Source organism: Plectropomus leopardus, chromosome 17 (genome assembly GCF_008729295.1).
Source record: "Plectropomus leopardus isolate mb chromosome 17, YSFRI_Pleo_2.0, whole genome shotgun sequence".
In the NCBI taxonomy this organism is placed as follows: Eukaryota; Metazoa; Chordata; class Actinopteri; order Perciformes; family Serranidae; genus Plectropomus; species Plectropomus leopardus.
The window spans coordinates 20,722,721-20,834,117 of record NC_056479.1 but is presented as its reverse complement, the minus strand read 5'-3'; the positions used below and the strand labels follow the sequence as shown (position 1 = coordinate 20,834,117).

The window sequence follows — 111,397 nt, the reverse complement described above, 5'->3', positions numbered from 1 at the left end:
GCAGACAGTCCACATCCCTTAGGGCTGTATTTTCTGCTTTATAATCTATTAGCATTGATCATAGCAATGTTTCAGACTGTCATGTAAAGGGAAAAGGAGTGAACTTTGACCTCCAGCTGACCTCAACATCTTGGGTCTCAATTTACAGCCAAATCTGGCCCCCGATAGAGAGCTGGGTGGCCCCCAGGTTTTTCTAATTCACAGTAGAAATAAAGTGATTTGCAGTAGGAATTGTTTTTGTACTTTTAGTAGGCTTTACAGAGTGCATGAAACAGCATCAACATAGAGCTTCAAAAAAGTGCAAATAGAGGATCCACAATTCAGCATTCATTCATTTACATATTTGCATCATTAAAAACAGAAATGGAAAACAGGTCAAAAAGACTGCAGAAAAAAAAAGCATGTGCTGGGGGGTTAGAAACCCAAATGGGCTGATGGAAACACCTCACCGATAGTAATATACTAAATTACAAGTAATAGAATAAATTACAATACTTTGATGCAAGCAGTATACAACGGGATCAACAAAAATGACAAAAAGATCAAGACAAATTATGAGTGTAGGTGTGTGTGTGTGTGTGTGTGCAAACAAAACTTGGGTGTGGTTTGTGAATAAAGAGAAGTAGCAAGTGCAGTTATGAAAATAAGTATCACATAATGTTACATGTTCTAATGTCAAATGTCTTTATCTTGTGTGTTTATTTTCTAAGATACATTTTAAGGTTTGCTATTTTGTAAAGAGAGAGAGAGGAGTACATGTTGTGTCAGAATGCTGTGGTTACATGTTATGAGCCCTTTGGCAGAGAGTATGCTTTAAACAAACTCAAATTTGTTGTTTGCATAGGCAAAATGGCTCCATGGCAGCCATCATTAAGCATTGTATTTGACTTTGATGACCGCAGTGCATAACTGGGCTTGCAAAGCACAGCAAGAAAATGCCAAAACATGCAAGTTGTGTCTACTCCACCCATTAATTGCAGCAAATATATCGGCTTCTGTTAAAACAAGTTCAAAAACGCAGCAATTAAAACATTGTCTTTTGTGTTCTGACATGTCAGCATTTCCACAAAAGCGACAGAAAAGGATATCGACATTACACAAACCACAAAACCCTGCAACCCCTGAAATATTATCTCTGAGAATAGGCTTATCTTGTCCTATCTTAAAAAAAAACATGAAAAAAGAACACAAATATAAATTTTATTACCTATTATATACTTTATTTTTAAAAAAAGTTGAGTTTTTTGTGTACTTTATTGTTACTTGCTGTCACATATAGCTCAAGCAGAGATTTTATGGAAATCATATTCTAGCAAAAAAAAAAGAGATAACATCCTGCCCCTATGTGTTAGCATTTTTAGGAGATTCTAAATTCAATCTTAAGATTAATGAATTCAAGACTTAAAACTTTTTAATGATCTGCAGGAACCCTGTAAATATTATATTCATAATATTTCTAAGCATGTATTGGTTTGGTTAAGCCACTATGCCTGAAGTTTGAGGGTCATATAAAAATTCAGACCTACACTATCTTGCAGTGAACAACAAATAAAGGAATAATGAAAAACATCTCACTGCAGTTTTAAAAATGAGCCGCATGACAAATGTATCTTTTGCCCTGCTGTAAAGAACAGACGACACTGAGTTTCCATTCTTCCAGAGAGCTGAACCCTCATTTGACTTTCAGATAGAGGAGTGTCAGAGGTTGTGTTTCATTACATATTCTCTTAACTTTTCGGCATAGGTACTTCAGACTGTAAAAGTTATCAAACCTCACGGTTGTTTTTGTTGCCATGCAATCACAGTTCCAATCAAGAAGATAACAATTTTAAGAACTGAACTGGCACTCATCCTTGTGTTAATTACAATAAGTCAGCACTCCTGCATCCCATTATAGCCAGTGGTACTGCGAAGGACGACTTCAGAGGGGATTTACTGCTGATGGAAAAGATGAGACATCTTTTGCGATTAACATCTGGAGTCGCAGACGGACAAGTCGATAAGGAGGTTTCGTTTGGGGAGGATGAGAGAAAGGTAAAGCTTTAAGCTGTGTGCAGCTATCGAGGGAAGATTTGCATCGACTCTGAAGCCCTGACTGCATTCGAGCAGGAAGAGGAAGAGATGCAGTGCAGAGCTGGATGAGAGCCAATAAACTATGAACAATAATTCTTTCAGAAAAAAACTGACTGAAAACATGACCAAGGCAAATAACTCTGTAATGAGCAACATCTGGCTTTTATTTCAAGATCTGACGTTCCAGCGTTCTGCAGTGTATTTGGACGGCTTGTATGCGTGGCACATGATTTGTCAAACATACTGAACTGTGACCTTGATTAAATATTTATAGTCATGTTAAATAAAAACCACAGATAAAGCTTCTCGCAAACATAATTCATGCGAAAATTGTGACTTATAAATTGCCCACACCACAAATTGTTTGCTTGAGGTCAACACTGCATTATTTACAGCGCTGTCACACAAAAGCTCAAATTAGCAGTCACAACATGCATGAGTGATAAGCATGAAAAGGCTGAAAATAATTACTGTTATCGTAGCTTTTTATTGTCTTCAAACAAGATTAAACATGTGCTGACTTCAAAGATGCTGCTTCAAACCATCAAGTAATTCCAGTAATTATTTCCATATGATGTTAATGAAGCGTAAGTTTTTCTTCTAAGCCTTGCTCTACACTGTCTGTATAGTTGGAAAAAGACTACTACAAGGTCTCTCTCTGCTACAGTGTGCTGAAATATTCCACTCTGAAAAACCCTTTTAATGGCAGACATTGTGACATAACAGGAAAAGTTTAATTAATAACTTTAATAATGGCCATGTGACATTTAGGAGGGTTAGTTTCAGGGCACGAGCTAAGGGCATTGCTGACTCAATCTCAGTCTGATGACGATATACCCTCCCGGAGCAGAGGCCAATGTTTTGGGGTGATCCGGTGTAGCCAGTAGATATCCGAGCCAACACTCCCTCTTCCATTTGGCATTTCAACTAATCTCTATAAACATAAAATCTCCATACATAAGCAGATATGTGTTTATAGAGATCATTGCTGACTGAGACACTTCAGTGGAAAGGATCCATTTTTTGACAAGTGCAAAATGATGCACCAAATTCTGTGAAAAGGGCCAATTAGGAGACTTTTGTCAAGTGTACCAAACTGTACCAAATGTAAATTAAAAAAAAAATTTTTTTTTTTGACATTTAAAGTTTTTATTGAGGATTTCCAGTAAAACTTCCAAAGTCTGTCATATTTTATAATGTCATTAAAAAAAATCAAAAATCAAAATAAATAATTAAGTTAAATCGGTTAGACTTTTTAAAAAAATTTCAATCTCTTAAATGAATATATTTAATTTATGGTGCTGTTAGATTGCTGCTAGACTGCCACATTAATACAGATCGGTCTGTAAATAAAATACACAAAATTCTCACTTATTTTTTTCTCATTTTTTAGTTTGCCAGATGGAATTAAATAAATGGATGAATAAATCGATAACACGTGGACCGAGGTGCATGCCTCTGTGTTTGGCAAGTGAGAGCGCAAACTGTTTTTTGACTGCACTGAAAATGTTGTTTTTGAAAGACTAAATGCCAATATATTTGGATTGAGGGAGAATATTTTGTTGTATAAAAACATGCTATTTTTTGAAAATAATACATCTTTTTTTCCGATAAATTTTGACTCTTGGAAAATTAGATTAATTGTAAATGTTTAGATCACACAAGTCAGAAATGATCCTACACAGCCACCAATAATATCTCATTCCACAAATAGTATAATACTAAAAATAATGAGAAAAAAACCCCCAAAAAACACAAAGAACTTAAAACTAGAGATGACGGTTCCTGATGAGCTCAATTAAAAGTAAATTCAGAAACACCTTTTACTGTTTTCTATCTAAAATATGACATTGCTTGTTTAATGTAGCAATGACTGATAAACTAAACTTTAAAGCTTAACAGCTTAATAATAAAGTAAAATGAGACTGGAACATATTTGAACCCTGTAATGTGCTAACTTTATCATTGTTAAAATTTTTCGTAGGGGCTGATATAAGCTACAAAAAGCACAAAGGTGGGGCTGAATAGCAAAGCTGTCGTCCTTTGTGTTATCATTACAGATTAATCTTAGATTACATAGTGGCAGTGAACACAAAACTGCCTCTACAAACAGAAAATGAGGCTGTATGTGGTGAGAACGGAAATGCTATTCTTGCAATACAATGCAGTAATTGTGTTATTTGTTATCACTTGTTTAGAAAATCATCTTATCATCCTGAATATTCACAGTCTCTCAGCGATGGTTGTTGTGTGCTGATGCTGTGCTGTGTCCACATGTCTCTCGCAGTAGGCCCTCATGAGTTTGATGAGCGGCGTTTTGATCTTAAACTGCACTACAGATCAATCCTGACCTGCCGCCTTCAGGTTTATGTGTTTGTTGCTTTCAGTCTCGACTGCCTCCTGAGGGTCAGGGAGGACAATACAGTTAACGCAGCCATGCAGAGAACCACAGCTGATTAATCAGATTTTATCATTCAGCCTCATTTCCTGATTACAGCTGAACACATGCGAAGAACCACACGTTTCTCTCTGTTATTGCAAACAGAATACATTGATTTTTTTCAACAGCTGCAATTTAGGACCATCACTGGACTAACAACTGCCACTGTTGACATTTTAAATATTAATAATTGATTAGGAAGAACCATCCACAGTGACCTGGTTGAAATTCAGAGCTACAGGTAACGGTGCTTATTTCAGAGAGGATGAACTCCACCTCCAACATGTAATTATGGCAAGTTGGGCAGTATGATTATACATACTGTGAGACAATAGTGGTTTAAGATCCGGTTTGCTTTCGACTTTCCACCCAACCGGTTATCCTTTTAGCACTTTTTTTTTTTTTTTACTTATAAGCTGCTATTCATTCATTCATTAATCAACTGGTTGGTCAATGGAAAATCAGTTGTCAACTATTACTATTATTATTTTTAATAATTTTCAGATAATTTTATTTTACTTTTTACTAATTTCTTGATAATTTTGAGCATTTTCCCCTTTCCTTTATTTTTACTTTCTTTCTTTCTTTAGCATCATCATCATCATCATCATCATCATCATCATCATTATTATTATTATTATTATTGGTTAATTTTATTTTACTTTTTTACTCATTTCTTGCTAATTTGGGGTTAATTCCTTCTTTCCTCTCTCATTGCCTTCTTTCAATGTTCAAGACAATTGAGAAAATTTGCTGAGGTTTTCAGAGGTTTCAACGATTTATGCATATATTTAGTTATTTTTAATGCAAAGCCAGTGTATTTGCATATCACACCAAACAGACTTGCGAAAATATCTGTATGTTTGTAGGTGGATAAAATAAAGAACATGTGTTGGTAATACCTCTCTCTTTTGTATGTAAACAAAATTACCCAGAGCTGAAGAGTTATTAATCACATGTGCTAATATATGTATTAAGTGCGTGCTCTTAAGTTATTTAACTATATATCGGGACAAATCCACACCATGCGCCAAACACAGCAGCTGGTAAAAAAAACAGGCAGGAGGATGGCCAGCTGTCGGTGACGCCATCACTCATGCGCCGAAGGGCTTTCCAATGAATGATTGAGGCGCGTAAGCAGCTCGGCACCTGTAGTTCATGGCGTGTAGTCTTTACAGCTAAATAGTTTATCATTTATATTTTATCGTATTGATAATATTGTTCCCAGATGGAGGAACTGGACGTTGAGCCGGCAACCACCGTAAGTAACCGCTGCAGCCGAGTTTTCTCACTTAACTTCTCCAACAACAGCGATGCTAACAAGCTAACAACCGCAAAAACATCACAGTCAGTCTCAAACAGCCAAATTAAATTATGATATAAATACAGAAAAGTTACCTAACGTGTGTCAGACACATCAAAAAGTTAATAACCGGAACACAGACGTTTTAGAAATACATTAAAAGTGTCAAAGTAGTAAGAATATAGCAAAAGTTCCTGCTAACAATTAAAGTAAAAGAGGTTTCATTCATATTGAAACGTTTCTAATTTTACTTTTATATTTAATTCTGATTTCTCAAAAGTTAAACAGTGATGTAGATGTTTACTGAGGTCTAATTTTACACATGTGCTGTGAAAAGATGTTACTAAATTTATACTTTACTTTTTTTTTCAGATTGTAGTATTTACTATCGATATATTATATTTGGCTGCTATAATTACTGTGACAAAGATACTAATGCATTTTTCCTCATTAGCCCTTTGAAACCTGAACAAAATTATTTTATTTCTTCCAAAAAACGAGGGGAGAAGGCATTAATGGCCCAGTAATGAGCAAGAAATTACCAAAAAATTACAAGAAATTATCTGAAAATAAGATGTGAAAAAAAGGAAAACAAAGAAACAGAAAATTACAAAAAAAATGTATTGAAAAAAATAAATGTATATTTATGATAATTAAAACTAAGTTTTCTGGACATTTTTCCTAATTAAAAAAAAATAAAAATGTAATAATTGTCTCACCCTCAGTCGCCGCCACTTATATTATGCGAGCATGTCAGACATATAATTAGAGCCATCATCATATAGAGATTAAATATTGGAAACACAACTTTAAAATTACTTTTGTAACTTACTGGCAACCAGCGATGGGATATAAAAACTGGTGATCTGAGCTGTCCTTTTGATTTGGGTTAGAAGAGCTCTTGAACCTGAAAAACACAATTTAAGTTGATATTCAATTTGTATCTTACCATCACCTGTTTTAATTGATCGTTTTAGTGTCTTCTCTTTTTTAAATTCAGAATATTCCTGCAGCCAGTGATGGGAAGCATTTGGGGTTTGCATGGGGTCCAGGTGATATTCTTGTGTATGAGACCCTTTACAAAGCATCAGGTATGTGTATAATGATACAAGCCCCTCTTTAGGTTTTAACAATCTCTTTTTTTACCTAATGCATGTTAGTTATCACCCTCTGTGCTGCACATTCAGGTGCTAAAGGATCAGGCTGCTCCTTCATCCACGAGGTCAGGAAAGATGAGGACATATATTCCCCCATTTTACGCAAACTCTTCAATGAGTCACATCACATCTTTGTCGGCCTGCAGACGATTAAAGAGGACCTCCCCAGCAAGAACAAAAAACCCCAGTAAGACCACGTGATGGCTCTTTTCCTTTGACTATTGCTTTTCAGAGATGTGCATCTTAGCTTCAAACAGCTAACATGATTTGTCTGCTCCTTAGATTTGTCAGCATCAGTAAAAACTACAGATCTGTGATACGAGCCTGTATGGAGGAGCTTCAACAAGTTGCAGGTCAGAATTTTGAAATATTATTTTGATATACTGAAACTGAAATGTGTTTCGAACATGTAAAAAAAAAAAAAGGAAAGTAAACAACATTTAAACATGCACACACATACACACATGTCCGAAAATGAGGGTTATTTTCTTAAACTATAAATAAACTATAAACTATACAGACCATATATATGGTCTGCATGTATGTAATGTGGATATTTACATTGTTGTTATATAAACTATACAGATCACATGTGTAAACATATCTACATTGTTTTTTTACAGAAGAGGGAAGGTAGAAAAAGGAAATACAATAAAAAATACAAAACAGTACAAAATAGATTAAACAAGATTTACAAAATACTGTAAACATCTGGTGGGGGACTTCTTCGCCCATGTACCTCATGAAAATCACATCCTTGTACATCTTTTTAAATTATTTTGTTTTTTAATGTGATTATAAAGGGATAATCAAAATTTGCATTTCTGTCTTTTCTGCAGTTTCTACTAAAGATACAGAAGTGGCCAATCAATATGGAAATCAGGTATAATCTGACTGTGTGTTTATCTGAGCACCACATGCAGAGACATATACACTACTACTATATTTAAAAACTAAATCATCTTTATAAGTAAAGTTACAATTAATGTTAAGGTATTTATGCAGAGGAATGATTGTTCATGTTTGACTGAAATTTACTTTTGGATTATTCGTTCTCACTGACACTTGTCCTAACTTCGTCCTTTGTTTTGGCTTCATAGGTGTCCATTCTGTTGGCCATAGAACTGATCTGGAATCTGTGTGAAGTGCTCTTCATTGATGCTGCTCCTGGTTAGACTTTGACTTTGTTCTTTTAGCTAAACTCTTCATCTTTGGAGTTTATAGCTTGACTTTGAGACTATGACAGCATCCAAACAAACAAGTCAGCTGTGTGTTTGTGTGTTTCTCCTCAGCGGGTTCCCTGTTGCTCCACCTCCTAGACTGGGTACGGTTACACAAGGCCGACGTGGATGAGAAGGCCAGAGAAGTGCTGCAAAGTGAGAGCCCCGCTGAGCACCACGACTACTGGGATGTGGTAGGCGCAACACACACGCACAAGTTTATGTTTCTGAAACACCTCTCGCCCTGATTCTGAGTGTGACATTTCAGCGATGACATGATTTCGTGTCGGGGCTGTGCAGGTGGTGAACTATGTGCTGCAGGGCAGGTTGGAAGAAGCCAGACAGATGCTGGTGAAGCAGGCCACACTACAGCCTGCTGCCAGGAACATGTACAAGCTGATGGACACTCTGCTCAGCAAGATGCCCTTCTACAACGTAAGATCGACTTTCAGCGGGTTATCTGGTTTTGTAGCTTCATTCATTGGCGAGATGGGATTTGCATTATGACCTCATGAAAGTACTTTCAGTTCATACTTGGTTAATCAGTTCTGGCCAATTATAAGCCAGTTTCAAAAACACAGAGGTTAGGACTGATGAAATAACACATAAGCATGAATGTCTTCTTAATATGCAGAAGTTTCACCTTTAATGTGTAAAGCAGTTGAATAGAAAGACACCTAAATTTACTCTACCGCTGTTTTTATTTGATGCATCCTGTGTGCGTAAAGATGTCATTAGAAATTATGGATGTCTTAAGCCGATCTGTGGTGCTGCCAACAGCATATTATAGAGTAAAGAAATCTGTACTGGCTACAGCTACATCCATCCAATTCATTATTTATGTTAACCTGCTATAATTCAGCCTGATGACATAAACCTGTTTTTTGAAATTCTTGATTCCTTTAATTGAAGTTTTTACGAAGATATTCACGTGGATAGTTTGAGTAGTCTTATGATCGTATAATACGCTGCTGCTGCTGCTGACAAAACTGCATGTCATGGATAATCTTTTAAATCTGTATTTTGCTCACGCTGTGGATAGAAAGAGTTCAAATCATCCTGATGTTGCAGTTCCTAACCGGCACTCCTCTCTCACTTCACAAATATCATTCAAATATAGTACTTAATGTTACATCAACTTTGACTTTTGCACAAGTCAAACTCAATATTTGCTCATAAAACAGCCAGTGGAAGCTTTTACCTTTTGATCTTTGTGTGATGATCCGTCAGCCTGGTGGCACTCAGACGCTGACAGAGTTTGATGTGAAGTGGAGACACTGGCACGAGGAGGTGGACCGATGCCTGCAGGACAACTCGTTCGCCAGCAACCGACACCTGGAGATCATCTGCAAGGTTAGTGCCCTCAGCAGACCCAGCTGCTATCCATCTACCTTTTACATGTACGGATTATGTGCAATGATAACTGTAGTATATTATACATGCAATGAGGAATGAGAAATTTAAAAAATAATTTAATTTTATGTAATTTTAGATCCTTTTGGGGGATGAGGATACTTTGCTGGAGCACAAGGAACTACTGAGCACCTGGTACCACTTCCTGGTCACTAGACTGCTCTTCTGCCACCCGACAGTCAAACCCACTGAGTTACACTACTATGCACAGGTAAACTACAGCTGCACTGCTCACCATTCATGGTCACTGCGACTGCATTCCTCTTATTTATCTGTGTTGACTCTGTCCGTGTGCTGCAGTCATGCATGACGATGTTTCTGGACTCGAGGAGCGTCCCAGAGCCTCTGGACAGCATCCTATTGGCTGCCTTTGAGTTTGACATCCATCAGGTCATCAAGGACTGCAGGTAACATGCAGGATTACATCCATCTGTAAATGTACACAAGACAGACAACAAATACTTGTTGAGGATGTAAACTTTTTTCCTAATTTCCTAATTTCTCCACCATGTGTCTCTTCAGTATTGCTCTCAACAACTGGTGGTTTGTGGCCCATCTGACAGATCTGTTGGATCACTGCAAACTCCTCCAGTCTCACAATCTACAGTAAGGACTCTGTTTGGCTGCGTTTGTAACTTGCATACACTTTAAACTGGAGATAAGAAGACAGCACACTTTAATCGTCTAACATTTACCATGTCATTCTGTGTGTGTGTTCAGCTTTGGATCCAACCTGAGAGAGTTTCTTCTGTTAGAATATGCTTCTGGTCTCTTCACTCATCACAGGTATGCTCATTTAAAGCCACTAATTATCCTTATGGTATGAAAATTGTGTTAATTGATGCATATAATTACTGTTTTAGATTTTTGTGCAAAGTATGAAAACTTGTTTAGTCTTGACACGTGGCTTTTCTGTGTGCAAATCATGATTATTTTTTATCAATTCATGTTTTTATGATTTCTTATTTACTCTGTTAATTAAGCGCTGCCCTAGAATGTGTCAGTCGAAACCAAAAACAGCATCATGATATCTTAATTTTTGCCTCTCCAAATGCCTTGAGTTATAGGATGTTTTTCGTGTATGTTTGCGTAAAGTCTGTGGCAGCTCGCCGTGGATTACTTTGACAACTGCCCAGAGTTTGGCCGTGTCTACTTGGAGCTGCAGATCGAGCGCGTTCCTTTGGACACGGAGCGCAAAGCCCTCAAAGTGCTCAGAATCTGTGAGCAGAGGCAAATGTCAGAGCAAGGTAGCACTTTTATTCTCTCCTATCTACCTGTCTTACACAAACACACATTAATATATAGTCATGCGTTTTTCCACTGCAGTAGGAACTTAAATCTTGATTTTTTTTTTTGCCCTCATCCAGTGCGGAGTATCTGTAAGGTCATGGCTATGCGGGCTTTGAGGAACAACAGACTGGGCTCTGCTCTCTCCTGGAGCATCAGGGCCAAAGATGCAGCTTTTGCAACCCTCATTTCAGAGAGGTTAGTTCCCTTAGCAACACACTTACTATTACAGTTTTTAACACTGTCTGTGGCTGTGCTGGAGCCGATAGAATAATCAGCAAAAAGTCCTTGTTTCTGCTGTTTTACTTTTGTCAGATCTGGCCATTATTGGGCTGATACCGTTTATTCTGTGGAGGCCTTTTACACAACTTAACTAGCATGAATACGTGTGGTTTGTGGCTTAAGGTCTCATATAAATGCGTCTTTACAACTGGTTTTATGAGTGTGTGAATTTCAGGTTCTTGCAGGATTACTGCGCAAGAGGGAGCTTCTCTGATTTGGATCTTATAGACAACTTGGGTCCAGCAATGCTGCTCAGCGACAGGCTCACTTTCCTGGGTATGAACGAGAACACCACACACACACTCTGCAACATTTTGTGGCGCTGCTGAACTTGTGACTCACAAGTTAAATTCACACATGGAGTGAGGGGACTTTCAGTCGGGGCAGTGTGCCTCCTGGACAGCTTCCCTCCTCGTCTCTTTTAGGCGGTCACATGAGACTCAGACACAGAGACGTGTGTGCACTCAGGGATATAAATAAAGCTACGTGCTGCTTAATGCAACAGCATGTGACAGTGTGATTTACTGGAAGAAAATCAGTGAAAATAGATGAACTATTCATGATAAAAATCTCTTTAGATGCAAGTAAAGTGCATTTAAAGAAATTGCTTTTCTAATGATTATTATTTTTGTAAACTCTATTAAACTCCGATTGTAAACAGATCTTTACATTTGTGAAGAAATGATGCAGAGTTCAGAGTTTTATATTGTGTGATAACATCTATGTCAACATTAGCTTGGTGATAATTTTTTTTCGCCTCCAGGGAAATACCGTGAGTTCCACAAGCTGTACGGAGAGAAGCGCTTCAGCGAGGCGGCCAAGCTGCTCCTCTCCCTCATGACGGCAAAGATCGCCCCCCGCAGCTTCTGGATGACTCTGCTGACCGACGCTCTGCCGCTGCTGGAGCAGAAAGAGGTCCGTCACCGTACGCAGTGTCCAGTATACTGAGGATTCAGACACAATTCTGATCATTAAAATCACAAGATTCAATAAAGATACAAAGATACGTAACAGTTACATGAAAATATGAAACCGTAATGTTCTGCCGCATTACAATAAACCCGTCATTGTGTTTTGCTATAAGACAAAATAAAGATAAAAATGATAATCTACACTGAAAATATGCTGTTTTCAAATTAAAATTAAATGTTATTTAATTATTAACATTCTTCTTTTCTATAAAACATCAGAAAATAGTGAAAATGTGCATTTAAAAGTGCAAGAGATTCAGGTGAAGCCTTCAAATATCTTTTTTTGTTGTTTGACTAACCCCAAAATATTCAGTTTGTCAAAGAAGATTAAAAAAACAACAAATATTCATTTTTAAGTAGCTGTAAAAAGAAAATACTTGGCATTTTTCCTCAAAAAACAATATAAAAATGTATTGATTATATCAAAATAGCTGCAGCTCTGAACTGAATTTTAGCCCATTATTTCTCAAAGACATTTCTGGAAGTTTTTAGGATACACATAAAGGGATAATATTTGGTATTAGACCGATCAAAGTTTTAGTGACAAATTTTGGTTGCATAATTGATGCAGCTTGAATTACTGCATGTTCATCGATTTATTTGAGCATATGCCTGTCTGAGACATGATCATGCATTTTCAATTACTGGTCTCAAGACTAAATCAGAGAGTGAATCTTGCTTTTCTTTTGTGTCTTATGACAAAATTACTTTTATAAAGTATACTTGTGTCACACATGGCGACACAGAGCGAATGAGCTTAAGAAGAACAGACTGCTTGTTTTTCTGTGGACTTTTTAAGGTAAAAGTTGGCTTTGTTTTGGGAATTTTTAGGTGATCTTCTCAGCCGACCAAACCCATGAGCTGATGTTCTGTTTAGAGGAGCTCACCTCCTCACTGAACACCGCAGCTCCCGGCACAGACGGGCCCATGCAGGTACGCATCGTCTCCTCACATGATCGCGCTCAGGTGCTGGTGTTGTTGCTCGTCATTGTTTATCAGAGAAACTTTTAGCTTTTAGTTGCTGCTGCAGTATTTTTTGCCCAGTAAAAGTGTTGGTCTCTGCAGCTGCTGTTGACAAATGAGAGCTTAATATTAGGTTGGTGTTGATGTTAATTTGGTGCTGCGGTCTGAATGAACATTTGTGAAACCATGTTCATCTTTTGCACTTTAAGGTTAACTCCTCGAGAACAGCTGATGCATTGCTTGGCTTGTAACACACAGGACTAAAACCTGAGTTTTTCTGAGTGAGTGTATTTGTCATTTCAGGATGAAGAAATAGAGCTTACCAAAGTGGAGCTGCTGAGACTCGCTCTGGCCAGGAATCTGGCGATGGCTATAGTCAAAGAGGGAACTGTGGAGGCATAAATGGTGACATTAAAACAAAGCTCTTCTTTTGCATTTTTTGTATTGTATATAGAATTTAAGTGATCAAAATGTGCTCTTTGATAATAAAAAGATTTTCATGATGTAAACTGTTGTATAAATGTGACTTTTTAGTAAGTTATTTAACCTCAGGACATCAGACATCCATTGAAAGATTTATTTTTTCATGTAGCGAACAAATGGCACATTATACAGTATGTACAGACCTAACACTCTGCCGACATCTGCACGTCACATGTTCACGTAACTCGTCATACAACAAACAGTAGGTACATTACACACTATGTACATCAAACACACACTTCTTCGGTATCCGCATGGCGAGCTGAGGACTATCAGAGAAGGAACCTAAAGGCGAATCGGTTGGACTGATTTATGAAAATTTACTCACAGCTCGGTTCCACTCTGTCCCACACAAGTTATCTGTCTGCTGACATATTTCCCTTTCGAGCCGCTAAATTTTAAATTCAGATTTTCACATTTTTTAGGTTCAGTGATGCACTGAAATACTAAAACGGAACAGAAAATAATAAATACGACAAAAATACTCCCCAATACTTACACTAGTAGACACGTCTTTAAATACGGAACAAAATATGAATACCTATTGCCAAAATCATAAAACCTTTAATTTAATTTTAAAAGAAAAATCAATCACAGGAAATAAAATCCAGAGTTTGAATCAGTAGGCTCAAGTTATAACGACATATTTAACATTAAAAATTAACCATCTTAAGTTGTTTGCATTCACAGCACAAAAATAAATAGTGTTGGTTCACTAAAACAGGGAAATATTAACTCGTAGAACTGATAAAAACAAGTTACTTAACTGTGTCAAAAATCTTAATGTCTGAAATAATCAGTTTGGTAAAGTACTTTCTACTTAATGGATTAATTTTTAAATTGAATCCCAATTAATCCATTTCTCTCTTTTTAGGTGACCGGGGATCTTTAGGGGGAAAATACCGCTGTGTCAAGTTTTTCTGGTCAAATCGATTATGTCTCACAAGTTGTTGCTATGGGTTGATACTGTTAATTACAAAAATTTGGAGCTATGTGTAACCATTTTTGACCATTGAAAAATTAATAAAAATGGCCAAAAATCCAACCAACAAACTGCATCAAGACACTGAGACCTTAAGGAACACCATAGAAAAATCAGTGCTGTGGTCTGGTATCAAAAACGTTTTGATATTTAGAGATTTCTGTACGAATTGGACGGCAAGTACTTCTGGATAATGCAGAGAAATCCTCTTGTTTACATAATACTAATTTAAACCAATCATCCTCTAAATGTCCGAGGCCTCCAGTCCTTGGTTGTAACATTTCATGAGTCTGATTACCACAGATTATATTATTATTTATATTATTTATATTATATAATAGGTCATTTTACACAGTGAGAACAAGGTTTTAAAAAATAGTCTGGGACTAACATCACACTTGAATCAGGTTCATTTAATCCACGAGTCTCAGCTTTCTAGTCATACCCAATTAATGCAATTCCAAGACTGTTTAGGGATTCCAGTACTGAAATGTTTAAATAAAAATGAAATTTTCCCTGCAAGCAAAAAACTAAGATTTTTTTTAACCAAAAACTGCATGGGGCGAGCATAAAGTGAACCTGTTTTAGTTCAGATATCAGGTGTAGTTTCAATGGGGTGTAGCAATGGTAGTTTCTTCCCTTGCCAAAACTGTGCCCAATTTTGGAGTGTTTTTTAGCACCCTTGCTGACGAGCTAGCATAAAATGTCTGGCACCAAAGAAACCTTAAATTGTCTATTTTAGGAGTTGACGGATTATCAGCCTGGTCAATTATAGAGGCCGATATTTGGTATTTTGCCGATTATTTGTGTCTGCGTTTAATTTGAATGTTTTATGATAAAATTAATTTATTAAAAAATGCACATCCTGGGCTTCTTTGCAGCTGTGTCTCTCACTCTGGTCTGTTTTCACTCACCACTCTGTCTCACTTTATGTCCACATCTCGATCTGCACTTAAAAAAGATCCCAAAGTGCATTATGGGAGTTTTTCAATCAACCAACACCAGGAAAGCCAGTCTGTAATACATGCAAAGAAAGTGTCAGCATGGGAGGACCTTTTACTTTGTAAAACCTCAGGGAGCTATTTTCATTTATTCATTTTTTATTGAAATTTTTTACTGAACTTAATTTAAAAAAAAAGTTTCTGGGAACTTGCTGTATATGATGTTGAAAGTTTCAATTTTGATTAAACATTTGGTAAAGGTATTTACAAAGTTTCTTGCTGGTGTTTGTTCTTTTCCGAATGCTAAATTATGACAGAGAGATTTTCATTTTTTTGTAAATGCATATCAGTTCCAAATATCGGTTACTGGTCTCATTAAATACTAGTAATTGGTAACAGCCCCGGACAACCGATATCGGTCGACCCGTTAGTCTAGTTTAATAAGATCCAACTATATTTGCAACAACCTCTTAAACAGTAATGTCAGTCAAGATCGCTGCTGGTCCTGCCGGTCTCTTACGGTTTACTTCATCCAAAGACTTTTCAAATTTTCGAATATATTCAAGTATGTTTTCTGTGGTTTGAGAAAGTGCTCAGCCAGAGGAATAAATGAATAAAAGCACAACTGTTGTATCTTCAGCTCTGTTCTCTTACAGCTTAGTTTCTTTTCAAAAAATCATTTTATCTGCTGCAATCTAGCGCTTCAGTCAGGGGCTGAGCTCTAATGCTTTGATTATTCATAGTACATTCAAGTCTGTTATATTCATCTCGGGGTAAATGCATTAAAATATTCATCTTAATACCATCGACCTGTAAACACCCCGACCGTCTTACTTGCCAGTGTATATCTTTAGTTTGTTAGCTATCTGCAGGAAAGTGTACAAGCATTGTATAAATACAACTGTAGTATCTGCTGTTTGTTTCTCGCTGCCAGAGGCCAAAAAATGAACAACTACAGGAATGTGAAGCTGAAAGGTAGAGTGCGGCTGAATCTCCCCACCTCCTCTCTCTCTCTCTCTCTCTCTGGGATGGATGTGAACACACACACACTCACACATCCCTTCATGGAGTACAAAGCAGTCTGTCCCTGCTGAGTGATCCACACTTCTATAGATGACCCCACGTCTCTGGTGGGGGGAACTGGTCCACCTCTCCAACCTCGTTGCACAGACGATCTCCTAATTTGAAAGACAGCTTGTAGCGCAGGCGCACCTTCTCCTGTGAACACAAAAAAAGGTATTTTATCAGCATCATTGAAGCTGTTTGGCTACAAAATTCTTTGTGGCTCTTCAGTGTTATGTCACCTTTGATGGGTTGGCCAGCAACATGATCTGGGTGATGGAGGCTGGAGGTAGGATGGGGTTAAATGGTGCCAGTTCTGTTCCTGACGGAGGCTGCAGCTTCACCTTCATTGACTGGTGGAGAACGAAAGATGTCAGCACTTCTCTGCCTTTAAGGGTGACCTTTTCAACCTGGACCCTATTTTCTCGTGTTTCTGTGTCTAAGTGACTAATGGAGACAATAATGTTTGAAACTGGTCTAGTATTAGATTGGCTGAGAAAGTCACAGTATAGCATGTGGAAAGAAAGTTTGAAATGTCATATTACATTTTTTCCCCTTTTTCACAAACTGACTTTTTTTTATTGTGTTTTTCGACATGACTTTTTTAAAAAAAAATTCAACATACTTCACGACAGCTTTTTTCAACATATTATACTATGTATGTTTTTACAACACACTATGGCTTTTTAAATGCTTTTTTTCAACATGCTATACAATTACTTTTTTCTGCATTCAAAATGACTTTTTTTGACATACAGTAGTATGACAGCAAGTCTTTTCTAACATGCTATGTGATGACTTTAAATTGTTTTTTTACATGCTCTACTGTGAGTTTTAACAAACCTTTTTTTGACTATATATACTATTAATTTTGTAGTGGGTTTTTTTCAACAAACATTTTTACAACTATACTACAATGACTTTTTTGACAAACTATAATATGACCTTTTTTAACAGTTTTTCTGACATACTATGTCCTGTCAATGTTGTTTTGGACATGCTTCACTGTGACTTTTTTCAACATACTATGTGTTTTTTAAACAACTTTTATGATAGAAAAAACATGGAAAAACAGGATCCAGGCTGACAAATATTAAAGTTAACATTTAAAATAAAAAATTCACATTTTTTAAGTCAAGTGTTACCTCGCAGAGGGTGGCTGAAGGATAATAACACTATTAATAAACAAAAAATCTGTAAACATCCATCTGATCTGACTACGTTAGACTGCTGATTCCTCATATCAGCTGTGGTGAAACACCAAACACTGCAGATACAAGAACACATGAATCGACAGATGCGTAAATGTTTCTACCTTGGGCACAGCAGCTTGCAGTACCACATTGTGAACAAGCAGGGGCGCTGTATTGAGCATGGACACCACCATTACCAGTACGTCGGGCCTGCCGGGGGGACAGTCAGATGCAAAGTTGAGGAGCATGCGAACACCGTCCTTATCGTAGGCCGTCACAGGCAGCACTTTACCTGAAGACACACAGGACACAGCTAATCAGGAACAAGCAGATATGACGTATTAAAAGAGTTTACATCCAGCTGTGTATGTTTTTATCGTTAGAGCATTAAGTTCATTATCCACCCCTCTCCTGTCCTTACTGGGTCTGATGGCCTCCAGAGGGACGTGCACATTGCTCAGGGAGACGTCTGCCGCTCTGGCCGGGCTGCCCTGGAGGGGAGGGTGGCACGGGGACAGAGAGCGGAAAAGAGGGCTGCCAGGAGCTGAGCCCAGACTCTGGACCTTGACATGGGACAGAGCAGGAGAGCCGGGCATCGTACCCTGCAGAAGTGAGGGTGAGGAGGGAGAGCCTTGCCCTGGTATGAGGGGAGGTGCTGCTGCGGGCATCCCAAAGTTTCCTCTGGCTGTCATCTGGCTGGATAAACTGAAAATCACATTTGATAAAGTGCTTTGTGACCTTTAAGTATTGTTTATTAGTGAGATAGAAGCACCAACATTATTACAGTAAATTTTGTACACAGAATTAATCCTCAAGTCTGTCAATATGCCGACAAACGAGACCATAATTAAAGACAATTCTGTGAAAATATACAGTGTTTGCTATTATTTAAATTGTTATAACATACTGATTTTCAAAAAAACAAAGGAAAGACAAACACAGTACCTCTTGTGATCTGAAAAGCCCATCATGGCCAGGTCTTGCAGGTTCTGCAGACTGTGTGTGACAGCGGCTGGTTCAGCTGGAGGCATCGCTGGAACCGGACAGGCCACGCTGCCAAACATGTCCACGCCTGAAGCCTGCAGAGGAGATGTGGAGATAATTTAACCTCTGCGATTACACACTGACCAACAAGCTATGGTTTGGTTCAAGTTGCTCACAAACCATTTTAGGTGTACCTGCAATGAAGTCCACTGACTGGACAGATCGCTCAACTTGGGTTTTGGTTGGCTGTTCAGGGAGGTAGGAGGGTCGTTCAGTCCTGAAAGAAGGTAAAGGCATTTGTATCATCGAAATAGAGACATTTTTCATATATATTTATTTTATAGATTTAAATAAAGTTACTTATTTGAAGTTTTTGTGTTTTTTTTTAAATCTGGAAGTTCATTAATGCTCTAAATATCACCTACAGAACCTTTAACATAATTAATATTATGTCATGTTTGTTTAATCCATACAAATACCAGAGTGTAAAAATGTTGATTCACATGGTAATATGATGGACCTTTTTTTTAAGTACGCCTTTTTTGACATACTAGTCTATTACTTTTTAAACATTTTTTTAAAATAAGACGCTATAATTTCTTTTCCCCCTAATAAACTATACTATGACCTTTTTTTGACAAATTGTTCTATGACTATTTTCCACAGGTTTTGGACATATATTATTACTCGACATACTACCCTGTGATTTTTCTACCCGATATAATATGCTAGGACTTTTTAAACAGATTTTTTTTTTTTTACAAGCAATACTATGACTTTTTTAAACATTTTTTTCGACATACTACACTGTGACATTTTAAACCCGTTTTTTGACAGACGATATTTGCTATAGATGACCGAGCGGCTCGCGCCTGCCGCTTGCGTAACACCGCGGCTCGCGCACTACGGAAATACTTCACTTGTGGTGGGTCGCTGATCATCGTTATTTATTTTACTGTTAACAAACGTATTAAAACGTACCAATAGTGTCTCTGTGGTCGTCTGAGCATTGATACAAACAAACTTTTTTTTCCAACCTGTTTCTCTTTGCAGGAGACAAACAAAAGACGCGCGCGCCTGCACAGCTGGTATTGATTACATTAGCGCGAGACAGCGTCTCTGTCTCTCTACCTGCATCACCTACACACCTTTAGCGCTTCTATAGTCTAAAATTAAATAAAAAGAATAGGATAACGATAACAACAACAGCAGCAATAATAATAAAAATAATAATAATAATAATAAAATTAAAAAATAGTCGCTCAACAATCAGCTAAACAATGACTTTTTTCTCCTTTTTTTGACATATTACCACGACTTTTTTAGAGACTTTTTACATGCTTTATGACTTTTTTGACAGTGTTTTCAACATACTATACTATGACTTTTTTAAAGAAGTTTTTGTACAACTATGAATTTTTTAAAATACTATACTATATACTTTTTAACAGTTTTTTGACATACTATACTATGAATTTTTAAACATTTTTTAGACAAATATGATTTTTTTTCAACAAACAATACTATAACTTTTTTAACTGTTTTTTCGACATAATGTACACTGTTTTTTTTCCAACTTACTACATTATTAGTATTTTTTTAACATATCATGCTATCACTTTTTTCCCCACCTGCAGTGTCTCTGCCGCACAGTTTGAGAACTTGTGCTTACTCAGTAAGTCACAGTGGAGATATTGTACCTAGAGACAGCAGCTCATCGTCAAGGAGAGAGAGTGACGTGGAGGCCTTGTCAAGTGGGGGATGACTCGGGCTGCTGCTCTGACTGCCATGGGAACCGGCCAGGCGTCTGGGAGGAGGAGGCAGGACAGGGATGGGGGATGCCGTTGGATTCGTGGGGACAAGATTTGGGGACTGAAAGGGCGGTACGGCAGGCTGAGGAGGGCTCGGAGTGTCGAGGCCGGCGAGGTCGATCAGTGTGTCTGTAGTCTCTGGTGAGCGGAGATTGATTCCAGCAGCTGAATTAATGACACAGCGGCAGGATCTCTGGAGCATAAAGCAATCATGGATTTATGTTAAACATGCAGATTTATGAAAATGTATCTCACCACTTTCGCTGTGAGCGGCTGCAGATCGAGGCTCTTCACTGTCACCGTTGATGGGTTGCCCCTCAACAATCTTCTTGTAGGAGTTGATAACCTTGGACAGGTCGTCGCTGGCCTGCAGGATGTCACCTGACAAGTGAGAGGCTACACATTATACACAGTGATCAAAATGTCAAGACAGGGCTTCTTAAGATAAAGAAAATACCAAATGAGCAAACCTAAACTGCTGTCATTGTCCTCTGTCTCCGTGGCCATTTTGACAGCAGCACGTCTCAGTTTGTCACAGCGCTCGTAGAGTTCCTGAGAGGAAAAACAAAGGAGGCTCTGTACAGTTTAAATGCCACTGTGACACCAGCTGGTGTTTCGGCAGTTAATTTATCGACTAAAACATCACAGTGGAAACATATAAAATAACTTTACGTGATCAAATAAGTTTCTGTATTTTGCACTTCATCTCAGGTTGCAATTTGAGTATTGATTGTTTTCCAGTCTGGCTGCGTGTGATTACGTTATTGCAGATGACACTGAAGGATGAAGAGATTTCGCAGGATGACAGAGCTGAGAAAGAGCTGTTTGGGGGATTTCAGACGAGCCAAGTGCCAATATTTGACAGAAGAACAAAATGAAAACGTCTTGTACAAGAGTGTTTGCATTATGAAGAAAATGACATGAATAAAATATTGTTACATCAGGTGCATTTGGTTTTTTTTTTTCATTTGTTTGCTGTGAGAAGGAAATACGATCCAAATGTCTGGACTTCAGCAAAGTGCAGACTTTGCAGGTGCGTTCCTGGGAACTCTGCCAGCACCGAGGACTGTCCAAATCCACAACTCATCCAGACCACAAGGGTCCTCAGGCAGAGTTAAGACTTAATTGATTTAATCACCCACAATTCATGGCAGTACGGAGGTGACATTTTAGTTTTTGCTGACTCAAAAGAGAAACCCATAATGTAATACGTATTTTAAAAAAAATATCTGTATTAAAACATTACTTGAATCATTTAGGCCAGAATAATATTCAACCACATCGTGATACGTAAATATATAGTAATAAAGCCGAGACAGTGAGGCAGATCCACAGATGGATCGATGGATGGATAGATTGGCATAAAAAAATTAAAAAGATGGACAGAATAACCAGTTTATTTAGTCAAAGTCCGTGTTTTTTTCTCCAAACATTTCTGTATCTGAACGTGTATTAGGGGTCGACAGATATTGTTTTTTCAGGCCCGATATCGATTATTAGTAGTAAATGAGACCGATAACTGATAATTAAATGCGTTTGGAAAATGATTAATGAAAACTGAGACTTTCAACTTCTTATACAAGTTTCCAGCAACTTTTTATTAAGTAAATTGAAAATTTAAATTAAAAAAACAAGTAAATAAAAATAGCACCCTGGGGTTTTACAAAGTTAAAGTTCCTCCCATGCCAACACTTTCTTTGCACTATTTAATTCATCAATTTTATCGGCGATCATTAAAATAAAACATTGATACAAATAACCAGCAAAATGCCAAATATCGTATGTTGTATAGAAATATATGAATATCATTGTGTTCACTCCCAAAAACACACGGAGCACGGATACACACCTTAATGATGTCCTTGTCTGAGTCAGAGGAGCTGTCTTTATTGTAGTGGCTCAACATCTCCGTCAGCAGCTTCACGTTGATGTTCACCTCCTCCAGTGTGTTTATTCGCTTCGTTACCTTCTGCACTCGAGCCTCGTCCTGACAAGAACAACAAGACGCAACGTTACCCTGGTCTCTTTCAGTTGTATTTTAAAAATTGCCCCCGCCTAATTATCCTTATTAGTATTTATTACAATACAACAACAGTGCTCCCTCATTCTCCCACATTCTTACCTGCATCTTGTTTAATCTGTATATCTTTGATTTTTTTCTGGTATATCTTTGATTTTTGTATTTAAAACCTGTACATTTTTTTCTTCTTCTTTGAAACATGCCCATTTTTGCACTTTTGTATATTTTATATTTTGTATATATTGATATTTTATATATTTTTTCTGTACACACGGCTGCTGTGACAAGTTAATTTCCCACAAGTGGGATAAATAAACGTGTCTAAGTCTAAGTCTATATTTCAAAATGCTGATGTCACATGAAGAATATTATAGTAGTATCACCTTGGCAGAACCCAATTTTTGTCCAACAGCTTAATAAACCATACAGCTCTTACCTCTTTCACCATGTTTTTAATTAATCTGTTGGCCTCCTGGAGGTCCTCTGGATTTTTACTGCGGAGAAGTTCAGCAAGCAGCTACACACACAAACACACACACACACACACACACACACACACACACACGCACACACAACCGTAAACACTCAGAACTACTAACAAAATGAGTTATTTCATCCAGAGAACATGATTTATTCAGAAAGGAGCTGTGTTTTCCTCTGAGTTACTTTACATTTAAACAGAAGTTTGAATAACAACATTACAGAAGAGACCTCTCACCTTGCCCATGTCCTCGTTGTCAAACACCGGATGTTTAGGTCGTGTCGGGGGAGACGGAATCAGAGTCCTGTCCAGCGGTAACTCCGGGTCGTGTGTCACGAGGCCTGTTTGAGGAGAGCGAGGATTGTAATAAGACGTCTTTTCAAATGCAGGACGTTAGTCGTGTTACTGACTAATCTCAACACACCCTGTCTCCTCAGCGTCTGGTAGGCTTCACTGATCTTGGTTTCATTTGGAAAAGCCACCGTCCAGCTGTACAGCATCTCTACAATCTTTGTCTTCACCTTCTCGGGTGCGCTCTCACCCATGTACTGAAAACAAAAGGTTCGATTTGATTCATTTATTCCAAACATGTAAAAGAAAAAAGAGAAATGATTATACAAACAAGCAAAGAAAAAGAAAGTTTGGTTGACACATTCGAAAAAACAAGTAATAAGGAATACAGACTTTTAATCCCACCTCTTCTCTGTAAGTCATTTAAGTTTAATTAATATCTTCCTTATGAATTTAAACTTATACTCTAATTAATGAAACATATATACATACACCCACATATGCAAAATCAAATATCACGATTTTACATTATTATTTACAGAAAAAAGATAAACTAGAAGCGAATAAATAAAGGTGATTAAGAAGAGGCTGGATGAGTAGACTTTTCATATGTATGTTTTTGAAGGCTGCTCACCTTTGGAGACACAACTTTAATCAGCTCATTCAAAAATCTGTATTTTCCGACTTCATTATGAAACCTTCTCCCACAGTTCTTCATACACGCCTCCAACACCTGCACACAAAATCATCAAGATGGAGACAAAAGTGTCGATAAAAACGGTGCTGGCTGACATTTAGGCGAATCTCTTCTTACTGTCAGAGCCTGAAGAGCCTCCCATTCCTGTGGTGAGTGGATTTTGTGGACGAGCAGAGTCACAGCTATCTGAGGACTGCAAAACGATAAACCAGATGAGAAACCTTCACTGAGGCGATTTTTAAAAAACAAACGCATTTGAAAATATTTCACATACGTACCCTTCCAGTTCCTTGTTTATCTGATCACAGAAGCCGATGATGTACTCCCAGTCCTCCTGTCTGTTTGTGGGATGGGTGGCTTTATCTGTTTAAAAAAAGATATTCACACTCACTTAAAGGTCCCATGTTGTAAAAATGTCAGATTTAGATGTCTTTTTAATATAAAGCAGGTTTAGGTACGATATAAGTACAATGAAAGTATCATAATGCTAAAGAAATACACACAGCCCGTATTTAGAAACTGTGCCTTTAAATGTGCTGTCAGGATTATTGTGAAGTTGTGATGTCACAAAAATACTATACAAACTGTATCAAACTTAAAACATATTAACAGATGATTTACGTCTCTTTTCCCAATGAGAAAAAGTCACAATGAAACACAACACAATTATTATCCATAGAAAATTCTTTATACATAAAAACAAATATTTTTTTGTATTCCACAAGGAGCCGCGTTATTACATTTTGTCTCTGAAATTAACGAAGACAAAGTCCATGAAGCTTTATAACTTGGCAGAGGGACCTTATGTTGAACCTCTAGAACCCCATGTCATATTATTTTCCTCATCTAAATTGATTTATTTTGTGTTGTTTATTGTATTTAATTTCTTTCGAACCCAGATCTTTCCCTGCTTATTGTATGCATACTTTGTTTCTTGCTTGTCTGACGTCTTGACATGAAAATATTGTCACTGCACAAAGCCATAAATGTTTTTTTAAATTAATTTGTTTCAATAAAATTGGAAAAAAAACAAAAAAACATAACAATGCATCAATTGTCACCCCCCTCATTGCTGGAGCTCTTTGTATTGTCAGTGCTGCTCATTCATCATGCAGAGCTGTCTGTTTTCTGTCCAACAGCTGCAAGCATCAAACTGTCCAGAGGGACAACTGTCTGCAGAGCCTCTCTGAACAATCACAGAGCTGTCACTGGTAACTGTGACCCACACAGAGTTTAATAAAAGCTCTCCACCCATCCTGCTAATGATGCAGACAGCCGACTGTAGACCAGGAGCCCCTGTTAGCTCCCTGTTAGCTCCCTGTTAGCTCCCTGTAGCGACTGGAAGCGGCTAACAGCTCCTGTCCTGACGGATTCAGCGCCCTGTCTCCCGGAGCAGCGTATCTAGCTAATTACACATATTATTTAATTCATAAAACGAGATTAATCACTCACTGAGCCAAGATTCAAGCGACTCCCCTTCCTGGTACGCCATAGCACTATAAACATCGCGTGATGTCACCAGCGTGTGCGCGAGAGTCCAAAATTATTGATCGGAATGATTGAAAAAAAAACACATAAATATATTTTTTTAATTGTATAAATAATGATAGGTTTTTATTTTAAACGCCGCCGAATAAAACGCTTATTTTTTTTTTTTTTCACGAAGGCATTGTAGGACGTACTAACCCGGGGTCCTGACTGACACTCACATTTTCAAGATGGCTGCTTCCATCTCAGGATTATTAAAACCTTGGACACCAAGGTAATGATCTTTTTTTATAAAATAAACAATAAACAGGTGTTGTTAGCGGTTTATTTAATGTTATTGTGCGATCGGCGCATTTTTCTTGCACATAGAATCAACACAGTCGTGTAAATCACGTGGTTACGTTCCGAACCAGCGCTGATGTTAAATATCTGTGACCATGAATGATCAATAAACTGATATCTTCGATATTAATCCGCTACTTCATCATTCAGGTAAAAATTTAATCTACAGATATGCCAAAAATAGAGACATATTCTCATCACACCTCAACAGAGCAGCAGGATGTCTTTAATAGCGGGATCAGTAGCGTTTGGGACTGCTCTTTATTTATCAGGGGTGTGAATTTTTTTATTTTCCTTTTCTTTCTTTTGCTTTTTATTAGCAGTTTTGAAAACATTCAGTTGTTATTACAAAAAATTGCAAAAATAATTGAAAATATTAGAAAAAAAGAAAAAATAGGTTCAAAGCAGATTAAAATTAAATAAAATAGGCACAAGTATGAAGACACAGGTTGCAAGATTTGCTTAAATCAGTCGTTTTGTTTAGTTGTTTATTGCATATATTTCAATTTGATATTCTTTTAACACGTATCTAGATTTGATTTTTTGAAAGTGGTATATCTAGGTGATTTTCTTTATTATGTTATTTTATGAATGTAAAATTTGGCTAAAATAATGAGCACATTATTTATATATTTTTGAAAATTTTTTTTTTTGTTTTATTTGTCTGCCCAAAAAGTCAGATGCTTTTCCTTTAGCCTGAATGCCCGGTGGAAAATGCATGATATTCCCTCCGCTATAAATTCATTTTTAGATTTTAAAAAGCCAATTTGATTTTGTTTTGATTGACTCCTAATGTTAGCAAAACATTTAGAAACTTAATTTAATTGACAATACACTTAAATGTCTAAAAGACAAAATCAATAAATAGGGCTGCAACTAACTTTTTTTTAAAAAAATGAATCTCCCTAATATTTTTTCTAATATGTTATAACTTTAAATAAAAAAAATCTAAAGTCCAGTCTTGAATTTGCCTGTTCTGTCCAAAAGCAATAATCCAAACTGAAAGAAATTGGATTTACTGTGATTTAAAAACACACGCACAATTAACAGCCAGCAAATCTTCAGCACCTTATGGTGATCGCTGAATTGCTGATTAATTTTCTGTAAATCAACTAATCGATTAATTTGTCCGCTCTCCGACTGCTGCTGATTTTGACACATAAACTCTGAGTAATTTTGGAAACTGTGTGTGTGTGTGCTGTGTTTGCAGAGTGTTCCTGGTGAGGTGGAACAGGTACAACCCGTACTATCTGGAGCCCGAGATCAGCAAGGAGGCGTACAGCACGCCGGAGACGGAGCTGAGCGCTGAGGAGAAGGAGCAGCGGGAGCTCAAATCGATCAGACCCATCAAGGCAGCAACCAGCGGAGTGAGCAGCTCTGTTTTCAGCGACCCCGTCCTCAGGTAAACAGACGTCACTGCGGGACGGTGTTTAATGAAAAGCTGTGCATCTGAGAGCTCACGCCAGGGGATCATTTTTGTCTTTCAGTAAATTCATCAACATGATGATGAAAGATGGAGACAAGGTTTTGGCCAGAGAGATCATGACACAGGTGAGAAAGCAAACACGCAGTCTCAAACTGGAGCGGAAAGATTTGCAGTTGATCTAAAAGAAAAAATTCTCTTCCAGACGCTGGAGAGCATAAAGAGGAAACAGGTGGAGAAATACCACAAATCTCCAGAGGGACAGAAGGAAGAGGTCGAGTGTAACCCTTACGCAATTTTTCACAAGGCTCTGGACAACTGTAAGCCCGTCGTCGGGCTCGCCAGCATACAGAAAGGTGGAAAGTACTACCAGGTGAGCGATGACACGTCAGCGCTTTTTTTAAAAAAAAAGATTTATATCTTCAGAATCCCATCTTACATCAGGGATGCTCGACTTGCTTTGCTTGGGGGCCACTTTTGCAAAATGACGGGAGGTCAGCAGACCCCTGAATGTTTCTAGGATTTTAAGACATTTCTTGGATTTTAGCTCATTTCCAGGACTTTAGGATGTTTCTAATATTTTATTAAAGTTAAAGTTCAATTCGATGTAAGTTAACGATGCACAAATAGCCAGAGTCATTACATTGCAGCCTATTCGCCGTTACAGGCTGCAGCGCTCTCGCTTAATACTTGAACTGTTTCAAAAACTGTTGTCCCCAAAGTTAAATTTTAGGATGCTTCTCAGAAATTAGGATGTTTTTTGGAATTTAGGACATTTCTAGGATTTTAGGACATTTGTCAAGATTTTAGGATGTTTCTCTGAATTCAAGACGTTTTTTGGCTTTTGGTGAGTTTCTCAAGATTTTAAGCTGTTTGTAGGATTTTAGGACATTTCTTGAATTTTAGGACATTTTTAGGATTTGAGGACGTGTCTAGGATTTTAGGACATTAGGGGCTTAGCTTAGATCTCTGTTGGGGGATTTGGGGAATCCTTCACTGGCACTTTTTTTGATAAACAGGCTCTACTTTCATGCTGTTTTATGCACTCTGGTGCTTTATCTATGCTAAAGGTACCAAAACATTTCCTGCTGTGAATCACTTTATGTTATTGTGAATAAAAAATGGTGGGGGAGGGGTCACCTAGCACCCTATCGGAGGCCAGATTTGACAGTATCACTGTCTTACACCAACAAAAAAATAAACAAACTATATTCTTTTTGACCTCATTCCCACTCAGGTGCCCATCCCTCTCACGGAAAACCGACGCCGCTTCCTTGCCATGAAATGGATGATCACGGAGTGCCGGGAAAACAAACATCGACGCACGCACATGTACGAAAAACTCTCCCAGGAACTGCTGGCAGCGTCTGTGATGGAGGGCAACGTCATCAAGAAAAAGTTCGAGCTGCACAAGATGGCCGAATCCAACAGAGCGTACGCTCACTACCGCTGGTGGTAAAAAAAAAAAAAAAACCCACTCAGGACTGAAATTCAAGGACTGCACAAACATGCTGGTCACAAAGAGTCACGAAAGATTCACATTTTGTCGTTCAAAGTGCTTCTGTAAATAGTAAACAGCGTGAAAATCCAATGTTAAAAGGACTACACCGTAAAAAGCGCCGCAGGACAACAGTGAGAAGTCTTTTTTTTTTTGTATTGAGAAATGTTATTGTGTAAAATATGCAGTCGTGCTCAACAATAAACACATGAAAGTGAAAGAAGGAAAAACTTCCAAGATTTATTAAATAAATTTGCATTAAATGTACAACCCAACCATAAAAAAATGGAATTAAGTGATGTAAAAACGTTGCGACAGTGTAATAAAATATATACACGGATATTGCGGTCAGAACTGCGTCCCGTCTTTAAGGGACTGTGAGCGTCGACAGCGTTCGAACCTGCTGACTCATGATTTTACTCCTCACGATCAGCTTAAAACACCATTACAACTATTCTGCCCCACTTTGTTTCATCAGCTTGGTCTGAAGGTGGTAATAAGTACCAAAGCTCATATGGAAATCTTCAAAAACAACTAGAAAAAAAGATTTTTGGAAATGTACTACAAAATTTCCTGAATCAGTGAAACGCTTTTCTAATGTTGAAGATTCTCTCTGTGACGCTGATTTGTCTGCCAATTTTATATTAAAGAGTAAGTTTGGTATTTTTTCAACCTGGATCCTTTTTTTTCCCATGTTTTTTTTTTTGGTTGAAATTAACTCTTAATTCACCCAGTTAGATGTGAAAATCTGCTTTTAAAACAGAGTGGTAGGATTGGTTTCTGGTTAAACAAAAATAATCTTTAAAAAAAAGCTCTATCATAGTCGGGATCTTTTCTATAATTTTTACATTCATAGACAATAATAATCGGAGCCTGTCAGAGGCAAAAACAAGCGACGTAAGTCGAAGTAAGTCAACGATGCACAAATGACCAGAGTCATTACATTGCAGCCTTTTCGCCGTTACAGGCTGCAGCGCTCTCGCTTAATACGTGGACAATTTCAAAAACTGTTGTCCCCATTACTCACTTCCACACGAAACATGGGAAAATAGGGTCCAGGTTGAAAAAACAAACAAACTTTAAGCTTTACGTATTTACATACAATTACAAGTACAGCTTTTTAAAATAGTGGCGTTCAAAGAAATGTAACAATTTAATCGCATTAATCTTCAATGCTCGTGTCTTTCTGAATCAAGGCACAGCTCCGGTTTAAGACCAGCAAGCCGTCACTGAGAATCAACAAAAGTAACAGACTTCTACTTAAAACTGAGCTCTGTGTCATACTGAAGTGTAGCTTGTGCTGGTGAATTCAGAGGAAAAATACTTCTCCATTTACTTTTAACCTACCTGTGTAGACGTGAAAGGAGGATAAAAACTGACACCTCCAGCAGTGGTGGAAGATAACTGCATATTTACTCAACTATTTAAGTATAATTTTGAGGGGAATAGTGCTCTTTTTTACTTTCATGACATCTATTTGATGACTTTAGTTACTTTGCAGATTAAGATAATTCATTCAAATTTCACCAACAAATAAACTGTGATGTTTAAGTCGCAGTTTTTATACACAGTCTGTGGTATTGCTACTTTTACTTAAGTAAATGATCCAAGTACACCTTCCACCACTGTCCTCCAGCACCTCAACTACAAATTAAGAGCGTAGGCTTTGCTGAGAAGTTTTGGATGATGCTGTTCTTGTTGTATTGGCACAAGTTGTTGAACAAATAAAAAAAAGTGTAAAGTAAATATCTGACTGATTTCTCAGTTCCAAATCTTTTGGTCTTTTTTTTTTTTTTTGAAAAGTGGAGCTGTAACAAAACAATAAAAGAAGGTCCCTGAATTAAGACACAACGCTTCATCTGACAACACGGCCTAAACGTAACGACACGTAACGAAACAGTAACACAGGAAAAATTAGTCAGAAATTTCCTCTGAATTGCAATACAAACCTTTTGTAAAATGTCAACTCTACACTAAAAAAATGTCAACTAAATCATTCAAATGTTGATTTTTGATTGAATTTGGTCACACAACAATAAAAAAAAGTAAAGTAAAGACTAAATCAGCTTTCATCTGACTGGAATGTCTCTTCCAAGTCCTTTGGATTTAGTTTTTTAAAAAAAATAAAAAATAAGTTGGACTTTGAAATGTTTTCTAAACAGGAATGCCTGCAAGATCAGTTAAAAAAAAAAAAAATCTTCAGCTTCTTTCGCTGTGATCGCACTCTAAAACAAAGTGTACCTGAATGTGGCTAAACCTCGGTAACTTCAACACCTTTTGAACTATTGCACTGTCCACATCCACGGCACCATGGGTCAGGAATATTATCAAACGCAGGAACAATCCAGCAAAACCCCAAAAGTCTTTTTACAGTTTATAAACCACCGTCCACTGTCGCTGTCCTTCATGAAATTGCTGGTTTAATATCCCCTGATGACCGGGGTTTCCCGCAGTGTATTATATTTTAGACTCGTCTACTAATATCAGAAGAAATTAAAGACTTTGATGCTGCCCGCCGCCTCGACTCACCGTGTTCCCGGAGAAACCCTGGTGGTGAAGGAGAGGTATCCAAGGTGCTTAAGGGTTGGCTAACGCACCTGCACATCAGCTGCCCCTTGTCCTTGCAACAATCCTAGTCAGCAATTTCACTGTAGTAGTACTTGTGAGCGGTGCTGCTGAGCAACCACCCCCCCGCCCTGAACTCCAGGATCTCCAGCAGCAGCAGGCGGGCCATGGAGGTGAGGCCCTCCTGGAGCAGGAAGCCGTCCCGCAGCAGGAAGAACAGCTCGTCCATCCGCGGGCCGTTCACCTTCTCCAGCTGCTCTCCGATACGATGCAGCTGCAGCACCAGGCAGTCCACCTGCAGAGGGAGGCGGAGGACGAGTCGGTGACTTGAGCAACACGAACTCTGCTAAGTGCTGTTTCTTTGAGTTGAGAAATTGAATTTTTATCAAATAAATATCTAAAAGAAAAGGAGAAACTAGTCGTTGTGTCTCACCTCCTCCTCATTCATGAGAGCGTCTGGTTGGGCCAGCCTGAACAGACAGTCGTACACAGGATGCACCAGAGCCACCATGGGCATGTTGTTCACCTAACATAAACATAAACAAAGAATGTGCTTAAATAAGCTGCTATCAAAGTTCGGGTAACTTTGCCGAGTCCCTGGTTAAACCCTCTCTTTCACAAAAAGTGAAAAATGAGCACAGACCGTGACCATAAAAGAGTGCACTGGTGCAAAAGGACAATAGTCTTTATCAGGGATGAAACCTGAGTCACCATGAGAGTGAACTGGTGCCGCACCTTCGCCTCGTTTTCCCACCATACTGAACACTTATATTTCCAAACTATATAAGCAAGACGCTCAAGACAAGAGAAGCAGATGAGGAAAGTTTTACATCTGCTGTAATAAACACAAGATGACAGCGAAAAGAAAGTACATCTAAGCCGTTCTGCAGAGGCTTGGAGCCAAATTTAAAAACGCCGCTTTGTTATCATGATTAAAACAATAAGATAATAGGGCTGGGCGATATGGCTTTAGAATAATATCACTATGTTTTAAGGCGAATACATGATATTTATCTTGATATTTTCAAATCTCCTCTAAACTTATGTAAATTACTAAAATACAAACTAATTAAATGAATTACAGTTACAAATAAAACAGCTGCTGCCATGCAATAAAGTTACATAAACTACTGTCATTATAAAGTTGAATAAAATACTGTTATAGTGTTAAATAAAATACTTTTATAGTAAAGTTTAGTATTGCTTTTCAGCTCCACCGTGTTTGTTTTGGTGCTTTTTGGTGTGTAGACGCGGCCACAACGACGCGAAGCCTTATCAGATGATGTAAATGATATAACATTATATGAAACGATTTTACTGTCAGCTGATGTATTTCGTCTTATTGCCCTGTATGATAACATTTTAAACATCTTACTTTGAGGTAGTCAAAGACGTTACAGATGAACGACACATAGCACACCCACTCCTGCAGCGAGCGCGCCCTCGTCTCCTCGCGGTTCTTGAACTCCTGCTGGAGGCGGTTCAACAAGTTCCTCCTGAACGCATTTCCATTGCTCTGCTTGGCCTCGGCCTGCACAAGGTGACCGCCAGAGGACAGAGAGAGGTGGACAAAAAGTCAGGAAACATTGCGATGTAGGTAAGCTGGCTTAAGAGCCTCCTGTTGCTCGAGTGTAAACTTCCAGTTAGGCATAATAAAGTAAGAGGATTAAGAATTCTGTTACAGAGACTCAATCAGATGTTTAAGTCCTGCTCTCGTTTCTTAAATCCCTTTGGTCTAAGAGCGCTCAGTGTCTTGATCAGACAAACTAATAATGTGGACGGTGAAATGGACAAGCAGCCCATCAAAGTGCAAACAGTGTGGACCTGCACGATGGTGTAGCAGATGCGTCCGGCCTCTTTGCTGAACACCTGGTCCTTTAGAGACTGATCCACGATGATGTTGGACACCTTCTCCAGATTTACTGAACTTGGATCTGAAAGAAACAAAAATTCACCAAAAGATTGGGCCTCATACAGCAAAATTTTCTTCAATTTTCTTAATTTTTTGGTAAGAGAAAATAAAAGAGAAGTCAACTCCAGATGCACCAAACGCTCTTAACCACCCAAATCTGCTCGTACCCAGGTGTGATCAATGATGACACCTCATAAGTTACTTATCAGCACAGGTAACGCCCCCTAAACACTATAGCAGGGGAGGTTTTGTGCCGTGTGCAAAGATTCTAACACATGAACAAGACTGGAGACATGACACCAAAAAAAGGCTGTAAGAAGAAGAACTTCTGCAGCGTGAAACTGACACAAGCGTGCTGTCAATAAACTTCAAGTAAATGTGATTTCAGGGAAATGTATTGAGATATTAAAAGTCAAAGTACACATGCAAAAAGGTTTAAATAAGCAAGTCCTCGTACATACAGTGCATATGAGGAGCTGGAAAAATTACTTTTTGACTTTCACAACTTTAAATAATAGTTGCCAATGAATTTTCTAATTAATGGACTAATTGTTTCACCTGCGGTTGTACACTTTCAAATGGTTTTTGTGCAAAGCTTTTAATTTTCATAGTGGTTATCTAATAATGACGGTGGAGTGAAAAGTACAATATTTCCTTCTTAACATTAAAATACTAAAGTAATGTAAAAGTTCCCAAGATTTGTACTTAAGTACAATACTACTACATTCTAGTACTGATCAGCAGAGGGATGCACAGTAACTGAAATTACAGGAATTGGGACCAATGGACCAAATACAGAAGTATTTCTTTAGCCCTGAAAATTAAGAATCCATTCATTATAATTACTCTGAAACATTATCTAATTTGATTAAATTATATTAATGCATTTTTTTCTGTTTCTCAAATATAAAACTTATTTTTCCTTGAGTTGGACAACAATTTGTGGACTGTGAAAGCGAGATCTTTTCCTCTTATCTTTGTATGTGTTGTCAACCACTCTGTTACTGAAAAGAGGAGCAGAATTAAGAAAACATTTGTGAATAAAAAAAATCGATGTATGCTAACAAAATATGCACAAATCATGGACACAAACAAAAATAAGAGAAAATCTGATCGTATATCGTTTCTTGCATGAGGCCCATTGATCTGAAATTCCTAAAAGTCAGTAGTAAGAGGACATGCTGACCTTTCAAGGCTGTTTTCAGCAACATCTGTGTGTCCAGGTCAAATGACTGGATCCTGTAGTCTTCAGAAGTGTTCTCCATTATAGATGATAGCACCCAAATCACACCTGAGAGCTGTCACGCTGTGAAGATCAGACACTTATTACTGCATTTTACAGGGGTCAAAGTAGTACATTTAAAAAGAAATGCAAGCTTTTCACACACATTGAGGTTCTGCTTCAAGCCTGAGCACAAAATACATGACAGACAGACACTGTAGAACAATTTGCGTGACAACAATAAGCACAAAATCCTGTGCTGTCATCAAACTGGCTGCTGCTCATTCACTGAGGGATAGCAGGGATTAGATGGGCAAACTCGGGTCACCCACAGGGTCACGCAACATCTCAAATAAACACATTTATCACAGGCACAAAGTATTATATGTTAACACAACAGTAGTAGCCGCGCGCCCGCCACAGGTAGTCTACGCTAACGTAAACTAACGTTACTTTACGTTACATCTAACGTTAGCTAAACATCAATTTAGGAGTCGTTTTTTAACTGTGTTAACGACAGCAAACGTGGCGTTAACACAGTTTTGCTGTCCTATTTTATAAACACTGGCATTAACAACCATTAAATTAGCTGTCTTCGGTGCTTTAGCAGAAACCAAAACGTTAGCGTTACTGTTAAGACGAGTTAGCATCAAGTTTTAACCGTTAACCTGCATTTACGTTAATACCGCCAGCCACAAAAAAAAAGATACTGATTAATGTTAACTAACGGCATTTCTTATCGAGTTTACAGAAAGAAAAAACAATTAAAACATTTACTTACATTCCGAAATGTGAAAATTTACATCTAAGCTGCTCATACCACTTCAGGGGATGTAAGCAGACGTATGACGTCACCTTGCAAAGATGGAGTGTCACAGCAAGATAAGTCCCTGCCTCTCGTTACCCCGCCGAAGCGTCGTTTTAATCTTTGCTGATGCTTTCTGTTCTTTGTATTTGTTCATGTATTCCCTGACTTGTTCTGCATATTTTTTAAATTTAAATTTAAATTTTATTTTGCTTGTTTTACACCATTATATACAATGTCAATGTGTATACAAATCTAAAAAAAAATAAAGTAATATAAATAAAATTACATAAAGCCTAAAAATTAAGTAGTTTGGATAAGTTTAGATCAAAAAATTAAAAACAATATAAATTATATTAAATACCTCTAATCAAATCAAAACAAGAAAATGAATGTAATTGTGACCTAGTTTTTAAAATACTTAAAAACCCATTTTATAGACATGCTTTTGGGATATCGGTTTTTTAATTTATCTAATTAATTCTGTCTTGATCAGAATCAGAATCAGAATCACGTTTATTGGCCAAGTTCAACAAATGAGGAACAAGGATTTTTTTCCGGGTTGGCAATGCTCACAGTACAAGGGAGGGAAATAAGTTAGGGATAAGAAAAATAGAAAAAAAGACAGACACATAGACATGTAATTGTATTCACAAAAGGAAGAGATAGAGAATATATACAAAATGTACAGTATGTAATTCAAAAATATACAGTATGAACAGTTTAGTGCAAAAACCACTGTGCATGAGTTGATCCTGCATGCTATTATTATTATTATTATTATTATTATTGTTATTATTATTATTGTATATTATTATTATCATTTTGTGTTTATTCTTTACATTCTTTTGCTGGTTTTACGCCATTTTAGACAATGGTCATATTTATAAAAATCACATAAAATTGAAAAAATATAAATAAAATCAAGTTTTGTAAAACAAAACAATAATCATGGCTTTGTAAACATTAACCTAGGTATGCTGTTAATATTAATAGAGATGTTACGCTTATTTTCTTGGTGACGTTGACTCCGGCAATATATCATCTTGACGCGATATTTCGTCTTTGAAAGGTGGAGTCCGCTCTATGTGACCCGGAAGTATTGCGAGCAATTTGTGACGTGCAATTTGTTCGTATCCTGCTAATGTAGGACACGGCGTTTCTGGGATCAGTGCTGTAGCTGTGTTTGTATTTATGAAGGACTTTTACTAGAAGGTAAGTGTCTGTTTAGCGGTGTCAGCGCTGCAGCGATGTCCTCTGTGTTGTTTGCTTAGCTTGCCTGAAGGTCCTGCCGCATGTCCTCTGCAGAGCACACTCTGTTACTTTATCTGCTCCTCGTTAATGCTTGCTGTTAATATGATTTATTTTATTATATCCTTGATTTTTTTCCTTAACATTGATACTGTGTTCCACAAACATCTGTACAGACTCTTAAGAAAACGTGAATGAATTAAGTTGTTAATATTGTGTGCTTTCATTTTCATTTGATACACAATTTAGGGACTGTTCGTTAGTTGTGTGAGGGAGGGGGTGGTGGAAAAAGGGGGAGTAAGTAAAGTAATTTCTTTAAGCATTGGTATGCTTTTTATTTTGTCTTAGAGGAGGGGCACTGTTAAATGGTTGTATTTTGTAGTTTCGTTTTTATTTATGAGAGAGGAGGGGAACTGCAAAATGGGGGAGGCACTTCATATAATTTTTTTTTTTTTTTTATTTATTTTTTAAATTTGGCTTAGGGCAGGGACATACAACTTTAAATGGTCATATTTTGTGTTTATTTTAAACACCAGCAGAACCCTGAAACCAGCAATTGGCTTTAAAATACATGTTTTCTGTAAAAATCTCCAAAATTTCACCATTCATCATAGCCAGAAACTGTAAAATATGGTTATTTATGGCGAAGGTAAGGTCATGCGTTTTCCCCAAGGCTCTCAGCAAGTCTCGAGGAAAAAATATTTGTAGCGCCAGGGAGGGTCATTATATCTACTCTGCTAAATAAAGTACAGTCCCTTGGAAAACACAGATAACTCATAATTTCTGTCGTCAGTGTTTATAGGAATCTGACGCTGTGGAGACATGGTGGGCTATGACCCCAGGGCTCAGGTGGCAGCCCTCTCCCCAGAGGAGGCGGCCCTGGCGGGGTCAGCGGCTGGGATGGTCACCCGGGCCCTCATCAGCCCCTTTGACGTCCTTAAAATCAGATTTCAGGTAACGATGTGTCATTGTACAACGGTGCTCAATCAGGCGCTGACGGAAGAAAGCTGATTTTGAAAATATTTGAATCAAAGCTAAATACGGGAATATGAAATGTTACAGTTTAAATTTAAAGCACGCGTGTCGTCACTTTGCAGTTTGGCTCTCTCACGTTAAACCCTTTGAACCGTGTACAAATTGGTGCAATTTCATTCTCAACCAAATCAAAAGAAATTAGTAGATTTAGAAAATTATTTTTAAAATAGCTAGGGAAGGCAGCTTTATTTCTGTAGCACATTTCATACGACAGGGCTGTTCAAAGTGCTTCACAGAGCAATAAAATCTCGAATAAAGGATACAGATTTACAATAAAAGAGTAAAGAGATAAAATATAAACATCTAGGGAATAAATCTCGGGAAAAAAGCCAGGGAAAAATGATTATAACTACATATTAAAAGTTTTATTACGAAGTTAGATTTTTTTATTTTTTTAGGTAATTTCCCAGATTTTATTTTTTTTTAAACAAATTTTCTGCTAATTATCTTGCACTTTTTTAATAATTTACTACTAATTGTGGGGTAATTTAATCTTTCATTGTTCAATTCCATATTTCTTAAAGAAATCAAGACGTTTAGCTCAGGTTTTAAAGGGTTAATGCTATTGCACTGACATTGCTTCCCGTATGTTTATCAGTATTTTTTGTCCTTTCAGCTGCAGATTGAGCGTGTGTCGTCACAGACGCCTGAAGGGAAATATCAGGGATTATTTCAGGCATCTCGCTGCATTTATTCAGAGGAGGGACTCTCTGCTTTCTGGAAGGGCCACGTCCCTGCACAGCTCCTCTCCATCTGCTTCGGAGCTGTCCAGGTACAGCCCATAAACTTCTCCGAATTACTCGGATTGCACAAATACTTGTATTTATAAGATTTACTTACTTTAAATGTGTGTGTGCGCTTTGCAGTTTGCCAGTTTTGAGCTTCTGACGGAGATGGTCCACAAGACGACGGCGTATGACAGCCAGACGGCAGGAGTTCACTTCATGTGTGGCGGTTTGGCTGCCTGCTCTGCTACAGTGGTCTGCCAGCCTCTGGACACACTGCGGACACGCTTTGCAGCTCAGGGAGAAACCAGGGTAAACAGTTTTATTATTGTAGTCAAGGATTTCTTACGTCAGCTCATAGTCAGTTTTTTTTAGTTTAACATGAATTTGACGAGTTGATTTCAATAATCAGACAGAAATCCTACAGACTGAATTCAGCTTGATGTTTTTTTTAATCTGTTTGTTTTGTCTGTTGTAATTTGTGGTTCGTGTTTTTTAGTGTGAGGTGTGTGTCCTGTTTGTACCTGCTCGGTGACTGCAGACATAAACTAGCTAACAGCTAAATCTGGCATGAATCATCTATTCTCCTTTTGAGATTAATGTTTTTTATGCATAGTCCTAAATAAATAAAGAGGTGAAAACAAAAAAAGAAAAGAAACTATAATAACTTCTTCAACCCCCAAATGACCATTTGCATATCAGTAACTCCCCGCATGCAATGTTGAATTTGTGAAGAAAACTTTATTTGTCTCACTTGTCTCCACAATGAACGAAGAATCTGAAAACAGAAAGTTTTTGATGAACTGGAAGTCATAGCGGGGCCACTCTTAGCAACAACAAAACTACATCAAAACATCCGTTCACAAACTCTCAAGCGACTGATGCAGTAATCCACGTCTCGTTTATCCAGTCGTGTGCTTCGTACTTTCCAAACAGAAACTTATCTGTGCTTTCTGTAAAGCCGGACTCTGTTAACAAACAGTAATTTTACCTCGCTGAACATGAGAGCTGCTCGTTTACTGCTGCTTCTGTCTGTTAGTTTTTGAGTTATTTTGTGACTTTGGTGTTTTAAAGGGTTAGTTTGCATTGACTAAAGTCACACAGTAATAAAAACGAAATGATCGAGGCAGCAGTTTCACTCTCCATTCAGGAATTTCCGAGCATACGACTGAATAAGAATGAGATTATGCTGCACGAGGTGTGTGAGAGTTTGTAAACGAATGTGTTGATTAAGTTTTGGTGTTGTTAAACATGTTACCTCTATAACTTTAGTATAAGAATTTGCAAGAAAAACGAAGTTTCCTTCACAAATCCAACATTGCACGTGGAGAATAACTGATTTACAAATGCCCATTTTGGGGGGTAAAGTATTCCTACATAAGTCTGAAGTTTTAGTGAAAAAAAGGCTGAAATATTTGTATTTATTTTAATTAGGACGCTTATTGACTCATCATAGGCAAGTGTAGAAGGAGAGCTGCTTATCTCGGTTAATTACATCATAAGAAACTGTAGTTATTTGCTGCTGGGAGACTTCCGAAAAGAAAATAACTTACTTTGGTCGGTATTTACCTTTGCGAATCTGCTGAAACCTCGTGTCACGCTCTTATCCGTCCTCTCAGGTGTACAGGAACCTGCGTCATGCTGTGTCCACAATGTGCCGCTCAGAAGGAGCGCTGACGTTTTACCGCGGCCTGTCTCCAACACTGATGGCGGTGTTTCCGTACGCTGGGCTGCAGTTCTTCTTCTACAACGTCTTTAAGAAACTGTTGGCTCCGCCTCCCAAAGCTGGAAACTCAGGAGGTGAGTGAAGATCACGGCATTTAGACAACACGTCACGAACATATGTGAAACATTCACAGCTTATTAATGTTCGTGCCTGATATCCAGGGTACCTGGGAAGCCTGGTCTGCGGCAGCGGAGCTGGAATGATCAGCAAAACAATCACGTACCCCTTCGACCTCTTCAAGAAGAGACTGCAGGTTGGGGGCTTTGAGGCCGCCAGAGTTCACTTCGGACAGGTAAGCTCTTCTACAACGTGTTTTTTTTTTGTCCTTTAACATTTGTGGTGATTTTTAAAATATTTTGGCTTTTTTTTTCTTCAAAATATGATTTAATTTTTTCCCTCAAAACATTTTGGCAATTTTTTTTTTCTTTGATTTTTTAGATTGTTTGTGGCAATTCTTTCCCTACATCTTTTCTTTAAATTTTTTAAAATATTTTGTTTATTATGTGAATTTTAAAAGAAAAAAATGCAGCTTTGGGAAGGGTAAAAAAAATAAACCTGCCAACCTCCCGCTTTGATAAATAAACAATCCATTAGGCCTATTCGTATTTTTGAAAAAAAAAAAACCCCAAAAAAATTACATAATACAAAGAACAGGGCAATACAATAGGTACTCTTTACAAATACTGGTTGTCCCCTCAGAATGGGCCTGTGATACACCAGTAGGGAACCACTGGTTGAATGTGTGACTATCGTCTCCTGTTTCTCACACGCAGGTGCGGAGTTATAGAGGACTGGTGGACTGCGTGGTTCAAATCTCCAAAGAGGAGGGCGTCCGCGGCTTCTTCAAAGGCCTCTCTCCCAGCCTTGTGAAGTCCGCACTGTCAACAGGCTTCACCTTTTTTTGGTATGAAGTTTTCCTCAACGCCATGCGTAACCTCAAAGAGAGACAGAGAACAAACGACCTCGTCAAAGAGCAACAGGAGAGATAATGAAGGAAAAACGATGACATCAATAATGGACTCACGCCTTCGTCATTTCTAGCACGCAAACATTTATAATTTGGATTGATGTTCTTGATGGTTTTTATTGTGTTTACATATAAGGATGGGAAAACATAACCTCATTTAATTTCTCTCGTTTGTGTCGTACAGTTTCATTTGTTTTTAAATGTATTTGAAATTTCACTCTGACTTTCTGGGTGTTGAAGGGTTAAAACATTTTACAGTCAAGCTGAACTTTGCACATTTTGAGCTCTGACTTTTATTAATGTGTCATGACTTTGCCATCGTTGACGCATTTGATTGACATTTAGTTATTAAATTCGATGGGAAGCATTGAGCAAATTTTGCTTTGATGGTGCTGTCGTGTGTATTTTGAAAAAAAAAAAACAAAACATCAAACTTGTGTAATATTTATTTTATTACGTGCTGTCTGTGGTGGGAAAAACAGCAGAATAAGCCAAATGTTTGTCGTGCTGAGCTCTTTAAAGTGGCTGAGCCCACATGTCTGTACAGTCAGGTCATTATTTTTAAAATAAAAATTTTTATAAATTTGTGAGTGGTGCGTCCATTGACTAAAGGATTCATGAATGTTTGTGAATCACCAACAACAGCTGATTGATTAATTAATTAATTAATTCTGCCATGTGTGAATACCACTTTAAAGTTGACTGATGTGGAAACGAGGTGTAAGGAACTGACAATTTTATCTGATATCAGGCGACTTTTCAAATGTTTCGGCACACAGTACATTGACTTTGTTGCTATGGTGTTGAGGAAAGGTCACTTCCAGGACCAAACTGTTCAGAAAAGCAGCAAATTAACATAGTTTCTTCCATGACATCAACATACCAAAGAGATACAACTAACAAGACAAATCCTAGACAAAATATAAAACATTTTTATTATTATTATTATTTTTTTTTATTTATGTTACTGTTTTTTCACCTTGTTTTTTTAAGCATACTTGGCACCCTGTTTTTTATTATCGAACATTTTAATATCTTAATTTTTTTATATTTCTAATTCTTTTTTTTTTTAACTATTGTATTGTTTCATACTTCTTCATACCTTATAGCTGCTGTAATTTTGTGAATTTCCCCACTGTGAGACTAATAAAGGATTATCTTATCTTCATTAAATTACAGTTACTAATCAAAATGTTGGTGATGAGAAGTCATCAAAAAGTAATCAGATATAATAAGTTCCATTACTTCGATTAAGTAATTAATAGTTTCGTATCTTAATGCATTTTTAACAGGGTAACTATGAATCTGTAACCTGTTACATTTCAAAAGTAACCTTCCCAACATTGCAGATAAAACACATCCTCTTTCCCCTGAACAAAGATGGCGATCTCGTAACATGCAGTCGCCAGAAGTGAAAAGCTAACATTAGGCTATATACAAACTACCCAGCTGTCTCGTGACATAACCTCGCCGCCACAACGAGGCTGTGAAGCCGTGATTGGCGTGATGACATTCTGTAGTCTCATTAAGCCACATGTTAGCAACCACCTTATTAAAACACCTAAAGGTTCAGAATTGGGGGGTACTTTCTGATGTATTTAATGTCAGAACAAAATGTGAAATCCATGTTAACCCAAGACCTTATTTCAGGCTTCTGACTAAAAACCCATTCCAAAAAAACGCCCTAAAATGCAAAGTCATTTCCGGGTTTTAGGACTCATCCCAGGAGCACTCTCTATGGAGGATCCACAGGATCCATCATCTGACTGAACTGACACTCAGACCTGTTTTAAAATGGTGTTTTCACATTGCAGTAGCACTGCAGCGACTAAAAGTGCATTAGGACTTAAAACCCAAAGTTCAGGAAATGGGACTTGGCTTTGCTTGTCTGTGCTGACCTGACTGGAGCGCGAAATATATTTTTAAAGTCTTATTCTTTTTAGCAACTACAGCTTTGGGTTTCAGTGCGTGTAGTTAAAAAAGATCAGAGCAACAATGTACAACAAAGTTGTTTTTAAAAAATGTCACATTCTCTATATTTAAGCAAATTAAAAGGAATAATCCATTCAGAAAATTATCATTTGTATATTGATTGCTCACCTTCGTTGAATTAAAATGTTTTTCTCGCCTCCAAAGTGAATGAAGGTTCCAAAAGAGGTCGACATTCTTCATGAACTGAAGTAAAACGTGATAAACAAAAGCCGAAACTGAACAAAAACTTAAATGCAACATTTTTTTTGCTTCTATTTTTCCCAAAATTTAGCTTTAAGATCTAAGACTTTTTTTTATGATCTTAGTGGATACATTTCTCACAGATTTTGGTTGCAAACCGAGTTAAAATCCATGTTAGTGGGGACTTCTCCTTTTCCAAGACAGTCCGTCGCCCTGACAGGTGCCGCACGTCAAGACGCTGATTAAACACAGGTGTGTCTTGGGATTTTTTTTTTTTTTTTGTGTGTGTGTTTTTCTCCCTTTTTTTCTTTCCTTCTCTCCACTATGTCTGTAGGAAGCAAAAGTAGGAGGTGGATAATGTTCCTCTGTCTTTTAGCTGCCACAATACTTTTTCTCTTTTCATACTGAATTTTTGTTTTGTTTTTTTTTTAAATAATTTTTAAAAAATAATTTAAATTAGAAAATTATTGTAAAATGTCAGGAGGAAAAATCCAGAAAACTAGTTTCCTTTTTTGGTGCTAATTTTCCTTTACTTTTTTTTTTTTAAAAAGATCAATCTTTTTATTTCAGGTTTCAAAAAATTAATTATAAATTCAAATAAACAGCACTGACAAAGACTCCTCACACAATTACGGATATAACAGGATTTAATTTAATTCAATTTACTGAATACAAAACCCATCAACAGTGTGACTAAAAATAAATACAGCTGAAATGAATAATGCAGCAAAACAACATGCAAACCACATAACCAGCCCGTGAAAACAACATCAAGTCTGAGGCCGAGAAGAAACATTTAATATTTAAAAGCAGCCTCTGCAGTTCAAATCATGCGAGTCATTTACAGACGTTGACAGATTTCACTATAATAAACATTTAAAGAGGAGAGAGAGTTCTGTCCTTTAAAATACACAAGAGCAGTTTCATAGCAGCAGCGTCACTGGATATGATTATATCTTCACCTGTTAAATAATATTCATACAGTATATACATGAATACACAATCACCTTACACCTGACTGTGGAAACCAGAATACTCAACTGATACAGTGGCCAAAAAGAACCTGTCAAAAAGTCCCAACCACATAAATAGATACGTCAAACCACAAGCTCCAAAGCTAGAGACTCCGATGCTTAAAGGTAAAGCAGAAAAAAAATGTACATTATGTGCAACATATCTGTCAACACGGAAAAGCAAGGCGTGGGGAAAAAAAACAGGAATGTACGCTACACTTAATCTGACTAATATTGTCGTACGCTGGCTGTTTTCTGAGGAGAATGAGGAGCCTCCAGCTGCTTTTTTTGACTCTCAATGGGACGCACTACACCGTTACACCTCGCGGGACTTTTTGCTACAGAGATCAGGCTGCCTGTGTCTGTGAAGGCAGTCTGAGAGCGGCTGCTGTAACACCGGCGAGTCTGCTGAGGGGGACAGTGAGAAGTCTCCTTCACTTCAGCTGGCTGAGGGGGCATTGTGGGATGTGCTGGGCAGGCATCCTCTGCTGATCCACGGGTCGAGGGCGTTCACCAGTGGCGCGGCCTCGCTCTCATTCGGGCTGCGGACTGGAGTTCCAGGAGAAAAAGCTGGGCAGTTTGAAGAGTGAATCTCTGCGTCCCGGGTCCGGCAGGGTTAAGGTCTCCGGAGCTGACTTCTTCCTGGGGCGCTCCTTCGGCACTGACAGGAACTCTGGGGCCTCTGTGGAGAGGGGAGTGGAGGGGGCGCTGTTTGGGCCGCTGCGGGTGCTGGGCGGCAGAGGGGTCTCTGAGATGGATATGGCAGGCGGGAAGGTGCCGATCTTCAGATTGGTGGCTTCTTGTGTGGCACGCTCGTACTCGCGGACTTCCTCCATGGTCATGTCTGTTAAGTTAGAGGCATTAGAGAGAGTGATAACACTGGTCTGTGAGTGTGGTAGTAAAACATTGTTCAATTTAAGTTTAATTTCTCCTCTTTTTATATCAGAATCAATAAATTCTTTGTCTTATCACTCTGATTGGCTGTTATACACTCTGATTTCATCGCTAAATAACGCTTCGGTGAAGTTTTAATGGGAAAGTTGCAGCCGTCACCACAAGGAAAGAAGTATGTGTGTGCATTATGATACAAAAAGTCGAATTATTGTGTTAGTCGGACTAAAACTTGCCTTTTTAAAAACATGCAACCTAGCATGTAACACACCTAGATGATGCAGTTGTGGGTCGATTTACTCTTTCATGTGTACACCTCAATCGGCATGAACTGGTCTAAGCGTCATGCGCATGCTCCAAAGTCCCCGCACATAGACTCGGAAGACAAACAGCATAAATTCATAGAAGAAAGTTGGGAAAAAAGAAGAAGGGAAGAAAACAAAACACGACAACGGTACCGATATGTAAAGTGTAGACCGTACGAAATGTGCAGCACTGAAAAGTTGTCTATGCTTTCACTGCAACCCCTTCGCTGCTCGCTAACGTGTTTGGAACGTGACGAAATAGGTCGACGTAAAAAGGTCCAATAGCAACAAGCTGAAAGGTGGCATATCGTCACCTACTGTGGAAGAGTCGGGCATACTCCCGTCAATAAATCGATTCTCCCCCGATGCTTTTATTCTGTGACAAGGACAGTAATACAGTTAAATGGCCTAATCAAGCTAAAAAAACTCAGCTCACTCTCACTGTTCATGTAAACGTACCGAGTGATTGTTGCCGTGTTTAACAGACAATATTGTCCATAAAAAAAACAAAAACGGCCCCGCATGAGAGGTGCTGCCTGGCTGGCTCTGCTGACATTGGCTCAGCAGATGATGGTCATTCGCCTGCATTTGCTCATATTTGATCTACAATGGCAAGTTAACTTTATTCCACTTGTGTGTACACTGATTTTAAGCTACTTTACGCTCCACATGTATCTCTGTCTGTAGTGGCAAATAACAAAAATGATCAGGCCTTTAGCCACATTCACCATTTAGGGAGCCGGTGTCCTTAAATGTTTTTAAATCTAAAATAAAAGACTTGTGAGCAGATTTTATAGGATGTTTTTACCCTGCCTGGTTGTACAACTGACTCTCGGAAAGCTCTCGTTTGACTCATATAAAGTTCTCTTTTAATGCAAATTTTACTGCTTGTGAATTGTATTTTGTTTCCCTTTATGACTCTGTTTGCAACTTTGTCTTCTCACTACTGACCGTCTTGGCCGGGTTTCCCTTGGAAAAGAGATTCTTAATTTCAATGGGACCAACCTGGTTAAATAAATAGATAAAATAATTATCAGACTGCAACCCATGTGCCATGAACTTACCGATCCACTCGTCTACCCAGGCAAAGGCCTGCCTGTGTCCTAAAAGCAGGACATCTCGAATCACCTAAGCAGAATTTAAAGAAAAAGAGAGGAAGAAAAAGCAAAAGAGGAGCAAGATCACAGAGGAAGAACGGCAAAGAGGGACAGAAAGCGGGGAGAAAGTTCAAGGAGAGAGAGCAGAACGGGTTAACTCTGATGGTTGCTGCGAGTTTCAAAACAAGTGCTAAATATTTCCGTTCAACCCTGGAGGAATGTGATTCATATGAGTCAGTGCCAGTGTTACCATGTGAGTAATGGCCCTGCTTTGTGTGTGTGTGTGTGTGTGTGTGTGTGTGTGTGTGTGTTTGTGCCTCGGGCAAGGAGAGCACAGGGACAGTTCACCCCAGGGACAGATGCTGTTGAGGTGAAATGGGTTTGGGGAAATAGCAGAGAGGAAGTTAAACTGTGCAGCCGAGGTAAAGGGAATCTGCAGGATGTGAACAGGGCGGATATCGCAGCAGGCAAACACTAAACATCTGATCTGGTTCATGGCCAACTGGTCCAGTATCACATGTTCTCAGAGCAGAAAATAAAAACGCCTCTAGCAGTGACACTAAAAAGTTTTTATCCTGACCTTGTGTACAAACTGCTCCACACGTGTTTGCAGGCCCCAGACTTCAAACTTGACTGTGACCAGTTTGTAGGAGCACATGATGGGGTCCTGGTTGTCGATCCATCCTTCCTGCAGGAGGCCTCGGTTAGTCTTCTTAGATTTAAAATACCGCAGGTCCTAAAATGAGACACTAGGTCTGAGACATAAAAAATTCTTCCACAGGGAAAACAAATCTGATGTCATCTTTTCCTTTAAAAAACTGCAAAAAGAATGACCAAAAATCCCATTAAACGACATGACTTCAATGTTTTTCAACCTACACCTACGTTTGAAAATTTCTCTCTGTCACACACACATATGGTAAGCTGGCTATGGCTTTTCCATTGATTAGCTGTGCTGGATATTCATTACTGATATCTGCAATGTCATTTCAAGTTTTAACACAGTCTGGAGACAATGTATTTACAATACGCTGCACATTTCTACCACAACTCTCCAATTTATAAAGCTTTTGTTCGCCACAAATCCCTTAATGGTAGGTTTTTTCTATTTCAAGACATTTTTAACTATCTCAACCACAACAGCAACCTCTATGGCGTCTGCCAAAACTCCTAAAAATACTTTGCTGGACCAATATCCAATAGATGTCCAATAATATCTAATATCTATCTCTGTCAGACTTTGAAACAACGCTGCCTGAGGAACTGTGCGCTATATAGTCGAACAGTGTTTTTATTGTAATATGTATTATGAGTGCAATATGTGTTATGTGCAATGTATGCGCAATATTGTGTAATATTTTGTGCAATGGTACATCTGATGTTGTTTTTGTTTAGACTGTTGTGTTTTTAATGTAATGGTGTGATTAACTGTGGAGGCATTATCTGTGCAGCACTGAGTCCAAGACAAATATATTGTATCGTATTGTATTGTATCGTATCGTATCGTATCGTATCGTATCGTATCGTATCGTATCGTATCGTATCGTATCGTATCGTATCGTATCGTAGAAGGCCTCGCATGGGCAACATTATGCACAATAATTTGGACTGGTGATAATGACATTTGAGATATCTGAGACTATTATTTGGAGAAGTCAAAACTGAATTACAGATATCTGCAAATATCATTTAGGATGTGTTGTTTTTAGTGACATCACTGCTGATATCTGTCTCTATCACACACACACACACGCACACACACAGAGAATACAGGATTACCCGCACTCATTACAAGCCTCATGCAGAGAGCAAGCCCGGCTGTGAGGTGGGAGTTCCTAATCACAAACTTTACAAGCATTAATCACCGCTCCCTATAGACTCATTACGCTTTAGTGCTCATTTGTCTTGTCTAGGGTCGTGTCTCACTGTGACAGAGTGTGTGCGGGGGTGATGCACAACTCTCTCCATCCCTGCTGGTAAAACACTTGCGGTGGAGGAGGAAGAGGCCTGGTGAGTTTTGTCTGTGCATAAAATGTGTCATAAAGTTTCTTGGCGGAAGAAAAAATATTAGAAATAATAAAGAGAGCTTGTCCATTTAGAAATGTTTTTTTATGAAACAATGTCAGCTAATATCGTACCTTAATAGCATCCAGATTCGCAGAACCATTTTCTCTGGAATAAACATGCTGGTGCTAAAAGTGACATTTCGCAGTGATGGAGCCTTTTATAAATGTAATATCACACAGTATAAATAATCACAAAGCACAGCTGTGGATGGAGAGAAAATGATATCAGGATGCACTGCTGCTGGCTGCACTTTCATATTCAGACAAAAAACATGAGAGTGGTATTGATCTTTTCATCTAACACTTGGCAAGACAACAAATAAGCATTATTTCCCAAAATCTATAACTCCATAGATAATAAATATACATCTTTACTTTTTTCATAAGTAATGCACTTAGAGCTGTTTTGTGTATGACAGGTGCCATATAAATAGTTTCTTCTTCTTTATTTAATTTTCCACATAAATTAGCCCACAAAGAGTATGAATGAATAAATAAATAACTGAGGAAAAACTCTGTGGTGATGTTAGTGTCCAGAACATAAAGCATTAAAACATATATATGATTAGTGCTTAGATGCTTTCAAGGTGTCTGACCACACTGGTAACTGTGTGTCATTAATGTATGAAACTGGTCTCTGTGGTGCATTATCAGGTGTGACTCTGATGCATCCAAACACCCATCTGTCCTCAAAATCAAATGATATTTACATCGTCCACGTGACATCCACTTTTAGCTCTGGCCAGCATCTTTGGCTATTTTTAGCTCTGAGAGGATAAAAGCAGAAGACCGTAAAGCTCGGTGGGAGGTGTGTGCATGTGTGTGAGGTGTCAATAATAAAACACCGCAGCAGTGACATTATGACCTCTCTTGATTATTAATAGCTCGGCTTTTTACGTCCATCACACGGGCACATACACGCACACGCATACAAATGTCAAATCACCACAGTGAATGTCCATCACCTCCCCCTCGCATAAACATGCATTTCCATCACTCTGAGGAGGCAGATGGCCAGCTGGTGGTCAAAAAAGAACCGACGCTGCTAGAGAAAGATAACACTATTCTCTTTATCTGCTCACATGCCATCCCTTCTCCTCATTTGTTGGCGTCTCTTTTCCCCTGTTCTCCCGTTTGTCTTTTTTTTTCTCTCTCCTTTCCTTTGCCATTGGCTCTGTGCTCCTCTACGCTCACACAAACAAACATGTGCATCCTGAGGTTAGTGACTCCACTCACCTCCGACTCCTTATAGTGGCGCTCGGGGATCTCATCGTAGACGATGTCCACGAAACACGTCTCTGTTTCCTCCTCTCTGGCCTCGCTACCAAAGATCTGAGAGAAAAAAGAACAGTTAAATGTGTGAGGAGAACAGCTAAATCAATAATGCACTTCAGGGGTTGACGAATGTTGTGGGGTGGTTCACTGTGATTTCCCCTGTTACTTGGTAGTGATCGGGCAGTTTCACACACTTACTTTGCAAAAAGGGGAAAAAAACATGAAATATTGCACCGCAGGCTGAAAGAGGTGATGGTTATAATACAATCTTTTCTTGTTAGTTTAAACTACAGAGCACAGATGATTTCATGTCCTTCATTCTGGCTTTTCGCTCAGACAATATGCTGAAAAAAACTGTAAGGACGAATGTGACTAAGTGTGTGTGGTCAGTGATTTCTTCCTGTGTGTGACTCACAAAGAAACAGTAACGCAATGTCGCCACCCCTTTCAGAACAACTTACCCGCTCCTGCGTCACAGATCGAACTTCTTACAAACTTTTATTCAGGTGTAGTGGAAGTGAGAAAGGGTAGCGAGAGGGATGTTATGAAAAGAGACAAGAGGGAGGAACAGAGGAGAAAAGAGAGACAGTACAAATGGTGAAGGCTGTGGGGGGGGAGTGCACACTTGAGAGTGAACACTTCTATTAAACTCTTCTGCCCTCACTTCTAAAACACCCCCACTTGTTACGATCAGTATAAATGTGAATTTTATGACCGTCTGTGAAGCCATCACAGTGGGTTTGCAACTCCTGCGAGCCACCACTGAGTGGAGCTGTGGCCTTTTGTTTCCAGTGACAGTGTGGATCGAGGCAGTATTGCGTAACCTTCAGACTTGCTACCAAAGTGTGAAGTGGTACTGAAGGAGAGCTGGAGATCGAGTTAAGTGCTTTTAACAGTGAAAAAGACTCAGCAAAACTTGTACATTGTTTATTTTAATTTTAACTTAATTATGCAGCAGTTATATTGGTGGTATGTAAAAGGTGTATATAACTGTTTGCCATTGTCCATCATATCATGGATCTCTATCAACAGAATCTGTCATTTTCAGTAATAATCCACAATTAATTGAGTAATAATCCAAAAATCCTGCACCCAAGCATCAATAAGGTTTTTCTGATTCTGATTGTCTCAAAGAAACTCATGATTAAAGTCGATTAGTAGCTTGTCATGTTGTTGTAGGTGGAGGTCGACATTTACTTTCTCTTATATGGTAGTTTGCTTTAGTTTTTTTTTGGCTAATATTATTGTTATGTGTGATTTTTTAAAATATGCTGTACCTATATTGTTTCAAATCTTTCAAGCCAATAATAACAGTCATTAAATTGGACTGAACTGAACAAATGGTTCTGTGATTTCTGTGACTTTTAGCTGTTGTTGCTGGTGCAGTTAAAGAGGCAGGGCTCTTGGAGGATTGTTTATGATTATATCTTTATGTTTTTTGTCGTTGATGTTCTCAAGTGTGTAGAATTCTTTTCAAACTTGAGGACACACACATGAAACTGTGGGGTCGCGTTCCAAAATTAGTCTTGAGGTCAATTCAAGTGACTTGTGAACATGTAAAGATTTTAAAAAAAAAAACAAACCCACACACTTCATTTTGGACTACAGTGATTTTTTTGGCACAGAGCTTTTATTTTGAAGTGCCATTTCTGTTCATTCTTGCACTATGTTTTATGTCTTTGTGTTCTAAGCCAACGTGTTGTTTGTGTTTTGTGCAATAAAATTGAATATGTGGTAATTTATCTAATGTGTGGACCATGAACAAATGCCTAAGGAGAAATCTGGACCCGTGGCTTGAACAGTTGGGAAACACTGGTATAAAAGGTATGGAAACAGACTGGGGGGACAGAGTTGTCTCGCCACCAGCGGAGGTTGTAACAGAGCTGAATGGATGTAATAACTATGAGCCAGCAGGTGTGATGTTTTTATGATATGTGTGACCCACCACTGGGAGGATTAAAAAATCTTTAAGCTAAGTCAAAGCTGATGAACAGCAGCTGAAAATGTCCACAAATTTGAAAGACATAAAGTTCAGGAGTTCCTGTCCCTCAGAGCGGAGGACACGATAAGCTGCCAGATAAAAGGGAGAGTTAATGATTTTTTTTTGCCATGTTATTGTTTAGAAATTGCGGCACGACACTTATGCTATATGTCAAACTAGATAGAGGATCTCTGGGTACATGTCACGCCTCTTTTGCTTCCAGAACGGCGGCATGTTATTTAAAGTCACACACTGGGACGGTGATTTGCCACCATTGTTTGGTTCTGCTTAAAAAAGCAAAAGCGGCATACTGAAAGGTCTTTGTTGCGGCACTGTTTTGGGATCTCTTTGTAAAAACAGCTTAAGAGAATTCACAACTTCTGACTTCGAGGCTTTGAGACAAGAAGATCAGTGAAAATGTGAGACGGAATAAAAAGAGGCATTAAAAAAGACAGACAGGTGTGCAACAGGGGACTGACAAAGGTGCCAGAGAGGAGACTGTGCAAAACACCCTCAGATCCTCTCTCACTTTGTCAGATCTACCCACACAATGCACTCCGAACCACACGACACTCTCAGCTCTTACTCACATTATCATTGCTCCCTTTGTTGTCCTCGTATTTGGTCTCTATGTGGATGGAAAACTTGGGCAGGAAGGAGCACTGGAGAGGAGAGACACGAAAGTGAGAAACTGATATGAACAGTGATCAAATTGTCAAAGATAATGACAAAGTTTTATATCACATCACATGAAGAAGATTTCTGTCAACTGATCCACAGGATGAGATGTGAAACTAATTGTGTGTCTCTATGTCTGTGTTTTATTGCCAAAACCAGATGAGCAATTATTCTCTCACAGCACAGCACATGCTCCCTTTCATCACGAGCACACTTTACTGCCGTCGGCCATACTGACTGCTGCTCATCAGCTCTTAAACACAGCAGTTTGATTAAAGCTTAACACCAATTATTATACAAGCAAAAAATGGAGGAATACTGGTTACATAAGCAGTTAATGTGTGTGTGTTTATGTGTGACACACTGGGACAAAGACAACAGGGGGGATGTTGAAAAAATTATCCATAGGGCTTCATGCTGGGAGCTCAGGGTGAATGCAAAAGTGTGTGAATGTGTGTGAGACAAAGACACACAGAGAGTAACTATTGTGCACAGTACAGTAAGTCAGCGCCGCCTGTTCTTACTGGCCTTGTGACTCTCAGCAGGAGAAAACAAGAAAAAAAGTGTGTGTGCGTGTGTGTTTGTGTGAAAAAGATTGCAGGCGAAGGATAAACACATAAACCTTCACTCTGGGGAGGATAATGTCATTCACAAAAGACTGACTGAGCTTTTATTTGGCATCATCGCTGAGTCTTTGTTATTAATTTCCTCATCATATCCCTTATCATCCAGGAATCTTGATGAGTGTGAACCTCACAATATCGTATGAAGCGTTTTCATGGACTGATGCTACCACACACACTTCATGCAGGTCATAAATCAAAGTTTTAGACAATTTATTTTTCTTAGCTTATGATTGTGCTAGTTGAAATGTCAAATTAGGGGGACATGAATATCTGTACCTAATTTGGATGGACCTCTCTGTCAGCTCTACTAAATTTGTGCATATTTATGTATATTTTGCAAGTCTAAGTGGTGCTTTCAATCCTTTGAAACCTGAACATATTGTCTTAACTTCTTTCAAAAACACATAATGAAGGCAATGAGCAACTTAACAGAAAATGACCCCAAAATTAGCAAAAGACTCATAAACTCACAAATTAATTTATTTAAGAATTAAGAAGAAAATTAAAGGAAAATTAACACACATAAATAAGAAAAAGAAAAAAACAAGAAATGACCTGAAAATGTGCTAAAATAAAATGCTACTACCACTAGTAATAATAATGCATTTATTTTTACTTTACCATATTTTTGAATATGTAATCATAACAATAAGTACATTTTCCTAATATTTTTCCCTAGTTTTTCATTTTTTTATGATAAGGTCATTGTCTTTTCACCATATTTAATTCTTACAAAGAAGTAAAACCAATTTCCTTACATTGCAAAGTTTTAAATTCTCGCGAAGGTGTCTGAACGCAGCACAGGAAAGCTTTAAACGCCAACCTTTGGTCGTGATTTTTTAAATGTAAGCATCAGTTAAGTTGTTAAGTTTAAATCTATACATTTCTTGCAATTTGTGGAACAGTGCTTAACAAGTTAAAGGAGCTGATGGGATACAATTACGCTGGAGTCATAGCAGATATAATTCCAAGTGACACATAAATAATTGATTGATTTCCTGCCCATCCATCAAATAGTAATGCAGATATTTTCACTAAAAGCTAAAAATGTTAACATGCAGGTGGCGGGTAAACAAGGGAGAATATGACATTGTGACACAACTAACTATTTCAGTAACAAAGTCGTTGTCATTGCCGCTACCAGTCACTATCCTCATCTTCTGCATCATCACCACCCACCTGAGGCTAATCATATCAAAAACATTTGTAAGCACAATAGATCCCATGAGGCTGTGTGACCACACGAGCACCATCAACTAAAAAAATACTTGTTTAACATACAAGTGGACCTCTGTTTTGTTAGAGGCTCTAATCTAAATCATGAAGTTCTGAAAACAAATCACAAACAAGTAGATTTGTACACCTCAAGTGTATTTTTCCAGGAAAATGATGCTGGTTTTCAACCAGCTCTGTATCATAAATAAATAAACTGTGGTAAACTTCCCTCCGTCTTCCTCCAGCACTCAGATCTCACAGCTCATCTTCCAGCTCAAATCAGCCAGATGACGCAACGTTGGCTCTGGGACTGTTGCCCAAACTACAGATTGTATGTCCATGTTTTGTTTTCCCGCCATCATGGACACAAAGAGTATAGAAGCAGATAGAGAGAGAGAGACAGCCGCTTCTCTGTCGCTCTCTCTCAAACTCAGACCAAACTGTAACAGTAAGCAGTGTTGATCAAATATAAACCAAGATGCTGTTAGTGTGTTGTCTATTTCTTGTCTAAAATGTCTTCAGGAACATATTTTGGTGCCCTGTTTGGCCGTGATATGAGAATTTGTGAACAGGAAGTGGGCGCCATACTGTTTCCTGTATTGAGGCTGAAAATACTGAGAATAAACATCAAAACTTATATGAAAACAACAAAAATATGAAACATTCTGTCACTGTATTCCCTATTTTTGGCCACTGTATAGTTTTTTGGACGAGCAACTCACATTAAATCACCCACCAGCAGTGTCCAATGGTCTGGTACAGTGCACTCCATTCTGGTCTTGTTAGGTTTTCTACCTCTTGAGCAAAAGTGTCCTTTTTTCAGTTTTCTCTGGTCATGTAGCCTCAAAGTATTTGTGTCTTTCTACTGCAAAGACAGCCTTGTGCTTTGAAAAGACCAAAAGATCTCTCCAGCAGTAAAATACTTTTTAAAGTAAAAAAAAGTTACTCATTCTGTTTCACATTAGCATGACCTTTCCCAAACACCCAGATGTTCGATGTATCTGTTCCCAGTCTCAGGGGAAAATATCAGTCTGCCTCTGATTTTATTCATGCTTCACTGACATTTCCTTGCTGCCTCACACATAAGGTGGGCTGGCTAAAGTTCCTCTAATGTCCCCGAGCAAATCATTAGAGCTTCTTCTTAGTGACAGCTGAGAGCCTCTCAATGTTTTGAAAGGAAATCTAGCTTGATTAGCTGATATTGACAGGCAGATCAGTGCAGCAGGGATGCAGGTTTTTGGTGAAGATTGCTCTTGGCTTAGAGAAGTTCTTGCGAATTGTTTTTACATTTACAACCTTCATCTATGGTCCAGAACTCTAGAGTAGTAAATTAAACACTAACTTCAGATACAAGTGGACAACATTAGTGTCCTTTTCAGAATGTCTTTGCTTATCTCTCAGACTTGGTGAGGCAACCCAATCACCAGAAAAAAATCATGGCACTCTACATTTCTGCAAACCAAAGATGCATTCGCACCTGATATGTCGAAACTTTACATTTCATCAATGCCGTTGTGAACAGGTGGTTGGGGTTAGGTACAAAAATCACCTTAATTATGGTTAGGAAAAAAAGCATGTTTTGTCTTAAAATACCCGTTTTTTGGGACAGTCCAGGCAGGAAATGCAGCGATGTCTGTACAAAACAACCGCTTTTCTTGGCACTGTTCCCACCATTGCGTCGCAACAAGAGACCTATCTTTGTTACCTAAAAACTGTTCTGGAAAACAGGAAAACTGGAAAAACGGCAATGACTTGCTAGAATACTAGAGGTTTTCTCTTTTTAGAAATGTTGATATGACAGATATGAAATATGCAAATGCAATGTATTTGTAGTTTGCAGAAATGTACAACGCCAACATTTTTTCTGCTGTGTGGGCTGGGTGAGGAACTCAGATATCCAGAAAAGGCTTAGAGTAGGACAGGTGCTCCTTTTCATCAACTGAAAGAGTCAGTTCATCAGGATTCTGATCAGGATTAATCATAGATGCCTCCCTGCAGAGTTATTCCTGGGATATTCAACTGGGACGTGACCCCGGAGCGGACCCACGACACACTGGAGGGAATAAATATAACAATTGGCCTGAAACACCTCAATATTCACAACGCAGCACAAGGACATCTACCTTGCTTCCCAGCTGCCACCATGACTGACTTAGACATGCATTGGAAAATAAATATAAAGCTAAGTCACCCTTTTTAATTGACTCGACAGAGCATTCTGCAACACAAAATAATCATACAGTCAAAAGGAGAAAAATGCAATGCTACGAGAAATAGAAAACATTGTGTTTGGTTTTAATCAAGGTTCCAGATCGTACTGCGGTCTCTGACTGATGTGAAATTACACATTTCAAAGATTGGATGATTGTTAAATGTCACTGCATGGAAAATGCTAAAATGTGAGAAAAGATGTTGTTTCTGTTTGGATTAAACTTCATTTGCTGTGAGAAGAATTTGATGAATGAAAGTCAGAAAAATGTCACAGACACGTGCACAAGTCTATGCATGTACACACAAACAAGTACATACACACCAGCCTTTCTTCATCTGCTGGTCATCAAATACCGGCACTTTGTCACATCACTTGGCTTGTGATATTGACGCAAAAGGTACCCTTTCAACTAACTCCAGTGTGATTACATCTATGGCAATAATTGACGCTGAGACCAACTGATATAGTATAAAGAGGGAGAAAGTCCACATATGGGAGGGGGGTGGATAGGTCAAACAAAGCAAGACTTTCACCTGGGAGACAGCTGTTTGTGTCTTCTGTGAAACCAACAGACTATATTAAGATGTACAACAGGACAGCTCCCCAAAAGTGAAGCCAAAACATCTTGATTGCCTCCTGGTGGCTGGCTGTTGTGCAGAAAATAAACCCAGCCACCTCCATATTAGTGTTTGGGACACGGGCCAAACAAAAAATCTAACGTGCATGTCAAATACAGTTTTCCCAAATATAGTTTCTGTCATTTTAGGTGGTTCTTATCACGTTGATATTTTTTCAAGTTTTCATTTTTCTGATAAGTTTGGTTTTAATTAGTTAGTTGATGCTATAAAACTGGGCTTTGACAGCTGTGTGCACCGAACTGTGCATTCCCTATCAATGACGTTGCTTGCGCTCAGTCAGACAAACGGTCTCACCAGTGCAAGATGGCAGCAGCCGTATTTGCGATATTTGGGCTTCCTTTTTGTACAGTGAGGTTAAACATATAGTGTAACCAAGAGTCAAACTATTTTTCATGTGATGTTACATATGCACTTTCGTTACAACCAAGTAGCTTTGTTGCCCAAACCTAACTGCGACTGTTTAAAAACAATAACTACATTGTACAGCTGTGCGTCACATAACAATGCCAAAAGTTGCCCGGTGCATAACCACTCACTATGAAATGCAGAGGGGTGCGACAAAGCATCAGTATTTGTTGACCCAGGAATGAGAGCAGGTTGCACACACACTAAAACTACTATCCAGGCATAGTATTTTATTCTCATAGAGTTTTATGAAGCCTAAAGTATCAAATTGCATCCAAACAAAAGGCAACATGAACACATACGCCATCATTTCAAATGCCAACCAGCTACTAACTGTCAAAAGGCTAAACTGTCAAAATCATTTTCAAGAAAGAAAAATCTGCTGACGTGATATTGCGGTTAGATTATTGCAAGAGATTGTATCACAACACAATAGTGTGTTGCTGCATACAGATGTGTGGCAGATGGTGCAGCAAGAAATTTGTATGTCACGGTTCAAGGAGCCATGAATCCCTGCTGGAGACTGGACTTTATCAGAAATGGCACCTCACACACATTTGCCATCTTCTGCCAGCAGCATTCAGAAAGTGTGGCTACTCTCACCTTTATCTTCCACCGCAAAGATTTTCACGTCTGCTTTTGGATCAAAGTGTTGTTTGTATGTGTGATTCTGTGTGTGCATGTGCGTGGGTGCAGACATATTGAAAGTACTCACTGTGTACTCTGACCGTATTTCCAGCAAGGGCCATCAGTGTAATGGACAGAAATGGGAGGTGCGCGATGGGGACAGACAAGCAGAGGGGAACAAAGGAATGAAACGGTGCGAGAGAGATAAGAAGAGAAAAAAACAATTTAGTTCAAAATGGAAAAAGGACCATTAAGCCTCAGCAATAGCACTTTAGTCTCATCGAAAGCACGGAGTGAGGAGCCCATTTTGTCTTATTTGTATTTGTCACATGTATTTGTCACATGGACATACTGTATGTGCAGAAGGGCTGCATGTATCTGTATCTGTGTGGCTGCTACCATGTTGTTTTAATGCTGCAGTTCTTCAAGTTATTAAAAGTACAACATAACCACGAGGCAAAATGATTTCCTCAGGCTGATGGTAGTTTATTTCCTGTCAGGTTTGTTTTGTGGCATTTAAAGCTGTTGTTCAAATATGGCTGGCAGACTGTAACGATGACACTTTAAATGAAAACTTGAGAGAAATCCTTCGACACAACATATTTTAAACATCCTTCTGGCACATCAAGAAATACTGACTCCGTCTTTTTGTCAAGTTTGTTGTGAAATCTTCAAATCTGAAAGACGGCATCCTGGCAGTGGCAGATGATTAAAGAAATTAAAAATTAAAAAATCACTTTAAGTGTCAAGTGTATTCAGTGAGCCACAATAACTGAAATATGCCTTTGAAAAGCTGCTAATAACAGGCACAGTCATGTCTTATGTAACACATCGCAAACTTTTCATCCCCATCACCAGAAAAAATGTTGGCATTATATGTTTCTGAAAAACATGGATACGTTACATTTGCATGTTATTTTGCAGCGGATACGTTGAAACTTTATGTTTCAACAACACTGGGGTTTGTGTGTGTGCAGCCTGTCTGGATGACATGCCATCAACTATTCTCTCCACATCCTGATGACAAAGTCAGCTTATATATTATGTCACATTAGAGACATGAATATGATACAAATGAAACTTGCAAATGTAACTTATTTGTTGTTGCAAAAATGTAAAATGCCAACATTTTATCCAGGAAACTGGACTTGGCTTTTGCCACTGAGAAAAGCACAAGTATTAAACAAAACTGCAAATAAGAAATTAGTATTATCATGTGCAGGGTTTATGTCAGACTCAAGTTGCTGCTGTACTCTGAGGTTAAAGTGTCCTTTAACCTTGTACCAGCAAATGATTGAGAATAACATGTTTTATTGTCAGACACCACATAAAATCAAACAGCACATTGAGGATGTTTTACACTTCATGTTTAGCCTTACACTTTACTGTTTATCTTTCACTTAAACCTGACTGTCCTCCCCATCACCTTAACCGTCTCATTTGACCTTTGTCTCTCTGTCCCTCCCTCCCATGTACTCATTGTATATTGAGGCCATATCCCTTTGCCCTCCCAATGATCCCAAATAATGACTGCCAGCAGGGGAACGGCCATGTTTGGACAGGGCTGCAGAAAATGGGAGTTGTGTTTGTGTGTGTACATTTCTCTGGGAAAAATCAGCAGCGAGAAGTGCTATTAGGGTGAGAGATCTTCATTAAAAGAGACAGCAGCTGTCTATATATAGTCTATATATATAGTCTATATATATAGTGACCTTTGTCTCTCTGTCCCTCCCTCCCATGTACTCATTGTATATTGAAACACTGTATACTGTATTTTTCTTTAAAACAAAAGCTTGTTTGTGTTTTATACAGTAGGCATTTTCAGACCGCAAGAACTTTTTAATAGTTCTTAAAACACTGTTTTGAGGGATGTTTTAACTCCTATTTTAGCGCAGGTACTCTCCAGGTACAAGAGCAACTATGAGTGACTTAAGCGTACATTTATTGGTCAGGCATGAACGTTAAAGGGCCAAATGTAGCTAATGTGGCACCGACAACTGTCATTTAAAAAAGCCGTTGGTTGGATTACAGTACGTCGCTGCGACGTTCCTGTTGGCAGTACAATGAACATTGTAAAATATCAGATGATATTGGCTTTAAAATGAAAATATCTGAACTAGCCAACATACTGACTTCTGCTGATATCACAAAGTGATATACGTGTATCTTTTTTTATTGACAAAGTCAACATGTCCCTATGTTAAAGTATTTTTTCTTATTATGCACACTGTATTTTTTGTCTCTGTCTGCTGGTGGGCCATCATTATAAGAGTATGCATAATATGATGTTAATTCCATGACAATGAGAGACTTGATGATCACTAAAATAAGTTGAGGATAAAAGGAAATACATCAATGTCGGTATCAGCAAAATGAGTTCTTATATATTGGCATAGAGTATCAACAAAAAATCCAATATTGTGCAATCCTGGTTTTGAGTGTACACTGTAGATAAAGCACAAGTTTGTGTAATGAAAGCGTTACCTGTGATCGTGTACGGGTAATAGTTCCAGCCTTCTCTGTGACATAGAAAATTTTAGGAACCACTGCTCTAGCCCAGCTGGGCAGCTTGCTGAAACACAGAGAAAGAAGAGGGAATGGGTTTGTAAACTGAAGGAAAAGAAGAAATGTTAGCGGACTGATGAGCCAAATAGCTTGTGTTTCTGTAAAGTCAAAGTATCCCCCTCTTAAAGTTACTCCACTCTTTTCCTTAGCCCCATTGCCCCAAAAAAGCAATGACAAGCATCCAGCTGTGTGGAGCCGTAACGGAGGCCATACAAGGCAGCCATGATGGCCTCTGGGGAAGTTGATTACACTGATTACATGCTCCACCCTGCAGTGGCGTTTCACTGAAACTTGCAGAAAGGGACACGGAGGGCGGAAAGTATAGGGAACTAGCTAAGACTCAGCACAAATTGATTCTAAATGCAGACAGTTGCAGCCAAGCAGCCCAGCGTTTTATTGGAGCATCCAATCAAAATGCAAATGAATACTGAGGAAGGGCAACAACAGGGGCAAACCTTGCTCAGCTGGAGGGAGATTGTCAAGTCAAAGATTTTTAGAAATGCCCATATTCACAGGTGAAAAGAGCAGATTTTAAAAAACAACTTTGATACCTTTAACAACTTAACAGTCAGTCCTGATTAGTAAGTGAGGAAAAATGATGCGGACATCCATCACAAACTTCACTGCAGCCCAGTCGTTCCACAATTCTGCAATCAAGCGCACCAAACAGCACCATAATTAGACGCAAAGTTATCATTAAGCTGTACTGGATTTCACTTTCAGGGTGATTCCCTTTTAAGGCAGAAATTGATTATTTTAATTCGCACATTATCACCCTCTTCCCTTCTTATTATATGTCTTGAAGCTGTAATTGGATGTGGAGATTATACTCTGGACAGATCACTGGGACATGAGACAGTGGCTTCCCACTGGTCTCTACTTCAACGGACTGTCAAACAGCCACAGGAGGGTGCAGACATAGCAGACTGGTCACATGTCCTCACACTGCCTTAACTACATGTGACACACACACACACACACACACACACACACACACACACACACCACACAGGCTGTAGCTATAACTGGTAACAGGTGGTTTGTGGGTGGAGAGAGGCAGGCGCGGCGTCCGATAGTGACTGCTCAAATTATCCATCACTTGCAGGGACCTCATCTCTTTCTGCCCACACACACACACACACAACACAACACACACACACACACACACAAAACCTTCCTGTCGTCTGAGTTTGTCATTGACACTTCACGTGTCCCAGAGGCCCACTTACTTTTCACTTCTGACCACAAAACCTCTCTCCTCTCTGCCTCTCACTTTGTTTTTCTCCATGTTGGCTCTTTTCAACTCTGTCTCATTGTCCTACTTTTGGGACTGAGTAGCCCAGTGTTTGTGACAGAATTTGATTTGGATCATTGCAGACTTTATCTTAATTGGTCATATCACAATTGTACAATGTTAAAAGAACTATAGATGAGTGAAGAAAATTGTGAAAGAGCACCCAAAGGTCTATTATCGTAAGGAACTATAGATGAGTGCTCTATAGTCATATAATACACTATTTAGTTAGCATTTTATGTCATAAGGCGGGTTTTTTGGAAAATGTTTTTATGCTGGCACGAGGTGATATTTCAGGTGATTCCAAAAAGTCTTTTGCAAAACTGCAATGGAAACATTTTTTTTTTTTTTTTTGCTTTTATAGGTCACATGATGCTATGGTTACGCACTTGTTGATATAAACTGGCTCCCTCAGGCATGATGCAGCAGGCGCTACAAGAGGTGTTACTGCATCGCATAACTCTTCAAAAATTGAGCGGATCATGTGGAAGTTTTGAATATACAATTCCTCTCTGAAATCGTGGACTATCACCTCACCGAAATCCCTCGTATGTTGCCGCTCCCACGTTCATGGAATGTTAGCACAACAGCAGAAGTTGAATAACATCAGTCAATGGAAACGCAGTGATCTCAATTTAGTTTTATCGACATTTCAAAAATATCTCTTAATTTTTGTAATGGAAACCTGCCTATAGTTTATTCTTCTAATTTTACGCTACATACCCGTGCATTACTACAAACAAACATTACTGTTTTTTTCTGATAGCATAGCCTAGTCACTGCCGTCCGCCTGACAGAAGCCCCTTTTACACTGCCCATTTACGGCGGGAATGTCATGCTGTTCTTCCACTTTGCCGTTCGTGCACAGAGGTATCTTGCCTTTAAGCCAGCAGCAGAGGTAGTAAAAGCATCGAATTGTCATCTGTGTTAAAGACCAGCACCACGAATGGGACGTTCTGATGACGTGTTATGTGTGCAACCAACCACTGGGAGATTGAAATGGCAAGATAGATAGGTAATTATGACAGGAAGAGAAAATAAATACTCCCCAAGCCTATGTTACACTAGAGGCCAATGCTGTTGCATTACATGTCACGCCCCTCACCCCTCTTTTGCTCTCTGGACACCAGCATGCTAGCTAAAGGCACACACTGGAGTGGCTTGTTGCTGCTGTTGTTTAGATCTTTGTGTAAAGAAAGCAAAGGCGGTGTAATAAGTGGACTTTATAGTGGCCTTTCTGCACAATCTCTGTGTAAAAGAGCACACACAGCCAGACCAGCTACCACAGCAATGAACAGAGAAGCTGGAATTACAACACACACACACACACACACACACACACACACACACACACACACACACACACACACACACACACACACAGGTGTTAACGCTCTGAATGTTGTATATAGCTCCTTTCCATGTTGCAGTTTTCTCAAAGTTTTAAAATTCTTCTCCATTCGGTTTGTTTACTTCTCATCCTTTGCAATCTTTACAGATTTAATAAAGGAAATCAATAATGTGCTGAGCCTGGGTCTTCACCTGGATTCACCTCATTACTGTTCGCAATAAAAAGCCTGACTGTCTGTATTGTGTTATGTACAAATGTACTGTAATGTTTTTTTCTGCTTTGATGCTGCACAAAAGACAAAAATGCAGAATTACAGACTGCATACTACAGCTCATTCTGTTGTGATTTACATAACAGAAAATCAAATACTTAATTTCACGCCTATCAAGTTTAACAAGGACCAGGACCAGCTCTGAGCCATAAGAAAGGCTGAGATGAAAAGAGACACCTTATTACATTGTTCCTTTGCTAATTCCATTAAACACAACAGCAATGCTTCATGAAGCTTGCAAAGACTTTTATCTAAAATTAGTATATGTTATTACCATCATGTCTTTTATGTGCTTATGCTATTTATTTGAATAAAGCAGCCTACAGGTGCTGACAAGAACGTATCATTAGACATTTAAACGGAGGCAGTGACAACTACGCAGTGAAAAACATGTCACATCATCTTTTCGTTGTCAAATCTCTCCTGCCAGCTTTATCAGCAGCGGCCTAATGAACAGCCTAATGAAATATTAAAGGAATATTAAGTCTTCAGCTGAAGATGTAGGCCTCTGTTTTTGGGGTTAGTGGGGCATAATGTAAAACATACGTTAACACTTTGTAGATTTATAATTGTATTAACAATTATGTTACGTGGGAAGAAAAAGACACTCACTTGTTGAGGTAGATTCGTTTCTCAGTGAACTGTCCCGATCCGTGCTCAGGGTCCTCATACGGCTCGTTCTGCACCACCTCCACTCCCTCCCCACGTTCACTCTGTTCATGACTGTGTTTACTGATCATATAGAGCTGGCCAATCCGGTACTGAAAGACAGACAGGACACAAACAAACAGAGAAGCTTCATATTAAATTGTTTTATTAGATCTAGTGAGACAATTAAGGTAGGAGGACGAGGTCATCCTGACATTGTTATAGCAACAAACTGTGAGCACAATTCTGAGCCTGTTTATAATACCTGGTATTAACATGCACCTCGATGATCCAAACACAAGCTGACAGCCGAGTTGCATCAACCGTTCACACCTGTGTCTATCATGTGTCTCCAGCTGACCACTTGTGTTCGGATTTTGTTACTGTCTACGTTACTTATGCTAGAAGATCAAAAGGCCCCGTGCGCGGTTATTGCGCAGGGCCCTTTGACCTTCACTCAGTCAGTACAGACGGAGATATCGCTGTCAGCATAATCCAACACGTCTCCTTCCATAGGGCAAAACGATGGATGGTTACACAACTAGTCTTAAAATGGGCAGGTTCTAGAGACCCCCAGGAATGAGTCCAAGAACCTGTAAATTAATTTGCATTTCAGCACTTCTTGTTCCATCATCTCAAAGTCAATGAGTTTTTTGAATGGGTATTTGGTTAGATTCCTGAAATTAAGTCTGTGGTTAAACACCAGCTTTCACGTTTTGTTCTACGACACAAAATATGTCAGTAAATGCCCCACTCTTGAACTTTGAAGCTTTATTGCATGTTTAAAAAGGTGGTTGCTTTCATGCTGCTAAATGAGAGACAGACTACAGAACGTCATACAGTGCTGCGTACAACACGGATTCATAGCCTTCATGTGGTGGCGATGTTAAATTATGCGACTGTGGTGTAGTTCATTCATAGCCTATAACCCACTTTTTACTTTACTTAGATCCAAAAAGTGGTGTTCAGTTGTGACGATAATCTAACTTATAAGCATTATAAACATTTGTTTGCCACAGCTTATATCCAAATAATAATCCAAAATCAATCAAATCATTTTTGACAGGGGAACCAGGACAAAGCTAACTTCTGCGTCTGCATACAGATAAGAGTCATCCCTAGAGCAGTCAATAGAGCTGTCATCAAAACCACTGCGTAAGGGGCGGCCTCTAGCTCACCTGCTAGGGTGTGTGCTGCCATATGCCAAGGCCTTTCCAGCGGCCCAGGTTCAATTCCAGCCTGTGGCCCTTTGCTGCGTATCATTCCCCCTCTCTCCCAAAAAAAATAATCTTTAATAAAACCCACTGTGTCTTGCATTGATGATGTAGTCCTTTTGGGAGGCACATCAGGACCTGATAGTGTTTAAACAACAAAAGATAAGGGGTCAAATGCGCCCCAGACCACCTCAGGAAGTGGTTTGAGTGGTCAGATCGCGATGTGTCTTGGTGGTCATTTAGACTTGCGTTTAGCGCTGTGCGCATGTTAACACCAGGTGTAAACAGGCTCTCCGATGAAGCTACTTTGAATGGAAACAATATGCTCTTTGCTTAAAGTGCAACAGCTGACTCAACAGTATAATTTTATAGCAGTCATAAAAATAAACATGGAGGGGAAAATACCAGGATGACTACTATCACTGCGCGGCCCTGACACCCGGGGACAGTCGCCATAGTGAAAGAAAGCTAAAAGTATTATGAGCTGTCTGCAGCATAGTGACAAAGACCTCATTTCAGGTCAGGACCAAGCAGGACAACAATAGTAACAGCGGCCAGTGAGGGGACGCTGTCCCACGGCCCCCTGTGGCACATCAGTCAACACCCACATCTTTCACTCATCACTGACTGACCCACTTGGCCCTGTGACAATGTCACTTTTGGTCGCCCTGACAGGCTGGATTGGGGCGTCACACTGCAACTATTTTCCATACATTTGGAAAACGACAAGCGCTGGAGTGAGAGTGCTCCAGGACGGAGATTTCCGACTGCTTGTAGGCCTATTTCCGGGCCGGAGGAAAAATGATACGGCCCTGATGGTGACTTATGCCACTCTAGTGGAATGCCAAAGGGTCATGTAGGACTCAACTGTCACACACACAAACAGAGATCCAACCAAGGATAGCTGCGTTAAGCTAATGGAAAAAAAAGGGACAAGGACCGTCTGGGATGCTGACTTGTGACTCTACATCCAGCCACAAAAAGCAAGGAATGGAGGGAAGAGAAATGTGATAGTGAAGTGGAAAAAAGTAGAGCCATTGGGTACCAGTAAACAAGCTCTGGGTGTAACTTCTTATATCTCAATGCCAAATTTTTCCGTCTGCCAACCATGAGAGAAAAGGCAAAGGGCTGCGCCACAGTCCTCCCAGCTGAAATGTTGATGGCCGTGTGTTTCTGACTGAACAGCTGTTGGAGTCTGGCATGAATTTTCCGCCGCAATGACACAGTAACAGGCAAGGCATAATGGAAGAGGATCCTCTGGTTAGTCACACATCGAGCACACGACAGACACACAAAGCACAGTGACAGTGGATCTGTCAGAAAGAGTGATTTGCACATACAGAACAACAAGAAGGAATAAAAGGGGATTCATCTCTACTCGATTCAGTATCACTCACATTAGTTATTTCCAGAAGCAGCAGGCAGCTTGTTTAAGTACAATACGTTTGTAAAATAGACTGTACACTACCTGCCCAGCGTCAGACAGCAGACAGACAGACACAGTGGAGCGTTTAGAGCTAAAGAGCCAGATATTTCCCTCAGGAGTTGGTGGACACCAAAACAAAACAAATCAAGAATGAATGCAAAAGCGACTCTAAATGAATACTAATGTTGCTCCATGTCTATTGGATGTGTGGATTGTTGCACACTTTTTAAAAAAGTTTCTTTTGTTGATCCATATATGTATTACTGTGACTAAGTATTCACTCCACTAAATTTGTGTCTATTTTTCGTCATCATCAACGAAAAACAAGCACTCAGAATCATCAACTGTTCATCAAACTCATTTATTTCAACCATTGTTTCTCTAATTAGGCATAATCAGTATTTATTAAATTGACCAACTACAGATGCCTCTATTTGTATGCAGTTCTCTGAACAGGATCCTTCCTCATATTTTCATGATCAGTATTTCCACAATATAACTCTACAATAATTCTACTATGATCACAGGCCTCCTTTTTGGTGAACAAAATTCCAATTTGACATAATTCACAGAGTATACTGATATATAAAAACTAATTTGGCTGAGAAACGATACTGATGTCAACTTTTTCCCACCTAATGTTAGTGTAATTTTAATTTTAATGTTATTATTATCATGATGGCCCATCAGCAAATGGAAACACAGAATATAAAATGCTTTTCAGTGTTTGTAATACTCATTCATTGTGCAAAAAAAGAAAAATACCTAAAATTAGTGTTGATGTTTTATACATGTTCATGTTGTAAATACATTTAAAACCAAACCAAAACAAAACAAAACAAAAAAACAGTTTGTCATGCCAGCAGAAATCAGCATGTTGGCTAATTCTTATATTTCATTTTAAAGCCAATATCTGACAATATCAATGGCTTGCTAATAGTATTGTGCGTCCGTAGATTAGATTCTGGTGGTCAAAGGTCAAGGTCTTTGTGACTCACAAAACATGTTTTTGGTCACGAGTCAAGAATCTATAAGCTATTTATTAACATGAATGTTTAATAAAAAAGGATTTTAAAAAAATCATACAAAATGTATATCCAAAAGGTCAAAGATCAGCTTTACATCATAATGTTGCTGGACATTACTGAACGTCGTATCTCAGGAAGAGAAGGGAAGACGTTCGGTCAGATACTGCATTGGTGACTAATCTTGGGTGCCCACCTTAAAACTGTAGTGACGGCAGCTTGAGTGTTTGCGGATGCAAATATGAATTCATGCAGGTTTAAGCAAAAATAAAAATCTAGTCTGGGCCTGCAGGATGGTCATGTTGGATTGAATGACAATATAATCAATGTTACCCCTTTAAAACTATGATATTATTTGTATATGAGGTGATGTACAATGGCCTAGAAAATATACGTCAATTACATATTGTGTAAACAGCATCGACAGACAGGAACAACATTCACAAAATGAGTTTGTGATTTGTTTACAATATTTTATTCACATTTTCTAATTAGCTACAGCATTATGGTATCATTTGTTGAAAATTTCATCTGTATTTAAGATGTAAGTGTCATTAGGGTGAAAGAGTTGGAGAGTGAGAGTTTATGACATTCAGACAGCTAGAAGAAGAAGGATGAGGTTGTCGCACAGATCAGTAATTAAAGTTGTTTGGGCAAAACAAAGATGAGAGGCAGCTGAACAGCACACATAAATCTGCCTGCTAGATGAGAAGCAGCGTGGCAAAATACTCACTCGAGAGGACCTCTGAGTACCACTCTGATGGCTAGCAAAAGCGTATTTACATTAAGCACCATCTTTTATGTTTCCCGCGGCTCATTCAGGGCTCAGACATATTGTGTAATCACGCCAGCTGTTATGATGTTCTTGCTACCTTTCATTGTACCCTGCCCCCGTCTGCAATCCACCTGATGGCCACTGCTGATTAATGCGAGCTAGTTTTTTATTGTTGTCTTTGGAAATCTTGTTCTAATGAGTAGCAGGGAGAAGAGGCCCTCGCGCAGGTAAGAGTGGTCATGAATAATCTCTTATTATCTTTTTCTATTTCTCTCCAAAGACAGTAGGGCCATTGGACAGGATCAAGGGAGGACAGCAACATGAAGAGATGCTCCATGGTTTGATAGTAATGGATTACATGTACTTGGAACTGCATAGTAAGAATACAAATATAAGTATTATCAGCCTGGTTTACATTTTTAAAAAATGTGTAATGAAAAGTTAATGATAATTACACTGTTAAGGATTACTTGATTTTATTTTTTTGAATGCGACTTTAAAATATGGTTTATATGCTCTTCTCCGCCTGTTGCCCCCACGACCCGGCCCCAGATAAGCCATAGAAAATGGATGGATGGATGGAATATGGTTGGTCATTTTGAAATTTTCTTCTTTTTAACATTACCAATGCAGTAATGTACGGTTGGTCGGTGGCCCTAGATGTCAAACTATGGCAATGTACCCCTCCAGCGTCAGTTTTGGATGCTCAAGGACAGCGTGTCAATTTGCCCTTAACACAGTGCATGTAGCATTGTGTCTTCAAAAAACATTTTGTATGTATTTGACAAGTTGGTAGTGAGACTGGGTTGCTCTCATAAATGTGTGGACCTGGTGAGAGAAAATACAAAACGGTGTTAAGTTGAAATGTAAGGTTGAAACAGCTTTCATTCTTGGCAATATTGCCATCAATCTGACAAAAATGTGAATGTTGAGGAATACACACATAGTGCAGCTGTAGGCAGTATAGTTTTTGTAAAGGTAATTTGATTTGACCAACTATTGAAAAGGGTTTGACAAAAATGGACCCAGCCACATAAATGTTTACGTTTTTGTGGATGGGTCCATTTTGGGAACAGTGTATTTGCTTCCACCTGTCATTCAATTTATCTACACACTCGATTTTCTCTTTTTCCTTCTTAATTTCTTCTTTTTTTTAATTTCACCTTACCTCTATGCTTCTGCCTTATTTCAATATTTTTTACTGGGACCTCCTCTTGTCACTCTCTGCCACCAAAATATACAATTACACCATTATGTTGTATCTGTTAAAGCCACATTCAGTTTGATCACTTTCATCACTAGGTCCTCTGTTGTCCTCAGTATCATTATACATGCAGCTACTCTTAGTGCCTGTTGTTACAGTTTAAGGACAAAAAAAAAAATTTTGCCCATTTTTCAGAGACAGGATAAGGAGACTTACAAAGCATAACAAAACCAAAAAACACATTTTGATTTTTTTTTCCAATCTTTTTGTGACACTGTGTATCAACAAATGCATATAAAGCTGGAACAAACTTGGAAAGGGTGGAGGAAGAGGCGTTCAAGACACGCTGATTGCAAGTACAACATGCAACTGAGCCACCGTGGCTTCATATGCATATATAAAAAGTAAAGTACGATTTAATGATGAAAGCACTGAGCCAATACTGTGAACAATTTGTGTCTCTTTCTGCCTTTCTGCTTCTCTGCTCTAACACAACAGCAGGTGGCGGGGAACTGTGGTCATTGTGCGACAGCCAAGGAGTGTGTTAGTGTGAGTGTAAGATAAGAATCCTGACAGAGCACAGACACACAAAATCACACACACATACTTCCGCACATGAGACAATACTGGGCGTAATGCTAACATGTAATTAAAATTCAACCACAGACAGTAATTACTGCTTTGAGCTCTCAGTATTCTCGACTGAGCTCCTGATGAGATACATAGCCACTGCGTTTTTAAGTCCATTTTCAGTCCATAAGTGTGTGTGTGTGTGTGTGTGTGTGTGTGTGTGTGTGTGTGTGTGTGTGTGTGAACGAGAGAGAATGGAAGAGAGATCTGTATCTGTGTCTATCTGCATAGGCAGATCATCCTAAATCTAATGCAGTACTGGCACAAAAAAGAATTCAATAAAGTAATCGTTCAGGTATAGTCACAATTATTGGCCCAGTCCATTTATATGTTAAGTGCTCTGTTCCTTAGCAACAAAGCCATATCTTTGAGGAGTCCATCCATATTGTTTTTTATCTCCTCTCCCCATATGGTTGATGAATTATTCTTACAACAGAGGGCGTAGAGAGATACATAAACAGTCTGCCTCTTACAGCACATCCACAGAAACTGTGGCCAAATGAAAAATCTCCAAAATGTCAATATTTGTTTATGTTGGCAAAGGTTGATCCTAATTTATCAAACCATATTCTGACACATTCCAAAATTTGGACAACAAATGTTTAGCCAGAACATGATCTTTTATAAACCATAACCAAACAATTGTTGTGCCTAAACCTAACCACCTATTAGCCACAGCATTGTTGAATATTAAAATTTCAATATATCCACTACATAATAACTTGCAGATGTAATGTATCGGTGGTCTGCAGAAACGTTCAATGCCACAACTTGAAACGAATAATATGACAGCAGCAAATGAATCTCTCAAAATCATTCACCTTGTGAGCTTAAATCAAGTCATTTCCACTCACATATTGTAGCGATGTTACTTACATGCATGTATCAGTACATAATGGACCGACACACAAAAAAATTACACTCAAAGGTATACTGCAAGATGCAATCCAACCATAATCACTACAATCTAGCTCTTACTGGATAAGAGCATCAGTTGACATATAGCACAAGGGCCTGCGTGTGTACAGCACACGTCTAGAAATTCAGCTGCAACAAACTGACTGATGAAGCGCACAACACATTGTCCAGGTCATGTGGAGAAAAAAACAACAAAATCATTCACACAGTATTATGCCTTCAGGCACTGTGAGAAAGCAACATCCATACATTTCTTCATCTTACAGACTTGATGAAACCAAACAGCGTCATGTAAACAGAAAACTGCAACATATCGTACAGATCGTAGAACTTCATTAAAAACACCACCAGGAGGCCAGCTGGTGACTGAAGTGAAAGTGCATGTGAGGGTAGAGCCTGTGAGAAAGAGAAGGAGTGAAAAAAAAGAGAGCTATGTGTGCATCACATATGGTATGATCTCAAAAACAGTAGATCTGGCTGTAAACACCACGTGTAGAAAATGGACCAAAAACATTATTCATTAAAGCAACAGTAAGAAATAGTGGTAAGAGAATTTGAAAATACACAATGTCAAAACAGTAATACGGAGACCATATCTGTCAGTACTTTACTTTCATTTAATCTGTGTTTTTGCACATTTTCAGATATTGAAACAAACAAAATGGAGCAGTACCACTGAAAACTATTGAGGCAGTGTAGCGTAGTTCAAGTGAAATATAAGACTATAAGACATGACAAAGAAATTTAAATAACAGTGGAACAGAATTCTCTGTCCACATGTTGGGATCATAGACTGTATATAAAGATGGAGGACATGACAGCCCCCCCAAAGTGAGGTTATTCAGTCTCGATCGCCCCCTGGTGTCTGACTGCAGTACAGGTCGTAAGACCCGCCCCTCCATGTTAGTGTATGGTCACAGGCTGAATTAAAAAGTCGAAGTACACACCAAATAAATTTTTCCCAAAGATGGTTTCTGTCACTGAAGGTAGTTCTCATCACCCTGGTGTTTGTTCAAGTGTTTGTTTTCATGATAAGTTTGGTTTTAATGAGTTATTAAATTATGCAAAAGGGGGCTTTTCTGCCATGACTGACAGCTGTGACGGCCAATCCGTGAGCTGCTCACTATTGGTCAGATAGGTGTCTGGGCAGGGAACTCCCCCAATGCAGATATCCTTACTGCGCAGATGCAGGTCTCCCAATGACATCACCATCACAAGACGTCAACGCTCGTGTCTGTGATATTTTAACCTCGCTTCAGCATAGCGAGGGTAAGTGGGGGCGCGTCGTCCATCTTTATTTACAGTCTATGGTTGAGATACATATAACAGTCACACAGACCTCTGCTGTTTGTAACGGTGTCTTTGTTTGAATGTACAATTAAGCAATGTCCTCCACCATCATTTGTTGTAAGAAACTTTTGACTGACTTGTAGCGCCATATATTGGCTACATCTATGCCATCATAAAGAACACATTGAGTACGAGGACAGTAACATTTACGTTTGAAATTGTACTATTTTCGAATGTAAAGTGAGTATAAATGAGCCACAACTGATACTATGTCCTCCAAATATATATGAAATCAATTCAATCAAACATGAAATCAATTTCCTTTGATTTTTCTCGTCTCTCACCCTCATCACTACACGCCTAAGCTGCGTATTTTCTCCCAGCCCAATTCTATCCTTAAATCAGATGACGTTACCACACTTTGTAAAAATTCTTTTGGTCTCAAGCTCTAAAACTGTAACTTTTTTTTCCCACAAGGACTAAAGTACAAAACACACATTGCTGTTTCAGCAGAAAATGTAGGCATGCTGGTGAGAGCGAGTATGACTGACTGCAATTGCTCCATTCTTGCTCATTCAGCAGATTGTGAAGGTGAGCGTTAACTCCCTGTAATGGTTTGATAAATTCACATGCTATAGCAGTGTTGTGGTCACATAGGCAGTGTGGGAGGATGCCAAATGGCTGAACGCTGCTGTACGGCGTGCCAGTGCCATGCGTCGCCATTCCTAAGAACTCAGTCAATCAGTGTAGCAGCCAAGAGCGATGGAGCGTGACAGGTCTGAGAGCAAGATAACCAAGTGTCAGTGTCTTCAGGAGGAACACAGGGTTCAGATTTTACCAAAGCACGCCTTTTGCATTTTGAATAGTCCTTGCTTGTTCCCTTAAGTCAACCTAAACTGAAAGATATTTGCTGTTTTCATGATGCAAACTACGTTTTGTAATATTGGGAAAAAAAATCCTCATACACTCCATGCAGAGGCAATCATGTGTCCTTGTCAGTGTAAAACATGGATAGAATAGACCACAGCAAATAGTTTAATCATTTTTTTGTCCTTCTTTAAGAGAAAATTGAAGGTCAGAGTGGAAAATGGTAATTTATATTACAGCATCATAAATTTCCCCAGCAGCAGACCTGCATGCATTCCCTGATATATTTTACACTTTATAACCATCGGTTGTTTGATGCTTTCAGTGTCTGCTTGCACCTCACTACAATGGAGATAAATGGAATTTAACACTTTAAAAACATCCTGTGGCCAGTGTTTACATAGTTCTGTTTGAGGAGACCTAAACCATAATAGATAGCTAGATCATTCATTCTTTTAGCAGCAGAAAGGTTAGACTTTTGTCTTCCTCATCATTACATCATGACCTTTCATTACTTTACCTGCAAACATGGCATTTCGCTGACATATGCCAGTTTTTCCCAGTAATGGCCACCAGATCACTGTTTGCATGATCCTATCGATTTAAAATAAAAACCGTTCTAAACATTCATTCTACAGCAAAGCTAAAAAAGAAAGCTGAAATTTCCGTCTTCAGCTTCATCAGGTTGTACGCTGGTGATGACATCACTGCGCTGTTACCTGCGGTGCAAAAAATTCACAGTGACGCCAGAGGAATGAATGATGAATCCATCAAACCCCTTTGCACAGTGCTCATAAAAATGAGCATATCTCAAAACCTATATAATGTACATAGTTCAAATAACATCTGGAGTGTGAAGAAATGTTTAATGTTTCTACACATAAAAACCCTTTGGATCAATATGTCTTGTGTTTTTAGTTTGCAAAATCTGATTAAAAAATGTCAATTTTTTTTAATAACACATTTTGTATACTTATCACAAGAATTTAGAGGTATGGAGCATTTGAAGATACTCACATCACAATGAGCAATGTAGGCAAAGGTGGACCATTTCTATTGCAGAGTTCAAAGGGTTAATTTTTTTATAAAGAGCAAATAATAAAAAAATAAAATGTAGTGTCCAACTGCTATCATGAAAGGAATGAAGTGGAAATGAAAACACCCTTGACTTGCCAGGAGCAGAAGACCGCATTACATAAACTATGTCAAAGACATGTGAAGGGGCATAATTTATTAATAGTGATCGTTGAAGGTGGGAGAGAGCGCTCTCCTGCCGTGCTTCCCTTTCTGCCCCTTTCTCGCTCTCTTCCTCCCCACCCATCTTTTCATCCTGCATCTCTGCAGTGTCTGAGGTCACTGAACCAAATATTATATAATGTCAAGATCACTCACTACGGATCACTCCCTTACGCATCATTTTTACTCCCTGCCTGGCAGCACACTGGGTGGCCTCCTGAAATGATGTGTATATGGATGCAGGAGAGAGGACGGGTGAGGAAAGGACTGTCAAAGAGAGGTAATAAGAGAGCAAAAAGGGGGCAGTGCAGCAGCAGAAACATGTTCAGGAAACTGACAGACTGCTGAGCTATTGCATAACAGGACTTGATTGAGGGCAGCCGTTTCTCTCTTGCCCTCCCCAGTCCTCCTGTTCCTCTTCCCATTTATATGATGCTTGTCACTTTCGCCTTTAACCTTTTCTCTGCCGAGTTTCCTTTGCTTTGCATTTCTAACTCTTATGCTCTTCCCAGTTTTTCTCAATTCCCTCTCTGTCTTTGCCTCTTGTCTCCACGAGTCAGGTTTGAGAGCATTGTTACATCAGCCGTTCTTCTGCTGCCGAAGTGACTAAAAGCTTTGCATCTCTTTTACCAGAAAATTACTCCGTATTTCACACCCTGCAGTAATACCTGCAACAGGATGTCAGACATAACTTTGGGCCTATATTGGACTGGCAGTGACAGCAGTTTATAATCATTTTGTTAAGTTTTTAAGGACTTAATACAAGGTAAATACCTACATAAAAGACAATGAAATGTTACTGGATCATGGTCTTTGTGTGTGTGCTTATGTGCAGTTTAAGTCATGTCTAATTTTTTTCCCACGCCTTTTTCTAACTTCTGCTTGCTGCTGAAATTGTTATTCATGTTTAAGCATTCATATGTGTTGCTTGTCATCTAACTAAGGATGTTAATAATTAAAAAAAACTTTGACTGATTAAACTATCAGTTAATATTAAAGCTGTCAAATGATTCATTTGATTTTCGCTATTAATAGCAGATTTTCAAGTCATTTGTGATTAATCACATTTTTAAATCACGCTTTTAATCATTTTTAATCATCCATCATTTTGTATTTCAAAACAGTTTTGAAGTTCAATTGACGAGGTAAAGCAATTACGTCTTGATTAGTAACCAAATGACACCAAATCAACCAGGACTGAAATTTGCCACTTTAAACTTGCGTGTCCAAAAACCAGCAGGAAAAGCAAATGCCTTTTTTTTTTTTTAAGTGTTTGTCGTTTGATGTTGGACTGCCGACACACTGTGATGCAGGTTCAGTTAATTTACTGAGATCCTAAAGTGCAGGGAGTGTTACTGATGAGTAGAGCCTGGTAGATGGGATCGATTTTTGTGTGATGTGAGAAAAGGATGAGATTCTCACATCCCAGAAACTCTGAAGCCTCTGAGGTTACACACTGTGAAAAAACACTCAGAGAGAGGGACACAAGTAGAGATAAAGAAAAAGCGAGTCACAACTTGAATGAATAAATGCTGCCAAAACAATTGGGGTCACCTAATTTCCTCATCCAAGTCATACAGGTACAGTACACACAAAAAAGCAGATTTTTGGGACTGTAACAATGTTCAGGCTACTGCAACATGATGTTGTGAGTCAACTCATAGATCAAATAGTGCAATCAGACTGAGAAAAAATGTAAATACAATTTTTACTTTGTCTTCCAGACTCTGTTTACTCTCACTCCCTGCAGATATGAGCTCAAAGTCAGTAAAAAGCAGGAGCAGGGAGAGATCAGTCTGCGGAGAACAAAGGAGAAGCAAAGCCCACAAAGGCCACAGGTGGATTCTGAGGCATGATGCACACAGCAATGCTGATTTTTGATTGATGTCATTTGTGTCACAAACGCAAGATGCATGTCGGGGCACACACACAAACAGTGCGGTTCAGCTCATTTTGGAGCTGCACTGATACGGAACCAACGGCAATTCAAGAATAACATACTCTAACAGCAATATACAGTATTTTTAGTGAAATATTCTTGAGCTTTAAGCGAGAAGCAGGTGATTTTTTTTCTAAGGCCTCATACATTTGGTTGATAAACAACTCTCCCTCCATGTTACATAAGCCCTTTGTCCTTTCTGTTCCACTCTGGAGTGTTTTGGTACAACTTGAATTTCAGGTTGCTCGGGGAAAACCATCTCATTTATTATGCATAAAGACAGCACAGTGTGCTTCATACAGCCCTGCTGAGAGGAAGGAAAAAGTGAGCATGAAAAGTAGAGCGAGGAAAGAGAGAGAAAAGGATTGACCACAAGTGTTATATCAGCCTCTCCATCTCCTTTATACTTCTTGTGTCTTGTTAAAGCCTACTGTGATTTGGAAAATTTGTGAAACCCCACTGTTGATGAGAATGGACAAGAAGGTGCTCAGCATAGACAAGGAAGCGAAGCCTGTTAAAAAAACCCAGACAATTGGCATTATGATTATCAGAAAGATAGGTCTGATTAGCTTGTGTGTCAGGAAATGACTTTGGTTCCTGCAGTCTATGAAATGTGTCACTGATATAAAGAGAGTCCCCACATAATACTAGGCCATCTCTGCAGTAGAAAGATGCAAATACTTTTGAAATTGGTGCGGCATGACCAGAGAAAACAAAGAAAAAGGATGCTTTTGCACAAGAAGTAGAAAACCTTCATCTACCAGAATGCATTACGCCTCCCAAGACTCTCCCACTTCTGGTTGACGTAATGTGGACTGATCCCTGTGAAACAATAGCAGCCAGCAATCTTATATAAAAGTCAATCGGTGAGCTGAAACAATGTTTCTGATAACATCTGGGCCTTTGTCTTCACTGCTCAGGAAGCAGTGTGGTTTTATGGCACCCATTTCATGTTCACAAACTCTCGCTAGCTAAACGGGGCATTTAAATATCTTTCTGGAAACATTTAAGGAGATAAATAAGCAGTGCAGTGAATCTTGATTTATATTTGATCAGCACCGCCTAGTTTTACTGTTTGATTGGATTTTGGTCCAAGTTTGAGAGGGAGAGAGAGAGACATAATTCACACCACTTGAAGGGATTTCTCCACAGGGCAGAACAGATATCTAGCCACTGGTTAGATGGAGAGAAGTTTAGCATGGATCATCTACACATACAACCCACAATGTTTTGATTCAAAGCTGGTTAAAAATCAGCATATCCCTGTAATTCATGGCACAGACTAACAGCAGTGTGCAGAACTGGAACTATTGCATTTCACTCTGCTTAGACTAAGAAGGTATTGTACCATTTGTTATGCCAATAACCAAGGATTTATGGTTGGGCAACAACACTTAAGCCAAGGTTAATTATTTTTCCTCATTGTGTTTATTACACTTTATTCAAACTGTGGGGAAGCTAATTAGCTTCTGTAATGGAGTTAAATTAGTACATTTAGTACTCAGATTTTTGTTGACCAAACAGGGATACAGTTTGAATTGACAGCAAAAAGCACACTCTTCAAGGGATTTTGCAGTTTCAGAGTTGTATAACTCATAACCAGTCAGAAGGCAGTGCTGTAATTTTCCACAGCACCTGCAGTACAGAGCAGCTCAAAAGTAGATTGGACGAAGAAGCTGCTGCAGAAACAGCAGCAATAATGTACAAGACTGCATTCAGTGTTACTGTGTGCTTTAGACAAAACTTCTTTCTTACAGTAACAATCTATCAGAACTATTCGGATTTAATGATCATTCCTTGACTTATGGTTCCATTTTTTAAGGGTAAGCTCTACATTTTGTTTTTGACACAGCAATAGGCTGAAGGCCCTACAGTGCTGTAGTGTTAGTGGTGTATCCTACATCGTTGGACATTGTCAGCCCTTGCTTTTTTTTAGGGCAATTCAGCATGTTAAGTCAGTGTCATAGATGGCGAAGCTCAATGGTAAATGAGATCACTGATTGGCAGTTCAGCTCAGCTCACGAGAAAAGAGGGTCAAGACAGTCTTCCGACGGTCTGTTGAAATTCATCTTAAAGGGGACATGAATGTCAACAAAACTTAACAGTAATCCAGCCAAAAGTTATCAAGAAATTAACTGTAAACCACAAATGTCAACTTCATGTTGGCTCTAGATGAAAGAACAGGAGATCACTAAAGTCATTAGTATTTATCCTCTATGCACCACAACTGTCCAAAAGTTGTGGGGATATTTAAACAAACACCAAACTTGTGGACCATTGAGCCAACCGAACAATTTGAAAAATGTCATTTAACACCACTTAATTTATACAAATAGATTTTACCAAATGTTTTATTTTATGATTGTGTTCATACAGTTGAAAAGGCTGACATGACTGTACATTATGATATACTTTAAGTTTATATGGATGCATACAATCCACTTCCACAGCACTCACACAATCTCTTTTTCATCAAAGTTTACTATCCAACTACAGCACATGCTAAGGTGAACACGTCTTTATCTTAGCAAGTTGCTTCAGCTGCAGGGGGGTCTTCCATGGGAACCAAAACTCTTCCTGGTAAAAATGAGAATAAGAACAATAATTTATCGCTCAAATATAATAAAATTACAACTAAAAATACTATAATAAATCTTTCATCTGAAGTCTTCACCTTGGCAGAGAGTGACCTGTGAGAGAGTGACGCCAGACTTTTTCTTGTAGTAGATGAATCCAGTGCTCATTAAGACAAAACCAAGTGCCAGCAATAATGTTCCGAAAACAATGTTAATCCGTTCTGATGCAGAAAGAGAGTGGTCTACAAAATTGAGAAAAAGGTTTTCTTTAATACATCTTCCCATGCATGTCATACATTTTCTTAGATAATGTTGCATTACAGTAGCACACTTACCCCAGACCTGAAGGATTGGTTCAGAGAGGCTGAGGTGTTCGACCATGCAGGTAATTTTTTCTCCTGCAGTAGGGGTGTGCACCAGGTAGGAATGAATCTGGTAATACCAGTCTCCATCAGGCATTGCTTCAGAAAAACTGGCAGCTGAGGTCACTTCCTGCCCGTTCCTCAACCATGTCATTCGAATGTGCTTTGGATAAAAGTTATAGGCACTGCAAACAAGCATGGGCGGGTGATTCACAGAATTCATCTTGATGATGGGGGCAGAGGTAAGACTGCCTAAAAACAAAAAAGTTAGCATTTTATAATTTCATGAAAACAACCATAACTCCTGCACACACAAACACACACATCGATACATGTGCATGCACATTAAGAGGTGGGATAGGTTAGCCTCATTGATATAGGGTGGAAAAACAATTGATATAACACACAAAAAACACAACAACAATTACAGCTTCGAAAATGATCATGAAGTTAAATAAACAGTTTTTACGAAAACTCAACATTACAACCGGCCTTTGAAATTTTTAGCTACGCAAAATCTACGTCAATTGTGGGGCACTAAACTGTAATTATGAATGCCACACTTTGAAAATTTGATTTTTCTTTACTTCTCCTACAGCTAAAATCGCAGATAATGATCTTGTGACAAACGACAGAATCTTAAACTTTATATATTACATTGTCAATGTGCATATTCACAACACACTGTTTTCTGAGTGCATTTGAAGTAGCATAATCAAATGAAAAAAATACTTACCTATCTGTTTAACAAGACCTATGTTATCTATGCACAGAACCTTCATTTCAAATGCTCTTCTTATGGCATACACTGGATTGGTGTTCAGAACTTTTGCCATTTCAATTGCAAAGGGTGTGTTTCCAGTCCAATTTCCCCTTGTGCTGTTGAACCGAATCAATACTTTGTTGTTGACACGATTCACAATGTCATACTCAACATGATCCAAGTCCGGACCTTTGAAGACACAACATGCAGAATATTGCAAGAAAACCTCCTCTGAAAAAACTGTAATAAAGGGAGAGAAAAGTGGTAATGTCAGACTTGTGACCATAATAATTCATAGAATTTAATAACTTTCACTAAATTATTAAAAAAGAAAAGTGATGCTACTCACCCAGACTGAGAGGAGAGAAAAACACACCTAAAAGAAAATTAAGAATATGCATGATTTTACATATATAGAAATGCACAAAGTAGAGCCTCCACGCAGTTCTCGTGAATTTATGTGTTCAAGGAAATTAATACTGTTGCACTGAAATGTCAACACACTGACAAAGAATGGCACCGCCCTTAACTAAATAGCTGCGTGAAAACCCCTGGTGTATGCACATGGCAACTACTGTCTAAACTATACTATCAAAATCCTAAATTCCTGGAAATAGTACAACAGCTGTGGGTTCGGGTAATCTTTTATCTACTAATAAAGGAAAACAATAAAAATGCTTACAAAAGACAATACATCAACAAACAGGGTCTGCTTTGAAACTTGGCTTGAAACTTACATTTTTATCTTGTGGTACTGGTGTTGCCAACAGGAACTGTTTTGAAAATTCTTTCTTGTTTCTGGGAAAATGCTTTTGGGAAACTCCAACACAGAACTCAAAGTAGCCGGTGAATAATAACTTAAATGCAAACAATGACCAAGTCCATTCACATTTTGTTGTTTTTGAATTTAATATTTAAAAAAAACAAAAGAACAACATCTTGTGAATAGGTTTTTTTGGGGCAGTGGATTCATCCGACCATGCACATGTTGATCATGTTACAATGTTTACACAACTAATTTTCATATTGTACTCAAATGGATAGAAAACAATGGCTGGTTGCGGTTTATTCCAGGATGTTATAACCACCACAACAATCTGACATATTTAATGCAAGCTGTCTAACCACAATAGTTTTTATGAGTGACACTTCCATTTCATACCAAGCGATCGATGAAAGTGTATTTTGCCTGAAAGACAAGGAATATATTTCTATATTTTATATCTTTTATATAGTATATCTAACAAACCCTTAAGGTGTGCCATCATGAGACAATGAAATACATGTCCCAACTGTATCTGAATCCCATGTTACATGTAAAAGTAAAGTTAAAATCCCTTTACATTGCTTAGTAGTAGAATATTAACTCAGTGAATTACAAGATTCTCTCAGCTTGATTCAAACTGTCTTCCTTTAACAAAGAAGACAGTCCCTGTAGCAACTCCAAGAAGGCCGAAACTTGAGGCAAATCCAAAAAAGACAATCGGACCAACACTGGTCTCTGTAGTCAAAACACTTGTATCCACCTCTGGGAAGGACAGGACACACGAGGTTAGACATTTGCAAGAGTCTTTCACAGGTAACCTCTACTTTTGACTACAAATAAAAAATACTTTCAAGCTTGTATTTAAAAAAATAATGACAGGAAATGAACGGTTATTTGTTCTCACCCCAAAACTTGGTCTGAGGCTCGTCCAGTGACGCATGTTCCACAGTGCAGCCGTAGATATCTCCTTCGTTTGGGACAAAGGACAGTATGGACAAAACATAAAATGTCCCATCAGGATTTGGTATGCATTTGATGAAAGGATCTTCCAATGATACTTCCAAATCATTTTTGGTCCACTTTATTTTGATGGTGGGAGGGAAGAAATGGTTGATGAAGCAGATGAGGGTATTCTCTTCCTCTTTTATCACTTCATCTCTTGGGTAGATGATGATTTCTGGTTTCTCTGAAGATTAAATGAACACATAATCTAACATACTTTTGCATACGTTTGTTAGGAATTCTTTGAAGTGCTGCTGTATCATTTTTTCAAAGGGAGATCACCTTCTATGGTTACGTACCTGCGTCCATTGATGAAATTGATTCGTCCTGTTTCCAGGTTATCAAATTGTGTTTGCATAAAGATCTGTAATATACTGCAAATTCATAAGCCTTGGAAACATGGAGAGCAAGTGGGATTCTGCTATCCCAAATGACATCTTCTTTGGTAAAGTTTGCATAGTAAACTTCGTCACCATCCAGTGTCACACAGAGCTGAGTATCACTCGAGTTAAAGCATCCATAGGTGTGACAAAGTTTATGACTTCCTAGAAAAAAAAAGTTAAACTCCATACATCAATCTGGCAACAACTGTCTATGAATATCTTTGTATTGTAAAATAGCCACATACAAAAATTTATAAACAAAACATCCACCCACAATATCACTCCAGTACTACAGTCTTTCACTGAAGCAGAGATGTGACATAGGATAAACGATTCTAAAAACAACAATAAAACAAACTATACTTACTTTGTGCACAGGTACAAATGGCTCCTAAGAAAAGAAATATAATTTTGAAGGACATAATCTCTTGAAGTCTGTTTTAGCGTGCTGTCGTAGCTCTGGAGTTCTTTGTGGTTATCTTCTTGTGTTTACAGCTGGGCTAGATCGTTCTCTCAGACACTCTTAGAAATAAAGGTTCCAAAGGGTTCATCCCGAAGGGCCGAGGTTTCTTCCCAGGACCATGCATAAGTGGTAAAAGATTCTCAGCCTCAAATATTCAAATGTTTACCCATGTATCAAATGGGTTTTGTTGTTGTTGTTTTAAGAAAAACCCAGTACTTAGCATTTTGTATTTGGATCTAATTTGGAGCAAAGTTTCGGTTCCCAACGATATTGCACCATTAAAATAGTGAAAGCTGTATTAATTATCTCACAAAATCTCCATTCCCTAAAAACATGATTGTGAAACATAAGAGTTGTCAGTTGCACTGGACCAAACCAGCCCCGGTCCTTTAGGAGCCCCATGAAATCCCGGACTGCTGGACCTGGTTCCCTTATCTAAAGGCTAAACTGCTAGACTAAAACCAGACTAAATGAAGAGAAACCTATGGGTAATGTAGTCAGTTATTATTTTTAGAGCCTCCCTGGGTGTATTCTAGATGAAACCCTTGGAAAGAAAAGGGTCCTTGTAAACACTCCCTGGGTGGTGCTGCATTCAAATGGAGTTGTGTTTGTCTTGTTCATGACAAGCACCATATTAACGCCCTCAGTTGTTGTATACAAAATATGTATTCAAAATTCCAGATAGAGCCTTTTCAGCACCTTTATTTCTGAGTGTACTTAACAACCTGCCTATCTGCATACCTACCTGCATACAAGTAAGCCAAAAAAAAGATCCACCTCAGTTGTATACATGCTGACTAGACAGTTAATTAACACCAAAAACACACAAAGACACAACCACAGCTACTATAACTCACTCTGCAACAATAGGGTTAAAGTTTATTTTTGGTTGGCTTTCTTTTTTCCTCATGCTTTTATATCTTTTCACATCCTCATACCTTTAAATCACAGTTAATTTATTAGTTGGCTAAAAAACATTTTTTGGATATTTTAGTAGAATATTTCAACATGTCTTTGTGTCGTATCATTGTTATTGTATCATCATTGTAATTTTTGTTGTATTGGCTTGACAACTGGCTGTTGTTGTTCACATAATTTCCATTTGTATCTGGCTCTAGTTAGACACTTATTTTGAATATTTTTTTTTAACTATTATGTGCAATGTGCAAATAAGGCAGTTTTTATAATATTAAACATTTTAGTTCCACAAGTTGGAATCAATAAATGTCTGACCATATAGCTGAAGGCCTTAAATTAAATTGTGACCTTACGCGTTCCACTCAGACTGTATACACAGTCTATACACTCAGATGCTATATGCAGCCTGCTACTCTGCTCCAGCAATAAGTCTGCTCTCATGTTAACCACTGGAAAGAACGTGTGAAAATCGCCTTGCATCAGATTTAATTTAATGCAAATGCAATTTTCTCTATTTCTTTAAATAATGTTGGCACATAGCAGTGAATATATGTCACACTATTTTCATACATTTTATTGTTAATGCTGTTGCTAGCCTTCACTGGTTAGTGTCCACCACCACACTGCAAGCAGAAATAAAACCACCACCTCAGCCTTCACAGATGTGTGCTTTCTGATATACACTGTGGCTTTTATAAGATTTTCAAGTTGGAAAAAAAGCCCATCCCATCCCTGCCAAAACAGAGCTTTGTAGGAACTTGTTAGTTGACATGATAGAGAAGTTTTTAGTCATTATTGGGTGGCTATTTAAGCATAATCCATGTTAAATACACAGACTGTATATACACAACAGCGAATTGACTCAGTGACAATCAGGTGCATTTATTATGAGTTATAAATGGTAAAAAGTCACAACAGATAAAGCTGGATTATGTATTCTGTCACATTTTACAGCACAGATATAAAATTTATTCAGCTTTATTACTCCATGGCTGTATTAAGAAAGTCTGGATACAGTCATGGAGGCATGGTCCATTATTTCTATGAGAGCTGCTTATTGGCACATGAAGCAAAAGAAAGGTCTTTTTTCGGTTATAGAATACCGGGATCTACAGGCCCATGAGGCATGCGCAGTAGGGACTTGTTTAACTAGCTTGATTAGCGGTTTAAAATTTTTTTATCTTGTGGCTTTTTTTGGCCTTCTAAATGTTATCAAACTGGATGCCTTAAATCTAGATAAATGGGTCATTTTGTGGGCCTTTTGACGTATATAAAAAGTTGTTTTTGTTCCATGAAACACATAAAACTTTCTCATAGTTTGACAGTTGCTTTGTTTGGCAGGTTAATAAATCAGAGTAGTTTCCTCATTTTGAACAGAAGAAAACCCCATGAAGATCTGCATGGATAAAGGGCCATAAAAAAGTTAATGCAACACACCTGCAATCTCTTTAGACCCAACACAGTTATTCCAAAGTGCTTTTGGTTAAATAACTCTGATTATTTGAGCCTTAGTCATTCATTAGAACTGTTGCTGTGGACCATATTTGACTGAATGAAATGCCAACATATAGAAAGGCTCAAAATGTGATAGCTGATTAATAGTAATGACAGAAAAAGGTGCTCACTGAGGCTCATGGACACTGAACCGCTTCCTTCACAGCAGGAGGCTGGTGCAGGAGGCACCGAGGGGGAGGACTACACAGTATGGGGGCAGCTCAGAGATGTGAACTAAAGCAAGAGCTAGGGCTATAAACACCAAAAGAAAATCTTGGTAAACTAAAATCCTACCTATTTTTCAACCAACTGATTCATCAATGAGGAAAAAATCTATATGATATATATTATATATGCTAATCTAGTTATCTCTAGATTAGCATAATTGGCAACAGTGCACGAAGCATACTCTACCTGGTAGCATGGTGTGTCTACCAAAGCATTTTTTTCCTGTCACAGAGTTCGGCATTAACACTTGCCCAGGGCAAATTACCTCTGTTTTCAGGCAAGAGTCTGTCTCACTACCAAGCCTTGAACAGGACTGATGAGATAAATCTTGAGATATACATATTGAGCACTAAAGCGTCTTTGAGTTCCTTTTAAAAGCGCTCTATAAAAATAAAATGTATTATAGAATAGTATACTATTTATATATACTATACTATTTTTAGCCCAGAAGCGCTCCAACAAGGACTCCAGTGTGAACGTATCCCGTATCTGTAATCCATTGCAGTGTCTTATTGGAGACTTTGTAAAATAAACCCAACATTATTTATTTATCCATGTTACATTTTCCGATTAAAAATTAGAGTTAAAAAACATTTGACTCTGGATAAACTCAGGATGGTCAAACAATTGCAAGTGAATCTTCATCGGTAGCACTTACTATTGAAACAAGCAGACATTGGTGCTCTGATGGGAGGCTGGTGATGAACTATTAAGACACACTAAGCCTTTCTTGTCTGGATCTGCATTCAGTGGCTGCTAGTTATAAACTTAGTGTGTGTATGCTCAAGGTCATTTGCATGCTTGTGTGTTCATGCAGTTAAGCTGAGATACAATGATTGTTTTCCATCCTTTGGAGTCTGTACTAGTGTACTTTTTCCAAATTTGAAAATTAGTCTCTCATAAAGATAAAATGTGATATACTTTTTGATCGTGAAAGTGACTTTTCAGTCCATGGATCATAAAACTGCCATTTCAAGGATGATGTCAAGACCGTCATTGTGATGTTTTTCCCACATCAGCACCCAAGCAGATTAATGAATGTCACCACAAAGTCACAGCCTCGACAGACAGACAGCACACAGCTAATATAGCACAGTGTCATGACTTCAGTGCTTCTTCCAATCTAGCTGCTGACAAACGGCGGCGTGGCAAGCAAGTCACCCAAAGTTTTGTTTGATTGGATGACCACCTCTGAATTTAGGGTGTGTCATCAAACATTTGACAGGAAGAGAAGATTCTAATGTAAAAATACTGTGATACTGATTTTTTGACATACCATATAACAAGAGATAAATAAACAATTAACAAGTGACACAGGATTAAAACTGGTGAGTGTATTTTTCATTTAACTGGGTCTTGAAGAAGACAGGATAACTGGAAAGTATACGCTAGCGTTAATGACAGAAACATGGGAGACATGGACACAAATATGTAAGGTAGTAAGGCTTACATCACGACAACTGCAGAGAGGTTTTACAACACCCTCCTAAACACATACACACACAAACATAAACACACACACACACACACACACATTCACTTACTCACATGATCTTTTCAGGCAGTCAGCCAATGATAGGCCTATTTTACTATGAGAGCATGACCATGACCCCTGTGCCCATAATAGCAAACATAAACTGTGCATGTACATGTGTGTATGTGTGTGTGTGTGTGCGTGCGTGCGTGCGTGTGTGTGTGTGTCTGTGTGTGTGTGTGAACACGCACGTGCTTGCATGTGTGTGTTTAAATACAAAGCAGTTGTGTGTGGATGCATGTGAAGTACACATTAAACCTAACCATAAGCACAGAATGATTTTGGACACGAGGTCACCATATATTATGTTTGTTTACAGCGAAGCATGAACTCTGAGGTAAAGGTCATTTTGTGAAGAGCAAAGAAAACAAGAAAAATAGAGCTGAGCACAGCTCTTGGAGATTTCCCATTGCTGCAATTATATAGCGGTTTGGTAGACTGAGAATAACTCCAGATCACTGGGGTCTGCTGACAAAAGCAACAGACGCCAGAGAGAGCGAGAGAAGAGGATCCATGCTGTTGGCCACCTGCACCCATGGCACTAACTAGCTGCCCAGGAGCGTTGAGCCAGAAAAAACAGGCAGAAACAAATACACAACAAAACTGTGACAAATACTGTGAAAGAAAGTTTTTGTAAAAATACAAAAGCAAGGACACAGAATGTGAAGTTTCACAAGATGAGAGGGTTATTATTCCTTTTGGATGGGTGGTTTAAAAACTTTGTTATGTGAAAGCTTGTTCAAATAAGTCTCCAACTCTTACTCTTTGTGCACATGCTTCCAAAGTCAAAGATGTTTGTGATTTCACTTGGAAGAAAAAACAAGCCCAGGGCCACTTGACGGAAAAGTTATCCTCTTCCTTGTGTGTTTCATAAAGATATTTCACAGTGATTTTGTATCAGTCAATGGAGAGGTCTGATTTTTGGAATGGATTTCTGATGGTGCATGTACCTTTCTAATTTCTATTAAAATACAGAAAAGGCATGAAACAGACACACACAGCAGTACTTACATAATAAAGGTAGACACACAAATACTCTCGTACTCAGACCATCTGGTGTGTTAGATGATGTTCCAATGCGATATGGAAGCGCTGATCTCTCTATCTACATAGTCACTGCCCCACTTTCAACAGCTGTTCACTTGATTTTCAGGTCTTTCAAAACAGAAAAATATCATTAAAGGTGCGTTAATTAAAATAACTTAATGTGAGATGGCAATTAATATTATTCATTGCGTGCCCTTTAGGAAACTCTCTTCCTCAAACGGCTGTGTGGGTCAATTGGGTTCAAATGCACACACACTCAGACCTTGACAGATGTATGCTAACTGCACACATACAGAAGGCCACTTCATCATCAAACAGTTCTCTAATCAGTTGTGAGCTGCTGATGTTCCTATAGCAACCAGGGACACTAGTACCTGTCAATTTAGTATGTACACTGTGTATCTGTGTATCCATGCATACACCCACATACCGTAGAAGGCAGGGTTTTTCCTGCCGTTATATGTCTTAGGTGCATTGCCTCAGTGTTTTGGCACCGTGCCTCCGCATGAATGTAAAAACAATGTAAGGAGCATCTGGATGAGCCGATGCACGGGATGTCCATCGTCCTGTCTTCTGCCAACAGGACAACATGTTGGACAGGCAGGAGGATGCTGCTCGCTGCAGGAGTGGGAGTTCAGTTGTGGTGGCATTTTATGATTACACTGACAGTCTCGCTCTGAAACTTTCTCCGGATTAAAACTTAAATCTAGTATACTAGTAAACTAAAACAAGCATACTGCATCTGTTCTGCAGGCTTCCTGCTTTGCTAATAACAGGGCTATTTTACTGTGAAGCAGCTCTTTAACATGCTTTCGCTTTGACACAGCTACTATAGAGCCAATTGCAAAAAGGTTAATGGCACATGCAGAGACAGCTATATGTTTCACATGTAAGTGTAATTGTGTCTTGGTGATGACCGGATTTGGAAATGACTAGGTTTATGCCAGTGGAGTATGGAGTGAATGTCTCCTAATTACCCTTTTAAATCGAACCCTTTCAAAGGGATCAAACATTAATTATGCGGCTCATTGACTGAATCGGTCGAATCTCTTGCCTCGAGTTGCTAAAGGAAACGCTTTTATTGATGGCACATGCATCTGTTCTCTACCCCCAACAGAAAAAGCCTGCCATAGGCTGTATGATATGCAAAAAACAACTCCAAAAAACCACCCAGTCATATTAGAATTATTTTTGACAGATACTGTGATTGCAGTATAGGGGGAATTATATGGGAATGGTAATTTTTTGTATTTCATTTTGACTGAAAGAAAAGATTATGAAAAATGATGGTGTGGTTTTTGCTTGGGTCCGCCCCAAACAAGTATATTTCCTCATGTCTGGAATATGATTTGTATGTCAGGCATCTCTGTAAGATTATAATACTTCATTTATGATATTATGTTGTGACACATTTTACCTTTATTTGAAAATTTCTGCCATATTGCAACTTGTTCATATTTCAACTAATTGTGTAACATTGCTACAGTATTTTTTACCTGCATCTGTATGAACTCAAGTCTACACGATTTTTTTTCTTTGTAAACTTAGAAACTTCTGGAGCTGGAATTATGCCTCTTTGGGTAAACAAATGTAGAGGTTCAGACACGTTTGTGCGTGTGTTTCACGTTTCTTATAAGTTTAGCAAACTACAATGTAGACAAAACAAGGAAATTCTAGTTCAAGACATGTAAAATTGACTTTTTTTTCCTCGTTTTAACACAAGATTAAAGGCTAAATTCAAGATTGAATTACGTGTTAAGATGGACATTTACTAACAACTGAGCACGTTGGGGGAAATCAGCAAATGACTAATTCACGTCACTCCCCATTATCATATGATGAGTCTGATCACATCTACAATCCATCACCAATCAAAGTGCACAATGCGTCCCTGATACATTGTGATCACATTATAGTGTGGCATGTCCAGCTGCTCCCCTTCTCACACTGCATCTCTCCTACCACCTGTCCCATAACTCTACTGACACATTCACAATGTGTCAGCACAGCTTCTATTCTCAGTAGCCACTGTTTCTCCTTGTTTAGACAGGATGTTGACAGTAAGTAAGGTTTAGGACAGGAAGAGAGGAGGTAGGGTACAAGGAGAAATGGAGGGACAGGCGATTAAGAGTTTCCTGTTCCGATAAGGTGAATCATGATAGCTTCCCATTAAACTGGTGGCAGCCTGCTCTGTAGCACACACAAACACATGCATTTTTCACACCAGTGTTGAAGTCACCAAATATTCAAATCAAATCTGAATTTTAAACATTCACAAATAATTGGTATTTAAATCCAATTAAGTTTGACATGCACAAGTTCAATTCACCTGCGCTACAAGTCCATGTTAACAGCAGAAACTGTTATCCCCCCTTATAATCTTTTGGTTAAATTAAGCTACCCAGCTCTGAATCCAGCAACATATTTACTGTGCAGATATGAGAGTGGAATCTATCTTCTCATCTAAGTCAGCAAGAGAGAAAATAAACATATTTCTCAGAATGTGGATTAATTCATGGGTCAGCTGTCAAGATTAGCAAACTGTGGTATTTATGACCTATAAATGTCAACATATGGGTCTTAGCATTGTCAAGCATTATTTATTTAAATATGGATTTAGATTTGGGTCAGTAAATCCTTCTTATCTGCTATGGTGTATTTACTGCGCTTGAAACAACAGGCGGATCAAAAAGTAATCTGTAAAGTAGTGTAACCAAAAGGTATACTTTTCTTCTAACATTTTTACCAGGGTCCAAAAAGTCTTGGGCTTGTAATGTCCACAAAATGTCCCTGTTGGATCATACACACACATACACCTACAATAAAGATGTAAACAGACTCCCAAGATCCAGCAGCATTCACCTGGACTGCTAGCTGGCCAATGCAGCTCAAAAAGAAATTCCATTTGCCGTTTTTAAAGACTGTCCTCAGAGAAGAAGAACAGCATTAGTCAGTTAAGTAAGTTCCTCAGAGCGACATATGTTCAGGTTCATGTGACAGGGCCCTCCAGCATCCTTCAAAACTAGGATGGGCAAAGGAGGAAATAAAATGATGTTATTGTAGAGCTTAGGGGGTCCTCCTAAATAGGGAGGCTGCAGGGCAGATAGATTAGGTCAACATGATATTGGACTTAAACACGGAGGCTGGCTGTTCAGTACCGAAAGTTAATGTTGGGTTATCTTTAAGCATGACCACGATCATTCCTAAAACCTTAGCCAATTGTTATTTATTGTACTCGTGTTGAAGAAGGTCCCCTAAGCTTAGAAAATCATAACAACTTACGCTGTGTCCAGAAATAATGAACTACATGTGAATTCAGACACTTATCATCTATTGTCATGGCAACAAGTGGCACCGACGTTAGCCTATATAAGCTTAATATACAATATTCTATTACCTTCCAAATAAGATTGACAAACAATCCTTAAAGAGCCAGCTAACGCAAATTTTGCTAGCCATCTGCCTACAAAATGATTCCTCTGTGATTTGCATTAACATTAATGAATTTGGTGTTTCGAGGAATGACCATAGGTGTGCCCCTGCTCATTTAAGTGGACTGCAGTTTGGCCTTTTTAGAGCGACATATTGTGTGACAAATGGTAAGCAACATCCATCGCTGACAACTGTCTACTTGTTGGTTGCTAGCTGAAAGAAATTCTCAATGTATTATGATATAGTTTAACTATTTTAGTCTGCAAACACATTAAAGTGAATGATGCCCTCAAATGTATTCCACAAATTTGACAACTGGGACATTATGGGAAACAACCGTCTGACCATGCACTAATGCCCTAAAATATCAACAGTGATTAATGCTGAACATAGCTATAATCAGTTGTTTAATTTTAAGGCCTTTACTGGTGGTTTTACTGCATTTTTCATGAAATTGGGTAATTAAAGATAGTAGTAATGTGTCAGTATTAGGTTTGTAATGTGTATTATTAGCAGGACTTGACATTGTTGTTTATACAGGAAATATTAATGAAAACAATTGTCCTGAAGTTGTTCAGGTACAAGCAAAGCAAGTAGAGCAGATCAAAGTTAAAACCTCACAGTGCCTCTATTTTGAGCCTCATTCTGCTGGTGCACATTCCACTAGGTACTGCAAAATAAATAATAAATATCTACGAGGCTGCTTTTTCCTGGAATTAAAGCAGCGTACTCAGGTTCTTAGGAAGTGTCAGTACAATATTTGTGTTTGTCTGCAGTGTGAATGTGAGTGCAAGGGACCATTAAAAATGTGTCACTGCTTTCTCTAACCCCATAGGACCTCTGTTTGAAGCTCACTGCTGCAATGTGAGTTTTAAACACACGGCCAGAGGCAGCAGCAATAGGGCAGATGCCAAGCAATAGCATGACACAAGCTGAAGCAGAGTTACATGTGTGATTACAGATTTAAGTCCGTTTCCAAGTGGATGTATCACAGATTGATGTGTGCATTTTGTGTTCTGCTGTTTCTGCAGTGCACGCATGAGTTTCTAAGGCACTGTTCACAAATATTATCACAAAACATACACAATATCACAAAACATCTCCTCTGTCCTGTCTCTTAAATTCTACTGATGTGTTCTTTTTTGATATAACAATAAATGAAAGTGTCAAGTGATTGTTGCTGCAAACCAATTTCCCCACAGGAACAAATAAAATATCTATCTATCTATCTATCTATCTATCTATCTATCTATCTATCTATCTATCTCTCTTTTCCAAGCTTTCTGGTCACACTGCAGCTTATCTGCTTTCTATCAACCATACATCAGTTGATACATTTTTAATTACTTTTTTCGACTGGTTTACCTTATTGGCAATACTCCTGTCCCTTATTAAACATGACATGATGATTTCTACAGTCCTCTTTTGGTTGGGCTATGTGACAGTAAAAATGTGTTTTCTCTAGATTAGGCAGTTGCATTTCTACTGTGGGAGCTATTTGAGGCAGGCTACACATTTATTTATTTGTGGTGGCCCTCCATGATTAAAACATCTGCCACCACATGTTGATTTCCTGTTTTTGAGCTGGACTGTCATTAGGAACAATGCGAGAATATACTGTGTATACTGTTAAACTATTCACTGCACCACATTCTTGGAGCGTACTCTGGGCACAGACAGAGCAGCAGAACACCAGACATAGTTAAAGTAAAACTTAACTGTTGATTGCACTAGGTCTAAAAGTTTGCATTCCCCCTCCTCTGCAGCAGCTGCCCACCTTGCGACTCACACTACACAAACCGCTGCTTAAGGAAAAAGAAACCTCGTGCAGAGTCCTGCCTGCACTGCATTTACAGACCCACAAAAACATCCATATTTAGAGAAGTGACACAGGTTGCTTCGTAATGTAGTTACTGAGAACAACTGTATAATATAATTAATTAAATGAGATAATACATAGTTTGAAAAGTTGAAATCTAACATTCTTAGTTATCATAAGTGCTTATAGGAGTCTATATCTCACTATATTGTAGTATACTCTTGTCCTCTTATAAAAATAAATGGTTAGATGAATGGATCTGCATTATCTTGTGTCATCATCCCCTTTTTCGCTGCCTGGTTTCCCTCTCTAAATTATCAGCAGCTATAGTTTTACATATTAAAAAGAAAAAAAGACTAATACTGGTACAAATGTTCCTCATTTAATGCTGGATAATTTGTGAAATTTCAAGTTTCCTTCCAGTGCAATATCCTCTCTGGGTTTTTGTCTCTGTTTCTGCTCTGTGTTTGTGCTTGAGGCTGCTTGATTGTCTGTCTGAACCCTTTCATTGACTTGCTATGTCATTTGTGAGCTGGCTACATCTCTTTTCTTATTTTTGGCTCTGGCATATTGCCCAATTAATCACCAAGTTTGACTGTTATTCTTCCCAGCTCACCTCTATCTTTGTGTCTGCAGTTTATCGACCGCGTGCCTTTAAATTAATGAATGCACTATGTTTACTGTGTTCCAGTCAATATTAAAGGGAAGCATCATTTCTTACTAGGCTACATCACGTTTAATTGCTTTGCTTGTGGCACGGTTGCACAGGCATGGACTCTCTCTCATCCCTAACCTGTCTACCAGTCACCCCAGTCACCTGACCAACTGTTCCTGTACAACTGCTCTTAATTTAGTCCTCAACTCTCAAATATAAATAGGACATTTTTGACCCTAGATGTTTAACAGATCATTAATGTTACTATGTAGCCATTGAAGTCTGGCCCTTTATGCAAGCTCGTCTTTTTCAATGTGTAACCTTCACACATCTTCTCACCGAGTTGCCTCAAAAACTTTGCCTGCCTCATCTACATGTGAAACTGAGTCTTTCGGGACCCTTGATGGTCCATGCCCTTTTTTTCCATGTGGGTATTTCAAACATGTCTACTGTTAAGTGCATTTGATACAGTCACTAAACTCTGTTAAATTGGTTTTTTTTTTGTTTGTTTGTATTTTTTAAAGAAGATAACTAGTAGGGTTCCTTTGATAACGGGCACCTGCATGGAGACGGGTGAGTCTGGGGAGCTTTCTGTGTGGTACCTTGCCATATATCCAGTAGCTCCATGCAGGAAGGAGAAAGAAGCAATGTTGGTTGTAATGGTGGTAGTGCATGAGTGTCTCCACCCTCCCTAGGCCAACAGCAGAAAAGACAGCAGCCGTTTTTTAAGTTCACATGAGGTGGCATTTCAGGCGATTCGAAAAAAGCCATATTTCGCAAAACTGCAATAGAAACACTTTTTTTTTTGCTTTTGTCACATGATGCTCTGGCTGCACTTGTCCGTAGGAACTGGCTCCCTCAGGCATGATGCAGCAGGCGCTACAAGAGGTGTTATTGCATTGCATAACTCTTCAAAAGCTGAGTGGATCATGTGGTAGTTTTGAATCCACAATTCCTCTGTGAAATTGTGAACTGTAACCTCCCAGAAATCCTTCATGCATGGCCGCTCTCACATATAAGGGGCTTGCCTTTCCACTATCACTCACATAACACGCCTTTGTTGCCTTCAAATGAAATTAATGACGGCTAGTGTGATGGCTGACATAGAAACAAACATGCTGTTTTGAACATCTATCGTTATGCTCCTGTTATCATGAGGAGAAGTCGCACAACGTGACTCAATGGAAACACTGTCATCTCACAATTGTGTTTTCTCGATATTTTGCAAATATTGCTTTATCTTAAATCTGTAATGGAAACCCGCCTAGTGACAAGGACCACAATTTAAAAGAGACAGAAGAATAACGTTCAAAAGTTTCACATCCAAACTCACGGCACACATCAGAACTACATATTTTGCTTTTTAGACAACTGGATCACAACACTGTCATCTTTAGGTAACATACTCTTTGGGAGCATCCATCTAGTAGACAAAAAAGGCCCTATACTTGCTGCTGGTGAAGGCCGAAAGAGTGCTACAGCTTTTCTCTTACACAATCCATTTATAGAGCAAGTCAAAAAAAACTGTTATTACATTTTGTAGTGCTCTCTTAAAAACCTTGGAAACTGAAAAGTAAAAAGTCAGACCAAAAACACAAACACATTATGCACAGACATCAAGAACAAGTGTATTTCAGCTCGATTTCTCCGCTGTTTAATATCTTTGTGGTGAGCAATTGCTTCAATAATCCAGTGCACCAAAATCTGAGTCCCCATCCAGTAACCCAACATTATAAAACATGCAGACACAAACACAGTGCCCATTAAAGTTACCACTCAGGAGACTGTCTATGACATATTAGGATGACTGCCTGCAATGCCCATTGTTGCCAAAATTATTAGCCCTGTCGAACACTTATGAGCGTAATGCCAATGTTGCAGCATCCCAAAATAATGCATTAAAGGGAAAACAGCAACAGCCAGACTCTGAGAGAAAGGTTCTCAGCTGGAGAGGTGCAGGAAATTAGCTTTAATAGAGAAGCCATAATCTGAAACAAGGTTTGTGAGCACAACCTCAAAACTACCACCGGGGTTTCAATTACCTGCACAGCAGGGACTCATTCAGTGCTGTCCTATGAGCCAGCAGGTTGGCAGCTGGATAACCATAGAAGTCAGACAAATTGAAGCAATTTAAGTAATAGTATGTGGATAAATAACCAAACTGAGTATTCACTATCAGTAACAACCAATATGGAAATGTAACAAAGATAGAATAAATTGTTAAAAATAGTATCGAAACAGCACACAGTGAACAGACCATGAAACACAGCCCCAACGGAAAAATAACATCATTCAGCAAAGAAGTAGCAGAGAACCGATCCATTGTTTGTTTAACCCTGTAAAAACCTGCCCATAATCATTTGATTTATTTCAAAAAACGTAGAAAGAAAGCAACAAGCAACTTAACAAGACACGGGCTGAAAAGTTACAAAAAATTATCACTTCTCTCTCTCTTCTCTCTCTCTCTCCCCATAGATATATATATATATCTTTATATATCTATATTATATATTCAAATTCAAATTCAAAAAAAAAAAAAAAAAAAATATATATATATATATATATATATATATATATATATATATATATATATATATATATATATATATATATATATATATATATATATATATAATTTGAAGGACATTTCCACAAGTATACCAATAATCAGTTTGTCCTTCCTCAGTGGACATTTGTGCCAGATTAAAGTAAAGTCCATCAAGGCCTTCTTAAGATTTCATGTTCACGAATATTAAACAGACACAAGGTCACAGTGACCTTGACCTTTTGACCACCTAAATCTACTCAGCTAATTGCTGAGTCAAGTGGATGTATGTGCAAAAATTGAAGATATTTCCCCACGGTGCTTTTGTGATATTGCGTTCACAAGAATGGGACGCACGTGCAGACAACCCAAAAAAATAATGCCTTCTACCACAGCTGACGCCAGTGCAGGGGCACAAAAATGATCATGGAGCTTGATACAGTTGAGTAAAAGTATTAAATGAACCTTGATGTGTCTTGAATGATGGGTCTGTTGATCTGACAGATTTTCTGTAATGGTAAAGGTTTTTAATGAAGATCGATAGCCAATCTGATAAAGAGCTTAAACACTACCACTGACTGAAATTGTAATCAAGCTCCATTTCAATGACTTGGGGGCTTAATATACTGCCTTTATTAAACAATGATGGCAAGCAGACACTACCTGTCTTTTAACAGCAAACATGACATCCAAAGCTCATTACTCAGGAGCTGATCAAGCATGCTTTTAACAGAGCAAAGATGACGTTCGTGTTCCCTCAACTCATTCTCCAAAGCTCATTACTCAGAAGCTGAACAAGCAAACAGCGAGAGTAATTCAACTTGCTGCTCAGGTGCAGAAAAGACACTCTCTGTTCTTTAACCAGTAAATGGTTAATTAATTGCACAGAAAACTGCATGGTAATTGATGAGGTGGTGAGAGCCCTGCTCAGTGTAGTCTGAAAGTGGATGTCAGAATGATTCTTAGCTGTATGTGAGATTTGTTTAAGTAGGTACTGAAGATATCATAAGACTGGTGTAATAATGTATCTCTTTGGGGAAACTGGTTATATGTCGTAGCTTTGAGACATATTAGAAAAAGATATACAAAATAAAAATAATCAAATAGAAGCAAGTAAAATAGAGAACATGTAAACTCTGGACAATGCTGTTACAGAGTTACAGCATTAAAAATGGCTCTAAGAGGAGCAGTATACCAGGCTTTTTTCAAATAAGACTTAAAGGAATCTTGGTAAATACAGTGGTTCATTTTCTTGCTGAGACTCAGATGACAATATCTATACCATTCTTATGTATTTAGGGTAAATATATAGCCAGAGGTGCAAAGAATATTTTTGAGTGGTTATTAATGTCGGTCTACAGGTTGTTTTTGCTGCTCTTCAGTTTACTGCACTGCACACCACCTGCGTCTTGTTGGGGCTAACAAGCGGCACCACTCTGTTCTGACCTAACAGCATTGCTGTGGAAACACTGTGTCCACCCTCTGGTTTCTCGCCAGGTCGCCCCAGTGGGTAAGCGAGTCAATTTTGCACAGCAAACCTCCTTTAGCATGGCTACCTGTGTTATCACTGTTAGCTCTGTTAGCACTGCCTTCATTTTGCTTTTTTTTCTCAAACTTAACAGATTAGTTACCGGTTACTTGTTTTCCAGCTATTGAAAGCAAGATTAACTGAAACTGACATCCCTTAAATCTTGTTTGTTTAATCAGTACAAAACAACAACATGGAAGAGGGGAGCAAGGCAGACAATGGAGACTTCAGGAAGTTGCTGCTCCCAAAATAGGATGTTTACTAGCAAGCTATATAAAGAGACAGCTAGCTTCTCCCCCAGTTTCATGTCTTTATGCTAAGCTAATCTAAGTGCTGGCACAGGAACACTTGTCATGGTGTTGAGAGGCCACATCTAAAAACATTATCTGTATCCTCTGTGCATACAGGTGCTTCAGAGAATCATTGACCAGCAAAACAATTTAAGAGGCCAAAAAAAAATCATGCTGACTTAGGTGGACAGTTACCAAAAGCAATCAATCACCTTCTCAACCCTCATTCTCTCTCTCTTGCTCATCCTTCTGGCAGTTCATCTCAGTGAGCATGCTTTTCTCCATCTGGTGTGCGTGAGCCAGGTCACTGTCTGGCTAAGGTACGCGCTCCTCGGGGAGCAATGAAGGAACAGGCTTCTTGTTCGTCATAGAGCACAGAGTTCCCACTCTGGGGACATAAACAAGATCTTGGGTCTGGGCCTAGACATGCTGTGGGGCATCTCAGTATGCAGGGACACAAACAAACATATGGAAACCCATACCCGAGACTGACCTTACACTGACTGGCTGATGTCACTTTAATCAAAACAAGTGTCTGTCTTTCATGCTGCAAGAGAACATAGTAGGCATGGTGTAGTATTACCAGCATGGACACTGAAATTTAATGCAAGAATACCAACATCATTAAGAGAGAAGACGTTGTTTATCTGTTTAGTCATTGCTTGCTTAAAGGTGAAGTGTAAAAATTAGGGGATTTGGTGGTGTCTAGCGATGGATTGCAGGTTGCAACCAGCTAAAACTTCTCCCAGCTAGAATTCCTATGTTTATCGGGAGCTGAATTAACCACAAAGGTCTCTTCCTCTTCAAAACAAACAAAACAGGCGATTAAAACGGGTGTAAACGCCGAATACAGCGACTTCTCATTACAAATGAGTGAATCTCCAACACGATTTGGCATCTCTGGGACGGGCTTCAAGTCCACAACATGCTCACCCCTTTTCTCTTATAAAATGTGCTCACCTCTTTCTGATCCAAACGTTCAGGAGGTTTTTTTTACCGTGAGCCAAACTATTCAGAGAGGTCTCTTCCTTTCCAAAACAAACAGACCTGTTGATTTTTAACCCATCAAAAATCGAATGAAGCATTTTCCTTTAAAAATCCACATATTTCCAATGCACTGTGGCATGTCACTGCAGGCTGCTGGTCAAACAAATGCTAATTTGAAGTCACCTTTTTTCTCCAATAACTTGAGATTCAGATGTTCAGGAGGTCTTCACTGAAAGCCTAAATTATCAACAAAGGTCTCTTCTTCTTCAGAACAAATGGATCTGGTGATTTTAACCACTATGAGCATATATTTAGACATTTGTTTCTTCTTGTGGTTACAACATGACTGAAATGATCACAAATGATTTGGGTTTGTGTACATATTGTTTACGTTGTGACAGATCTGTCCTTTGGCCTCTCTCATCCTTAAAAAGACTGCAGAAAAAATGCATTTAACACCTTGTCCTCAGTCATTACAGTCAAATAAATGGTCTGCTATGCAATGCTGTGCACAAAGCAATAAGCATTTAGACTTCACACACACACACACACACACACACACACACAGAGCTTAAAAAGCCCCAATCACAGGAGAGACTACAACACCAATGACCTAAACTAATTCCGTTTTAACAAATAACATTCATATTTAGTATGAATGTAGCACTACAGAGTTATCTGAATTGCACTGTGAAAAGATCATGACGGCGTCTCAAATTCCTTTTCTCAGCAGTGCTTCAACTTAATCACCCCTGGAACAAGCCTGTTGAGGATTATTGTTGATAAAATTCTTGAGCTCTCTAGTCATGTCCTTGTGAAACAAAGCTGTCCACTTCCCTAACGTACTTATATTTATCTGAAGAGCAGCTTGTTTCCCTCGCTGCGATGTCAATCGAGGAGATTCTGATTCGTGACTCTTATGATGTGTTGAGTGGGCAACGCATACAATACAACCAGGCAGGGATGAGCAAGAACCGAAAATAACGTCACCAAATTTCAGGTGAAACGGCCCCTCTGCTATGTTGCTCCGCTTGTGCTGTTTGTTTTCTCACTCCCGGGCAGACCTCCTCACCACGCTTTTGCTTCGAGTCTTTTGTTTCTCTTCTCTCTTTTTTACAGCACATTTCCACTCATCCACTCCTCTACAGATTTATCCTACCTATTTGAGCAACTTATTTGACCTATTTTGATTACTTTTAGTGAATATATCAATTATATATATGATTTTTTTGCCAATTCACCTGTCTGTCACCCTCTTTTTGTCCAGCCTAAGAGCCGGGTTGTCACACATTAAACTTCTGCAATAACAACATCCTTGGTGATAAGACAAATTACTATTTTTATATATTTTTATATATTTAATTATTTATTTCTATAAAATTGCAACAAAATAAGTGTTATAGTGATATATAACAGCGTAAATGTAATATTTTACCTTTTAATATTCAGTAAAAACTCAAAATAAACTGTCCCTCATTTACATAGTTTTTAAACAATAGTAACAGAGAGAGATTCAGATTTTTGAAATATATAGTACGACAAAATGAAATGGCATCAGTTTAGGATGCTCAGAGATGGTGTGTCATTGTCTGCTCATTACATGTTACAGTGTATGTAACTTCACTTAGATAAATAAGTTAACAAATGATGAGTGACATATGTCATGTGACATGTATGTCAAGTGACCACATACATTTTTAAAAATTCAAAGTTGAGTTTTCGTTTCACATGGGACACTAAACAATGGTCTCCTGGGTGAAAGTTCTGCATTTGTGACCCAGCCTCCCTCCCACCCACCCTCTGAGGACCTTATCAGGCATTATATCATGTCATTTCTATGGCTATGGCTGATCAAAACATTATTGAAATCGCAAAATGGCAAAGTGCTACAAAGATGCAAAAACCTACAAATCATATTCCAGACAATAGGGAACACGCTTGTTTACCATTCCTACTAAAACTGCAACACATATCGCAATATCTGTGAAATTAATTGCCATTTGACTTTCTTTGCATATTGTGCAGACCTACTTGCTACATATGGGTGTACATTGGAGTTAGTTGAAAGTCTGGTGCGTGTATTGTGCGTCAGTTTCAGACACTGATGAAGCTGCCTTATTTGACTCTCTGAGGACGAGAACAAGTTGGCGCTGCTGACTCAGTTTACTTCGAGCAGCAAAGCATTGAAAGTGTTGGAGCAGTCCGGGATGTTTATAAAACTTTGGGAGGCTGTAGCCTCAGACTCTCAGGCCTAATGGCAGACTGACATTGCTCCCCATTTTGGAGCTAACCCCTCTATCATGGAAGCATAAGCAATTTTACTTTCAGTCATGCTTGTTGTTGCTGTGCGTAATAGTATGCTGTCATTACATCAGCAAATCCTAATATTGCCATTAGCCCAATAAAAATCTATCTAAAACAACATGATATGGAACACCTCTATAACTGGGACACTGAAGCATTAAATTAATCATTATACATCATGAATCCAAGAGAAAATACGGTGCACATCTCACGTCTTTAAGATGAAGACGTGTTTTGTCTTGCTTCCAGTTTTCACAGGAACACATAGCAGTGCAATATTTAATTCACACCAGTCCAGATGACAGCCCCATTGCAAGACACTGACCACTTCTAAATTTCATTAGTTGCTGCTGCAATACCAATGATGACTTTATGATTTATGTGTCTTTGTGTGCGCAGGTATGTAGTTGCACGCTGCAAAAAATTAATAGATTACAAGTGTTCATTTGTCAAGCCAATGACAGATCAATACATTAGGTTGGACCCCATTATTATCATTAGAACAACAGATGTGATAGCCTTTAGCTGGCCACAGAGGACAACAGTGTCTTCCATCACCACTGGAGCAAAACAAAGAAGACGAGCCAATCAGCCTCAGGACACAATGTGATAAAGCAGCATCCTGGTAATTATAAACATGAAAACCACAGACGCTAAGCGAGCAGATCGAGCGAGATAAGGATCAATAGATTTCAGTAGAGGCTGTTCAAGACGGCTCTCTGATTAAAAGCACAGATGACTCGAATTTCATCCTCAACCACCCTAACACCACAACAATGGTGCTGTATCTTCACAAACAGCTCAACCGACTAAGATACAGTTAAATGGTAGTGACTGTCTGAACCACTATGGTAACACACTTAGTCACAAGTGCACTGACTCTCTGTAAGGCAGCTCATGGCATGTCCTCAACTTGGTTAAATGGTGTGTGAAACGTTTATGACGTGGTTAAACTCAAAGCTAGAACATCTGTTGTTAAGGTTTAGACTCTAGAGCAGAAAAAGAAGAAAAAGGAGCAAGACCAAGCAAAAAGCAAGTAAGCCGAGGGCTGAACACTCAAGAAATATATCCTATTTGCATCCTTAAACGTCAAAACACACAGCAGCATTACTTAATTGTTAAGCTGTTCCTGTGTCACTGTGACCTGAGGGCAACCTCAGCCAGCAAATGCTTCTCTCATTCATCCTTTCCTTCTCTCTTCCCTTCTCCAAACACAAACACTTTGTATGTCTCTGCAGATAAGACATTACAAGAAACGTGCATTAAATCTCCTTTCAGTCATTTACGTAGCTGTGAGACAGAGTGATACGCGTGCCTCAATTCCTGCAATTAAAATATTACAAACAACCAAAAATTCAGGACAGAAAATCATTAGTCCTCATAATGTGTGACCATGTTATAGTAAAAATGCAGTGATGTCTGGAGAAGTAACTGAATGACAGCTATGAATAGAGGTAGAAAGCAATTTGTGTCTACACATACTAGTTTTAAGCTCTCACAAAGCATGCAATCAGTCAAAAATACTCAGTAAAACAGATACACGATTTGTCCTTCACTAGCAATAATAATCACATGATTCCCTTAGCTGCTGCTGCTGCTGCTGTACACAATCTCTCTTAAATTGTATGACTTCTCCTAAACACAAAGCATAAGGCTAAAAGAGAGACAACGGCAGCTCCACCCGGCGGTGACTGCTTGACCATACTACGCTTGCAGGAGCCCAATATGTCCTTTGGTGCAAAATGACAATCGCATCACTGAACTTTGCAATAATTGGGTCAGTGAATCTAACAAAGCGTGCTCACCTGCAACTCAGTGACTGTTTGCCACGCAATTGTAATGGAAAAGCGGACAACCAGAAGACAAAGCAGAAAGCAAAGCATCATGAAAACCAAGAAAACTTCACCTACCTCCTCCACTGTGAGAGGCATGCAGATGCGGTACTCCTTCATCAACATAGTCCTTGCACAATGATGATGGCAACACAGAGGAAGGTGTAGGTTGTCGGGCTTCAGTCTTGGGGGCGATCCTGCAAGTCAATCATTTAATTGAAATCATTTGTTCAATGCAACGAGGCCATTGAGCTCTTTAAATTCACTTAATCCGTCCTCACTCCTGCATCAGCAGCACGTCCTGCAACGGCTCCGCTGCGCCTACGCGAGTCTCTCCACACCAGGTCCGAAGTACATGGGGTTCTTTTGAGGGCTAAAATAACCCTGCTGGAAAATCAGCAGTTGCCAGTTTTATTACTCACTCCACTGCATCAATTCTGTGTCTGGATAACGCCTGCAGTGTGAAAAGTGAACACTAAGCACACCAAACTCCAAAACAAATCGCTTTTAACAACAACCGCAGTTTCACGTGGCTTCTTGTAGCCGCTCTGAGGAGGAATTAAACCTGTGTTGGCTCCCTGGCTCTACAAGATTTAAGCGCTCCTAGTTAACCGTGTTTACTTGAAAGCAGTTGACCACATGCACCAGTGTGTCTCCTGCTCCTTTGAGTTGTCCTGTCAGCTCAGTCCAGGGATGCGCAGCCGTGTGGAGCAGCTGCGTCAAGTAAGCACGACAGAGACAGCATGGTACAGGAAATACAGGGATTTCACTGTAAAAGCATCACTATTAAAAGCGATGCAACTACTGGTGTAATATATAACTACTGCAAGTAATAGAAAAGTGTATTATAGCTGGTTTTGATCTGGTATACAATATTGGCGTTTCAAACTTCAAATATTCAATAACATTTTATTTTTTTACATGACCGGAAGTTATGTGTTGTTTTTTGCCCCCCGGACTGTCCTAGCAGGCAAAGAGCTTCGCAAATTAAAGATTTTTTTTGGACAAAAACGGGCTGACAACCTATGTGTTAAAACAGATAACATGACTGATATTTAACCAGTAATATGGGATATTGCATTTGTGTCTCACAAAACCTGTGTTGAAGAAAGATGATGAAATGTGACAGCAGTATGCAGCGAGGTATAACCATGTTTTATAAAAAAAAATACTTCTGAATGTTTTCTGGTTATTTTTTATTTCTTTTTTGCATTCTAAATAAAAAGACCTATAAGAATCAAATCAGGTTTGATAGGAAACATATCACATTATCTTTAATAATACATCTTACACAGAGTGTCTAGAAGAAATCTAAAAAAAGAAAAAAGTAATTCCATGGTGCATACATGCACACAATTAAATGAAAAAGGAGAAAGCCTTCATTCTCATCAGGTCTTGTTTCTGATATAGACTGTAAACTTCCTCTGGCTGGCCATGGTTTGAAATTTAGCAAGGATTTTCTTTTTTATATTTTAAATGCTGTTTGAGTACCTGGCTATAAACTAAATATGCTTTTCTCTTTCATGCCCTTGATACATTTCAGTAAAACTTATATATAAATTGTACCTAATGGCTTTGATGTTGGTGTTTTAAAATGCTTTATAGATCAGTTATAAGTCGTCAAAAGGAAAAACTTTTGGGTAGCCATGTTGTGAAAACTGTCATTAATTGCTGAGTCATTAATAGTCATTATTCAGGTCATTAATGAAATGTCTTAAGTATATTTGCCTATTTAAATGTTATCAGAAAGTTACTGTCATTTTAAGTCACTACAAAAGAGTGATAAACCTCAAGCCTGCAGAATGTCAGTAAGTCATTTATGGTCATGAGTTTCTTGATAACTAATAAGGCAACAGCAAACGATAAAAGTCAACTATAATTATAACTGTTACAACTCTTAAAACATTTTTATTACAATATTAAATGTTATGCAGCTCTTTTCCTCCTCTTCTTCTATTCTGGTGAGGTTAAAACAACTAAAAAGACAAATAGTCCAGACACAACCTGGCAACACAAACGCTGTTCAAAATAACAACTGCTCTGTAAACTTAACATTGAGGCTGTACTGGCAGGAGTACGCATTTGTATCACTGTACCTACATTTTTTAATACAGTTGTCCCACATTTCATTGCCTCGGCTAACTCACAGTAACTTTGTTTATCTATATATGCCAGTTACAATGTTCTTTAACATTACTCCTACGATGTTTGCTAGCAGTTAACGCTACATGCTGTATTGCTAGCGAGTTGCTAGCTAACTAGCTAACACGTCAAGCTAGCCTTGACCATGTCCGAGCTGAGTGTTGGGTAACTTACCACGAGGGGTATGTTCTTGCTTTTTCTCGTAAGTTTTAGCCTCAGGTATGTGTAATTGTTTCGTTTAGTCGTTTAGCAAAGTGTCTTCTGTTCTTGAATTGCTTCTCTAATAGCAGACAACTTCGTCGAACTAGCTCAGGTTACTTAGCAACCTTCGAATCTTCGGTCAAATCTGTGACCTGTTTGCTTCGCTCGAACTCAGTTAACGTTACTTCAACTTTCCACCTAAAACTAATGATAAGTTTAATAAAACTAATCTGATATAATTTCATGGAAACAGATTGAAATAAAAACATGATATATTAATTGTGAAACCAATGCAAAGTTCTTCAACATCATCATCATAAGAGGAGCAGAGAAACATAACATGCAGTACTCTTTTTAAACTGCAGGTGTCACCAGAGATCTTTATGTCAGAAACAGAGATGAAGAGAAGACAAATTGTGCTTGCACCCCATAAATTACACACATATATCAGGGGTGCAGTGGGGCATTTTAGATTTTTGAGCCCTTTTCGGTGTAAGAAGTTAGTACTTTCACGTTTCATTTTCCATCAAAAAGAATGAGAAAAAGCGTTGTGGTTCTTGTGGGTGCACAATATGTTTGCGTTTGTTATTTACTGCATCAGGGGTCTTGGTGTTTTCATATTTTAATTATTCCGCATAATCATATTCAATATTTAATTTCATTAGGTACACAGAAGGGCAGCTGTTGAGAGTTTGAGCTTCAGGTAAATATAATGTTTTTTTAAATCCTGAATATTTGAGCAGATATACTGTATGGTGCAAAAGTAAAGGAATAGGAACACTATATAATGAATCTGAAAATGACATACATATATCGGCTATATTTTCAGAAAATTGGAGTACTTTTTCCTCAGTGTTGTGGCTGATGGGATTTGAAGTTGCTGAAATAAATCTTTTCCCTCTGTGCTGGAAAGGAAAGAAACAGAAGCTCTTATGTCTCAACTCAAGAGGGTGCAATGCACTCACTTAACTTGAGTTCCTGGTATACATTTTTCAGTATTACTGACATCGCAAAGGCACCAGCAAAGACATAGAATCAAATTAATGTGCAGAGTATGCACACAGCCATAAACATAAGGGTCTGTTTGTGCAATGATTGAAAGTGTAAATCTCATATTATTAAAAACATGTCAGCACCGCTGAATAATAGTTTGTACTAGTTGTGAAACCAGAGAATTTAAGATGGAATTTATTCCTTTTTGGTCACAACACATGCACACACTTTACTATAGACACTCTCAGCACCAAATTCTGGGCCCTGTGCAGAAGCAGTCTATGTCCCCCAACTCCCCTCAAAAAAGGCCCCACTATTTTCTTTTATACAGTTTTCAGTTTCTTAACCAATTTGATTCGGCCCGTTTTAATATGGTTATTGCACTAATTACTTAGAAATAAGAGACTGCAAATGAAACCAGACCTTTAATTTTAGGCTTTTTGAAGGCCTCCTCCCTTTGGGGCCCCTTGTAATCAGTCCCACTTATCCCTCCACTAGATACATAACAGTTCACACATGCACACACATACTCTTTACAGATTAATTTAAGGCCCATACAGCTGATTCTGATTGGTGATAGAGACACTCTGTTCAAGTAACAGTGTTGAAGCTGCTATATCAAAAACACCAGACTCCACTGAGAAATTTTGTCATTTTACTCCACCAGTCGGTGGAGGTGCTGGTCTACTGATGTGTCCGTCAGCTGCTTTGAATGGTAAAGAGGTGACACCTAAACTGGTATTATTTTTTAATGGTGGTAGAAGTATATTTTGCTGCATCTCAGTCCACAGTTGTACATATTTGGCTCTTTTATCCGTGTTGCGGGACTGTACTTTATTCATCAGAGGAGGGAGTGGCTGGGGTGGGACTTCTTCTACTAAAAATAAACATGAAATAATACAATTTTATTATTTCACCTAAGCCAAAATTAAAGTCACTCTTCAGTGCTTATTTTATTGCCTGACCCATTTTGCAGCACCCCTCCCGCCCTCATAAGTAATGAACAGTCCCTAAACCTAATCACCGAAGGAGGACGACACGGTGACTGAGAACACATGCAGAGCACCTTGTCCAGTTTCACTTCAATCCAATATCTGGGTGTGTTAGTTTGATTTCAAGAGATTTGATTTAGTACCATTTCAGTCGGACTAATGTATTTACATGTATTTTTAAAATTCCACACAATAATTAATCTATTTCCAACGTCATGTAAACATACTGAGCATGTCGGTATTCAATGACCTGAATAAGAGAACATGCTGATTGCTCTCCAGCTGAATTCATGATACCAACACTCAAGACAAACACTAACACAAACACACAAACAAGAATACAGAAGCCATTTTTTTTGGTCTGAGTTGCCACAAGGCATTATGTTGAGCAGTTTGTAGTGTCAAACAGATGACACCTGCTACAGTTAGGCAGACACACATAGTATCTGCTCACACAAACACACAAACGCATTCTGTTTATTCCAGCCTGTATCACAGCGTCGGCAGAGAGGCAAAACTGTTGCTAAGAGACCTGGGTTCCTCGCCTCTTGCCGCTCAGCATCATTAGTTGGCCTTTACTGTCACTTTCCTAACCTCTCAGCCCAGTCAGTCCACTGTTACTGTGGAGAAAGGAACTTGTTTGTCAGCGTGTCCTATAGTGGGGGATGGGCTGGAGCCAAAATTAATAAGGGGTTTATTGGAGCCATTGCTCTGGGTAAGAAAACACTAGTGTTAGATGGTCGCCACAGTTCAGTTTAATGATTGCATTAAATCCAGGTGTATAGAGCTGGGGTGGGTCTGAGAGGGACAGGGGTGGGTGTCTTTTATGTTTCCTTTGTGTTAACAGTGAATTTCTTACCACTCTGGTGAGGGATGATTGAATCCATGGAAAGTTCAACATGGTGCTTTTGGGATATGCAGCGAGGATCTGGGCTTAGCAAGCTCAAAAGTATGACTTCTTTGATCCTCCTGAAAATCTGTGGGTTCTGCTTTTCATCTTATTCTGCTCTTGCTGTGAACACAATAGAGGACACTGAAAATCCAGACCAACTGCACTAACACACATTTAAAGGCCCTACATTTTTATTTTCATTTTAGATCCAACTTTAAACCTATAGGCATGAAAATACAGTCATTGCCAATTTTGTCCACATCAAATTGGATCCAGGCTTTAACCCTCTGAAACCTTAGCAAATTTGCTTGATTTCTTTCAAAAACATTGGAAGAGGGCAATGAGCAACAAAAGAGGAAATGACCCAAAAATGAACAAGAAATCAATAAAAGCTAAATATATTAATAAATAATAAAATGTTTAAAAGTACCTGAAGAAAAACACACACAAAACAAAAAGAAAAATAACGTTAAAAAATCAAACAAACAGCAAGACTTGGAAAAAGAGGTTAAAAAATTATGATAATTCTGGGAAACTATTTTAAATATGTAATTTTATAATTATAAATATGTTTTTCCCTAGCTTTTTTTTTTTTTCAAAATCTCCTAATTTCTTGCTATTTGTAAAACATCTTTTACCAAGTTGTGCAATGCATTTTGTCCCCATGTTTATTTGAAATTTGCAACAATTTACTCAGGGTTCAAAGGTTTAAATATTTACAAAAAAAGTGATGTAGCTCCAGGTATCAAGGGGTTAAGCACCATGAACGCCTGTATTTGGCCTCTGCAGAGCTGTGAATGGCCGTGAGAAAAGTGGCTGCAGGGTGTGAGATGAATATATCGTATCATTTGGAAGACATGGGAGGTGCCATTCTCAGCTGTGTGTGTTTTTGCCACAGGGATTCACACTTAGATGTGACTGCTGCTCATCAGCATATGATACATGCATGGACACACACACATCCCACTCTGTAAACTTCCACAAACTTCGGCGCAATTGTTCCAACACACTCTTTATAATAATGTGTGCTGTCAAACACACACCAGAGCATGAGAGTTAAGAGATGACATTATTGGCAACGATTTTGAAAACAGAACACCTTTGCGAGATTTTATGAGGCAAAGTTTGTCTGCAGATAAATTAGTCTGTCTCCGTTGACAGACTGGGACAAATAAGGACTTTCTGCACATGTGCTCTTTGCTCCCTGTTGTCTGGATTGTAAAGGAACTTTGAGCTTAGTCTGGTATTTTGAAGTACATACTGTAGTGCAAGTTTATCCATATTTAAAGTAAAAGCTGGGCAACAGACATGACAATAATCGTAGTCCTAAAAATGTCACTTTAAGAATAAGAACATACATTTATGAGATAAACATCAGTTTTTTACCTTGGCTCCAAAAATTTACATGATTGTCTTTTTCCACGTTTTTGAAAGAAATTGCACCAACTTGCAGAGGGTTCAATGGTTAACTTTCTGTAGCAGCAGTAAAGACAAAGAAGTCCACAGCTACATCCAAGAAAATCAAGGAGAGAGTCAAAGATTTGGGGTAGAGCTGCATTTTAAAGGTCAGGCTGTTCTCATGCACTGTTTGTTTTCCTACAGAAAGTAATGCACCAAAATTCATACATACCTGTAATTTCTGCAAAACCCACTTATTTTTGGAAGGCTGTGATCATGTGACCAATGCACGGAAAGGAGATAAGAAGGGTGTGGTCTTGAGCAGTTCAGTAAGGATTCAGGTTAGGAAAAGGTTATGAAATAGTAACTGGTTGCAGCCCTTACCTGGGGATCAGCACATTTCCAACAGCTCGCTGTATCCCAGGGAAGTTCAGAAAAACCCAGCCAGTTCTTTAAAAAACGGCCACTCTGTTCACCTATCTAAACGTCACTTCATTTTTCTTTTGAACAAAAATGTAAAAAAACAAACTTTCAAGACCTGTAGTTATCTCCTCCTACGCTCTCTTTACTCCTCCATGCTGCTTTTGTTATTTTTCCCCTTCCCCCGGCTTACAGGTGTGTCTGATTTATCCTTTCCTGTCAAGGTTGGAAAGGGCTATTCTGTACTGTTTTTCTTCACCCTGCTGCAACACACTCCAATAAATATAGAGATCAAGGGATGTCTTATCAAAAGTACAAGAAGAGTCTTTTAACATTTTTTTTACCACTTAAAAGGTTTTCTCAAGGGCAGCAATATTATAGTGGGAAGGAGCAGTAGAGCACTTATTTACAATAAGAAAAACACAGAAAAAGCAAACAACAAGAACCGTGAGAATGCAGCATCAGGTTGCATGGCCTGTCATTGCGTTCAAATGTGGACATTTTACAAATTGATGATGATTTTACCAACACATTGCTCACAAATTTTGTTTAACCAAATGTGCA

At 38.6% G+C, this 111,397-nt stretch overlaps 8 protein-coding genes and 2 long non-coding RNA genes across 11 annotated transcripts; 3 read left to right on the top strand and 7 right to left on the bottom strand.

The window, feature by feature from the left end:
- Positions 1 to 4,350: 4,350 nt before the first annotated feature.
- LOC121957176 lies at positions 4,351 to 9,475 on the bottom strand. The gene is made up of 3 exons (XR_006106736.1): positions 9,395 to 9,475; positions 6,649 to 6,723; positions 4,351 to 4,473 (listed from the first exon to the last, which is right to left on the bottom strand). It is a non-coding gene; the product is annotated as an uncharacterized LOC121957176 (long non-coding RNA).
- On the top strand, positions 5,571 to 13,618 carry nup85 (nucleoporin 85). The gene is made up of 19 exons (XM_042505703.1): positions 5,571 to 5,774; positions 6,817 to 6,907; positions 7,004 to 7,160; positions 7,256 to 7,326; positions 7,813 to 7,856; positions 8,074 to 8,143; positions 8,266 to 8,387; positions 8,494 to 8,628; positions 9,424 to 9,546; positions 9,686 to 9,817; positions 9,907 to 10,013; positions 10,129 to 10,212; positions 10,327 to 10,392; positions 10,702 to 10,853; positions 10,974 to 11,091; positions 11,351 to 11,451; positions 11,939 to 12,090; positions 12,978 to 13,079; positions 13,413 to 13,618. The coding sequence occupies exons 1-19, from the start codon at positions 5,742 to 5,744 to the stop codon at positions 13,509 to 13,511; spliced, it is 1,959 nt and encodes a 652-aa protein (XP_042361637.1). The 5' UTR covers positions 5,571 to 5,741; the 3' UTR covers positions 13,512 to 13,618.
- On the bottom strand, positions 13,111 to 15,638 carry LOC121957177. Its single transcript, XR_006106737.1, has 3 exons — positions 15,489 to 15,638; positions 13,433 to 13,497; positions 13,111 to 13,214 (listed from the first exon to the last, which is right to left on the bottom strand). It is a non-coding gene; the product is annotated as an uncharacterized LOC121957177 (long non-coding RNA).
- A 59-nt stretch (positions 15,639 to 15,697) lies between these two features.
- On the bottom strand, positions 15,698 to 25,567 carry gga3b (golgi associated, gamma adaptin ear containing, ARF binding protein 3b). The gene is made up of 17 exons (XM_042504765.1): positions 25,507 to 25,567; positions 24,333 to 24,417; positions 24,172 to 24,247; positions 23,992 to 24,090; positions 23,491 to 23,614; positions 23,304 to 23,407; positions 23,022 to 23,102; positions 22,415 to 22,552; positions 21,036 to 21,117; positions 20,821 to 20,946; positions 20,455 to 20,703; positions 18,949 to 19,031; positions 18,716 to 18,849; positions 18,192 to 18,475; positions 17,893 to 18,062; positions 16,820 to 16,930; positions 15,698 to 16,733 (listed from the first exon to the last, which is right to left on the bottom strand). The coding sequence occupies exons 1-17, from the start codon at positions 25,544 to 25,546 to the stop codon at positions 16,623 to 16,625; spliced, it is 2,097 nt and encodes a 698-aa protein (XP_042360699.1). The 5' UTR covers positions 25,547 to 25,567; the 3' UTR covers positions 15,698 to 16,622.
- Positions 25,568 to 25,755: 188 nt separating this feature from the next.
- On the top strand, positions 25,756 to 28,882 carry mrps7 (mitochondrial ribosomal protein S7). The gene is made up of 5 exons (XM_042504833.1): positions 25,756 to 25,816; positions 27,095 to 27,286; positions 27,372 to 27,435; positions 27,513 to 27,680; positions 28,545 to 28,882. Exons 1-5 carry the CDS (start codon positions 25,773 to 25,775, stop codon positions 28,764 to 28,766), a joined length of 690 nt encoding a protein of 229 aa, XP_042360767.1. The 5' UTR covers positions 25,756 to 25,772; the 3' UTR covers positions 28,767 to 28,882.
- On the bottom strand, positions 28,839 to 38,478 carry LOC121956562 (MIF4G domain-containing protein B-like). Of its 2 annotated transcripts, none has more exons than XM_042504835.1 (6): positions 38,436 to 38,478; positions 34,469 to 34,588; positions 33,195 to 33,304; positions 32,746 to 32,901; positions 31,804 to 31,896; positions 28,839 to 31,665 (listed from the first exon to the last, which is right to left on the bottom strand). In XM_042504835.1, exons 2-6 carry the CDS (start codon positions 34,545 to 34,547, stop codon positions 31,438 to 31,440), a joined length of 666 nt encoding a protein of 221 aa, XP_042360769.1. In that variant the 5' UTR covers positions 34,548 to 34,588; positions 38,436 to 38,478; the 3' UTR covers positions 28,839 to 31,437. The 2 variants fall into 2 exon arrangements, with proteins under 2 accessions (XP_042360769.1, XP_042360768.1); XM_042504834.1 differs by lacking the exon at positions 38,436 to 38,478 and adding an exon at positions 35,286 to 35,354.
- On the top strand, positions 36,449 to 41,598 carry slc25a19 (solute carrier family 25 member 19). Its single transcript, XM_042504832.1, has 7 exons — positions 36,449 to 36,524; positions 37,354 to 37,514; positions 38,212 to 38,367; positions 38,462 to 38,632; positions 39,940 to 40,120; positions 40,208 to 40,338; positions 40,820 to 41,598. The coding sequence occupies exons 2-7, from the start codon at positions 37,383 to 37,385 to the stop codon at positions 41,033 to 41,035; spliced, it is 987 nt and encodes a 328-aa protein (XP_042360766.1). The 5' UTR covers positions 36,449 to 36,524; positions 37,354 to 37,382; the 3' UTR covers positions 41,036 to 41,598.
- A 2,224-nt stretch (positions 41,599 to 43,822) lies between these two features.
- Positions 43,823 to 104,066, bottom strand: pitpnc1a (phosphatidylinositol transfer protein cytoplasmic 1a). Its single transcript, XM_042504820.1, is given in 10 exon segments — positions 43,823 to 45,042; positions 46,459 to 46,522; positions 47,072 to 47,227; positions 49,794 to 49,889; positions 52,404 to 52,475; positions 58,303 to 58,310; positions 60,699 to 60,728; positions 60,731 to 60,786; positions 64,308 to 64,456; positions 103,874 to 104,066. Coding segments are annotated over 10 exon segments (990 nt in total). The 5' UTR covers positions 103,922 to 104,066; the 3' UTR covers positions 43,823 to 44,731.
- On the bottom strand, positions 79,234 to 81,782 carry LOC121956551 (rano class II histocompatibility antigen, A beta chain-like). Its single transcript, XM_042504821.1, has 5 exons — positions 80,918 to 81,782; positions 80,542 to 80,808; positions 79,779 to 80,057; positions 79,542 to 79,685; positions 79,234 to 79,444 (listed from the first exon to the last, which is right to left on the bottom strand). Exons 1-5 carry the CDS (start codon positions 80,967 to 80,969, stop codon positions 79,392 to 79,394), a joined length of 795 nt encoding a protein of 264 aa, XP_042360755.1. The 5' UTR covers positions 80,970 to 81,782; the 3' UTR covers positions 79,234 to 79,391.
- On the bottom strand, positions 81,817 to 83,178 carry LOC121956552 (H-2 class II histocompatibility antigen, A-Q alpha chain-like). Its single transcript, XM_042504823.1, has 4 exons — positions 83,087 to 83,178; positions 82,636 to 82,881; positions 82,239 to 82,520; positions 81,817 to 82,096 (listed from the first exon to the last, which is right to left on the bottom strand). Exons 1-4 carry the CDS (start codon positions 83,139 to 83,141, stop codon positions 81,957 to 81,959), a joined length of 723 nt encoding a protein of 240 aa, XP_042360757.1. The 5' UTR covers positions 83,142 to 83,178; the 3' UTR covers positions 81,817 to 81,956.
- Positions 104,067 to 111,397: the final 7,331 nt, after the last annotated feature.

Excerpts from the sequence above, each read along its gene's own strand:
- nup85 (XM_042505703.1), top strand. The coding sequence starts at position 5,742 with ATGGAGGAACTGGACGTTGAGCCGGCAACCACC. Across the intron at positions 7,161-7,255 it reads AGCAAGAACAAAAAACCCCA|ATTTGTCAGCATCAGTAAAA; the intron begins GTAAGACCACGT and ends TCTGCTCCTTAG. Across the intron at positions 12,091-12,977 it reads CGCTGCTGGAGCAGAAAGAG|GTGATCTTCTCAGCCGACCA; the intron begins GTCCGTCACCGT and ends GGGAATTTTTAG.
- gga3b (XM_042504765.1), bottom strand. The coding sequence starts at position 25,546 with ATGGCGTACCAGGAAGGGGAGTCGCTTGAATCTTGGCTCA. Across the intron at positions 24,248-24,332 it reads ATAAACAAGGAACTGGAAGG|TCCTCAGATAGCTGTGACTC; the intron begins GTACGTATGTGA and ends ATCGTTTTGCAG. Across the intron at positions 24,091-24,171 it reads AGGCTCTTCAGGCTCTGACA|GTGTTGGAGGCGTGTATGAA; the intron begins GTAAGAAGAGAT and ends TTTTGTGTGCAG.
- mrps7 (XM_042504833.1), top strand. The coding sequence starts at position 25,773 with ATGGCTGCTTCCATCTCAGGATTATTAAAACCTTGGACACCAAG. Across the intron at positions 27,287-27,371 it reads TTCAGCGACCCCGTCCTCAG|TAAATTCATCAACATGATGA; the intron begins GTAAACAGACGT and ends TTTGTCTTTCAG. Across the intron at positions 27,681-28,544 it reads AAGGTGGAAAGTACTACCAG|GTGCCCATCCCTCTCACGGA; the intron begins GTGAGCGATGAC and ends ATTCCCACTCAG.
- LOC121956562 (XM_042504835.1), bottom strand. The coding sequence starts at position 34,547 with ATGGAGAACACTTCTGAAGACTACAGGATCCAGTCATTTGACCTGGAC. Across the intron at positions 33,305-34,468 it reads GCTGAAAACAGCCTTGAAAG|ATCCAAGTTCAGTAAATCTG; the intron begins GTCAGCATGTCC and ends TGTTTCTTTCAG. Across the intron at positions 31,897-32,745 it reads ACGTCTTTGACTACCTCAAA|GTGAACAACATGCCCATGGT; the intron begins GTAAGATGTTTA and ends TGTTTATGTTAG.
- slc25a19 (XM_042504832.1), top strand. The coding sequence starts at position 37,383 with ATGGTGGGCTATGACCCCAGGGCTCAGGTGGCAGCCCTCTCCCCAGAG. Across the intron at positions 38,633-39,939 it reads CAGCTCAGGGAGAAACCAGG|GTGTACAGGAACCTGCGTCA; the intron begins GTAAACAGTTTT and ends CCGTCCTCTCAG. Across the intron at positions 40,121-40,207 it reads CAAAGCTGGAAACTCAGGAG|GGTACCTGGGAAGCCTGGTC; the intron begins GTGAGTGAAGAT and ends CCTGATATCCAG.
- LOC121956551 (XM_042504821.1), bottom strand. The coding sequence starts at position 80,969 with ATGCATATTCTTAATTTTCTTTTAGGTGTGTTTTTCTCTCCTCTCAGT. Across the intron at positions 80,809-80,917 it reads TTTCTCTCCTCTCAGTCTGG|TTTTTTCAGAGGAGGTTTTC; the intron begins GTGAGTAGCATC and ends CCTTTATTACAG. Across the intron at positions 79,445-79,541 it reads ACAGGTCACTCTCTGCCAAG|GAAGAGTTTTGGTTCCCATG; the intron begins GTGAAGACTTCA and ends CATTTTTACCAG.
- LOC121956552 (XM_042504823.1), bottom strand. The coding sequence starts at position 83,141 with ATGTCCTTCAAAATTATATTTCTTTTCTTAGGAGCCATTTGTACCTGT. Across the intron at positions 82,521-82,635 it reads AATTTCATCAATGGACGCAG|AGAAACCAGAAATCATCATC; the intron begins GTACGTAACCAT and ends TTTAATCTTCAG. Across the intron at positions 82,097-82,238 it reads GCCTCAGACCAAGTTTTGGG|AGGTGGATACAAGTGTTTTG; the intron begins GTGAGAACAAAT and ends TGTCCTTCCCAG.